Below are 121896 nucleotides of genomic sequence, written 5' to 3'. Positions count from 1 at the left end.
TCAAATGTGCGTGGAGTTTCAACTGTGTTTTCTGCCAAGGGAGCAAGAATCTGGGCAGAGAATTCCACAAGCAAATCTGCACGGTGTGCCCACACCCTTAGGGCCCACAGATGGAGCCCATTCAATATTCTAGGTGGGTTTCTATCCTCCCTCACCCCGGGGCCAAATGCGTCCAAGAATGACCGGCAAGGACTAGCGCATCCTCCCGCTGGAGCGTAGCCTCATAGACATACATGAAGCTGTGACGTCCGGGCATTACCCGGTGGGCACAGACGTCACTCTGACACTGTGAGCGCTATTAGGATGAGTCGACTCGAGATACAGTAACTTCCCATTCAATGAGATCACTCAGTGACTACTGTAAGGTGGAGCATACCCCCGCTACGGAAGCTGCGCCACCTGCTGGCCGGGAGGCGCTAGTACAACGGCCTTCTGCGATTACTATCGCGCTTTCTATGCTCCGCCCACAGAGCGTGGTTTCCATGGCTTTGCGTTACGTCCTCTAGGACAGCCGAGACGTCAGAGTTGTCAGACGCGGCGGCCGGAGACGGACTGGTGCTTGTCTCTGGGCGATGGACGCTTACACGGTCCACGTGTGGGCGAGGACAGAGCCGTTCCTGATAGGAGCGCTGCCGTTCCCGCCGCCGGCCAAGTTTAGCATGCATTACCTGCGGAAGATGGCAACGTACGTGAGAGCCCGCTCTGCGGAAGGCTGCTACCCGCGGCTCCGCTGGCCCATGTGGCGGCACATCGCGTGCGGGAAGCTGCAGCTGGTGGAGGACACGGCCTGGCTCTACTACGAGGCTTTCCATTGCTTGACAGAGCGCAGCGCACACCAGAGCCTGGAGTGGGCGGAGTGTGTGTCCAGCTGCGGCTCTGTGGACGAGTACGAGGAGGCCCGGAGCACGGTAAGACCCCCAGTACGGGACAGTCAGGGGGACGGAGGCCTCATCCCGCGGGAGGACAGCGGCAAGGACCGATCATGCCAGTTACTGGCACAGGGAGCGATTGGCTGCAGCGGGTTATTGGTGGCTGTGCCCGGTATTTCTATTCCCTCACCAGTGGGTCAGCGCTGCAGTAAAGGTACCGTCACACTGAACGATATCGCTAGCGATCCGTGACGTTGCAGCGTCCTGGATAGCGATATCATTGAGTTTGACACGCAGCAGCGATCAGGATCCTGCTGTGATATCGTTGGTCGGAGCAGAAAGTCCAGCACTTAATAATAATAATAATAATAATCTTTATTTATATAGCGCCAACATATTCCGCAGCGCTTTACAGTTTAACAGTTTCAAACACAAAAGTCATAAGTAACAACGTTAACAATAGCACTTTATTTCGTCGCTGGATCTCCCGCAGACATCGCTGAATCGCCGTGTGTGACACCGATCCAGCGATGTGTTCACTGGTAACCAGGGTAAACATCGGGTTACTGAGCGCAGGGCCGCGCTTAGTAACCCGATGTTTATCCTGGTTACCAGCGTAAACGTAAAAAATAGACACACTACATACTTACATTAAGTGTCTGTCCCCCGGCGCTGTGTTTCTCTGCACTGTGTAAGCGCCGGCCGGAAAGCAGAGCACAGCGGTGACGTCACCGCTCTGCTTTCCGGCCGGCGCTCACTGTCAGTGCAGAGAAGCAGAGCGCCGGGGGACAGACACAGAATGTAAGTATGTAGTGTTTGTTTGTTTTTTACGTTTACACTGGTAACCAGGATAAACATCGGGTTACTAAGCGCGGCCCTGCGCTTAGTAACCCGATGTTTACCCTGGTTACCGGGGACTTCGGGATCGTTGGTCGCTGGAGAGCTGTCTGTGTGACAGCTCTCCAGCGACCAAACAGCGACGCTGCAGCGATCGACATCGTTGTCGGTATCGCTGCAGCGTCGCTTAGTGTGACGGTATCTTTACAGGTACATCTGCTGATACCCACAGGTGAACAGGAGCTTTCTATATGCGTCAGCGCACGTTCACACTGGCCATGTTAAGGTACCGTCACACTAAGCGACGCTGCAGCGATATAGACAACGATGTCGATCGCTGCAGCGTCGCTGTGTGGTCACTGGAGAGCTGTCACACAGACAGCTCTCCAGTGACCAACGATCCCGAAGTCCCCTGGTAACCAGGGTAAACATCGGGTTACTAAGCGCAGGGCCGCGCTTAGTAACCCGATGTTTACCCTGGTTACCAGCGTAAACGTAAAAAAAAAAACATAATAAAATACACTGGCGCTATACCAAAAAATAATAAAGGTTACACGAGTGCTGCCGGTATGTCAGACAGATACTGTACCCAATCTGTCAACCAAATAAAAAACAATTTGCCAATAACTTGGGGGGCATACTGTACAGACCCGTCAGTGGGAATAAGGGCAGAGCGGGACTGGGGGGGGGGGGGGCAGACTGTACAGACCTGTCAGTGGGAATAAGGACAGAGTGGGACTGGGGGGCAGACTGTACAGACCTGTCAGTGGGAATAAGGACAGAGTGGGACTGGGGGGCAGACTGTACAGACCTGTCGGTGGGAATAAGGGCAGAGCGGGACTGGGGGGGGGGGGCGGCAGACTGTACAGACCCGTCAGTGGGAATAAGGGCAGAGCGGGACTGGGGGGGTGGGAGGGCAGACTGTACAGACCTGTCAGTGGGAATAAGGACATAGTGGGACTGGGGGGCAGACTGTACAGACCTGTCAGTGGGAATAAGGGCAGAGCAGAGGGGGTGCAGACTGTACAGACCTGTCAGTGGGAATAAGGACAGAGAGGAACGGGTGCCAGACTGTACAGACCTGTCGGTGGGAATAAGGGCAGAGTGGGACTGGGGGGCAGACTGTACAGACCTGTCAGTGGGAATAAGGACAGAGCGGAACGGGTGCCAGACCGTACAGACCTGTCGGTGGGAATAAGGGGGGGGGGGTGCAGACTGTACAGACCTGTCAGTGGGAATAAGGACAGATCGGGACGGGGGCCAGTCTGTACAGACCTGTCGGTGGGAATAAGGGCAGAGTGGGGGGGGCAGACTGTACAGACCTGTCGGGCAATAAGGACAGAGCGGGACGGGGGCCAGTCTGTACAGACCTGTCAGTGGGAATAAGGACAGAGAGGAACGGGTGCCAGACTGTACAGACCTGTCAGTGGGAATAAGGGCAGAGCGGTACTGGGGCGGGTGTTTGGGGGGGCAGACTGCACAGACTCGTCAGTGGGAATAAAGGCCCCGTCACACATAGCGAGATCGCTGCTGAGTCACAAGTTTTGTGACGCAACAGCGATCTCAGTAGCGATCTCGCTATGTGTGACACGTAGCAGCGATCAGGCCCCTGCTGTGAGATCGCTGGTCGTGTCAGAATGGCCTGGGCCATTTTTTGATCGTTGAGGTCCCGCTGACATCGCTGAATCGGCGTGTGTGACGCCGATTCAGCGATGTCTTCGCTGGTAACCAGGGTAAACATCGGGTTACTAAGCGCAGGGACGCGCTTAGTAACCCGATGTTTACCCTGGTTACCATCGTTAAAGTAAAAAAAACAAACGCTACATACTTACCTACCGCTGTCTGTCCCCGGCGCTGTGCTTCTCTGCTCTGGCTGTGAGCGGCGGGCAGCCGGAAAGCAGAGCACAGCGGTGACGTCACCGCTCTGCTTTCCGGCCGCTGTGCTCACAGCCAGTGCCGAGAAGCCCAGCGCCGGGGACAGACAGCGGTAGGTAAGTATGTAGCGTTTGTTTTTTTACTTTAACGATGGTAACCAGGGTAAACATCGGGTTACTAAGCGCGGCCCTGCGCTTAGTAACCCGATGTTTACCCTGGTTACCCGGGGACTTCGGCATCGTTGAAGACAGTTTCAACGATGCCGAAGTCTTTCCCCTGATCGTTGGTCGCTGGAGAGATCGGTCTGTGTGACAGCTCTCCAGCGACCAAACAGCGACGCTGCAGCGATCCGGATCGTTGTCGGTATCGCTGCAGCGTCGCTAAAGTGTGACGGTACCTTAAGGACAGAGCAGGACGGGGGGGGGGTGGGGTTGTGGTTAGACTGTACAGACCCGTCAGTGGGAATAAGGACAGCAGGACGGGGACCAGACTATTCAGACACCCGTCCATATGAAGCTATATAGATGAAATTCCTAGCTCTGGAGAGGAGCCACATCCTTGTTTGAACAAAGTACAAGAAAATACAAAGAAATGAGCCAGAGCACAAGTTGTTATATGTGCAGTGTGTAAGAGCACGTTCACACTGGCCATTTCAGAGACCAAATCCAAGAAAAAATGGCTGAACATTGGGGCCCTTGTGCTGCTTTTTCCTTACAATAAGGTATGGTCTTAATACTAGAAAGGATAGGATAGTCCCGATAGGTACACCTTGATGTGGGATAGCTGTTACGTTTTGTTTTTTTTAATCACAATAGCGTTAACTAAGTATCTTTTGTTATTTGGGTTTAATCTGCTACAGAAAGTCTGGAGTTGTGCTGTACAGAGCAGTGTAAAGCATGGGGGACACTTTGCTGCCCTGTGCATGGCTGTTTCCATTGCTACTATTGCTGATTACTGATCTCTTTCCTGTGCAGCTCTCGGTGGACACCCTGCAGTTCCTGCTTTTCCTTTACATACAACAAGTTAATAAGGTGTCTCTGCGTACTTCTCTGATTGGGGATGAATGGCCAAGTCCTAGAGCGAGATCACCTTCTCCTGATTTATCTGGACAGTCACCTTTTCATAAGGTAAAAACTATCTGCATTTAGTCAGTCAGTTTTACAAAAAAATAACGCAGACAAATTTTGAATATGTAAACTTAGTATCTGGCATCAAAGGTAAGTATATTCCTATTTTCTATTTTAATTTTTTTTATAGGGATATGGTACCGAGAGCCTGATGGAGAGTCTCCTCTCCTCCAGACCCGGGTACCAGCCGCACATGAAGCTCTCACTTTGCGCATGGTGGGCATAGCCACATGCGTAAAGTGAGAGTTTCAATGCAATCGTATGACTGCGGAATCGCCACGAATATAATGAACATGCTGCGGATTTGACCTCTCTGCGATTCCGCAGCGGGAAAATCCACAGCATAGGCACAGCAACTGCGGAATCCCATAGGATTTCATGGGAATGCGGTTTTTAAGCTTTTTTACGCTGTGGCCAGAAACGCATAAAAACGCAACATGGGCACACAGCCTTAATCTGAATGGGGTAAAGGGGTTTTCCCACCTCCAAGATCCCATCCCAACATGTAGTAGGTGTAATATTATTAGCAATTAACTTATATACTCGAGTATAAGCCGAGATTTTAAGCCCATTTTTTTTAGGCTGAAAGTGCCCCTTCCGGCTTATACTCGAGTCATTGTCCCAGAGATCGGCGGGGGAGTGGCAGGATTGGCAGCTGTCACATAACTCGCCCCCACCTGACGCGTCTCTGCACGTCCCTACGTCTCAGATGGTAACTGGCTCCTGCAGCTCTTACTGTGTTCAGCTGTCACGTAGTACCGCTCATTAAAGTAATGAATATGGATGTGCCTCAACTCCTATAGGTGTGGAGCGCATATTCATTACTTTAATGAGCAGTACCATGTGACCGCTGAGCACAGGAACAAGCTGCCGATGCGCGCCAGAGACGATAGGAGAAGCATGTACTTGCAGACCGCGCCAGGAGGGGGTGAGTATAACAGGGAGGGTGAGCCATGCGATATTCACCTGTCCCCGTTCCCCTGCTTTGCTGTCTTCCGCGTCCTCTGGCTGTGACGTTCAGGTCAGAGGGCGCAATGACGTGTTTAGTGTGCGCCCTCTGCCTGAACATTCACTGCAGAGAGCCGGCGTGCGTCAGTGGAACGGGGGCAGGTGAATATCGCACCTGGCCCCATAGCGCTCCGGTGTCCCCTCCTGCTCAGGACGACAACACTCGGCGCCCAGCGATGAGAGGTGAGTATGTCATTTTTTTTTTTTTTTATCGAAGCAGCATATGGGGCATATTATTCTATGGAGCATCTTATGGGGCCATCAACCTTTATGGAGCAGCATATGGGGCATATTATTCTATGGAGCATCTTGTGGGGCCATCATTAACCCCTTCATGACCCAGCCTCTTTTGACCTTAATGACGGCCATTTTTTGCAATTCTGACCAGTGTCCCTTTAGGAGGTAATAACTCAGGAACGCTTCAATGGATCCTTGCGGTTCTGCGATTGTTTTTTCGTGACATATTGGGCTTCATATTGGTGTTAAATTTAGGTCGATTAATTTTTTGCATTTATTTGTGAAAGGAATGGAAATTTGTCAAAAATTTAGAAAATTTCGCAATTTTCAAATTTTGAGTTTTTATTTTATCCGGATCTTACCCAGTACTGGGGTCCCTGGATTGGGGTTGCGCCCAATACAGGGACCCCAGTACTGGGTAAGATCCGGATATGGTTTGTGTTCTGGTGGGGGCTTTGTTACGCCATTAGGCATTTTACCTATGTTACTCCCTAGGACACTTCCCATAATTGGCCTCACTGAGGACTACTGTTTATGGCCAGACCTTCATTACTTCAGCCATATTGGCGTTATTTGTTACTAATTTGACAGATAGGTGGGTCTGGCACTCTGGTCGTTTTGTGTGGTGGTGTGGGCATCATGGATCTTTCATGCATCATTATATGCCAACAAGGTTATATTGTGATACCTATTGTTAACAAAAGATACGGGCACTGATAATAATCTTTATTTTTATATAGCGCTAACATATTCCGCAGCGCTTTACATTTTTTGCACACATTATCATCGCTGTCCCAGATGGGGCTCACAATCTAAATTCCCTATCAGTATGTCTTTGGAATGTGGGAGGAAACCGGAGTGCCCGGAGGAAACCCACGCAAACAGGGAGAGAACATACAAACTCTTTGCAGATGTTGTCCTTGATGGGGTTCGAACCCAGGACTCCAGCGCTGCAAGGCTGCAGTGCTAACCACTGCGCCACCGTGCCGCCCGCACTGATGTATTTTCCTCTGGTGTTTTCTATTAGTGTTTTTTAAGTGTGTTAGTTTTTAACATATTTTCTAATAAAGTTTATATTGAATTTTCCAAAACGCTCCTGTTGTCCTCCTGTGTATATGAACTTATCTAGATGCATAGTGCGCACTTTGAACCCCCAGGTGCTTCACAAATTGATTCGTAAAAATGAAAAAGTACTTTTTTTTTCACAAAAAATTTTTTAGCCTCAATTTTTTTTCAATTTCACATTGGTAACAGGATAAAATGGATCCTAAAATTTGTTGGGCAATTTCTCCTGAGTACACAGATACCTCACATGTGGGGGTAAACCACTGTTTGGGCACACGGCAAGGCTCGGAAAGTAAGGAGCGTCATTTGACTTTTGAATGAAAAATTAGCTCCAATCGTTGGTGAACACAATGTCGCATTTGGAGAGCACCTGTGTGCCTAAACATTGGAGCTCCCCCACAAGTGACCCCATTTTTTAAACTAGACCTCCCAAGGAACTAATCTAGATGTGCGGTGAGCACTTTAAACCCCCAAGTGCTTCACAAAAGTTTATAACGGCGAACCGTGAAAATAAACAATAATTTTTCTTTCCTCAAAAATTATTTTTTAGCAAGCAATTTTTTATTTTCACAAGGGTAACAGGAGAAATTGGACCCCAAAAGTTGTCCAGTTTGTCCTAAGTACGCTAATACCCCATATGTGGGGGAGAACCACTGTTTGGGCGCACAGCAGAGCTCGAAAGGGAAGTAGTGACGTTTTGGAATGCAGACTTTGATGGAATTGTCTGCGGGCATCACGTTGCATTTGCAGAGCCCCTGATGTGCCTAAACAGTAGAAACCCCCCACAAGTGACCCCATTTTGGAAACTAGACCACCCAAGGAACTTATCTAAATGTGTGGTGAGCACTTTGAACCCCCAAGCGCTTCACAGAATTTGGTAATGCAGAGCCGTGAAAATAAAATCATTTTTTTATTTTCTCAAGGGTAACAAATTAGACCCCCAAAGTTGCAATTTTTCCTGAGTAAACTTATGCCCCATATGTTTGGGTAAACCATTGTTTGGGCGCACTTCGGGGAGGGAGCACCATTTGACATTTTTAAAGCAATATTGGCTGGAATCCATGATGGCGCCATGTCGCGTTTGGAGACCCCTGATGTGCATAAACAGTGGAAACCCCTCAATTTTTACTCCAACACTAACCCCAACACACCCCTAACACTAATCCCAACTCTAGCCATAACCCTAATCACAACCCTAACCCAACACACCCCTAAACACAACCCTAACCCCAACACACCCCTAATCCCAACCCTAACCCCAACACAACCCTAACCCTAATCCCAACCATAACCCTACCCACAAGCCTAACCCTAACCCACCCCTAACCCTAATCTTAACCCTATTTTTCCGTCATACATGATGGCACCACGAGAGAGGGAATCCACCCATCAAGGACAGGAAACCTTCAAGATAAAAGGGGCGGCTCCTCTCCACATCAGTTGGTTTCCTGTCCTTGACGGGGAACCCTCAAGATGAAGACTTCTGATGAAGACAGAAGAGGATGCCTGGGTCGGGTGGATTTTGGCAGGCGCTGGTCTGCTGCACCTGTCACCAGGTACGGGTAGTCGCCTCGGGGGTCATGTATTCCATGCCCCCCTGAGCGAAGCATGGCCACAACCCGTGAGGCAATGCCCGGGTAAAAAATTATCCTCGGGGGCCGCAGATAGCGTTTCCCCCCTGTTGATTAAAAATCCTGCTGTCCACGGGGGTCACTTTTATGGTGCCCCCCCCCCCCCCCCCTGTTGACTAAAGGTGGCCATGCAGCCCGTAAGGCACATCGGTGCCCGGGCCGAGTAAGCTCCTCGGAGGTTTTGGGGCCCTCCCTGTTAAGCTTTGAAAGCAGGTCTCCCCCTCCTCCCTGGTCGGTACCTGAGGCTGCACAAAGGAAGGGTATGCAGCGGTGTCCGGAGCACTGGAGAGCATCAGGACGTTGGGGTAAGTGCTGCGGGCGTGGACATTCCCGGCGCTGCGAGCTTCTTCCCAGCCGGCGCCGAGTACCCGGAAATGGTGGGTACGCGCAGGTGTACAATACCCGGCGGCAGCACTCGGAACGTTTGTACAGGAGCTAAGGTGCAGGGGGACCGTAAAAGGCGGCGCGCACCAGAAGTGGTGACCAGATGCGCGCCTGGAGCACAGACAGTAGCGCGCACCGGAAATAAGGACAGGGTGCGTGCGCAGGCCCGACGGCAGTGTTCAGGCAGAGGCATGATCAACCAGATGAATAGTTGATTAAGTAGCGCGCACCGGACGTGGCTACCGGCGGCGCAAGCGCAAATGCATTTATTAACCAGCTGAAGGCAGGATCAGCCAGGTGATTGATTATATATAACATGCAGGTGCGCACATACACCTGATTCTAGCACTAAATGCTGAGCGGCCAGTAAAAGGCAGAATCAACCAGGTGATCCATTAAAAAAAAAAAAAGAGGAGGAGTGAATCTTTAAACGAACCAGATGTGCTGCCCTGTGTCACTAAACCAGGCCAGGTTGAAGGTGACTACTCTTGTTAAGTGGTGGTGTGTAAGATGGAGAGCTTTTCACCAGAACATTTAATACCACAGCAAGAGGTGCAGGAGAGGTGATCTCGCTCAAGTGAAAAGAGCCAGATCCGCCATGGCAGCAGCCGCTCGGACAGCGTACGGATGGATCGGCATACCAAGGAGGGGTCCCTAGTCTCATTGGGAGACACGGAGAAAACCAGTCGACCTCCAGATCCGGTACCCGTACTTTGAATGCGTCCGAGTGGTGAGTGAACTTCGAGAAAGTCCAGCACGCTAATGTCTGGTCTCTTCTCTCATCTCTGTCTCTCCCCTCTTTTCTTACATACATTGGGGGGTGGAGTATAGGAGGTCCCCAAAAAATATAAGGCTTAATCTAAAAATAAGGAATGTCCCTTGTGTAAAAAGCCTTTAAAGACATCTTGGGGTAAAAGACTGTGTCAGGAATGTATCAACAAGACAGTGGCGGAGGAAACACCCTCCTTTACGGAGAGCCGAAGATCTCTGATCCAGTCAGAGGTCTCTAGATTTGTAAAAGCGTTAGACAGCCGACAGATACCAGATCTAGGGACAGATCCAGCCCCTCAGTAGCATTGAAAAGTATAATGCTTGATGATCCAAATTAGTATCCACCAAAAATATATAACAAAAACTAATATTTACAATAATTTTATTTCAAATCAAAAAATAGGATTAAAAACTAACACAACACCCAAACCCCTTGTAATGAGAGTGGGTCAATAAAAGCCTGGCCCGATGAATGAAGGGCAATGGGTGGGAGCAAATAAATGGAGTATAAGTTCTACACGTCCCCAAGATGCTCCCTGCCTGTCTGCGGAGGTTGGCACCCTCTTGGACGCAATATGGCACCCCTGCTCCTCGACGGCTAGCCCTGTAAACCCTGCGAGTCCCTAAGTTTACATGGGAATGCTACACTGCTGTTGATAACCCTAAATTGCCCACACCTTAGGGCCCAAAAATACTATACACACCAAACCGATGCCAGGTGGTAATTCACCAAAGTGTCTCAGCCCAAATGGCCAGGTCTGACCGTACAAAGCCCTATATACGTATATATCCGACCTACTCCAATGGCTAGTACACCCTCCAGAGTCCCTAACCGGACGTCTCTGCCTGTCAGCGGAGGTTGGCACCCTCTTGAACGCAAAATGGCGCCCCCGCTCCTCGGCGGGTGTCCCTGTTGACCCTTACTGAATCCCTGCAAAAGTTGGGGATCCTATAAAGAAGGTGGTGCCTTAGGGGCTAAACTAGTGAACCATAACCACGGACCCCTATAACTCGGTCAGACCATAGATGAAGCCAGGATTATTAAGAAACACTTAAACCAGATGGTCAAAAACTAGGGTATTTTTTTACGGCTCACCAGACTTAATTGCAACTATTTCACAAAATAGAGGGGGGTGTAGCAACTCCACTCCCCAAATATATATGCATAGATACAGATGTATTTATAGCAGCACATTTAGCCTAGTTCAGATAAATCTTATATGCACTTTATGTACTTCGTCTTATGAGCCATGGAAAAAATGAAAGCTTTCAAGCTAAAAGTACTTATTGTAAGCATTTGTTCAGATGCGCTTCCCGTCCATATGGCATCGATTTTTATTTTTTTTATTTTTATGTATCCATCGCAAGTATTAACAGAAAACTGAATGTCTCTTATTTATTACATTGTTGATTTAAAATCGGATGGCATGCGAATTGCAAATAAATGTAAAATTGAAATAACATTTATTCCCCTTTGGATGATAAATAGATTTTGCACACACCAATCTGAACCCATCCTTGCAAATGAAAATTTTCATTTTCACATAGCCGAATGGGGGGAAAAAATTAGTGAGACACCCGTGCTGTAATAATGCTGTCTACACACCACAAGGTGAATTTTCTTCTGGGGACCCTGTATATGGCTCTGCAACCTACTCCAGCCAACTTTGTACTCCAAAAGCCAAATAATTATTTTCCTTTCAAACTCTGGCTTTTGTCCAAACAGTAGTATTTCCACACTCGGGAGAAACTGTGTATGAAATTGTGGGTTACTTTTTTTTTCTATTGCCCATTGTGAAAATGAAAAATTTGGGACAAAGCCAACATTTTAGTAGAAATTATTTTATTTTTTTATTTTCACTACCTAACATAATAGTCTGTGATGTTCACCTAGTGCCTAAATACTACTAAGGCGGCCCTTTCTTGATCAAAATGTTTGGCACCGATAAAATAATAAAGCCTATATTCACCCCCCATGCTTGCGCTGTTCCAATGGTGTCGGCACATGCTCTCACCGGGGCTCCCATGCGGCGTTGTGACACGTGACGCCGGCACCCAATCAGTGCTGGCGTTACCGTCCTCACCTTTGGACTAATCTAACATGAAGAGGAAGGTCTGGGCTTCAGCTGATCCCTGGCTTCCCCTTCATGCTCAATTCGTACAATGGCGGGGACAGTGATGCCAAATCTGATTAGGCGCCATCATCACGTGTTACAACACCGCACTGCTGAAACTGCGCCATCACGGGAGGTGAGTGTATGCTTTATTATTTTGTGGGGGCCGAACGAGTGGTATGGGAAGAAGTTGTCCTAAGTTTTAACAACTTTAACCCCTTTCTGCCAGCTGACGGGATAGTAAGTCAGCTGGCAGACTCCCCCGCTTTGAGGTGGGCTCCGGCGGTGAGCCCACCTCAAAGCCGCGACATGTCAGCTGTTATCAACAGCTGACATGTGGCCGCAATGGGCGCAAGCAGAATCGTTATCCGCCGCACCCTTTAACTAGATAAATGCCGCTGTCAAACTCTGACAGCGGCATTTAACAAGCACTGCCGACCACGTGGCCGGAAACTCACACCCCTTACCCCCGTCACATGATCGGGGGTCATTGGTGCATTGCCATAACAGCCAGAGGTCTTCTTGAGACCTCTTTGGTTGTTGATGGCAGATTGCTGTGAACGCCACTCTGGTCGGCATTTAAAGCAATGCTGCATTTCTGCTACATAGAGGTGATCTGTGCTTCACCTATGTGTAGCAGAGGCGATCGTGTAGGCTATGGAGGCTATTGAAGCATGCCAAAAAAAGTATTTAAAAGTATAAAAAAAAAAAAAAAAAGTTCAAATCGCCCCCCTTTCGCCCCAATCAAAATAAAACAATAAAAAAATCAAACCTACCCTTTCGCCCCAATCAAAATAAAAAAAAAATCAAACCTACTCATATTTGGTATCACCGCGTTCAGAATCGCCCGATCTATCAATAAAAAGTATTAACCTGATCTCTAAACGGTGTAGCGAGAAAAAAATCAAAACGCCAAAAATTGTTTTTTTGGTCGCCGCGACATTTCATTAAAATACAATAACAGGCAATCAAAAAAAAGTATCTTCACAGCAAGTAGTATAATTAAAAACCCTCACCCAACCCCGGATCACGAAAAATGGAGACGCTAAGGGTATTGGAAAATTGCACAATTTTTTATTTTTTTAGCAAATTTTGGAATTTTTTTTCACCACTTTGATAATAGACACCAAACCTGTCTATGTTCTTTTTTAACTCATAATGACCTGGAGAATCATAATGGGAGGTCATTTTAGCATTTAGTGAACCTAGCAGAAAAGCCAAACAAAAAACATGTGTGATATTGCATTTTTTTTTGCAATTTCATCGCACTTGGAATTTTTTTTCCCATTTTCTGTTACACGACATGGTAAAAGCAATGGTATCGTTCAAAAGTTCAACTCGTCCCTCAAAAAATAAGCCCTCACACGGCCATATTGACAGAAAAATAATAAAGTTATGGCTCTGGAAAGAAGGGGAGCGAAAAACGAAAAAAGCTTCAAGGGTTAAGGGATGTAGTTTCCAATATAGGGTCACTTAGGGTTTTTTCTATTCTGGAACATCAGTGTCTGTAAATTTGACATGTTATAAGTAATCTATTCAAGTTAACTAGCACTTTCCCTTTCTGAGTCCCATTGTGTGCCCAAACAGAAGTCCCCTACCTCATACGGGGTGTTCGCTTAATTAGGAAAAATTGTTACACATTTTGAGGTTTTTCTCCTGCTATGCTTTCTGAAAATGTGGGGCTAAAGCAACTATTTAGTGTATTAAAAGAACATAATTTTGTTTTTCATTCCACCTTGCTTGACTTCCTGTGACGCACCTGAAGGGTTAACAATCTTCCTGAAATCAGTTTTGAATACTTTGAAGGGTGCAATTTTTAAAAAGGGGTTTTGTTGGGCCTTAGTCGCTTCAAAAGTTAAGTAGTTCCTAATAAATTGTCTTGTAAATTTCCTTGAAAGAAAACCAACTTGCTGATATTCTTTCAAGACTTGTTCACAAGTGTTTTACAGTACAAGCAAGTTACTGCGGTTTTATTTTTGCCTTGCAGATTTGAACTATCCAAGCATTTTTTTTCAAGTTGCGCACATCAGGGGGCGTGGAGGAGGCCATCAGGGACCGCCTGTACCTCTAGTTACCTATGCAGCGCCGTCCCTGGCAGCTATTAAAAGTATTGTTTTCTCTGAAACGCCACAGCGTTTGGGAGACAAACATACATGGCTGTGAACATACAGCTAGTGGCTGATATATGCTGCCAGCGGTTTGGGCAGCATAAAAAAAATATAAATAGTTCACCACTCCCTTTCTAGTACAAAGTGTCACTTTATAGTGCTACAAATAGTTACCAACTCAGACCTAGCATTTCAGCGAACGATCCTGCATGAGAAACCGAAGTAGTAACAAAAAGACCTACAGTTTGCTGATAAAGCCTCCTTGTTAGGCCGCTTTCACATGTCAGTGGCTCCGGTACGTGAGGTGACAGTTTCCTCATGTACCGGAGACACTGACACACGTAGATACATAAAAATCAATGCATCTGTGCAGATGTCATTGATTTTTTTGCGGACCGTGTCTCCGTGTGCCAAACACGGAGACATGTCAGTGTTCGTGGGAGCGCACGTATTACACGGACCCATTAAAGTCAATGGGTCCGTGTAAAACACGTACCGCACACGGACATTGTCCGTGTGCAGTCCGTGTGCCATGCAAGAGACAGCGCTACATTAAGCGCTACATTAAGGAGAAGATGCGGCCAGAACAGGAAGCAGCGACAGCCGATGAGGGAGCTGGGTGAGTATTTTCAGAACAGCTGGGGGGGCGCACAGGGGGTGGGAGGGCAGGGGGCACATAGATCTATATTTTAAACACTATTATTCATATATTCCCTGCAGCAAACGCTGCTGCAGGGAAGATATGAATCGCGGCTTCAGCACCAGCACGGTGCGTTTGGTACCCAGTGGCACACGGGTGGCACACGTGTGCCGCACATGTGCCACAGAAACGTAGGGGCACACGGACACGGATAATTCCGGTACCGATTTTTTCCGGTACCGGAATTATCTGGACGTGTGAGACTGGCCTAAGGGTATGTTCCCACGGCCAGTGAACACTGCGAGTTGGACCCTGTGTACATCCGCAGCGTCCAGATGTTACAGCATAGTGGATGGGATTTCAAGAAATCTCAGCAAACTGTAGGCCTTTTTGTTACTCCTTATGTTTCACATGCCGGTTTGTTGGCTGAAATGCTAGGTCTGTGGTGGTAACTATTTGTAGCATTATAAACTGACACTTTTTAAGAGAAAGAGAGTGATGGATTATTTATATTCGATACCCCAAACGTTAAATTTGTGGTTTTAGTTGGCAGAAACACCAACATTTCAATTTTTTTTCTAGTTATGCAGAGGAATCGATCATAAATGCTGTACCTGTTTGTAAGTTTGATTGCCATGATTTTTGAAGGGATTATCTGAGCATTACTTTATAAATGCAATTCCTATTGCTATATGTACCCCCCCTTTTTTTTTGCTCCATGGCCAACCACTAGCTGTTTAGCATGACCTTTATAGGTTTTTTTCTTGTAGGTTTACCTTTATCCACATGTTTGCTACATAGGACCCATCTTTCTTTCGGCAGTACCTATGCCCTTGGGTGCAGGGCCGTATTTGCCACTAGGCACTTGAGGGCACGTGCCTAGGGTGGGACGATGCGGGGGGCAGCACCTGAGCAAGGTTTTTTTTTTTTTTTAATTTAAGTCCTGGGTCACCTCCCGACCGACCGCCATGAGCATTATGTGGGGTCATTATACCGTATGGAGCATCATGTGTGGCCATTATACAGTATGGAGCACTGTGTGGCCATATTTTTTTGTTATAATTATTGTATATGAAACAGTATGATCAGCAGTGCTAAATGGGTGTGGTTGGGAATTGGATATGGGTGTGACTAGTTGTGAAATGGGTGTGGTCAGAGGCGTGGCCTAAAATTTGCCGCCACACACTACGTCTCTTTCCCTTCAAAAGTCGGGAGGTATGATACCATTTTTATGCCTTTTCACGGCAAGTGCCACAAATGAATGAATGAGGCCAAACGCAGTGTTGCTGTAAGTGATCCGTTACGCGGCAGATGCAGAAAAAACTGCCGGATCTGCTGCAAAAAGCTACTTTCACATCAGCGAATCTAGACAAAGTCACTGCCGGTAGTGTCATACTCACCAATTGGGGAGGCAGCACTTAAAGTGCCTAGAGCAGCAGAAACTCTAAAAACGGCCCAGCTCGAGCGCTAGTGTCTTTACTAGGTTTGGCCAGCATGTATCACCTGACAGGTTCACGTTAGTGGGTGTAGAAATGGGGCACAAAAGCTCATCATGGAACCATAGCCTTACTCAAGACGAGCTTTTTTTTTTTTTTTTTTTTTAGTAATTGCTTATTGGCTTTCTAAAATCTAATTTATGGAATTCTAATTTCTTCTTTTGTTTTAGAACTGGGATGACTATGGCCACCATGCATTTATACAACATCACATGCCTTATCTTTTGGAGTTGCTTTTGGATCCTGACCAGCTTACTAAATCCTCTCATTCTAGTCCCTATAGTCTTTTATCCCTTGATGCTGCACGTGCTCTCAGCTTGCTTCTGGAAGGAACAATGGACAAAAACAGAACTATCCATTCTTTTATTGATTTAGCCCTTTGGCACCCAATGCAAACTTTATGTGGTTATTCGAAGACAAGTGAAACATTCTCCATTAAAAAGTTGCAGGCCTGGATAAAGGAATGCTTTGTGGTAAATCCATTCGGGATATCTGCATGTATCAAGTCTGGAAGAAAATTGTCATGGGCTCAGCAAAGTAAGAATTTTGTATTACTTTTTTCTTTTCCATATTTGGTTTGTAAATTTGCCAACGATTCAGTCTTTTAAGAATCCCTTTTTTTTTTTTTCAAACTAGCATTGATTAAGAAGTTATGGGTCATTTTTTCCTACTACTACACTAGCAGAATAAAAGGACATCAAAATGTTTCCACGAATGAGATACAGTGGAACCCATGACGTAAATCGGACTGCAGCCCTCTCTAGTTACTTTTCAAGAAGGACTGATGTCCTTCATCTCCCGAGATCAGTGTCTAAACTAAGAGGAGCAGGAGCCCATACATTGCCTTGAAAATGTATTCATATCCCTTGAAAATTTTCACATTTTTTTCTTGTTACACCATCAAACTTAAATGTTTTTTATTGGGATTTTATGTTATATACCAACGCAAAGCAACAAGTATTTGTGTAGTATAGCGGAAATGATACATGGTTTTCTAATTTTTCTTAAAAAAAAAAAAAAAAAAGTCTGTCTAGAGTTACAAAAAGGAAGTCTGTTTTGAAAGCAATATATTTTAAAATATTTGGAAAATAATGTATCATGTCCTTTACACTTCACAAATACTTTCTATTTTGTGCTGGTATATCACATCAAATTCCAACATTTTAAGTTTGTGGGTGTAGCGTGAAAAAAATGTGAAAAAGTTCTCAAGACATAAAAACTTTCAAGGCAATGTATACATCAGTTGGCCAAGTGCAGGGCTATATGTGGAAAAAGAAGTAGATCACTCACCATCAGTCACCATCTCCATTGATGACTGAACTGAAATGCAAATAAACATTGAGGAGAATGAAGCTGGAGGTAACCTTCATTGTGAGGAGCAAGCAGAAATTCCACTTCCTGTCACAATTCCTCAGCTCAGTCAATAGCTGCTATGCTGTTCTGTGGAAACTGTCTTGCTGAGCTGTCTGTGTTTTGATTGACAGCTTGGTTGTCCAATACTGTGATGGGCTGTTGGTGCCTTGATTGACAGCTCAGATGTCCAATCTGTGACTGGGGCATGCAGGACTTGCTGCAGGTATTCAGTGTTCTGATAATCACATAGCTACTTAACTGGGCTGTCTGCCTCTGATCCCTGCCAGACGTACTTTGTGCTTCCTGGTGTTAGCCTAAGGCTACTTTCACACTGGCGTTTTTAGCCAGACGTCGCAATGCGTCTTTTATGGCAAAAAACGCATCCTGCAAAGTTGTTTGCAGGATGCGTTTTTGCCCCATAGATTAACATAAGCGACGCTTTGCCACACGTAGCAACCGTCGTGCGACGGTTGCGCCGTGTTATGGCGGACCGCCGGGAGCAAAAAACGTTACATGTAACGTTTTTTGCTCCTGACGGACCGTTTTTTCCGACCGCGCATGCGCGGCCGGAACTCCGCCCCCACCTCCCCGCACCTTACAATGGGGCAGCGGATGCGCCGGAGAAATGCATCCGCTGCCTTCATTGTGCAGTGCGTTAAACACTAGCGTCGGAATCTCTGCCCGACACATTGCGACGGGGACATTCCGACGCTAGTGTGAAAGTAGCCTAATTCTGTTGCTCTGATCTTCTGCTGCCTGACCCTTTGGACTGTGTTCTGACTACCTCTTTGTCTTGCCCTTCAGCTTTTGCTCCGCTATCTCTTATTGACCCTGGATTGTGACCTGACTTACTCCTTTGTCTTTTCCCTTGGTTATCTATGTACTCTCTCGGTATTGACCCGGTAACGTCTGACTCTTCTGCCTCACAGCCTGTCCGTGAGTAGTGACTAGTGTCACACTTTCATTACGTTTCTCTGGACAGAATCACAGGAGGTAGTCCTTGACCTATAGTGGAACAGGATCACGGAGAGGTTAAAAGGTCCCTCCGCCCTCCAATTTTTCCATCCCCTTCTGTCTGTCAAACAGTCCATTACCGACACCTCTCTCAGAGAGGTCCCTCAGCCAACAGTCAGCCTGTGCATCATCTACAGTAATGCAGCATTCCTGTTGTGACACCACTTCCCTCCTTGGTGGGCTCTCGACATTACCTGCTCCCCCTTTTATAGCGGGTGTGAAGCCAGCACAGGTAAGTGCATGGTGGAATGTTGAAATAGAAAAAGCACACAGCTGCTATACTAAATGTCTAATGAAAAAGCTGCTGGTACCTAGGCAGGTGACGTGTGCTGACCTGCCAACCAAATGATAGTCGCAAATATTCCAATAAGGATGCCGCGCTAGATCACATGCTGAAAAAATGGAGCTGGAAAGTGAATGTAAAATACCTCTTATGTAGTAGCTGCTACACCTGGAACCTGCTGAAGTTGTTCCTGCTCAATAATGCCGTCCGTGCTGTTGAGGACAGGGGCAGCGCTGACAGTCCAAGTGTAGAGGGAGCGTCCTTCCGTAGATGAATTAAAAAATCCCCAGCACGCTCGTAGCTGGAGAAGTTGGCGGGCAACCTAGGCCTATGGTGCCACCGTGCAGTAGCGGGGGGGGGGGGGGGGCATGGTTAAACGTTGACGTCACCTGTCCTTATGGACGGACACTAACAGGGGCCAATGCCAACGCGTTTCGAGGGATCCGTCCCTATTTCTCAAGGTATGGCTCTCCTGCTAACACTGTCTATAATATAGCCACGCTCATTTGGCTCTATACTTGTCATTGGACCGCCTACCCAGCTAGGACCACCCAGACACCGATGTAACAAGTATTCTCTTCCAAACTGTGTGAGTTACCTGCTGAATAATCTATTGCTATACTTCATACTAAAAAATTGGAAAAGGGACTTACCGTACTGTTTCTTGATAATCTAATCTGAATCTTCCATATGGATGCTGGCATTTCATTAAAAAAGCGTGCATACTGCCAAATAACTGCGCCTGTAAGGATTACTTAAAACCAGAAATACTTTATTAATAAACTCTCTAAAATAGAAATATTTAGAAAAATTCTCTATAAAAAAAACTTTTTTATAAAAAAGCCTTATCCCAAAATTTAAAGAATTTTTTTTTCTAATCTAATAACCATAATGATAAATTCACAATTCTGCTTCCTAAAAATATTTCTGCAATAATATGAATATAAAATTCTGCCACTGGACAAATTTGTCCTCTGTACAGTACCTGGATGAACCCGGGCCTCTCAATTCAAAGTGGTATTAACTAAAATTCCTTGTAAGTACCTTACAGGGCATACAATTCAATTTCATAATTTAATCCCTTTGGAACAAGACTGTCCAGTGTAAAAATCCACTTGGATTCAATCCTTGACATACTCTTCGGATTCTCTCTAACATTCTGAATACCACAGAGTGAAGCACCACTACATGATCGGCCATGATTATCAGTGTAGTGGTGTGATAGGGGGTGTCCCATAGATCCCTTATTGATGTTATCTAAATGTTTTTATTCTTTCTCTAATTCGTCTCTTGGTACACCCGACGTAGTTTATCACAAGGGCACCTCACTGTGTATATAGCCCCTTTAGTATGACAGGAGATGGTATCTCTAATAATAAATGATACGGTTCTGTCTGCATTCCAGGACAAGGTTTGGACTGATATTTTGCTTCTTGGGCGTACACAGCACGAGCAGGTTCCACATGTAGCGAAACGCTTTTTCATAGATCTTTGGTCCGTAAGTGTTTTCTGATTCATATTGCTCATTCCCATCTTAATAGTTGGAGCTATGTTCCCAGTATTCTGAACTCTTCTATAAATAAACCTCGGGTTACTCTGTAATAATTCCCCCACGCTTTTGTCCTTCTTCAAGATAGACCAATGTTTTTGAATAATGTTCTAAAATTTCTTTTGATTTTACGTGGTACTGCGTTATGAAAGGTAACCTCCCGATTTCTTGTGCTATGCTTGAAGGTTCAAGTGTTGGTTTCTCGCCTTAATTAAATCGGTTCTTGTCAGGGCTTTTGCCTTCTGTCTTGCTTCCTCAAAGAATGGCAATTGATATCCCTTTTCTACAAACCGATCCTTCAGATAGTTTGATTTCTCATCATAGTCAGCGTCTCTAGTGCAATTACGACGTATGCGTGTAAACTGACTCTTTGGGATGTTTAGTAGCCACATTGGTAAATGGCAACTATCTGTGTGGGTGTAGCTATTGCAATCCACTTCTTTATGGAAACATTTAGTGGATAGCCTGTTAATATCTGCATATATATTAAAATCTGAAAAGTTGACATTGGTACGACTCGTGGTAGGTGTAAACTCTAGGCCAAAGGAATAAACATTGAGTCCAACCAAGAATGTATGTAGGTCTGTTTCAGTCCCATCCCATATAAAAAGTATGTCGATAAATCGGCGCGACGTAAGGCCTTTGCGTAATTGGCCATTGACATAAATGTGACTCCTCCCACAACCCAACATTCAAATTTGCATAGCTTGAGGCAAGTTTCGTTCCCATTGCCGTGCCACAAATTTGCAAATAAAATTGTTTACAGTATCTACTATTGTTATGAAAGGCAAGTCAGTATCACAATGGACATGGAGGTCAGAGCACATACAGTGATCTGACAATAACCCAAAATAATAGAACGAGCTCTGAGACGTAGGAACTCTGCAGACCGCAATCCCTGACCCGCTCCAAACACAACTAGAGGCAGCCGTGGATTGCGCCTAACGCTACCTATGCAACTCGGCACAGCCTGAGAAACTAACTAGCCTGAAGATAGAAAAAATAAGCCTACCTTGCCTCAGAGAAATACCCCAAAGGAAAAGGCAGCCCCCCACATATAATGACTGTGAGTAAGATGAAAAGACAAACGTAGGGATGAAATAGATTCAGCAAAGTGAGGCCCGATATTCTAGACAGAACGAGGATAGGAAAGATAACTTTGCGGTCTACACAAAACCCTAAAGAAAACCACGCAAAGGGGCAAAAAGACCCTCCGTACCGAACTAACGGCACGGAGGTACACCCTTTGCGTCCCAGAGCTTCCAGCAAAACAAATAGACAAGCTGGACAGAAAAAATAGCAACAAATAGCAAAGAAGCACTTAGCTATGCAGAGCAGCAGGCCACAGGAATGATCCAGAGAAACACAAGTCCAACACTGGAACATTGACAGGAAGCATGAATCAAAGCATTAGGTGGGGTTAAGTAGAGAAGCACCTAACGACCTTACCAGATCACCTGAGGGAGGAAACTCAGAAGCAGCAGTACCAGTTTCCTCCACAAACGGAAGCTCCCAGAGAGAATCAGCCGAAGTACCACTTGTGACCACAGGAGGGAGCTCTGCCACAGAATTCACAACAGTACCCCCCCCCCCCCCTTGAGGAAGGGTCACCGAACCCTCACCAGAGCCCCCCAGGCCGACCAGGCCACACGAAAGGCACGAACAAGATCGGGAGCATGGACATCAGAGGCAAAAACCCAGGAATTATCCTCCTGAGCATAACCCTTCCATTTAACCAGATACTGGAGTTTCCGTCTTGAAACACGAGAATCCAAAATCTTCTCCACAATATACTCCAATTCCCCCTCCACCAAAACCGGGGCAGGAGGGTCAACAGATGGAACCATAGGTGCCACGTATCTCCGCAACAATGACCTATGGAAGACGTTATGTATGAAAAAAGAATCTGGGAGGGTCAGACGAAAAGACACAGGATTAATAACCTCAGAAATCCTATAAGGACCAATGAAACGAGGTTTAAACTTCGGAGAGGAAACCTTCATAGGAATATGACGAGAAGATAACCAAACCAGATCCCCAACACGAAGTCGGGGACCCACACGGCGTCTGCGATTAGCGAAAAGTTGAGCCTTCTCCTGGGACAAGGTCAAATTGTCCACTACATGAGTCCAAATCTGCTGCAACCTGTCCACCACAGTATCCACACCAGGACAGTCCGAAGACTCAACCTGTCCTGAAGAGAAACGAGGATGGAACCCAGAATTGCAGAAAAATGGCGAAACCAAGGTAGCTGAGCTGGCCCGATTATTAAGGGCGAACTCAGCCAAAGGCAAAAAGGACACCCAGTCATCCTGATCGGCAGAAACAAAGCATCTCAGATAGGTTTCCAAGGTCTGATTGGTTCGTTCGGTCTGGCCATTAGTCTGAGGATAAAAAGCCGAGGAAAAAGACAAGTCAATGCCCATCCTACCACAAAAGGCTCGCCAAAACCTCGAAACAAACTGGGAACCTCTGTCAGAAACGATATTCTCTGGAATGCCATGCAAACGAACCACATGCTGGAAGAACAATGGCACCAAATCAGAGGAGGAAGGCAACTTGGACAAGGGTACCAGATGGACCATCTTAGAAAAGCGATCACAGACCACCCAAATGACTGACATCTTTTGAGAGACGGGAAGATCTGAAATAAAATCCATAGAGATATGTGTCCAAGGTCTCTTCGGGACCGGAAAGGGCAAAAGCAACCCACTGGCACGAGAACAGCAGGGCTTAGCCCGAGCACAAATCCCACAGGACTGCACAAAAGAACGCACATCCCGCGACAGAGACGGCCACCAAAAGGATCTAGCCACTAACTCTCGTACCAAAGATTCCAGGATGACCAGCCAACACCGAACAATGAACCTCAGAGATCACTTTATTTGTCCACCTATCCGGGACAAACAGTTTCTCCGCTGGACAACGATCAGGTTTATTAGCCTGAAATTTTTGCAGCACCCGCCGCAAATCAGGGGAGATGGCAGACACAATTACTCCTTCCTTGAGGATACCCGCCGGCTCGGATAAACCCGGAGAGTCGGGCACAAAACTCCTAGACAGAGCATTCGCCTTCACATTTTTAGAGCCCGGAAGGTACGAAATCACAAAGTCAAAACGGGCGAAAAACAGCGACCAACGAGCCTGTCTAGGATTCAAACGCTTAGCAGACTCGAGATAAGTCAGGTTCTTATGATCAGTCAATACCACCACGCGATGCTTAGCTCCTTCAAGCCAATGACGCCACTCGTCGAATGCCCACTTCATGGCCAGCAACTCTCGGTTGCCCACATCATAATTCCGCTCAGCAGGCGAAAACTTCCTGGAAAAAAAAGCGCATGGTTTCATCACTGAACAATCAGAACCTCTCTGCGACAAAACAGCCCCTGCTCCAATCTCAGAAGCATCAACCTCGACCTGGAACGGAAGAGAAACATCAGGTTGACACAACACAGGGGCAGAAGAAAAACGACGCTTCAAGTCTTGAAAAGCTTCCACAGCAGCAGAAGACCAATTGACCAAATCAGCACCCTTCTTGGTCAAATCGGTCAATGGTTTGGCAATACTAGAAAAATTGCAGATGAAGCGACAATAAAAATTAGCAAAGCCCAGGAACTTTTGCAGACTTTTCAGAGATGTCGGCTGAGTCCAATCATGGATGGCTTGGACCTTAACAGGATCCATCTCGATAGTAGAAGGGGAAAAGATGAACCCCAAAAATGAAACCTTCTGCACACCAAAGAGACACTTTGATCCGTTCACAAACAAAGAATTAGCACGCAGGACCTGAAAAACCGTTCTGACCTGTTTCACATGAGACTCCCAATCATCCGAGAAGATCAAAATGTCATCCAAGTACACAATCAGGAATTTATCCAGGTACTCTCAGAAGATGTCATGCATAAAGGACTGAAACACTGATGGAGCATTGGCAAGTCCGAATGGCATCACTAGATACTCAAAATGACCCTCGGGCATATTAAATGCAGTTTTCCATTCATCGCCTCGCCTGATTCGCACCAGATTATACGCACCACGAAGATCAATCTTGGTGAACCAACTAGCCCCCTTAATCCGAGCAAACAAATCAGATAACAAAGGCAAGGGGTACTGAAATTTAACAGTGATCTTATTAAGAAGGCGATAATCTATACAAGGTCTCAGCGAACCATCCTTTTTGGCTACAAAAAAGAACCCTGCTCCTAATGGCGACGATGACGGGCGAATATGCCCCTTCTCCAGGGATTCCTTCACATAACTGCGCATAGCGGTGTGCTCAGGCACGGATAAATTAAAGAGTCGACCTTTTGGGAATTTACCACCAGGAATCAAATTGATAGCACAATCACAATCCCTATGCGGAGGTAGGGCATCGGACTTGGGCTCATCAAATACATCCCGGTAATCAGACAAGAACTCTGGAACCTCAGAAGGGGTGGATGACGAAATTGACAAAAATGGAACATCACCATGTACCCCCTGACAACCCCAGCTGGACACCGACATGGATTTCCAATCCAATACTGGATTATGGGCTTGTAGCCATGGCAACCCCAACACGACCACATCATGCAGATTATGCAACACCAGAAAGCGAATATCCTCCTGATGTGCAGGAGCCATGCACATGGTCAGCTGGGTCCAGTATTGAGGCTTATTCTTGGCCAAAGGCGTAGCATCAATACCTCTCAATGGAATAGGACACTGCAAGGGCTCTAAGAAAAGCCCACAACGCTTAGCATATTCCAAGTCCATCAAATTCAGAGCAGCGCCTGAATCCACAAACGCCATGACAGAATACGATGACAAAGAGCAGATCAAGGTAACGGACAGAAGAAATTTTGACTGTACCGTACCAATGGTGGCAGACCTAGCGAACCGCTTAGTGCGCTTAGGACAATCAGAGATAGCATGAGTGGAATCACCACAGTAGAAACACAGCCCATTCAGACGTCTGTGTTCTTGCCGTTCAACTCTGGTCAAAGTCCTATCGCACTGCATAGGCCCAGGTTTAAGCTCAGGTAATACCGCCAAATGGTGCACAGATTTACGCTTACGCAAGTGTCGACCGATCTGAATAGCCAAAGACATAGACTCATTCAAACCAGCAGGCATAGGAAATCCCACCATGACATCCTTAAGGGCTTCAGAGAGACCCTTTCTGTACATAGCTGCCAGCGCAGATTCATTCCATTGAGTGAGCACTGACCATTTTCTAAATTTCTGGCAATATACCTCTATCTCATCCTGACCCTGACAAAGAGCCAGCAAATTCTTTTCTGCCTGATCCACTGAATTAGGCTCATCGTACAGCAATCCGAGCGTCAGGAAAAACGCATTGATATTACTCAATGCAGGATCTCCTGGCGCAAGAGAAAATGCCTAGTCCTGAGGGTCGCCGCGCAAAAAAGAAATGATAATCAAAACCTGTTGAACTGGATCACCAGAGGAACGAGGTTTCAAGGCCAGAAATAACTTACAATTATTTTTGAAACTCAGAAACTTAGTTCTATCTCCAAAAAACAAATCAGGAATAGGAATTCTTGGTTCTAACATAGATTTCTGATCAATAGTGTCTTGAATCTTTTGTACTCTAGCCGAGAGCTGATCCACAAATGAAGACGGACTTCTAATGTCCATCGCTACACCTGTGTACTTGAACCACCCAAATGTCTAGGGGAAAAAAAAGACAAAACACAAAGCCAAGAAAAAAAAATGGTCTCAGAACTTTTTTCCCTCTATTGAGAATCATTAGTACTTTTGGCTTCCTGTACTGTTATGAAAGGCAAGTCAGTATCACAATGGACATGGAGGTCAGAGCACATACAGTGATCTGACAATAACCCAAAATAATAGAACGAGCTCTGAGACGTGGGAACTCTGCAGACCGCAATCCCTGATCCTCTCCAAACACAACTAGAGGCAGCCGTGGATTGCGCCTAACGCTACCTATGCAACTCGGCACAGCCTGAGAAACTAACTAGCCTGAAGATAGAAAAAATAAGCCTACCTTGCCTCAGAGAAATACCCCAAAGGAAAAGGCAGCCCCCCACATATAATGACTGTGAGTAAGATGAAAAGACAAACGTAGGGATGAAATAGATTCAGCAAAGTGAGGCCCGATATTCTAGACAGAACGAGGATAGGAAAGATAACTTTGCGGTCTACACAAAACCCTAAAGAAAACCACGCAAAGGGGCAAAAAGACCCTCCGTACCGAACTAACGGCACGGAGGTACACCCTTTGCGTCCCAGAGCTTCCAGCAAAACAAATAGACAAGCTGGACAGAAAAAATAGCAACAAATAGCAAAGAAGCACTTAGCTATGCAGAGCAGCAGGCCACAGGAATGATCCAGAGAAACACAAGTCCAACACTGGAACATTGACAGGAAGCATGAATCAAAGCATTAGGTGGGGTTAAGTAGAGAAGCACCTAACAACCTCACCAGATCACCTGAGGGAGGAAACTCAGAAGCAGCAGTACCAGTTTCCTCCACAAACGGAAGCTCCCAGAGAGAATCAGCCGAAGTACCACTTGTGACCACAGGAGGGAGCTCTGCCACAGAATTCACAACATACTATATAATTTATATACATATACCAGAACTGATAATATGTAAGGACCATATTAGGGGAAAACTCTAAAGAGCAATGCAGTAACCATAAGAAAAAAAGTTACAATTCCCAACTGCTAATCAAATAAATGATAACAAATATCAAAAGGATAAACTGATTTAGAAAAAAGTACAAAACTTTATTACCACATAATACACAAATATAGAAACACACAATAAAATCCAAAATGACTGGACAGGTAATTTAAGCAATGATGCATATAGGCAGTGACAGGCTATCCAAAGTACAGGGGTACTCTAACCGTAACATCATCTGATAACAGTGTCTAACAATACATATATAAGTAACCCCAACTGTAAGAGTAGATACATGGGTGAGAGGAATATATAACCACCAGCCTGCTCTCAGGACAATCTAAGTAAATAGGTATAGTAACCGCACATTATGTCCCCATTATCCATACAGATCAAAAGTAAGTCAGGAGCAGATGCTGGATAAGAAATTTCTCACCCATAGGACAGCACTGAACACCGCACACACCCCAACACGTGTTTCGCTTCCGCTTCTTCAGGGAGCAGTGTGTAGTAAGTGCCCGACCACAGATTTATATATGTCTCTCAGAACCAAAAAAAAAAAGGAGCCAATTACCTAGAATCCCCATGAGCACATCCGGCCGCAGCTGCAGAGCGCATGTGGGCGGGGCCGCCCCAATCCCCAGCATCCCGTGCGGCGTCACGAGGCAATGCACCATGGGGAAAACCATCCCCATGGAGATGGTAAGCATCGCCGTGTATAGACGCCGGACACAATGCAGGGAGGAGGAGACAGCCGCGCACATGCGCATAGCACGGCCGGAAGGGCTCCGGCGCCATCTTAAATAAGGGCAACAGACCAGGACACAGCGCAGTAGCGACAGTGATCCCCACACGACCACTCATAATCATAATGGCGGTATCAAATTACATGCAATTGCATACATAGTACAGTGTGGACAATATTAATACAGCACAATAACAGGATAGTTGATTATTAGCGCTGGCACGAGTCCACGGTCCATTCTTGAATAGAGACACATAAGGGCCGGAGATATGCCAAAGAGATGTCAATGTTCCATGAGACGATTGGTGATGAGCAGCATGTGGCATGATATCGAAACATATGCACATAGTCCAGTATTGCAAATTCTAGTAAAGAAATTAAAAAAGACACAAAAAAACACACAAATTAAAAACACGGACTGCAAAGAAACACCAGTGAAAACATTGCTAATATGGCACAGGGTGCTCCAACGCAGACGCTGGAAATCATAAAAAGGGGGAAAAACTAATTTGTTCATTCAACCCAGAAGGGGTCATAGTGTCCCCCACGCTTTTGTCCTTCTTCAAGATAGACCAATGTTTTTGAATAATGTTCGTAAATTTCTTTTGATTTTACGTGGTACTGCGTTATGAACGGTAACCTCCCGATTTCTTGTGCTATGCTTGAAGGTTCAAGTGTTGGTTTCTCGCCTTAATTAAATCGGTTCTTGTCAGGGCTTTTGCCTTCTGTCTTGCTTCCTCAAAGAATGGCAGTTGATATCCCTTTTCTACAAACCGATCCTTCAGATAGTTTGATTTCTCATCATAGTCAGCGTCTCTAGTGCAATTACGACGTATGCGTGTAAACTGACTCTTTGGGATGTTTAGTAGCCACATTGGTAAATGGCAACTATCTGTGTGGGTGTAGCTGTTGCAATCCACTTCTTTATGGAAACATTTAGTGGATAGCCTGTTATTATCTGCATATATATTAAAATCTGAAAAGTTGACATTGGTACGACTCGTGGTAGGTGTAAACTCTAGGCCAAAGGAATAAACATTGAGTCCAACCAAGAATGTATGTAGGTCTGTTTCAGTCCCATCCCATATAAAAAGTATGTCGTCGATAAATCGGCGCGACGTAAGGCCTTTGCGTAATTGGCCATTGACATAAATGTGACTCCTCCCACAACCCAACGTTCAAATTTGCATAGCTTGAGGCAAGTTTTGTTCCCATTGCCGTGCCGCAAATTTGCAAATAAAATTGTTTACAGTATCTACTATATAATTGTCTAAAAGTCACTTCCGTCTTTCTGTCTGTCCTTCTGTCTGTAACGGAAATCCCAAGTCGCTGATTGGTCGTGGCCTATCAGCGACGGGCACAGTCCGGCGGCAAAATGGCCGCTCCTTACTCTCCGCAGTCAGTGCCCACAGTCCATACTCCCGCCCATGCGGCATCAATAGTAAAAAGATCTAATGTTAAAAATAATAATATTACAAAAATCATTATATACTCACCTTCCGTGGGCCCCCGTATCCAGCCAAGGCCTTTCCCGCTCCTCGCGACGTTCCGGTGAGACCGCTACCTCACCATCTCGTGAGACCACAATGCACTCTTGGGACCGGAGTGTCGCGAGGAGCGTCGGTAAACTCCTCGGCTGGATCCGGGGGCTCCGGATGGTGAGTATATAACTATTTTTTATTTTATTTCTTTTTTTTTTTTTTTTTTAACAGTGATATGGTGCCCACACTGCTACATACTACGTGGGCTCTGTTAGATACTGCGTGGGCTGTGTTATATCCTACGTCTCTGTGCTATATACTATGTGGGCTCTGCTATATACTACGTGGCTGTGGTATATATTACGTGGCTGGGCAATATACTACATCGCTGTGCTTTATACTACGTGGCCTGGGTTATATACTGCATGGGCAGTGTTATATACTGGGTCATTCCATATCAAGTGATCCAAATATGAATATTTTTTTTACCTTACGTCTTTAGATTTTTTTTATTTTTTGTTTTTATGAAGTACAACTTTAGTTAATTACAAATTAAAAGTTTAGAATTTTTTTCTTCATCAGTTAATTTTTTACAGATTTTTAAAGTTTTGAAAAAGCGCGGATTTTGGCCTGGTATGGCTTTAAATTTTTTGTCATTTCTCGGGCTAGAATTAAGTTAAAGAGGTGGGAGAGGCGTCATTGTTCTCAGAACGGTACCAGCTTTCATATGTCACAAGACTGTTTCTTTATATTTTGTTTTGGATAAATCAAATTAAAAATTTTGATGCGCAATTCTGAAAAAAACGCATGTTTTAAAATTGTGAAAACATGCATGTGTGTTACTCGTGTCCTTGTTTATATTTGTACAGGGATTCAACTTGGGATCTATCAAATTTGTATTTTTTTTTTTTAAGCCTTGAATCATCTGATTTTATGTTTGTGTGAGTTTCTTCCTTTTTTCTTTTCAAATTACAACTTAGGCCATGTTCACACTATGCGGTTTTTACTGCGGAACCGCGGCGATTTTGTCGCTGCGGGTCCACAGCTGTTTTCCATGCAGGGTACAGTACAATGTTACCCTATGGAAAACAGAAACCGCAGTGCACATGATGCGGAAAAACCCAAAAAAAACCGCGCAGAATTGCTGCGGAAAAAAAGGACCATGTCACTTCTTTGTGCAGAATCGCAGCGATTCTGCACACATAGAAATGCATTGATCCGCTTACTTCCCGTATGGGGCTGTGCCCACCATGCGGGAAGTAATGCGGATAATGTGCGGGTTATACCCGGGGTGGAGGAGAGGAGACTCTCCTCCAGGCCCCGGGAACCATATTTGTATTTAAAAAAAAAAAGAATTTAAAATAAAAAATAAGCTATACTCACCTCTGAAGTCTCAGCGCTGCACGCGGCCGTCCGGTCTCAGGTTTGCTATGCGACCAGGACCTTCGGTGACGTCGCGGTCACATGACCGTGACGTCACCGAAGGTCCTGGTCGCACAGCATCTTTGGAACCGGACCGCCGCCTGCAGCGCCAAGGAGATCGGGACGTCAGAGGGTGAGTATATCATCATGATTTTATTATTTTTAACACTACTATTGATGCTGCATATTGCTGCATATGCAGCATCAATAGTAGGGGTAATCCCGCAGCGGAACCCGCAGGACAAACCGCGATAAATCTGCAGGGATAACCGCAGCGGGTTTGCCCTGCAGATTTATCAAATCCGCTGCGGGAGAACCCGCAGGATAAAAAGGAACGTGTGAATGTGGCCTTATTGCATTCAACATTTATATTTAACAATAAAGAAACACAAAAAACAAATCCCGAAGTGCCAGAATAAATACATCTTAATCATCATAACAACTTGCTCAGCATTTTCAACCTGAATTCATTGAACAAACCAAAAGATAAAAGGTGATCACATCCTCAAGTGTGATTTTCTAAATACAGTCTGATTCTAATTATATGTTAAAAACAAGACTAAAAGAACCAATATTTCTACCACCTATTTATACGTGGAACAATTTTTTTCTACTGTATCACTAAACATGTCATTTCTGAAGTGTTTAAGAAGAATAGTACAGTAGTTAAATCCTCGTTCTATAAAATATGAACTAATCAAACAATTAATAGTAGGTTTTTACACTGGCCTGTTATCATCAATGTGTCCCTTCTAGTGGGTGAAATGTCATCTTGTCCATAAGGGTTCACTAGCAATGGCCATTTCCTTCTGTGTCAGAGTATGTGCGGCCTGTCATGGTGCTCGGCTCCACCTGAGTTATATCTGATTTTTGTTCACTTTTACAATGTCTGATTTTCTTGGATACACAAAGGACGGCGCTGGACCAGAAAGTGCAGAAGAGTCACTTCTACGTCTTCATTTTCACAATCTTTGGAGAGTCCAGTAGCCGCCAGCGCCGATCATATTCACAGGTCACATAGCCAGTTGTGTCATCCATTTCCGATCTTGTGCCGCCTTCTACCACTTCATGGTCGTCACGGTCTTTATTTCCACTACATGGGATGACAGTCCGGTATTGCTGAGTCCTTGTGATGGGTTCTGCTTCCTGTAACCGATGTTATAACAAACTCTCCTCCTCCTCTTCGTAGTCCTGGTTTGTACAATACATGAACTGGATGTTAAGAATAGTTTTCTCCCTCCATTTAAGGAGTTTCCTGGGTGTTAATATTTGGTATGAATACGGTCTGTGGAGGCTCGAGCTGCCGGCCAGTCATCTGCTCTGCAGTCACCATCTACCCCTGGACAGTTCTCAGCCCTAACAAAGCTTTCTCCTCTGCCCTCTCCTGCTTCTAAGCTGTGATATAATAAAACGATACAGTAATATCGAACAATCATGGATGATAAGATTTGGTATGAATACGGTCTGTGGAGGCTCGAGCTGCTGGCCTGTCCTCTGCTCTGCAGTCACCGTCTACCCCTGGCCATTCTCAGCCCTAACAAAGCTTTCTCCTCTGTCCTCCTGCTTCTAAGTTGTAACATAATAAAATAATACAGTAATATCTAGCAATCATGGATTATTTGGTAAATCTAGACCCCACACTTAGACCACAGGCTGAACAGATCTGAATTTGAGATTTTCAAACTGACACTGTAATATTTTTATTTTTTAAAATATGATCCCATCACGATCCCATCTTGTGTTTTGGTACAGATGTGGCTAGGAGCATAGCAGGAACATGTGCAGTTTTTGAAATCTTTAAATTGAACGTTTTTTTCGGAAATGCGTTTTAAAGTTTTGCGCTTGCGTTCGCATAGGTAAAATATTATCAAAGATTACTCTTGTGACATATCTGGTGAAAGCCTGTACAGTTCTGAGTAGAATGGTGTTTATTTTGTTTCTCTATCTCTTTTCTAGCCTGAGTTATGGGGAGAAATGTAAAGGCAGGCAACACCGAAATTCGCACTTTTTCCGAACTTTGAAAATCAATAAAAAAATTTAAAAAAAATCTAGATTTTTTTTCTTCTTCACATTTTGCATTCTCTGACACACTATTACCAAATAACAAAATCTCAAAAGAATTTAAAATATAGTGGAAAAAATCATTGGTTCACTTGACATGGAATGACCCTACTACGTCTCTGTGCACGTACATCTCTGTGTACGTGGCTGTGCAATATACTGCGTGGCTGTGCAATATACTACATGGCTGTACTATATACTACGTGGCTGTAAACTACATACATATTTTAGAATACCCGATGTGTTAGAATCGGGCCAACATCTAGTATAAAATAATTGTTAGAATAAATTTAATACACTCAACAATATCTGAAATTTGAGTGGGATTGTATACAGACAGCAAGCGTAAGAAATGTTCTGCTGATTCACTTACTTTGTCATGGTTAATCACTGTGTACAAAGACTTAATAATAATAATAATAATATTTATATAGCACCATTCCGCAGCGCTTTACAGTTTAACAGTTTCAAACACAAACCGTAACAACGTTAACAATACAATAATTAAAGCGAAATAAAACGACCCTGCTTGTGAGAGCTTACAATCTACAATGAGGTGGGGGAGATACAAAGCACAGGTGTGTATTTACAATGGTGTATTTACAATGATGTGCCAGCCATCTTCAGGGGTTGGGGAATAGATAGGGATAGTGAATGGGCTACACACACACACAGACATAAATGACTTTGATTAGTGAATGTGATAGGCCGCTCTGAACAAATGTGTTTTGAGCAAGCGCCTAAAACTATGCAAATTGTGGATGGTCTTAATATCTTGGGGTAGAGAATTTCAGAGGATTGGTGCAGCACGGGAGAAGTCTTGTAGTCGGGAGTGGGAGGTACGGATTAGGGCAGAGGTTAGTCGAAAGTCATTTGCAGAGCACAGAGGTCGGTTAGGCCGATAGACAGAAATGAGGGAGGAGATGTAAAGGGGTGCAGCACTGTGGAGAGCTTTGTGGGTGAGAACAAGTACTTTGAATTGGATTCTATAATGAATGGGCAGCCAGTGTAACGACTGGCGAAGAGCGGACGAGTCCGAGTAACGATTAGCCAGATGGACGACCCTGGCTGCTACATTAAGGATAGACTGGAGAGGGGAAAGTCGAGTAAGGGGGAGGCCAATTAGAGCATTACAGTAGTCCAGGCGGGAGTGGATCAAGCCGACAGTGAGGGTTTTTGTTGTTTCCATGGTGAGAAAAGGGCGGATTCTAGAGATGTTCTTTAGGTGTAAGCTGCACGAGCGGGCAAGAGATTGTATATGGGAAGTGAAGGAGACTTGATGTCTAGAGTACCCAGTATATAGTTATCAGACCACCGTATTGTTTCTAATACTCGAATGGTGTCCCCTGTGTCTTTTAGATAGGCTGGGAGTAGTGCCACACATTTCTCTAAATGAATGTCGACATAATCCGATAAATTTGCTGTTAAGCAATTGATGCTTGAAACAATTGGTCTCCCTTTTTCTTAAAAAAAATTTTGGATAAGGATCTTTTATATAAAAAAAAATTTTTTACAGATAATTTTATATACCCGTATATACTCGAGTATAAGCCGACCCCCCTAATTTTGCCACAAAAAACTGGGAAAACTTATTGACTCGAGTATAAGCCTAGGGTGGAAAATGCAGCAGCTACCGGTTAATGTCAAAAATAAAAATAGATACCAATAAAAGTAAAATTAATTGAGACATCAGTAGGTTAAGTGTTTTTTGAATATCCATATTGAATCAGGAGCCCCATATAATGCTCCATACAGTTCATTTTTGCCCCATAGATGCTCCATATAAAGCTGTGCCCCATATACAATGCTCTGCACCGTTCATTATTGCCCCATAGCTGTGCCATATAGTGCTCTGCACCGTTCATTATTGCCCCATAGCTGTGCCATATAGTGCTCTGCACCGTTCATTATTGCCCCATAGCTGTGCCATATAGTGCTCTGCGCCGTTCATTATTTCCCCATAGCTGTGCCATATAGTGCTCTGCACCGTTCATTATTGTCCCATAGCTGTGCCATATAGTGCTCTGCACCGTTCATTATTGCCCCATAGCTGTACCATATAGTGCTCTGCACCGTTCATTCTTGCCCCATAGCTGTGCCATATAATGCTCTGCACCGTTCATTATTGTCCCATAGCTGTGCCATATAGTGCTCTGTACCGTTCATTATTTCCCCATAGCTGTGCCATATAGTGCTCTGCACCGTTCATTATTTCCCCATAGATGCCCCATAGAAAGCTCTGCCATTGCTGCTGCTGATGCAATAAAAAAAAAAAATGCCATACTCACCTCTTGCTTGCAGCTCCCGGCGTCTCTCCGCACTGACTGATCAGGCAGAGGGCGGCGTGCACACTATATGCATCATCGCGCCCTCTGACCTGCACAGTCAGAGCGGAGAGACGCCGGGAAGATGGAGTGACGCCCGGCGTGTGGAACAGGGATAGGTAAATATTACATACTTACCTGGTCCCGGCGTCCGGCTCCTTCTCCCGCACAGCTGGTCTTCGGTGCCGCAGCCTCTTCCTCTATCAGCGGTCACCGTTACCGCTGATTAGAGAAATGAATATGCAGCTCCACCCCTATGGGAGTGGAGTCCATATTCATTTTTCTAATGAGCAGTCCCACGTGACCGCTGAAGAGGGGAACAGCTGCAGCACCCGAAGACAGTGGGATGGCAGGGGAAGCGCCAGGATCGCCGGGACTAGGTAAGTATGCCTCAGCGCCCTCTCCCCTCACCCGCGACCCTGCCACCCACCGTGACTTGAGTATAAGCCGAGAGGGGCACTTTCAGCCCAAAAATTGGGGCTGAAAATCTCGGCTTATACTCGAGTATATACGGTATATTTCTATCTTAAAGGGTTTATTAATAAAGTATTTATGGTTTTAAGTAATTAATCCTTACAGGCTCAGTTATTTGGCAGTATGCACGCTTTCCTAATGAAATGTCAGCATCCATATGGAAGATTCAGATTAGAGTAACAAGAAATAGTAAGTCCTTTTTCCAGTTTTGTAGTATGCAGTACAGCAATAGTTTATTCAGCAGGTAACTCTCTCAGTTTGGAAGAGTGTACTTGTTACATCGGTGTCTGGGTGGTCCAGGCTGGGTAGGCGGTCCAATGCCAAGTATGGAGCCAAATGAACGTGGCTATATTATAGACCGTGTTAGCAGGAGAGCCATACCTTGAAAAAGAGGGACGGATCCCTTGAAACGCGTCGGGATTGGCCCCTGTTAGTGTCCGTCAATACGGACAGGTGATGCCACCGTTTAACAACGCCCACCGCTCATCACGCTACTGCACGACAGCGCCATCGGCCAATGCTGCCCGCCAACTTCTCCAGCTACAAGCGTGCTGGGGATTTTTTTAGTTTACGGGATGACAAATTCCTCTACACTTGGACTGTCAGCGCTGCCCCCGTCCTCAACAGCGCGCACAGCATTATTGCAGCAGGAACCGCTTCAGAAGGTTTCAGGTGTAGCAGCTACTACATTAGAGGTATTTTACATTCACTTTCCAGCTCCATTTTTTCAGCATGTGATCTAGCGCGGCATCCTTAATTGAATATTTGCGACCATGGTGGAATGTTGTTTTGAAGACCTAGGCCTCTGGGCTGATGATAGCCTCATGCCTTTGTGCCGAAGCTGGGCCTAAAGCCTCATGTTCTAAGGTTTGATTTCACATATACGCAGCTTGTCCTTGAACCTATAGGCTATAGTTAGTCAGTATGTCTGAGCTACATCTCATGATTTCACTTCAGTTAGGCCCCTTTCACACATCAGTTTTTTGCTATCAGTTGCAATCCGTCAAATTTAAAAAAAAAAAAAAAAAACGGATCTGGAGACTGATTCCACCGGATCTATTTTTTTTCTCATAGACTTGTATTGGCGACAGATGGCCTCATGTTTCATCCGTCATTCGCCGGATCTGTTGAAAATTGTTTGTCCGACGGCCGGAGACAACGGACAAAGTAACGTTTTTTGTGTACGTCGAAAAAACGGACAGCGATGTATCCGTCGCCATCCGTTGTTTGCTAGAATGGAAGCCTATGGCGCTGGATTACGTTTTTTTTTTTTTGTTTTTTTTTAACTGAGCATGCTCTGATCCAATTAGCCAGATCCGCTAGTCAGATCCGTCCAAAAAACGGATCCATTTTATCAGTTTTTCACAATCTGCGACAGATCTGTCGAGCCAACGGATTGTGACTGATGGCAAAAAACTGATGTGAGAAAGGGGCCTTAGTTGCATGTCATGTCTGCACAGGGCCGTATGATTGGGCTTCAGTGTTTCACTTTTGCGAAGGATGTTTCCCATTGTTTGGTTTAATAAACAAGGGCTTCCCTGTTCTCTGCAACTTAAGTACCACATCCATAAAAAAGGATACATGGTGTTAGTATACCACATTGTTTCCGTGAAGACTGCCCTCCAGCTGCAGCTCATTAATTAGCTCACTGAGGTGGGGTTAGTCTGACAGTTGAGATGTACTATTCAGAGTGGAGGTTTATCCTGAATTCTGATAGATTGCTCTCTTGAATGTAACTGTGAGCCTGGTCTCTTATTTAGCGCAGCTTCAAGTATGGCCCTAGTCTGTACCACAGCCATCCTGGTGCCTGTCGGCCATCCTGGTGCTTGTCGGCCATCCTGGTGCCTGTCGGCCATCCTGGTGCCTGTCGGCCATCCTGGTGCCTGTCGGCCATCCTGGTGCCTCTGATTTTTGTGCTTCGGGGTGCTGCCAGCGTGCCTCATTCCTTGTGTAGCCGACCTACCACTTCACAATTTGTCTCTGACCTGAACTCCAGTTAGTCCTCATGTTTCTGGACTCGGATCCAGCTTCCTTTGCTTCATATACTAATGGTTATTGGTTTGATCTTCCGGCAATCCAGGGTCTCTGTCCTGCAGGCCTCCTTGTAGTATGGTAAGCTGGTCTGTAACCAAGGTTTAATCTGAACCCAGCATGACCGAGGAAGGAACAGTCCTGTATTTCTAAGCACATGCAGCTGATTATTGGTCAGTAGCAGTCCTCATTGTATTGTGGCGGTGGCTATCGCCATATTTTTACTGGGCAATAAGGTTTCCAGTTCACCACCTGACAGCACACTGGAGGACGTCCTTCTTATCCTTGATGGGACAGGAACACGAGAGGTTAAAAGGACCCTCCCCCTACCACCCTTCAGTGTTTTTCCTGTCCCATCAGGGATAGGAACGGACGAGAGGATCTGCCGTTCTGTGCGGGGGGATGTGGATCGGGGGGGCTCAGCCTCACCCTTCCCTCCATGAGACACCCGCTGGCTGACACCCGCCCGAGGGTCCCTCAGCTTACCAGTGTAGCGCTGCTCCTGGGTTGGGGATCGCTTCTCCCTGGCGGGGGCCAGCGGCGGCCTCTGCTGGCGTCGGCGTCTCCATGCGGCCGCTGGGGGAACCAGTTCATCGCCGCACCTTCCTCTCTTTCCGGCCGCACGTCACTTCCGGTTTGCGGCTGAGGGGGATGGACGGCGTCTCTGCTACAGGAAGTGCAGAGGAAAGAGCGGTGGAGAACGCTGGAGCGTCGTTTTGAAGTGAGGAACAGAATAAAAGGTATGGTGCAGGGGCAGTAGCGATCTCTAGAGCATCATGGAGGACGCAGCTAGAGCAGAGGGGCAGGAATCAGCAGCGCTAGTAAGTAGAGGAGCCCTGGGTTAAAAAAAAAAAAAAAAGAGAGAGCAAGAACGCTAGTGTTTGCTATATATATCGTGCTATATATATATATATATATATAGCCCCCCCGATCCACATCCCCCCCGCACAGAACGGCAGATCCTCTCGTCCGTTCCTATCCCTGATGGGACAGGAAAAACACTGAAGGGTGGTAGGGGGAGGGTCCTTTTAACCTCTCGTGTTCCTGTCCCATCAAGGATAAGAAGGACGTCCTCCAGTGTGCTGTCAGGTGGTGAACTGGAAACCTTATTGCCCAGTAAAAATATGGCGATAGCCACCGCCACAATACAATGAGGACTGCTACTGACCAATAATCAGCTGCATGTGCTTAGAAATACAGGACTGTTCCTTCCTCGGTCATGCTGGGTTCAGATTAAACCTTGGTTACAGACCAGCTTGCCATACTACAAGGAGGCCTGCAGGACAGAGACCCTGGATTGCCGGAAGATCAAACCAATAACCATTAGTATATATATATTATATATATATTATATATATTATATATAATATATATATATATATTTCTTCATAGGCAGCCTCCCTATCTGAGAAATCGGCAAAGAAACCCAGTAGGAATAAGAAGTGTCCTATCTGTGCGGTTAAGCTAAAGGATTCCTGGCAGAAACCCCTATGTGAAGCATGCACCTGCAAAGTCATAGGAGAGGAACAGGCGTCTCTTATGTCTAATATGAGAGCCATGATAAGGGAGGAAGTGCAGGCTTCAGTCTCAAGTCTGGTACTCCCGCAAGTCTCACCTTCACCTTCACCCTCGGAGAGGCCGAGGAAAAGACCGAGGGTCGAGTACTCTTCCATAGACTCATCATCCTGTGTGTCGGAGGTAGAAGAGGAAGATGAGAGTAGAGATCCCCCGGAGAAAGGGAGAAGATATTTATTCTCTGCCACAGACACAGGAGAACTGTTAGAGGCAGTGCGGCATACCATGCAGATCGAGGAGCCGCAGCCATCTTGCTCCGTTCAAGATGAAATGTTTGGGGGCTTGCGCTCACAGACATCTAAAGTCTTCCCTGTAAACTCCCATATCAGATCTATGATTCTGGAGGAATGGGAGGAAGCCGAAAAAAGACTGACTATCCCTAAGGACTTCAGACTTCGCTTACCGTTCAATCCAGAGGAAGTTAAGGAGTGGGTCGATGTACCAAAGATTGATATACCCTTGGCTAAGGTCTCCAAAAGGACGGTGATTCCGTTTGAAGACTCGTCCAATTTGAAAGAGCCCATGGACAGGAAGGCAGATGGCCTTCTAAAAAGGGCCTGGGAAAGTTCCTCGGCGATTATTGGAGCTAATATTGCAGCGACATCAGTAGCCCGCTCCATGGACCTTTGGCTAGATGATCTTAAAGATCAATTGATAGCCAAAACTCCCAGAGACACTATTCTAAAAGCCCGTAGAGCTATTTGGCTTAAGAGCTGGTCGGGGGACATGCACTCTAAAAACAAGTTGTGTTCTATACCCTTTTCCGGGGGCAGGGTCTTCGGACCGGTCCTCGACGATATTCTAGAAAAAGCCGCAGATGTCAAGAAGGGTTTTCCGGAGGAAAAGCCTAAAAAATTCCAGCCCTTTCGGAGACCCCGCTATAATCAAAAACCTGATTATAGGGGTAAGGGAAAGCAGGGTAGGTGGAGCTACCAGAAAGGAGGGGATAACAGGTCTAAAAATAAAGAAGCGAGCTACTCGGGACCGGGTTCTAGCTACCGCAGGAAATGACGCCATCAGAGTATTGGGCCGTCTGACAGGATTCCTGGGAGGATGGAGGGAGATCACAAAAAGTCCATGGGTTCTACAAATAGTATCCCAGGGGTACAAAATAGAGTTTACATCCCTTCCTCCCGAAAGATTCCTGGTATCCAGCTCTCATTTAAAACTGTCATCCCCCATGTGGTCAGACATTCAAGACCTGTTAAAAATGGCGGCTATCATTCCGGTACCCCTTCAGGAAGAGTGCAGGGGTCATTACTCCAATCTCTTCTCGATAACCAAACCATCAGGAGAATCGAGAACGATTATAAATTTGAAACATCTGAACAATTGGGTCCTTTACAAAAGGTTCAAGATGGAGTCGATTCGGTCTACCATCCCTCTATTGGGAAAAGACATGGTGATGTGCACACTGGACTTAAAGAGTGCATATTACCATGTACCCATTTATCAAAATCATCAGAGGTTCCTGCGGTTCGCGGTAAACTTGGAAGGAAAGATCTTCCATTTCCAATTCCGCTGTCTCCCCTTCGGCCTGGCTTCCGCTCCCAGGGTTTTTACAAAACTTATGGTGGAAGTGGTCGCTTTCCTGAGGAATCAGTATATAATGGTGGTTCCCTACTTAGATGACTTCTTAATAGCAGCAGACTCAGAAGTCCAGCTCAGGGTCAATTGTCAGTCTCTCATCTCAACATTGCAGAATCTGGGATGGATTATAAATTGGGAGAAGTCAGTTCTAATCCCAAAACCCAGAATAAAATTCGTGGGAGTCATGCTCGATTCACAAGCAAGAATGTCATTTCTTCCAGAAGACAGGCTAAAGGGCATAATACAGAAGATCCGTCACTTTTCTCGGGGTCGACATACGATCAGAGACGGGATGAAAATACTAGGTCTGATGACGGCCTGTATTCCCTGCGTGAGATGGAGCCAGTTTCATTCTCGACAGCTTCAGAGGGGAGTTCTGAGGAGCTGGAACAGAAGGCAGAACTCACTGAACCGGACCCTGAGCCTTACTCCGCAAGTCAAAAGATCTCTGGTGTGGTGGACTCTTTCCAGAAACCTCCGACTGGGGGTGCCATGGCTTCAGACACCAAGCATATCAGTTACAACAGATGCCAGTCAGCTCGGTTGGGGAGGTCATGTACTGGGAAGATATTTTCAAGGTCGCTGGGGAAAGGAAGACAGCAACCAGTCATCAAACCACAGAGAGCTACAGGCGGTTTGGGAGGTCTTGACGGCAGCGCAGCATCTGCTGCAGAACAAACACGTGAAGGTCTTCTCAGACAACACGACAACGGTAGCCTTCCTGCGGCATCAAGGCGGTCCAAGACATCTGGCGTTACAAAACCTGGCGGAACGCATATTCCAGTGGGCAGAAAGGTCGGTTCTGTCCATCTCGGCGATCCACCTGGAGGGCTCCAAGAACCAGTTGGCAGATTTCCTCAGCAGAAAAAATGTATCCCCCACGGAGTGGGAACTGAACAACGAGGTGTTCAAGGATCTGTGTCAACGTTGGGGGAGACCGACAGTGGACCTATTTGCTACAAGAGGAAACGCGAAGCTCAAGATCTTCTATTCCCTAAACCCTTGGGAGAGTCCAGCCGCGATCGATGCCTTCTCACAACCCTGGAACCACGGGTTTCTGTATGCATTCCCTCCTCTAGCAATGATCCCGAGGGCACTCAGAAAGATCTGCGAGGACGGGGCCAAAGTCATACTCATAGCTCCTCACTGGCCGAAACGGAGCTCCTCACTGGCCGAAACGGAGTTGGTTTCCATTGCTAAGGAAACGGTCAGTGGAAGAACCCCTCCTGTTACCAGAAAGAGAGGATCTTCTTCTGCAAGGTCCAGTTCTACACCAGAATCCGGGAGTACTTCAGCTGGCGGCCTGGATCCTGAACGTAAGGTCTTAAGAGCAAAAGGGCTTTCAGAGGATGTCATTTCTACTCTTCAAGCCAGCCGGAAGCCGGTGACATCGGCTATCTATACCAAAATATGGAAGCGATTCTGTGGGTTTTGCGGAGAGACGACCGTTGACACTGACCATCCAAACATCCCCAAAATTCTTGACTTTCTGCAGTCAGGGTTTCAAAAAGGTCTTAGACCAAGTACATTAAGGGTCCAGATAGCGGCCCTGAGTGTATTCTTTGATTCTTCCCTGTCTGCCCATCCCTGGATTAGTAGATTCTCTAGAGCAGTCCAGAGATTAAAACCATTGATTAGAAAGTCAGTCCCGCCGTGGGATCTGAACTTGGTTCTAAATTTCCTATGTGAACAGGCGTGGGATGTAACAGGGGATATAGGAATTGATAAACTCTCCCTTAAAACTGCATTTTTAGTTGCGATCACGTCGGCAAAAAGATTGGGGGAACTACAGGCTCTGTCGGTGCAGAATCCATATTTGCAGATATTCGAGGACAAATTAGTACTCAGACTCGATCCGGCGTTTCTCCCTAAAGTTGTGTCAGATTCCAATATGAATCAAGAGATTGTTTTACCATCATTTTGCCAGTTCCCTAAAAATCAGAAGGAGAGTTTTTACCACAACTTAGACGTAAGAGACTCGGTGCTCAGGTACCTCGATTTATCCAGACCCTGGAGACGGGACAACAATTTGTTCGTCCAGTTCAGGGGCTCAAATAAAGGTAGAAAAGCGTCTAAAGCGACTATCGCACGGTGGATAAAATCCACAATCAGTTTAGCTTATAAAGCTAGAGGACAAGATTCCCCGGTTAACATTAAAGCCCATTCATCTAGGGCCATGGCCACGTCATGGGCGGAGAAAGGGGGGGCGACGGCAGATCACATCTGCAGAGCTGCGTCATGGTCTAGCCTTAGTACCTTCTCTAAACACTATAAGTTAGATGAAGACACAAAAGAGAATAGTAAAACCAAAAACACTCAGTTTGAAAAAATAACCACTCCTCTTGGGCTATCTGCACAAAAGCTGTTCTACCCTGTATGCACACATGGATTTTTCCTCTCTGAACTCTGTTCACACAGGTTATATACAGATGATCAGGTTTTTAAATACATCAGATAGGGATTGCATACATTAGTTAGGACTGCTCTGATAAGGGTATACCGTGAAGATTGGTAGAGCAGCTTAGTATACATTTTTTGCAAAAAACGTATCAACCAAATACCCTGTTTTTTACATCTTTTACTAGCACTTGCGGATTACTGCAACATTTTTTCAAACTGAGTGTTTTTGGTTTTACTATTCTCTTTTGTGTCTTCAGGTTTCTTGGTGGTGTGTGAACATGATCATACAGACTTGTTCACTGTGCAAGTAGCCCATGTGTTCCTGTTACTATAAGTTAGATGTAGTGTCACCACAGTTGGCTTTCGGTAGAAAGGTACTGCAAGCGGTAGTCCCTCCCTAAATACCATTCTCCTTTGGTATTTCTCCAGTGTGCTGTCAGGTGGTGAACTGGAAAACAGTAATTAGACCTACTGGTAATTGTATTTCCAGGAATCCATCCTGACAGCACTATTAGTTCCCTCCCTAATGTATGATCTTTATACTCATGTGATGTAACATTTGTATGATTGATTATTTTGTTGGAATAAACCTGTGTTTTTGCATCCATCCAGATGTGTTACTTTGGAAAAGCACTGAAGGGTGGTAGGGGGAGGGTCCTTTTAACCTCTCGTGTTCCTGTCCCATCAAGGATAAGAAGGACGTCCTCCAGTGTGCTGTCAGGATGGATTCCTGGAAATACAATTACCAGTAGGTCTAATTACTGTTTTTTTAGGCCTATTCTTTGGCTGTGGTGTTTAGTAGTATCTATCACAATAACTGCAATAACAATCACTGCGGTTCATTATTGCTGTTGGGGTACAACAAGTTTCACCCTGTTTTCTGCTGCATAATTGGTTTACCACATTCATACAGAATTTTCCCATTATAGACATATATCAGACACTCACTACGGTGATTATCTTTGCAGATTTCTTTAGATGTTTTTCTTCTGATCTTGAAGAACATTTCTATATCTAATATACTACATAATTTGCACAAAAATACCTTAATGGGTTATACATATAGATAACATTTATTAGAAATACAATTAAAATATTCAGCCGATCGATGATAAAGAGGCAGATAAATCCAAATGTGCACAAGGTCAATTAAGTCCAAATGCAATCCTGAGCGCTTGGTGCATTAACTTCTGATGCATTAAAATTTATTTTCGGCCGATCAATAATAAACAAAAACAGAGTCGGATAAGTCCAAATATAAAAGGTCCAATAAGTCCAAATGCAATCCTGAATACCTGGTGCATTAACGCCAGAACGTGTCCTGTTTCAACAACTATTACACAGAGTTCCCCAAAATTAATAGGCTTGCAGATAAACCTGCATAAAAGTGCATGAATTTGAGATTGCCTCTCACCGTGGTACTTGAATCCACAATACGGGGTTCTTCTCCAAAGATAAATATTGCAACAAGTTATTTCAGGACACGCGCTCCTTGAGCCTTCTTCCCAGCAACTTGCGAGCATGATTCAGCTTGTGGTTGAGGTCCTCGGCACACCGATAGACCGGCAGGACCTTCGTGACGTAGACTGTCCACGTGATCAGCGAGGGTAAGAGGCGTCGGCAGGACCAATTCCTTTAGGGTTGCAATTAGGGTTAGGGTTGCGATTAGGGTTAGAATTAGGGTTAGGGTTGCAATTAGCGTTAGGGTTAGAACTAGGATTAAGGTTGCAAATAGGGTTAGAACTAGGGTTAGGGTTGCAATTATTGTTAGGGTTGCAATTGAGGTTAGAATTAGGCTTAGGGTTGCAATTAGGGTTAGGGTTGCAATAAGGGTTAGGGTTGCAATTAGGGTTAGAATTAAAGCTAGGGTTGCATTTAGGGTTAGGGTTGCAACTAGGGTTAAAATTAGGGTTAGAATTAGGGTTAGGGTTGCGGTTAGGGTTGCAATTGGGGTTAGGGTTGTAATTAGGGTTAGGGTTGTAATTAGGGTTAGGGCTAGAATTAGGATATGTGCACACGGTGTGGATTTGGCTGTGGATCCGCCGTAGCGGATTCGTAATAGTTTTCCATCACTTTTACAGTACCATGTTAAACCTATGGAAAACCAAATCCGCTGTGCCCATGGTGTGGAAAATGCCGAGCGGAAACGCTGCGTTGAATTTTCTGCAGCATGTCAATTCTTTGTGCGGATTCCGCAGCGTTTTACACCTGTTCCTCACTAGGAATCCGCAGGTGAAATCTGCACAAAAAACACTGGAAATCCGTGGTAAACCGCAGGTAAAACACTACATTTTACCTGCGGATTTTTCAAAAGCGGTGTGGAAAAATCCACACACTAATCCGCAACGTGGGCACATAGCCTTAAGGTTAGGGGTGTGTTTGGGTTAGGCTTCTGGTTGGGGTTAGGGGTGTTTTGGGGTTAGGGTTGTGATTACGGTTATGGTTAGAGTTGGAATTAGGGTTAGGGGGGTGTGTTGGGGTTAGTGTTGGAGTTAGAATTGAGGGGTTTCCACTGTTTAGGCACATCAGGGGTCTCCAAACGCGACATGGCGACACCATTGATTTCCAGCCAATTTTGCGTTCAAAAAGTCAAATGGTGCTCCTTCCATTCTGAGCCCCAACGTGCGCCCAAACAGTGGTTTACCCAAACATATGGGGCATAAGCGTACTAAGGAAAAATTACACAACAATTGGGGATTTAATTTATCCTGTTACCCTTGGGAAAATAAAAAAATGGGGGCTAAAAAAATTATTTTTGTGGGAAATTTTTTTTTATTTTCACGGCTCTGCGTTATAAAATTCTGTGAAGCACTTGGGGGTTCAAAGTGCTCACCACACATCTAGGTACGTTCCTTGGGGGGTCTAGTTTCCAAAATCTGGTCACTTGTGGTGGGTTTCTACTGTTCAAGCACATCAGGGGCTCTGCAAACGTAATATGATGCCCGCAGACCATTCCATCAAAGTCTGCATTCCAAAATGTCACTACTTCCCGTCCGAGCCCCGACGTGCCCAAACAGTGGTTTCCCATCCCCCTCCCCCCCATCCACATATGGGATATCAACATACTCAGGACAAACTGGACAACAACATTTTGGGTCCAATTTCTCCTGTTACCCTTGTGAAAATAAAAAATTTTGGGCTAAAAAATAATTTTTGAGGAAAGAAAAATGATTTTTTTTATTTTCACGGCTCTGTATTATAAACTTCTGTGAAGCACTTGGGGGTTCAAAGTGCTCACCACACATCTAGATTACTTCCTTGGGTGGTCTAGTTTCCAAAATGGGGTCACTTGCGGGGAGCTCTAATGTTAGGCACACAGGAGCTCTCCAAACGTGACATGGTGTCCGCTGACGATTGGAGCTAATTTTCATTTAAAAGTCAAATGGCGCTCCTTCCCTTCAGAGCCCTGCCGAGTACCCAAACTGTGGTTTACCCTCACATGTGAGTTATCGGTGTACTCAGGTGAAATTGCCCAACACATTTTAGGATCCATTTTATCATGTTTCCCATGTGAAAATGAAAAAAATGAGGCTAAAACAAATTTTTTGTGAAAAAAAAAAAGTACTTTTTCATTTTTACGGATCAATTTGTGAAGCACCTGGGGGTTCAAAGTGCTCACTTTGCATCTAGACAAGTTCCCTGGGGGGGGTGTAGTTTACAAAATGGGGTCACTTGTGGGGGAGCTCCAATGTTTAGGCACACATGGGCTCTCCAAACGCGACATGGTGTCCGCTAAAGATTGGAGCCAATTTTTCATTCAAAAAGGAAAATGGCGCTCCTTCCCTTACGAGCCCTGACGTGTGCCCAAACAGTGGTTTCACCCCCAAATATAGACTATCGGCGTACTCAGGACAAATTGTACAACAACTTTAAGGGTCCAGTTTCTCCTTTTACCCATGGGAAAATAAATAAATTGTTGCTAAAAGATCATTTTTGTGACTAAAAAATGTTCATTTTTTCCTTCCAAGTTGTTTCTGCTGCTGTGAAACACCTGAAGGGTTAATAAACTTCTTAAATGTGGTTTTGAGCACCTTGAGGGGTGCAGTTTTTAGAATGGTGTCACTTTTTGGTATTTTCAGCCTTATAGACCCCTGAAACTGACTTCAAATGTGAGGTGGTACCTAATAAAAAATGTTGTAAAAATGGGAAATCGCTGGTCAAATTTTAACCCTTATAACTTCCTAGCAAATAAACATTTTGTTTCCAAAATTGTGCTGATGTCGAGTAGACATGTGGGAATTGTAGTTCATTAATTATTTTGTGTAATGCGGGAAAGAAACTCGAGAATTACGTTCTTTTGGTCGCTGCAACATTGCGATCAATAAAATATGATAACGGGCGATTTAAAACATTTTGTCTAGTTCAAAAGGGTGTCAATAATATGCCTGCTCAGTGCGCAAAAAATAAGCCCTCACCCAGTCCCCGATCTCGAAATATGGCAGACGCTACAGGTCTCCAAAAAATGGCTTTTGTGTAAAGAAAAAACAAAAAACCCTTTGGATTTTTTCCACCACTTAGACAAAAAAAGAAACCTAGAACCCTAACTTTTCAGCCCTGTTGTGTGGCCAAACTGTGGCTTCCAGCCAAATGTGGGGTATCACTGCGTTCTGAAGAAATTGTGCAACTATTTTTGGGTCCACTTTCATCTACTACTTTTGTGTGGATGTGTGGGGTTTGTCCTGTTTTAGAATGTCAGTTATTTTGCAATTACGACATGGCATTCCGGATTTATTTCAGCTTAATTTGCACCCCAAAAATCAAATGGCGTTGTTTCCCTCCATGTGCCCAAACGGCAGTTTTTGACCACGTACGTAAACAGTATTGCATTCGGGAGAAATTGCTTAACAAAATATGGGGTTCATGTTCCTCTATTATCCCTTGTGAAAATGACAAACTTGGGAATAAAACAACATTGTAGTGGAAAAAAACGTAATTTTCGCTTTCACATCCAAATTTTGAGTGATGAGTAGCACTTATGGATTGAACAGTCTTAACACACCTCTAAATGAAAGCCTTGATGGGTCCCTTATGGGGCATTTATGCTGTTTTGGCATGTCAGCTGCTTTGGAAACCAGGCAAGGTGTGCACAATTTGTTCCACTCAAATTTGCTCTCCAGAAATCAAATCGAGCGCTTTCATTAAAGACTACCGTGAATCCACACAGCAATTTTTGACCACGTATGGAATATTGCCACGTTCAGGAGAAATTATGTAACAAATTATGAGACTCAATTTCTCCTATTATCCCTAGTGAAAACTATGACTCACACTCAAATATTATAAAGTACTCTGAAGTGTCTGTGGGATTAAAATGCTCAAAATGCCGCTAGATGAATTTTGTTTTAGCAAGGCTGATTGTCAGAAATGGGGGGGGACCCCACACCGTTATTTGAATTTATTTAAATAATTAATAAAGACCGCATTGAGACCCGTCGATTTTTGATAACCAGTCTTACTAAAGCAAACAGCTGAGGGTTGCAGCCTGCAGTTGTCAGTTTTGCCTGGCTGGTTATCAAAAATACAGGGGAACCCACGCCAATTTTTTAAATGTATTTATTTATAGCACAGGTGGCTTCTGATGAAAACTCCCATCAGCGGCTGCCTGCTCTCACTGTTATTAGCAGCAGCAGGTGTAGGCTGATGGGAGTAGTAGTCCACCTGCCCTCATTGTTATCAGTTGAATACAACTGTCATCATTCTCCCCTGCTCGCAATGATCAGAGTGAGCAGGGGAGAATGGTGTGAGTGGTCTTCAATACCCGGCGCTGGGGAACAGCGCTAGCTGTACCACTTTTCCCAGGCGCCTGTACGTGTTACACTAATGACATATGAATATCATCCTTGTGTCAGCAGTGTGCAGGACGGTTTGCAGCTCGTGCTGCTGTTTAACTGACGTTTCAGCATATTTTGCCCATGGACACATAGTCTGTGCGGAAACTCAATGATCTGTGCGCGGACCCAATCACTAGAATGGGTCTATGTGTGTAAGTGTATCCAGTACCAAACACACAGGAAAAGAAGTCATACCAAGCAAGGGGAAGGGGGGGATATTTTGGGGGAAGAGTTTAATTGGGGGTAGGAGGTTTTGATTGGTTTACAATGAAGTCATAAGAATATTTCATGATACAATACAGACATGCGTATAATGTCATGAAAACGGATGGATTTACAGAGATATGTAAAACAAGAATGTAATACGTATTGTTGGGAAATCGTGATTGTCACAAAAATGGTTTTGATTAAAAAAAAAAGTGTCTCCGGTACGTGTGAAAACTGTCACCACACATACCGGACATACTGACATGTGAAAGAGGCCTAACAAATCGTGTAATTGCAATACCTTTCTGGGCGAAATACTTAATCTTTTTTGGAACAATTTCATGAGCTCCAACACGCTTGGCCTTGACTGTATATATGGGTGTGCCTTCACGAGGTCTTAAAAAAACAATAGGAATTGGTTTTAATAATTTCCACAAGTCAATCATAATGGCATGTATTTGCTCTGTTCCTTTCTGATCCGAAAGAAAATATACTTTATTACAAATTACTGAAAAGATAATGCTGGTTGATTGATAGATTAAACCTCAACATAAGTGGGCAATACAGAAATAAGTCCAAAATATCCAATTATAAATACCGTACATGTTCTCTATATTGGTATACAAGAATAAAAAATAACAGAAAAAAAGGCAGGAACTAAACACTCGAAAAACCTCCTCCTCTAAAACTAGACATGTGCAGTACTTATTATTGCATAAACTGATGCATTTCCTTTAAGAAGGTAAGATGCAAAGAGACACAAATCAAGCCTGGCAATAAAATATTAATTTTACAAAATAGAATGTGTAGGAATGCCTTCCAGCCGAGAGAGAGTAAAAGTAAAACATGAGAAGATACACATCAGTGTATGTTTGGTTCATTCCTTTCATCCTGGTTGTATTTTGCATTCTAATAAATATTTTGGAATTATTGGCTTTAGCTTTTAGAGTAAAGTGTTTTGCAGCTGACTAAGTGCGTAATAATGTCCTTGTCCACTACTCAAAGGACTTCCTTTGGGAATCCTAACAGGACATGGGAAGCAGTGAAAGATGGCATGATCTGATAAGTTTCGTCAGAAGATATGTCGGCATCACTTACCTGACAAATGACATCCGAGTGCAGTATGAGAAGGCAAGACAGCAGAAGAAGAGTGCAATGCTTTTGACAATTTTCTGCTGGGAAACTTTGGATCTTGGCATTTATGTGGTTCCTATGTCAACACATGGCACCTTCAAAAATATAGTTGCAGACAATGTGCAGCTCTTGAAGCCAACCATATTCCCTATTGTCGGTGACTTTTTGTCAGCAGGATCATACTTCCTGCCATATTGCAGAAATTGTTGAGGAATGCTTTGAAGAACATGAGGGAAACTCCCCAAATCTTTACTTAATCATGCAAGTCTGAGATGTTTTATTTGTTTCCTCGCCTTGCATGTTACTGTATTTAAAGGATCTGTTGCTAATATCCTGGTGCCAAATAAAACTTGTCACTTTCAGAAGTCTTGTGTTGTCCATGATTTGTCAAGTCAGCGTTGTTTAGGTGGTACAAGGGTCAGGACATCACTTTCCCAAGTGGTTTAAATGTAGTGGATCAATTGTGTGTGATTTATACACATTTTTTTTTTCTACTGACAACTAATTTATTTGTCATATGTCCGGTTATGTATATGTGTTGGAGCAATATGCACTTTGTTCCATTTTTGGTTTCATATTTTGTTTTTGTTTTTTTTTCAGTTGACGGCTCGCACAGAAAAGCAAAAATTGTTTGCAATGTTTATAAAGTGCCACACGGTAATCGTATGGTTCTGATGAGTTATATACATAAACAAACTTTGGCTAAAAGTTCAGAAACTTTGGTGGAAGCACATGTTAAAATCGCTCACTGCAATGAGTCTTATATTTATTTACTATCTCCATTAAGGTAAGGACATACTATACCTTTTTTCTGATTTATTTTCTTTAAGTGGGTGATAGATTTTACAATTAAAGGGACTCTGTCAGCACAGAGTGACTGTTCAAACTAAGTCCCACCGTTCAGTGCTTCACAATAAGACAATCACTTAAATATGTTTTCCCACCTGCTTGGTTTCCCTCAGTCTCCATTTCCCTGTTCCTTGATTGACATCTTTGGTGTCATAGGGCCAGAGAAGTTTGGCGGTATATTAAAAACAAGCCGGTGGGAAGGTGGAATTAAATGATTGGCCCCGACATGATGCACTGAGTGCCTGTACCTTGTCTGCACAGAATGACTGTTCAACCAGTTACTTTTTAAACAGATTTATTCTTGATTTTATATTTTATGTATATTCCATTGATTGCTGATGAGTTAAAATACTCTTCTTTACTTAGTGTATCCTAATAGAAATAATGATAATATTTTAAAAGGGTTTTCCAAGATCATGATTAAAAATACTGCTATTCCAAATTTCATGCTACAACCTGTTCTAGTAACGTGTCAGGACAAATTGCCACATGAAGAAATGCTGCTTGAAATGTCTGTACTGTGGGGCAAAATCATGAACAGGCATAACATATGTTCACTCAGCCATGGAGCAGGGCTGTAACAGGAAAAAGAAAAACTTCTCCGCTGACTGAGCAGAATTGACTTTTTTCCTTCAGGTTCAGTCCTGCTATATGCTTATTTGCCAACCCTTTCTATAGATTCAGTGAGATAAATGAACTGTTGGGCACCGAGACTGACTGAGCAGGCACCAAGACTTAAAGGGGTTGTCCGGTCTAAAGCAACAAGTCTGCAGTCACATGCAATGCATTCTGTGCATATTATTACTATTATTATTTATCATAATGCCATTTATTCCATGGCGCTTTACATGTGAGGAGGGTATACATAATAAAAACAGGTACAATAATCTTGAACAATACAAGTCATGACTGGTACAGGAGAAGGGATTCTGTAGTGTCAGTACCAGCGATGGCAGTCATATGACTGCAGGAATGCAATATGCAACATTCCGACTAGATGGGCACAGCCTCACTCAGTTCAAGTGTATTGGGCGAGGCCATAAACTGTCTAGTCAGATTGTAGCTTAGAGAATGCATATCGTATACTTGCGGTCACATGCCCACCTTTCCCGGTGCTGACACCAGAGAATCCTCACAGTGCGTGCCCTGTCAGGATTCACAAGTCTGCAGTCACATACAGTGACTGCAGACTTGTTGCTTTAAAGCGGATGACCCCTTTAATAAAGACCTTTAGGAAATTTTTCACGTTGAACTGAACACATGATGTAGTAGAGGCTATGTCCAAATGGGTATTTCCAGAAAGATTTCTCAGGGAGACGTGAACTTCTTAAAATTTCTGAGGTTGACCAATTGTAATCGGACAGCAACACACTGAGGGGAAAAAAAGAACATGCTCCCACATAAGCTTAGAACAAGCTCCTTGTGAGAGGAAATGACTGTCAACTCCGCTCCAATGACTTTAACTTAGTTACAGTTGTATCACTACTTTTATAAATGCTCCCTATGTAAGGTATGCAGCTTTCAGATTTTTTTTCTTATTTTCTTAGCACATTGACATGTTCATATGTTTTCAGATATGCCTCATTCTTTCATTAACAAAGCCCTTAGTTTTTGCTGCATACACAGAGGTCACTCTTGCGTCAAAAGCGAAAATTGACTACCATGATAAGTAAAGCCTACAGCCTGTTTTTTGGCTGCAGAATAGGAGATCAGGAGAAGAGTTTGGCTCCACACACATGCTGCAATAGATGTGCATCACATCTTACCCAGTGGTTGCATGGGAAGAGCAATCTATGCCTTTTGCAGTCCCAATGATCTGGAGAGAGCCAACCATTCACGCTACCACTTATTTCTGCATGGTGCCCCCCATTAGGAAAGGCGTTTCAAGGAAGAAGTGAACTTTATAGTATCCAAACATTTCATCTGCATTATACCCAGTTCCACATACAGAAGAACTGCTGGTTCCAAAAGCACCAGAAATATGTTCAGTCAAGTGAGGAAAAAGAGGACACTTGATGTCATGAAGCATCTTCCTCTCACGACCCAGACTTTGTCAGATACCACAGCTGAACCACACCTTATAACACCGTGACCTGAACGATCTTGTTAGAGATTTGGATCTGCCCAAGAGTAAGGCTCTAGGTTCCATCAGTGGAATCTCCTAGCGGGCGATGTTCGGATTTCTTTGTACCGCAACAGTGGTAAAGATTTTGTCCAAGACTTCTTCATGGAGGGGCGATTTTGTTGCATGAATAACATCAACATTTTAATGGAAGCTCTAAAGATAAGTCATAGTCCAGAGGAATAGAGGCTCTTTATCGAGATGTCCAAAACAAGCCTAAAAGCAGACTTGCTGCATAATGGCAATGCACTACCCTCAATTCCAGTTGGATATGCAGTCCACATGAAGGAAACCTATGGCAACATAGTTCAGGCACCTTAACAGCTGTTTTATGATCAACATTTGTGGCCCCTCTGTGGTGACCTAAAGGTGACTGCCCCCTTACATGGGTGGATAAAAACTACTCCTGCTTTGTGAGTGGGATACTCGTGCAAGAGAATATAACTACAATAAAGGAGACTGGCCTCTCTGACATTCGCTTCAACCAGGGAGTAAAAATGTCCTTCATCCAGAACTTGTTGGCACGCATAAGATTGTTACTACCATTGCATATCAAGTTGGGCCTAATAAAGAACTTTGTAAAGGCAATGGATAAAAATGCAAAATCTCACAGATAAATTCAAAAATTGAGTGAAGCAAAGATAAAGGAGGAAGCCTTTACTGGACCTCTGATTTGTAAGCTTCTTCAAGATGAGGAGTTTCTCCTTTCGTTGCAGGGCAAAGAAAAGGCTGCATGGGTAGCATTCACATTAGTGGTAACTCCTTTTTGGGAAACTCCAGAGCAGATCACTGTGAAGGGTTAGTGGAAAATCTCAGAACGTATAAGGATCTTGGCTGTAATATTCTTAACCCCTTCATGACCCAGCCTATTTTGACCTTAAAGAGCTTGCCGTTTTTTGCAATTCTGACCAGTGTCCCTTTATGAGGTAATAACTCAGGAACGCTTCAACGGATCCTAGCGGTTCTGAGATTGTTTTTTCGTGACATATTGGGCTTCATGTTAGTGGTAAATTTAGGTCAATAAATTCTGCGTTTATTTGTGATAAAAACGGAAATTTGGCGAAAATTTTGAAAATTTCGCAATTTTCACATTTTTAATTTTTATTCTGTTAAACCAGAGAGATATGTGACACAAAATAGTTAATAAATAACATTTCCCACATGTTTACTTTACATCAGCACAATTTTGGAAACAAAATTTTTTTTTTGTTAGGAAGTTATAAGGGTTAAAATTTGACCAGCGATTTGTCATTTTTACAACGAAATTTACAAAACCATTTTTTTAGGGGCCACCTCACATTTGAAGTCAGTTTGAGGGGTCTATATGGCTGAAAATACCCAAAAGTGACACCATTCTAAAAACTGCACCCCTCAAGGTACTCAAAACCACATTCAAGAAGTTTATTAACCCTTCAGGTGCTTCACAGCAGCAGAAGCAACATGGAAGGAAAAAATGAACATTTAACTTTTTAGTCACAAAAATTATCTTTTAGCAACAATTTTTTTATTTTCCCAATGGTAAAAGGAGAAACTGAACCACGAAAGTTGTTGTCCAATTTGTCCTGAGTACGCTAATACCTCATATGTGGGGGTAAACCACTGTTTGGGCGCACGGCAGGGCTTGGAAGGGAAGGAGCGCCATTTGACTTTTTGAATCAAAAATTGGCTCCACTCTTTAGCGGACACCATGTCACGTTTGGAGAACACCCGTGTGCCTAAAAATTGGAGCTCCCCCACAAGTGACCCCATTTTGGAAACTAGACGCCCCAAGGAACTTATCTAGATGCCTAGTGAGCACTTTGAACCCCCAGGTGCTTCACAAATTGATCCGTAAAAATGAAAAAGTACTTTTTTTTCACAAAAAAATTCTTTTCGCCTCAATTTTTTCATTTTCACATGGGCAGTAGGATAAAATAGATCATAAAATTTGTTGGGCAATTTCTCCCGAGTACGCCGATACCTCATATGTGGGGGTAAACCACTGTTTGGGCACTCGGCAGGGCTCGGAAGGGAAGGCGCGCCATTTGACTTTTTGAATGGAAAATTAGCTCCAATTGTTAGCGGACACCATGTCGCGTTTGGAGAGCCCCTGTGTGCCTAAACATTGGAGCTCCCCCACAAGTGACCATATTTTGGAAACTAGACCCCCCAAGGAACTTATCTAGATGCATATTGAGCACTTTAAACCCCCAGGTGCTTCACAGAAGTTTATAACGCAGAGCCATGAAAATAAAAAATAATTTTTCTTTCCTCAAAAATGATTTTTTAGCCTGCAATTTTTTATTTTCCCAAGGGTAACAGGAGAAATTTGACCCCAAAAGTTGTTGTCCAGTTTCTCCTGAGTACGCTGATACCCCATATGTGGGGGTAAATCACTGTTTGGGCACATGCCGGGGTTCGGAAGTGAAGTAATGACGTTTTGAAATGCAGACTTTGATGGAATGCTCTGTGGGCGTCACGTTGCGTTTGCAGAGCCCCTGATGTGGCTTAACAGTAGAAACCCCCCACAAGTGACCCCATTTTGGAAACTAGACCCCCAAAGGAACTTATCTAGATGTGTGGTGAGCACTTTGAACCCCCAAGTGCTTCATAGAAGTTTATAATGCAGAGCCGTGAAAATAATAAATACGTTTTCTTTCCTCAAAAATAATTATTTAGCCCAGAATTTTTTAATTTTCCCAAGGGTAACAGGAGAAATTTGACCCCAATATTTGTTGTCCAGTTTCTCCTGAGTACGCTGATACCCCATGTGTGGGGGTAAACCACTGTTTGGGCACACGTCGGGGCTCAGAATGGAAGTAGTGACTTTTGAAATGCAGACTTTGATGGAATGGTCTGCGGGCATCACGTTGCGTTTGCAGAGCCCCTGGTGTGCCTAAACAGTAGAAACCCCCCACAAGTGACCCCATTTTGGAAACTAGACCCCCCAAGGAACTTATCTAGATATGTGGTGAGCACTTTGAACCCCCAAGTGCTTCACAGACGTTTACAACGCAGAGCCGTGAAAATAAAAAATCATTTTTCTTTCCTCAAAAATGATGTTTTAGCAAGCATTTTTTTAGATTCACAAGGGTAACAGGAGAAATTGGACCCCAGTAATTGTTGCGCAGTTTATCCTGAGTACACTGATACCCCATATGTGGGGGTAAACCACTGTTTGGGCACACGTCAGGGCCCGGAAGTGAGGGAGCACCATTTGACTTTTTGAATACAAGATTGGCTGGAATCAATGGTGGCGCCATGTTGCGTTTGGAGACTCCTGATGTGCCTAAACAGTGGTAACCCCTCAATTCTACCTCCAACACTAACCCCCCCCCCCCCCCACACCCCTAACCCTAATTCCAACTGTAGCCATAACCCTAATCACAACCCTAATTCCAACCCTAACCCTAAGGCTATGTGCCCACGTTGCGGATTCGTGTGAGATATTTCCGCACCATTTTTGAAAAATCCGCTTGTAAAAGGCACTGCGTTTTACCTGCGGATTTCCAGTGTTTTTTGTGCTGATTTCACCTGCGGATTCCTATTGAGGAACAGGTGTAAAACGCTGCGGAATCCGCACAAAGAATTGACATGCTGCGGAAAATACAACGCAGCGTTTCCGCGCGGTATTTTCCGCACCATGGGCACAGCGGATTTGGTTTTTCATATGTTTACATGGTACTGTAAACCTGATGGAACACTGCTGCGGATCCGCAGCCAAATCCGCAGTGTGGGCACATAGCCTAATTCTAAAGGTATGTGCACACTGCGGAAAACGCTGCAGATCCGCAGCAGTTTCCCATGAGTTTACAGTTGAATGTAGACCTATGGGAAACAAAAATCGCTGTACACATGCTGCGGAAAAACTGCACGGAAACGCAGCGGTTTACATTCCGCAGCATGTCACTTCTTTGTGCGGATTCCGCAGCGGTTTTACAACTGCTCAAATAGAAAATCGCAATTGTAAAACCGCAGTGAAATGCGCAGAAAAAAACGCGGTAAATCCGCCATAAATCCGCAGCGGTTTAGCACTGCGGATTTATCAAATCCGCAGCGGAAAAATCCGCAGAGGACCAGAATACGTGTGCACATACCGAAACCCTAACCCTACCCCTAACCCTAGCCCTAACCCTAGCCCTAACCCTAGCCCTAACCCTAACCCTATTCTAACATTAGTGGAAAAAAAAAATTTCTTTATTTTTTTTATTGTCCCTACCTATGGGGGTGACAAAGGGGGGGGGGGGGGTCATTTATTATTTTTTTTATTTTGATCACTGAGATATAATCTATCTCGGTGATCAAAATGCACTTTGGAACGAATCTGCCGGCCGGCAGATTCGGCGGGCGCACTGCGTATGCGCCCGCCATTTTGGAAGATGGCGGCGCCCAGGGAGAAGACGGACGGGACCCCGGCAGGATCGGTAAGTATGATGGGGTGGGGGGGGACAACGGGGAGGGGATCGGAGCACGGGGGGCGTGGAACAGAGCACGGGGGCGTGGAACGGAGCACGGGGGGCGTGGAACGGAGCACGGGGGCGTGGAACGGAGCACGGGGGGGCTGGAACGGAGCATGGGGGGGTGGAACGGAGCACGGGGGGGTGGATTGGAATGCAGGGGGGGTGATTGGAGCACGGGGGGAGCGGACAAGAGCACGGGGGGGAGCGGAGCACTGGATGGAGGGGAGCCGGAGCAGTGTACCGGCCAGATCGGGGGGCTGGGGGGGGCGATCGGTGGGGTGGGGGCACATTAGTATTTCCAGCCATGGCCGATGATATTGCAGCATCGGCCATGGCTGGATTGTAATATTTCACCCGTTATAATAGGTGAAATTTTACAAATCGCTCTGATTGGCAGTTTCACTTTCAACAGCCAATCAGAGCGATCGTAGCCACGAGGGGGTGAAGCCACCCCCCCTGGGCTAAACTACCACTCCCCCTGTCCCTGCAGATCGGGTGAAATGGGAGTTAACCCTTTCACCGGATCTGCAGGGACGCGATCTTTCCATGACGCCACATAGGCGTCATGGGTCGGATTGGCACCGACTTTCATGACGCCTACGTGGCGTCATGGGTCGGGAAGGGGTTAAAGGGGGTTCCCACTAAGTAAGTTAATTTTAAAGTTGATTGTAATCAATACATCTTGGAATAACAATAATTTCCACAATTTGATGTGTTTATTTCAGCACAGGCACATCTTATTTATTCTTATAAATGTGCCTCTACTATTTACTGTGTGGTGGCTGTGTCTCACCATACAGAGACATGGTCTGATCATACCACAACTCTTGGGCAGGGGAGGAAGAAAGAGTATACAGATAGCACAGCATTGGATCACAGCTGATTCTTTTTGTGAGATGAAGCATTTTCCTGCCCTTTTTTTAATGTTTTACCTCAAAAATTATTTGTGATCCTATGCTGTAATGTCTGTATACTCTTTTGCTTCCTCCCCTGCCCAGGAGATGTGGAATGATCAGACCATGTAACTTGTATGGTAAGACACCGCTATTACACAGTACACAGCAGGGGCACATTTTGTAAGATTTTAAAAAATCTTACTGTTCTGAGAAACATATCCAATTGTGGAAATTATTGTTCCAAGATCTAGTTATTAAAATTAACTTTGTTTGTGGGACAACCCCTTTTAAAGATTCATTTCTTACATGCATCTATCTAGACTTTTTTCTACCAAACTGCGGAGCAGTGAGCGACGACTATGGTGACCGATTTTACCAAGATATTGCTGCTATGGAGAAAAGATAAAGGAAAATTGAATTCATCAATGCTTGTCGATTACTGTTGGACAATTGTAAGAGATGATCCGATGCAGGAGTACAAGAGACAAGCAAAAAAAGAGTTGTCACTGAGTCAAAATGGCAATATTGTTTAGACATGTTTTTAGTAGTTTGAATTGTTGTTAAGTTTCCTCCAAATAAATATCTGAAACTTGGTATAACAAAATATTCTGCATCTTTATATTTGCTCAAACTTTTATTCATTAATTATATGTAGCCGTAAAATGAAAACTTTGACATAATAGTAACAGGAAACAACTAAAAAGATTGTCAGATTTAAATTTAGGAGGTCAAAATCATTAAGAAAATGCTCATTTCATAACTGAACTTGACAACTTTTTGAAAATATGTAGAACATTGCTTTCAGACATGAGAGTTGACAGTTAAAGGGAACCTGTCACCTGAATTTGGCGGGACCGGTTTTCGGTCATATGGGCAGAGTTTTCGGGTGTTTGATTCACCCTTTCCTTACCCGCTGGCTGCATGCTGGCCGCAATATTGGATTGACCGGTCCCGCCAAATTCAGGTGACAGGTTCCCTTTAATCACACTATGCTCTGATATTGCTCCAGCACATGACATGACTAGTGATGAGTTAAACGTGCTTGATCAAGCATTGGGGCGCTTGGGCACGCTCGTTACTGGACAGAGTATCGCGGGTATTCGAGCGCCATGCTCGTATCCATGCCCCACATGTTTTGCGCCTGTTAGACAGCCAATAAACATGCAGGGATTCCCTGCCTTACACGGTAAGGCTGTAGCCATGTTATAGAAGACCTGGTGATGAGATACACTAGAACCCGTTCAGGGATAGTTGATTTCTATTGCAGTAAAATTGCTGTTACCCTCATTCAGTTTAGACATAGCTGGTGGAGGAGGGATAGTTTTGGATTAGAGGCATAAACACAGGGTTTATTTCCTTACTGTCCTTTTTAAATATATACTGCAACCTAAAAACAAGTCCTTTTCAGGGCTACATATTTTCCTTTCCCTAGTAATACTGGAAGGTTTGCAGACATCTATAACTAATTTAAAATGAGCAAGGCAATTGACCCTCACATGTTATCAGATGGCCCTCGCTCTTAATTTACTAGGGAGTGTATGATGCCCTCCTTCATAATTTCTACAGGATGTGCATGAGGCCTACCTCTACAATTCTGTTGCATATATAAATGTTTTTTAGCCCTTTTCATTTAGTGCATAGGCTTTAACAGTCTAGAAGTCCCACTTCTTAAAAATGGAAATAAGTTTTCTGAGGACATCCACTAATTGTCTTCCAGGGTGTATTACTGTCCCTCCTAGGCTCAAAGCATATGCAAGGTCTGTCAAAAATTGAGTGTCACTACCTAACAATTTTGACAGAATGTGTATGAGGCACTCTTTTATATCTAATACAGGATGTAACGAAGTCCCTCTTCTTTCCAAATTTTCTCAGTTCTTCCTTTTAGATTGTGTTCCCCTTCATAGTTTAAATAGGATGTGTCTTGCCATGTCACCCACACACCACATACCCAGATAAGGTATTGCAATGTTAAAATTGCATTTTCCAGTGGGTGTAGTTTTATTGGACCCGTAGAAGTGCATACAGCGCAAAACAGCCATCGTCCAGCAAGCTCCACGCAGGACTTACCTACCTCAGTTATTTTATGCAACTTCAATAAAGAGGTACTTTTAACCCCTTTCCGACGTTGGGTGTAAATTTACGCTGACATCTTACTCTCTCCTTTTGATGTGGACTCCGGCGGTAAGCCCACATCTTTCCTCTCACATAGCAGCTGTTTTGAACAGCTGACATGTGCCCGGAATAGCAGCGGGTGGAATAGTGATCCACTCGCTGCTATTAACCCGTTAAATGCCGCTGTCAAACTGACAGCGGCATGTAATTCGTGCTTCCAGCCATCGGGCCGGAAATCCACCCACCAGTGACCCCAGTCACGTGATCGTGGGTCATCTGTTCATTAATCATGGAGACCTCTATGGTTGTTACTGCCGACTTTCTGTGAGCGCAGCCTGGTGGTTGGCGCTCATAGTAAGTGAGTAATTCTGCTATATAGAGGCAATCTGAACATCGCCTGTATGCAGCAGAGCCGATTGAATTATGGCAGCTTCTAGTCTCCTATGGAGAGACTATTGAAGCATGCTAAAAGTAAAAGTTAAAAAAAAAAAGATATAAAAGTTGAAATCACCCCCTTTCGCCCCATTAAAAATGGAACAATAAAAAAAAAAATCAAACATACACATTTAGTATTGCCGCATTCAGAATTGCCCGATCTATCAATAAAAAAAAAAATTAACCCGATCGCTACATGGCCGTAGCGAGAAAAGAAGTCAAAACGCCAGAATTAATTTTTTTTGGTCGCCGCAACATTGCATTAAAATGCAATAACGGGCGAACAAATGATCGTATCTCCACCAAAATGGTATCATTAAAAACATCAGCTAGGCCCGCAGAAAATAAGCCCTCGCCCAACCCGAGATCATGAAAAATTGAGACTCTACAGGTATCAGAAAATGGTGCAATTTTGTTTTTGTTTTTTTAGCAAACTTTGGAATTTTTTAATCACTTAGATAAAAAAAGAACCTAGACATGTTTGGTGTCTATGAACTCGTAATGACTAGGAGAATCATTATGGCAGGTCAGTTTTGGCATTTAGTGAACCTAGTAAAAAAAAAAGCCAAACAAAAAACAAGCGTGGGATTGCACTTTTTTTTGCTATTTCACCACACTTGGAATTGTTTTTCCCATTTTCTAGTACACACCATGGTAAAACCAATGGTGTGATTCAAAAGTACAACTCGTCCTGCAAAAAACAAGCTCTCACATCGCCATTTTGACCAAAAAATTTTAAAAAAAGTTATGGCTCTGGGAAGAGGAGCAAAAAATGAAAATGCAAAACCAAAAATACCTCTGGTCGTTAAGGGGTTAATGGGACAGAGTGCCACTCCCATTTCTTTGGATATAGATTTTGTAGTTTTATTTCTCTCTCTATTACGTCATCTCCTAGTGTCATGGGCGATGGGGTAGTATGGTGAGAGATGGGTCAACTATGGTATGTTCCCACGGTCAGTAATCTGCAGCGCTTTGGAAGCCGCACATGTCCGCTCCGTCCAAAGCGGTAATGGCTTTTGAACGCAGGTGACTCCTCTGTGTTCATTGAACCGCGTGGAATCGCCGCATCCAATTCATTGTACAGGTGAAATTTATCTTGCAGAGATAGAGCGGCACCGCAAGATAAATAGACATGCTGCGCCCTGGAAAGACGCGCCACATGTCAGTCTCTGAGGGTGCTGGTGCACGCATAGTGGGCATGGGACTTCTTAAAATCCCATCTTCTATGCTGTAACATCTGGACTCTGCGGATGTACTCAGTGTCCAACCCGCTGTATTTACTGACCGTGGGAACATACCCTAAAGGGTGGAGGAGCGTTTTTTCTCTTTTTTTAATTTAGCCTTATCTAAAAGTCAGGAAACTTTTTTTTTCTTTGTGAAATCCATTTCATCTTTGGATTTCTATGATTTATTGTCTGTAAAAGTGGATTCATACTCTGATAACATTGTTCTCAGCAGTGACCTGTGAATCCGAGATGCGTCTAGGTGTCTTCCCCATGCTGTTGCCATTTTAATGATTTTTTCCTCCCCCTGTTAGGTCTTTCAAAATAATGCTTGATTGTGAGCCCTCGCAGGCAGGGTCATCTCTCCTCCTGTACCAGTTGTGACATGTAAGTTAAAGATTATTGTACTTGTTTTTATTATGTATACCCCTCCTCACATGTAAAGCGCCATGGAATAAATGGTGCTATAATAATAAATAATAATAATTTTCAATTGACTCCCTTTATACTCTGTTCTGGAGTCGAGCCCGTCCGAGTGTCCGACCTGCTGAATTCGAGCACCTGAGAATTGTAGTGCTTGCTCATCAATAGTCATCACACTGCAATAAGAAAAGCAGACTGCTTGTCAATATGCTTTTACACTGACCCTGCTCTAAGCTATTCTTGGGGGGGTTCATCTTTCCCCAGAGTTTTACTGCCTGTTTATGATTGGTCAGCTTCAGAAAGGGGAAGAAGTACATGCCCCTAGTGAAATCTCTGTTAACCCATTACCATCATCTGCCACACATATATGGAGCGGATTCACTGGGTGAGATCACCCCATGCCCATCAGATACTGGCTGTGTGTTACTTCCAGGACCTGCCTCTAAGGGTATGTTCACACGTTCCTGATTTCCATCCTTTTTTTTCAGGACTGAAACCGCAGCTCTTGGCAGAAAACGCTGGTCCTTTTTTTGGTCCTTTTTTTGTGCTTTTTTGGTGCGTTTTTTGATGCGTTTTTTGATCCTTTTTTTTATGCAGTTTTCTATGCAGAGTCTGTGTGTTTTCTAGGAAGTTTTTTAGGGTTAAAATGGCTGAAAATACCCTAACCCTATTCTAACCTTAGTGGAAAAAAAAAAATCTTAATTTTTTTATTGTCCCTACCTATGGGGGTGACAAAGGGGGGGGGTGTCATTTACTATTTTTTTATTTTGATCACTGAGATAGGTTATATCTCAGTGATCAAAATGCACTTTGGAACGAATCTGCCGGCCAGCAGATTCGGCGGGTGCACTGCGCATTTTGCAAGATGGCGGCGCCCAGGGAAAAGACGGCCGGACGGACACCGGGAGGCCGGGTAAGTATAAGGTGGGGAGATTAGGGCACGGGGGGGGCTTCGGAGCACGGGGGGGCATCGGAGCACGGGGGTGGGGCATCGGAGCATGGGGGGGTGGGATCGGGGCAGCCACACTCCGCCCGCTTCCCCGCACTTCCTGCTGCAGCGGTTCGGCACCACAAACCGCAATAAAACCCGCAGATATATTTTTGATCTGCGGGTTTTACTGCGGGTTTGACCTCACAATGGAGGTCTATGGGTGCAGAACCGCTGCGGCTCCGAAAAAAGAAGTGACATGCTCCTTCTTTTTTCCCGCAGCTATTCAGCGCGGCTTTTTTTTTTTAAATTCAGGATCATGTGCACAGCGGTTCCTGTTTTCCATAGGGTACATTGTACTGTACCCTGCATGGAAAACAGCTGCGGAACCGCAGCGGCAAAAACGCTGCGGTTCCGCAGTAAAAAACGCACTGTGTGAACATGGCCTTTCAACTGTGCCACCCAAGATTTGTTAACCTTTTATATGCCACTGTCAAATGATAACTGCATTAACAGCGCACTTGCATGGGGTTGCGTCATTTTATGTTGATCACAGTTCGCAAAGCCCTGGGATTGTAAATATCTTTTCAAGAGATGAAAAGAAAAAATTTCTTCTGCTCTGCATTCACTTACATTGTGACCAGTTCAATATGAAAAATTTGGTGAAAGATCCTCTTTAAGATGGAGAAAAAAAGCCTGTTTTGCTCCGTCAGTCATGGACAAGTTTTTGTTTTTTTTTCCTCTCCTACTACATGCCTGAGTGAGTAAGATCAGTTACATTTGTTCATGGTGCTACTCTGCTGACTGTTGAGGCATATGGTTTCTTCAGCCTGTAACTTGAGGCATGTGTCTGGCTGTTTCTTCAGCCTGTAACCCATGTGACTAAGGTTACAGCTTGAAGTATGTGATGGTGGCCATTTTTGTCACACTTTTTTTGTCCGATCACTCTGTGACTGCAGACTTATGAATGCCCCCCCAGCGCACGCACTGTGCGCTGCGAGAATTTGCTGGTTTCTGAGCCGCAACTGGCGGGTATGTGTGTGCCCTCTAGTTGACCATGCCCACTACACGGTCATTTTTTTTTTAGTATGGGTGCTGTCTCACTCAATAGAAGTGTATGGCGTGAGGTCACACCCACTAGACAGGCTTTGGCCTGGACTATGAATAAGTGGTAGATACAGCTCAGAAACTGGCGAATCATCGCATCACATAGGGGACCGAACAACCCATTGAAAGTGTTCTTGCTGTAGCTGAATTTAGTTGTTACTAGACAAAGGAGTTATTTGCTTTCTTCCTATTCTGCAGCTGATTTGTCACTGCCTGTCATTTCTAGACTGGCCTAGTTTTAAGAGAGCACCTATACATTGATTCAAGCTTTGTTCTGCCACCAAGTTACACTTTTTCTAATGTTTTATTTCTAGGTGCGTTACTATTGAAAAATGTAGAAATAGCACAATTATCCTGGGTCCAGTGCAAACAGTTCTCCATGTTCAGATGTGTGATCGTGTAAAAGTCATCAGCGTTTGTCAGCGCCTGTCACTTTTGTCTACAACAAGCTGTACTTTCCATATACTTACGCCTACAAGGCCTCTTTTATTCTCTGGCAATCAGTCTGCTGTATTTGCCCCCTTTCACACACATTATTCAATGTTAGAAGATCACATGGGACAGACTGGTTTAGCCACGTTGCCTAATTATTGGGACAGTCCACATCTGCTATCTACAGAGAATGACGGCCAGGTATGGAAGCTCATGTCACCGCGTGAGTTTTATTCATTTGTTATTCCATTTGAAATGGAAGGGGACACGGCTGAGATTCCAGGAGGTCTTCCACCTGTGTTCCAGAAATCAATGGACCAAAGACAACAGAAAGTACTGATGTGGCAAAAAGCTGTCAAGGAAGCAAAATTAAGTAGGTTCGTATGATTTAGATTTTTTTTTTTATGTTTTTGAAGTTTTAATGGAAAATGTAAAATCCAACAAGTCTACATTCCCAAATGTAATGAAGCAATTCATAGTAATGATGTGACTGAAGTGATCATTGTTAAAATGAGAATGGGAGATGGTAATTCAGTGAGATGTATACCAAAAGAGCATGGGGTCCATGACGCAGGTCAGGGATTGCTGCTCGCAAGTGCATGGGGGTCTCATCATGATTAGCAAGTCACAAATGTACTGTTTTTAACTTTTGGGGGGCTACGTTACAAACACCGTTTGTTTGCAGTAAGCTGTGATGTACCAGTGGCACACAGCATATGTTACAGCCAAATTCGCTCTGTAGCCCCAAGATAAGTTGCACTAATACTTCTCAAATAACTTGCACCCACCTTACCTACTGTCATTTTACTGAAGCTAATTTCAGTCTGAACCAGTTGGATTTTTTGGGACTTGCTTTTTGCTTTACTCTGTGGTTTGTAATGCGGCCCTATTCACTTGCACAGCGCTGCGATGAAGTGACTGCATACCGTGATCTTTAACCGCGTGTGACCTTTGTCAAGGCCACCATCGCTGTGTAGCCACAGCCTTAAATGCAACGTAAACTAGTAAGATTTTAAATAGAAAAAAAATATGGCAAAGACGCATACTTGTGCGTAAGTTGTAGCATGTATTCTCTATTGTAAAATAAAACAAAACCATTCTCGCGTCACTTACTGGCGCCATTCCAGCGATGTCAGCGCCAGGCCAACATAAGTTTTATATGTCACGCGAGTGAGCACTGTAGCAAATCAGCAGTTATTAGGCTGCGGTCCTCGCATTTCCTTTGAGCATTCAAGTCTCATCCAAGGTAAGTGCGAGTGAAACACCCTAATGGTAGTTGCCGATGGAACACAGCTGACCTCGCTGGCGCAGCGTTGGTGCAGGAGGTATGATTTCTTCTTTTTTTTATATTACACTGGAAAATACAGCTAGTAGTGGACAACCCTTCCATACACACAATAAATGATATACCGTAAATATTTTTATGGTAATTGGCATAGTGTTCCTCTGCCCTGGTACACAAAATACAGTAAGTAGTGCAGACTAATCATGGCACACATCTGTCACTTGTTGCTTCATGCAGAGCCTGGGATTGATGGCTAGCATTATGAGGCAGAGACGGTACAGTCAGGCTGGGAACTGTAGATACAGGTGAGAAAGCAAGAAAATTGATCCACATGGTGGTGGGGAAAGGAAGGAAAGAGAGCAGCTCCTGGAATTAGGGAGTAGTAGATCATTCACAGATGTTAAATACGTTATCATACTCATAGTCCATTTAAAAATGCCGTTGCGATTACAGTTAAAAAGATGTTTTGATGGATTCTAATTTTTTTTTTTTTTGCCTTTTCTAGGGAACAACGAAAGCATTTTCAGGCTCTTGTTGAACAAAAATTCAATGAATGGCTTGTTAAGACGGGAAATCGACACCAGTTGGATAGCCTTGTGCCTAAGAGTGATAGTACAAAGCAAGTTGCTGGATAGGCAATACATTTTGTTGAATTTTGTTTGCTGTAACTTAAGTGTGTAAGTGAGAGGTTTTATTTGTCACGAAGTTATGATTTTTCTTGAATTGAGTTGTTTATACGGTTTCATTGGGTTCCAAAATTGATGTGATTTTACATTGTAGGAACAAATACACAATATAGAACCATGGGGCTGGTCGCGTTATGTTTGTTTTTTTCTGATGGACCATGTGTCTGGGGAAAAAATCATGAAGATATCATTAATTTGATCTGTCTGAGACACAGATCAAAATCGCCCACACAAGTATATGGATCTGTTAAAATGACAGAACACTTTTTTGCCTTCTGTGTGCAATCCATGTACTGTCCCATTTTTTACATTAGTGGATTTTGCAGTATATTTTTTCTCATATGAGAAAATACTGGTGAGACACTGTTGTAGATCAAATTTTTAGCAAAATTTGGACCTTTTTTTTTTTTTTTTGCGTACAATAAATCACTGACATCTGAATGGAGACTTTAAAGGGAACCTGTCACCAGGTCTGGCATATTTGAGATACAGCCATCACCTTTTGAAGCCGATATACAGCATTCTATAATGCTGTATATAAGCCCCTGACCTCTAAGAGACGAAAAATAACTTTTATTTGGGCTTTTTTGCTGTTTTTTTATGCTTATTTTCAGCTGCTTTTTACAGTACATGCAAACTCTATGAGATTTCAGGGTTTTTTTTGTCCATCAGGATTTTGTGCTTCGCAGCTTTTTTTTTTTCTCACATCGAACATGTCACTACTTTCAGCGTTATTTCAGCGTTTTTCACCCATTGACAAGAATACTTGTATTTGCTGCAGAAAGGTCAAGGACAGCAGGATGTGACCTCACAGTCGGCTTTAGATGGCAGGCTGCATGATACGTCCTTACAGCCTGTCATCCAGCAGAACGGACCCGAACCCCATTCACTTGAATAGGGGGTCCGACAGTACAGTGTTTGACATGCTGTCATATGCATGACAGCACGGCAAACACCTCTTCCGATCGGCGGAGAAACAATCCCCGCCGGTCAGAGAGCTGCAGTTCCCTGAAAAGCCTGAAAATAGCCTGCAGCTGCCCAGAAAAGGCACATCTATTAGAGGTGCTTTGCCCGGCTCCTCCCACTTGCCCTGTAGCTGTGGTAAGTGGGGGTTCATATTTTTGGGGTTGATGTCACCTTTGTATTGTCCGGTGACATGAAGCCCACAGATAAGTAATGGAGAGGCATCTATAAGACACTCATCCATTACTAATCCTAAAGTTATATGGTAAATATACAGCCAGAATAAAGCCTTTTATTAGAAATAAAACAAAACACACTTCTCCATTTTTATTTAAGAATAACACACACCGCTATACTCCCCTAACTCTTATTCCACTGAAGCCCTCGTTCTCTTGTAATAAAACAAAAAACAACAATATCCCTCATCTGTCGGTCGTTCTGTCCCACTCTGTAATCCATGTCTGGTGGAAAAACCGTTTTCAACCTGGACGGTGCCAAGATACGACCATTCATGCAGAGAACCACGGGTAAGGCTACGTTCAGACTAGCGTTGTGCGCCGCTGCGTCGGCGACGCAACGCACGCAAAAACGCTGCGTTTTGCGACGCGTGCGTCGTTTTTTGCCGAAAATCGGACGCAAGAAAAATGCAACTTGTTGCGTTTTCTTGGTCCGACGCTTGCGGCAAAAAAGACGCATGCGTCGCAAAACGCAACAAACAAAAACGCATGCGTCCCCCATGTTAAACATAGGGGCGCATGACGCGTGCGTCGCTGCTGCGTCGCCCGACGCTAACCCAACGCACACTAGCACAACGCTAGTCTGAACGTAGCCTTTCTGAGCTGTTGGGAGCACAGCGTCGGTGACTGACGGTGATGTCATCAGGGTTACCTTGGGTCACTGAGGCTCCAATCTCAGCCTGCTGAACTGTGGTGATCACCCCTAGCACCGTGGGAAAATCACCGGGAGAATTTCACTGCGGTGAATTTCAACTGCCGGTGAATTTGCCTCTGCAATATATTTAGCCACTGCCCGAGTACCATATTAGTACAACAATATATATAGTACAGACCAAAAGTTTGGACACACCTTCTCTTAAAGATTTTTCTGTATTTTCATGTCCATGGAAATTGTAAATTCACACTAAAGGCATCAAAACTATGAATTAACACATGTGGAATTATATACTTAACAAAAAAGTGTGAAACAACTGATATTATGTCTTATATTCTAGGTTCTTCAAAGTAGCCACCTTTTGCTTTGATGACTGCTTTGCACACTCTTGGCATTCTCTTGATGAGCTTCAAGAGGTAGTCACCGGGAATGGTTTTCACTTCACAGGTGTGCCATGTCAGGTTTAATAAGTGGGATTTCTTGCCTTAGAAATGGTGTTGGGACCATCAGTTGTGTTGTGCAGAAGTATGGTGGATACACAGCTGATAGTCCTACTGAATAGACTGTTAGCTGCTTTTTTCTTGCCATAATACAAATTCTAAGTAAAGAAAAACAAGTGGCCATCATTACTTTAAGAAATGAAGGTCAGTCAGTCCAAAAAATTGGGAAAACTTTGAAAGTTTCCCCAAGTGCAGTGGCAAAAACCATCAAACGCTACAAAGAAACTCAGGAAAAAAAAAGAAAAAAGGTTTGCACTCACCCAGCCCGGTAAAACAATAAAGTCTTTATTAGGACTTGTACCAAATGGACAAGGAGATCATGATGACCACAGGATGACAGCTGTTTCGCGCGCACACAGCACTTCCACAGATCCTGATGTCAGAACGGGAAATGAGGCAACAATATATGTTATATATTATATAAAGAAACTGGCTCACATGAGGACCGCCCCAGGAAAGTAAGAACAAGAGTCGCCTCTGCTTCTGAGGATAAGTTTATCCGACTCACCAGCCTCAGAAATCGCAGGTTAACAGCAGCTCAGATTAGAGACCGGGTCAATGCCACACAGAGTTCTAGCAGCAGACACATCTCTACAACATCTGTTAAGAGGAGACTTTGTGCAGCAGGCCTTCATGGTAAAATAGCTGCTAGGAAACCACTGCTAAGGTCACGCAAAAAGCAGAAAAGACTTGTTTGGGCTAAAGAACACAAGGAATGGACACTTAACCAGTGGAAATCTGTGCTTTGGTCTGATGAGTCCAAATCTGAGATCTTTGGTTCCAACCACGGTGTCTTTGTGCGATGCAGAAAAGGTGAACGGATTGGCTCTACATGCCTGGTTCCCACCGTGAAGCATGGTGGAGATGGTGTGGGGGTGCTTTGCTGGTGACACTGTTGGGGAGTGCTCGTGCAGCTGAGGACATGTGCATTAATGGCCTGAAGATCTCTATTTACCCTGACTACTCGGCTGAGGTGCAAAAAGAGGATGAGTTATGGAGCAGTTAATAGGAGATTGAGAGACTTGAAATTGATTTATTCTACTCTCTACCTGGCGAAATTAAGGGTTGTAGCCCTGAGGGCGGTTCACTTTTTTCCAACACCAGAAGAAGCCACTAAGTGGCTGGACTTAAATAAGCAGAAGCTCACAGCAAAGAAGGAGGGAAGTGAAAGGAAGATTCTGGAGATGAAGATGATGCTGCCTTTACCTCCAGACTTTGGTTTAATAGTTTATTGCTGTTCTCAGGGGACTTATTGTCATAATGTTGTTTTATATGCGGAGGAGTTGGAGAGGTGTTTTAAGGTACCGTTACACTAAACGACTTGCCAACGATCACGACCAGCGATACGACCTGGCTGTGATCGTTGGTAAGTCGTTGTGTGGTCGCTGGGGAGCTGTCACACAGACATCTCTCTCCAGCGACCAACGATCCGGGGAAAGACTTCGGCATCATTGAAACGGTCTTCAACGATGCTGAAATCCCCGGGTAACCAGGGTAAACATCGGGTTACTAAGCACTTAGTAACCCGATATTTACCCTGGTTACCATTGTAAAAGTTTAAAAAAAAAAAAAAAACACTACATATACTTACATTCTGATGTCTGTCACTTCCCCCGGCGTCAGCTTCCCTGCACTGACTGTGTCAGTGCCGGCCGTAAAGCAGAGCCAGAGCACAGCGGTGACGTCACCGCCGTGCTCTGCTTTCCGGCTGGCGCTCACAGTCAGTGCAGGGAAGCTGATGCCGGGGGACGTGACAAACATCAGAATGTAAGTATGTAGTATTTTTATTTTTTTTTCTTACTTTTACAATGGTAACCAGGGTAAATATCGGGTTACTAAGCGCGGCCCTGCGCTTAGTAACCCGATGTTTATCCTGGTTACAAGTGAACACATCGCTGGATCGGCGTCACACACGCCGATCCAGCGATGACAGCGGGTGATCAGCGACCAAAAAAAGGTCCTGATCATTCCCCACGACCAACGATCTCCCAGCAGGGGCCTGATCGTTGGTCGCTGTCAAACACAACGAGATCGTTAGCGGGATCGTTGCTACGTCACAAAAAACGTGACGTTGCAACAATATCGTTAACGATATCGTTCTGTGTGAAGGTACCTTTAGTTACAGCGGATTACAGGTACTGAGGGAAGAGGGTAGCTAGACGCTGGACTACCTACTCTGATAAGAGAGGTGAAAGAACAGCGGATTAGTTATGGGTTATTGTGTTAATGAATATTGGGGAGGGAGGAGTGGGGTGAGATCTATTGCTAGAAATTGGGACTTATAGTTTGCTGGGAAGAACATCCTATTTCAAGGGGTCAGGAATTTGTATTTTTTTCATGGTGGGAGACACAAAGTTGTTAGTTGGAATATAAGAGGACTGTTGGAGGGAACTCTGAGAATGGCAATTGTGGAATATGTGAGAAAACGGGGCCCGGATGTCATTTGTTTCCAGGAGACATTTACTTGCAGAAAAGGTAGAAGTGTTAAAAAGGAGGTGGATAGGGAGGTCTTATCACTCTACGTATTCTTCATATGCTTGGGGGGTCTCGGTACGGATTGGGGCGTCCACACCTTTTGAAGAAATTGAGAGCCATGTAGATAGAGATGGGCAATATGTTCTGTTATTCTGCAAAATTTATGCGCAACCATTATGTCTAGCGGCTGTTTACTTCCCACCCCCATATTCTGGGAAAAAGGTACAAGAAATATTTGAATTGTATAAACTGGGTATGGGATTACCAATGTAAATTATTGGGGATTTCAATAATGTGATGGATGAAGGGTGGGACAGGTATAAGAAAGGTTTTAGCAAAGGCATTAAACTGTCGGCGTTTGGGGATTATATGACAGAATTGGGGATGGTGGACCTCTGGAGAGTGAGGAATGAGAATGTGCTCTGTTACTCCTGTTATTCTGCAACCCACGGTTCCATTTCCAGGATTGACCTAGCACTAGGAAATGATTTAATGACGTGCATGATCTGTGGGATAGAATATCTCCCGAGAGTGATTTCGGACCACAAGCCTATAGAGCTCATGATTAGACGGACAGGAGGGAGGATTGGATGGGGAGGTGGGTGGACATTTCACCCCCTGTGGTTTTGGGTGGACATTTCACCCCCTGTGGTTTGAACATATTAATATGGATAACATTAAGAAGGAGATCACAGAATACTGGCAGTTTAATGAAGATAGTGCTGATAAGCGGGTAGTTTGGGATGCAATTAAAGCTTTTCTGAGGGGCCTTCTTTTTAGGTAGATTTCTAGATGTAAATCCAAGACTAGGATGGAAGATAAAGAGATCATAAAGAAATTAGAAAGAGCAGAAAGGGATATGGTGTCGGACCCATCAGAGATATCTCAATGTAGACTAAGGGAAGCTCAGGAAATGGTTTATAATTTGTATATGAAAAAAGCTCAGAGAAGAAGAGCTTTTCCAAATTACAGTTTTCTGAGGAAGGAGAAAGAGTGGGGCACTTGCTCTCGATGGTAACGGCGGCACATAAGAATCGTCGTATGTGTACAAACTAAGGACAGATGACGGGACTGTGTTGACAGATGTAGTGGATATTTTGGGTGAGTTTAGAAGTTTTTATGAACAGTTGTATTCATGTGGGTTGGGGGATATTGAAAACTTCCTTGATAAAAGTTCAAGTCCCACTGAGGAACTTGGGCTAGGTTCACATTGCGTTAATGGGTTAACGCTAGCGGACTCCGTTACATGGCGAAATTGTCGCAATTAACGCCATGCAACGGATCCGTTAGTGCACCCATTGACGGCAATGTGCTAACGGATCTCTAGCGCATGCCATTTTTGGCACGCGCTAGCGATGTCCCGTTAGTTTCGGACGGACCGAGGACACTGCTTGCAGCGTCCAAGGTCCGTTCCTCACTAGCGCAGATCAGGTATCTGCGCTAGCGGGATCGGCTAATGCGATCCCTTTTGGGACATTGCGTTAGCGCAGTCCGTAGTGCTATGCGCTAAATGGACTGCTCTAACGCAATGTGAACCTAGCCTTAATATGGCATCTCTGTCCCTATAGTTCAGGATCCTAGCAAGGATAGTATGAGGGGGGGACCCCGGCGGGAGAGGTTTCATAGGAACACGGTGTGCCCTTTCCACCGCAAATAGCTTAGACAGGTTATCAGCGCCAATCTTGTCCTGGAGCCATTTGTAGGGTCATTTCCTTCAGTCTTCTCAGGGATACCCACTAGTCTCACATTATTCCTCCGTGAGCGATTCTCCAGATCATCATTCTTATTAATCAAAGCGGCACATTTTTGCAGACACTGATTGTGGGACCTCTGCATTTTAGAGAGTTGATCCTCCAGCACACTTACTCTCTCCTGCACCTCACCCACTGTCTTATCCATTTTAGTCATGTCTGCCTTTATTGTATTTACTTCTGAGTGAGAGTTGTCATACTTTTCAAACTTAGCAGCCACTTCTAGCCTCTTTCATATGAGGCATTTGCAGAGTCTGCTCTCTCAGCTGCCTCCACACTGTCAGCGCCATCTTGGGTCCGGGTCACTGCTCCTGCCTTGGCGTACTGCTGCCTTTTCTGGATCATATCTGCAGCTCTGCACAGTTTCACACGTCGGGGCCGACCTTCGGTGACCTCCCTTAGCCACACATCTCGTTATCGGGCTCCCAGAGAGATCTTATCTTAAGGATAAATGCAGGGTCACAGCGGAGGAGCTCCAGAAGCCGACCCCTCACATCAGGTGCTAGGCCACGCCCCATAATGTGTGTTTAAGAATATTCAGTTTTAAATCGATGTGTCAATAACAGAAAACTGCTGTATGTAAAAGCTCATGTTAAAATTGCATTGCATACGGATGTCATACGTATACATAGGTGCTAGGAAATCGCATTGCAAACGGATTACACACAGATGACCATACGGAGAACACTCGTGTGACTCTCGGCCGAGAGAATCGGGCTGATTTTTTTTTTTATACCTTAAGTGTGACGCCAGCCTTAGAGAGCAAATGGTTTAAGTATTTCTTCCAGGAATACAGGGATGAGGGAGGCTCATACCCCATCCAGTCATCCTCTGAAGTGGCAGGGAATGAGATCCAGTCCTCCATGTCGTCAGCATGGCCTTGAGTCAAGGGGTCCCTCCTAGGTTTGTGATATCTTGAGGGCCATATTATGTATGGGCTCTTCTAGTAGATAGTTTTCTCAATCTGGAGGCAACTGGGCCTGAGTCAGATTGTAGCAAGGCAGTCTTTTAAGTGTACCTTAATTATTGGATGATCAGATCCAGTGTACTCTTTAAGGCGTTTACATTGCAGTGTATGCCTGGGATTATTTAGCCTCTGATCAGCATTCAAAGTCTTATATGTGACGTGCAATTGCCGGCGCTGTAAGCATGCACTGTCCAATTACGATGTTATGGGCAGCGTCTTCATTGATCTTCTGCGCAGGCGAGTCTCTGCTATATTGCTCAAAATTGTCCAGGGGGTGACCGATTCCCTTTTCAGAGCAGACCATGGTAAAACAATGAATATATTCCATAGTCACATTTTGCAATATTAAGACCACAGACCTTAAATGCCCTTTTTAATGCTTTTTCCTGTAGGTATTGCTGCTTAACTATGTTTAAGAAAAGAACGGTGTTGGTTTAGGATAAATGTTAAGTATGAATTTGCTGCCTAATTAAATCTTTGAACATTTCTTTCTTTTTATTACTTTTATAGGCCTGTTTTTGCTATTGATCTTTGTCATCAACTTGGATAGAGGAAGATGTTTTCATAAAGACTGGCTCTAGAGTGTATATATTTAATAAATATATATATAATTTGAATTCCAAGCCTTCCTGAGAGGCAATATTGAATGGAAAGGATTGTCATTTACTTGAGGACTATTGGCTAATCTTCTTTTTATGGATTAATGTTAAATGCAAAGCCGACCATTTGTAATTAATTGATAATTGTTTGATGTTTCTACCCAGCACTTTATACGTTTTGCTGATAATCAGCATTTTTAAAACACCTGTTTTTCTCAGGAATGTATTCTTATGTTTTTAAAGAATAGATCTATACATTTGAATAATTAAAACAAGGTTTTCTAATGGTTTTCAATCCTGTTTTATTTCTAAATGATAAGTGTATAGTGTATATAGAATACTTTTTGTCATTTTTGGTTTGAACGATCCAGATGGCCAGCTTCGTGTGAATTGTAACTGCAATCCTGTTTTAGCATCTTTTTTGCAGCTTCTTTATGACCACATTGATTACTACTCACTGTATGTACATTTTGTATTTAAAGGGGCTGTCCGTTCCAAACTTATGAATCCTGTGAATAGGATTGGCGCTAGTGGCTGACTAATGGACTCTCCAAAGATTGACGAACCAGAAGCAACTTTGAGGGTATGTTCCCACAGTTAGTTTTAGGCAGCGCTTTGAACGCAGCACATGTCTGCCGTGTCTAAAGCATTGCCGGCTTTTGAACGTAGGTGATCATTGGCATGTGTTCATTGAACCGTGTGAAATCACCGCGCCCAATACATAGTACGAGTGAGATTTATTTTGCAGAGACTGAGCATCTCTGCAAGATAAACAGACATGCTGCATCTCTGTTTCCACAGGGAAGTCGGAGCCGTCCGTGTACGCATAGTGGAAGTGGGACTTCTTGAAGTCCCATCCACTATGCTGTAACAGTTGGACGCTGCGGATGTACGCAGAGTCCAACCCGCAGCGTTTACTGACCGTGGGAACATACCCATACAGCCTTCAGGCCCATCACCATCTTTTATGTATCCAAGAAATCCAGACATTATAAAAGTAGACAAAAATCGGATATTAACTGAGGTGGACCCAAAACAGTAGTACATACTCCGACACAAAAGGAAATGGCCAGTGTTAGGCTATGTTCACACTTTACGTTTTTCCCCTTTTTTTTTTTTTTTTCTTTTTTTTTTATGCAAATTAAAAGCTTTGCTTTACAATACCAGCAAAAGCTATGAGATTTAAGAAATCTCATGCGCACATTGCTTTTTTTTCCTGACAATTGGAAAACTGCTGCATTTTTTAAAACTGCAGCATGTCCCTACGTTCTGCGTTTTTTGCGCCCATAGAAGCAATGAGTAAGTGCAGATACATAGGTATCAGGTTTTGGTGCAGAAATCTCAGGAACAACAGGCAATAAACTGTATCCGCATACACAAGAAAAAAATGCAGCAAAAGCTGATTTTTGTAAGTAGCTTCTTTACTGCCAAGGGAGCAGGTTTTTCCTGCAGAAAAAAAAGTACCGTAACCTATAAACAGAGGTTTAGTAAAATTAAGTGGACAAGATTATATTTCACCCAGTAGAAGGGACAAATGATAAAAGGTAAGTTTAAAGACTTACTATTAATTAAGACTACTTCATATTTTATAGTTTGATGATTTAACTACTGTACAATTCTTTTTGAAAACTTGAAAAAAGACCTATATCTAGCGATGAAATAATAAATTGTTACACGTAGATTTAAAAAGGTGTTAAAAATATTGATTACCGTATATACTCAAGTATTATCCAACCTGGGTATAAGCCGAGACCCCTAATTTTGCCACAAAAAACCTGGGAAAACTTAATGACTCGAGCATAAGCCTAGGGTGGAAAATGCAGCTGCTACTGGTAAATGTGAAAAATAAAAAGATACCAATAAAAGTAAAATTGAGACATCAGTAGGTTAAGTGTTTTGCACTTTGGGAAAACAACCTTCGTCAGGGGTCATTAGAATCACATACAGTCGTGTCTAAATAGGGTTGACCCCGGAAGTACCAAGAGGCTATGCATCGGAAGTAAAAAGCGCCGTCATGACAACCTGGCACGCTGAGCACACCACGGAACTGCGGGCAGAGACGGGCGATCACGGGGGCCCCACGTGACCACCAGTCACCTGACCGAGACCTGGAAGCACCAGCGCCGAGGGAAAGAACAGCGCTCAGCAATACTATGTAAGTGCTACAGCTGAAATATAAATACAGCGCACAAAACAGGACAAGTGAGCCTGGTACAAAATACTGCACATATATGTGGACCATCACCAAATCCCCAAAGATAGGAATACTACGCAAGGTACCTATAAAGATACAACAGCGGGAAAGCCAACAGACATAGATGTCACTGGTAATTCATAGATATTACTATTAATTTACTTATGTCTAGGGTATCACGGTGATAATCCACACCAATGTGCATATCTCAAGGGGACAAAATCCCAATAATACCGACGTTAGTTACCCATAGAAATTACCTAAGGATAGATGTCCAACATCGCTGGCTCGATAAATGCTTCAGATTTAAGGACATAACCCCCCATTAAAGACAATAGTAATAGATTAGCACAAAAAAATATATATTCAGTTAGTCCATAAGGTGATAGGCCTTCAATTGGCCACATGTGCAGTTGTAGTCCATTATTACAGCAAACGATCCAATTCATCCATAGATTGTGGAAAGGAACGTTGTATGTTGCGCAGCTCACGTATATTGCCCAGCCCGTGTAGTATATTGCGCAGCCCACGTTGTATATTGCGCAGCCACGTACTATATTGCCCAGCCCACGTATTATATTGCGCAGCTCACGTATATTGCCCAGCCCGTGTTGTATATTGCGCAGCTCACGTAGTATATTGCCCAGCCCACGCAGTATATTGCACAGCCCACGCAGTCTATAGCAATGTGGGCACCATATCCCTGTTAAAAAAAAGAATTAAAATAAAAAATAGTGCTATACTCACCCTCCGTTGGCCCTGACGCTCCTCGCGCGCTCCGGTCTAAAGAGTGCATTGCGGTCTCGTGAGATGACATAGCTGTCTCGCGGGACCGCTACGTCATCATCTCGCGAGATCGCAGCATGGACCGGTTACCGGAGCGTAGCGAGCAGCAGGAAAGGCCTGTTGTGGATCCGAGGGGCCGACGGACGGTGAGTATATAACGATTTTTTATTATTTTTAACAGATCTTTTTACTATTCATGCTGCACAGGCAGCATGAATAGTAAAAAGTTGGTCACACAGGGTTAATAGCAGCGTTAATGGAGTGCGTTACACTGCGGTCAACGCTGCCATTAACCCTGTGTGAGCGCTGACCGGAGGGGAGTGTACGGGCGCCGGGCACTGACTGCGGGGACTCGGGGAGGAAGGAGTGGCCATTTTCTTCGGACTGTGCCCGTCGCTGATTGGTCGTGGCTGTTTTGCCGCGACCAATTAGCGACTTGGATTTCCATGACAGACAGAGGCCGCGACCAATGAATATCTGTGACAGAAAGACAGACAGACGGAAGTGACACTAAGGCTAAGTTCACACTGCGTTAGTGCAGTCTGTTCAACACATCCGTTAAACGGACTGCACTAACGCAAGTGCCGACGTTTGCACAGCGCTAGCGCAGATGGAGCATCTGCTAGCTCCATCTGCGCTAGCAGTGTCGGACCCGGAAACGCTGCAGCCCGCGTCTCGGGTCCGTCACTCAATGACGGCACATTGCTAGCGCACGCCCATTTTGGGTGTGCGCTAGCGATGTGTCCGCCATTGTAGGTAATGGCGGCGTAACGTAGTCCGTTAAACGGGTCACACTAACGCAGTGTGAACCCAGCCTTAGACAATTATATAGTAGATAAGATGCTCCATAGAAATATTTGTCCCATATAATGCACATGGCCCCATAAGATGCTCCATAGAAATATTTGGCCCGTATAATGCTCCACAAATGCTGATTAGGGCCCATAAGATACTCCTGGCACGGTCTCTGCACGTCCCTGGTTCTCTGGGCGCTGACAGCTCTTCCAGCGTTGAGCGGTCACATGATACCGCTCATTACAGTAATGAATATGCGGCTCCACCCCTATGGGAGTGTAGTCGGGTCCATATTCATTACTGTAATGAGCGGTACAATGTGACCGCTCAATACAGGAAGAAGCTGTCCGCACCCGGAGAACCAGGGACGTGCAGAGACCGCCCCATGAGCAGGTGAGTATGATTAGACAGCTGCCGCTCCCCCTCCCCTGCCGCCCCCTGGGAATGACTCGAGTATAAGCCGAGAGGGGCAATTTCAGCCTAAAAAAATGGGCTGAAATTCTCGGCTTATACTCGAGTATACACGGTATTTTAATTTAGTATTAAACATACAGGTGCTTCTAACAAAATGAGAATTTCACAAAAAAGTTAATTTTTCTCTTCAATACAAAAAAGTGAAACTCATATTAAATAGTCATTACAAACAGTGATCTATTTCAAGTGTTTATTTCTGTTAATGGCTTACACCCAATGAAAACCCAAAAGTTATCCCAGTAAATTAGAATAATTAACAAAACATCTGCAAAGGCTTCCTAAGCATTTAAAAAGGTCCCTTAGGGTATGTTTCCACGTGCAGGAAACGCTGCGTGTCTGACGCTGCATAGAGCCGCAGCGTCCAGATGTTACAGCATAGTGGAGGGGATTTAATGAAATCCCGTCTCCACTATGCGTGGTAACACGCACGCGGCGGCCCTGCGACTCCGGACATGCTGCGCGTCTTTTCAGTTCGCCGAGATGCGAACTCTGCTTCAGGAAAATGGCCGCCGCAATCTCCATCTGCGCATGCGCGGCATCCTGCGGCCATTTTCCTGAAGCCCCGGGCAGCAGAGGACTCAATCTGCGCACGCGCGGCCTCAGGAAGATGGCTGCCCCCACCGATCACCAGGGAAATAGCGCCGATCGCACGTTTTTTCTTCACCTGCGCAGTGGATTCAGCAGTTGGGCATGCGCAAACCACTACGCCACCAACGGAAAGATATGCAAGATCTGGGGGAAGAAACAGCGATGTCACCACGCCCATATGACCAGACCAGCCTGATTGACAGGCGAAAACGGCAACTTTGGTAAGGTATTTCGGCAGCATAGGTGGGGAATCAGGGTACACAAAATACACTATTGTAACGCACAGCTCAGGCCCTATTTAACAGTATTTTTATCTCATACTGAAAAAACGGGGTGACAGGTTCCCTTTAATGACCAGGCCAATTTTTACAATTCTGGCCACTGTCCCTTTATGAGTTATAACTCTCAAACGCTTCAACGGATCCCAGTGATTCTGACAATGTTTTCTCGTGACATATTGTACTTCATGACAGTGGTAAAATTTCTTTGATATTACCTGTGTTTTATTTGTGAAAAAAAAAACGGAAATTTGGCGAAAATTTTGAAAATTTTGCACTTTTCCAACTTTGAATTTTTATGCAATTAAATCACAGAGATATGTCACACAAAATACTTAATAAGTAACATTTCCCACATGTCTACTTTACATCAGCACAATTTTTGAATCAAAATTTGTTTTTGTTACGGAGTTATAAGGGTTAAAAGTTGACCAGCAATTTCTCATTTTTACAACACCATTGTTTTTTAGGGACCACATCTCATTTGAAGTAATTTTGAGGGTTCTATATGATAGAAAATACCCAAGTGTGACACCATTTTAAAAACTGCACCCCTCCAGGTGCTCAAAACCACATTCAAGAAGTTTATTAACCCTTCAGGTGTTTCACAGGAATTTTTGAAATGTTTAAATAAAAATGCAAATTGCCTCTTCTGAGGAAAAGAGGACTTAAACTCTATAGCGCCACCTGTTGGAAGTAGCGATCCTACAAGTCACAATCAACTCTTTAACGAGTCGTGCAATATGACTTAGGATTAAAGCCAAATCAGTATCTCAATTCGCAGACATGGTTATTCGGGCTGTTGGCCCTTGTCAGTGCGAAGCATGAGAACTGATTTGGCTAGGTGAGGCTCTGGACTGGGGTCTAAGGGGTAACGTTTCTCCTTGTGGAGAGTGACATACCATCTCTGGCTTGTCAAGGTAAGGAGGCTTATTCGCCGTGCAATGCTCCTCTGGGAAATTAAATATGCAAATTGCCTTTTCTGAGGAAAAGAGGACTTAAACTCTATAGCGCCACCTGTTGGAAGTAGCGATCTTACAAGTCACAATCAACTCTTTAACAAGTCGTGCAATATGACTTAGGATTAAAGCCAAATCAGTATCTCAATTCGCAGACACGGTGTTTCGGGCTGTTGGCCCTCGTCCGTGCCAATAATAAATAAATAAAAATAAATAAATAAAGGGGGGGCGTGGCCAGCAGCCTAAGGAGCAAGACGTGTTCCTCAAGAGCTCCTCTGCTGGGTTCCAATAATCCAACTTAATCGTCGACACAAACGACCCATCCTCTAATCTGAGGGTCGCTGATTGACAGTTTATCACCCAGGGGGCTCTCCCTGTCAGTTTGAAGTGCGGACCCCCGTGCTGGGCCGAAGTGATTAGCAGAGTTTCTCAGGCGGTCTGGGGGCCTACTGGGAGATAATTCCCCCCATCGGCTGGTTGTCGGATCGGGAGTCCGGATCGTGGAGGACTAGGGAGGCGACTCACCCACATATTGCTGAGACGTGGGGGACTGTCCGGGCCGAGCGGCGGTGTCTGAGGAGCTGTTTCATCCTGCGCCCCGGCGACCGTGAGAGGTAAGCGGGGTGAAGAGGCGCCATTTTGGATCAGCTGCGCTGTGAAAGGAGCTGCTGAGAGGAGACGCCGCTTCGGAGAGATATCCCCGCTCTCGTCGCCCAGGAATTAGTGGTGCAGGCGCCCTAAGTCTGCGGTGTGTGCCCTGGTGCCTGGCCTCCGCGGCTGTCCTTACCGCTGTTCCACGCGGCCTTCCCCATCGCTTACCTTGGCGCTCCTGCATCGGTGGCTCCGGAGCTCTGGACAGCACTTGGACGTCTGAGGCGAAGGTTGGTGACTTACCGGCTGAGGTGTGCACGGCCTTCTCTGTTCCGGCTCTGGGCCCTGGTGGAGAGCGGCCTGCGTGGACGCGAGGGTCTCTTCTTCCTCCCGGCCTTTTCTATTCCCGCCATACGCCGCCATCTTGGGTCCTCTCTCTGTGACTGCAGCTGCTTGTGATCCTTGGGCGGAGGAGGCTGTCCGGCCTGGTTGGGGTGCTTACAACCTGCTGCTCGGGCCGAAATCGCTTCCCCTCTGCGGCTTGCTCACATGCTTCATTCCCTGCTGTCCCATACCCCCAAGATCCGCTTAATCCTCACAAAATAACAATCTAGCTGGGGTCTGCGTTGTGGGGATAGACTGACATTGCGCCCTGGATCTGGCTGCACTGACAAATAAGCTACACTCTTGCAACATAATTAGGAGACCTGATTGGTCCTATTAGTATTACAGGTTCCATCTCTTATTATATTTCTTGGATTTTCCAGTGATTGTTGAAATATTGGACCTAACATAAAGACACTGGCATAATAATTAAAGGTCTCTGCTGCCATCTTGTGGCAAAATTTGGAATAACACCCTACTCCTATAAGTTTTGTTTTTTGTTTTTTTTTTTAATTTCATCACTCTTGGATTTTGGGACCCGGCACACGGGGCTTGGTTTACGGCCCTCCTGAATATCGGGAACTCGGCCCAGGGTGGGCTTGCTGATGGGGTGCTAGGCTCTATGGGGTGACCGCCTCACCCCCCATACCCCACCACCATTTTAGACACATAGTGTTTGCCACAGACATCTATGGGAAAAACCAGAAAGATCCCTGTACAGAATTTAAAGTCGGTTGGGGAAACTGTCTCTGAAGACATGAAACGTTATCTAAATTCAACTCCTCAGACCAGAAATACAAGGTCTGCAATGACATCCACTACTAAGCGTGATAACTCCCCGTCCGGGGATTCAGTGGGCGCACGTAGCTCATCAGCTGATGGCTTCGATGAGGACATCGCAGATTCGGAAGAAATGAACATCGCAGAATTGAGCAGGTACATTAAAGCTCTACCCACCAAAAAAGACCTTGAGGGATTCGCCTGTAGGCTTGAAAATACATATAAGCAAGAAATCCACAACTTGCAGAAAGAATTTACCACACGAATAGAGGATGTGGAAAAAACACAAGAGAATATCTTTCGAGAACTGCAGGCCCATAGGGATCTCTTAATAGACCATACCCTAAAATTAGAAGATATCTCATCTGGAATGGAGGACCTCGAAAACCGCAATAGACGAAATAACATCCGTATACGAGGCCTCCCAGAGTCTATTGGGTTTTCTGATCTAGACTGCACAGTACAAAATATCTTCTTAGACCTGCTGGATGACAAGGATGGCGGCTCTATTGAGTTTGATGGGATCCATCGCGCTCTGGGTCCCAAACCTACTTCCGATTCTCGACCACGCGATGTTATATGCAGAATCCATTACTATAGAATCAAAGAAGCCATAATGGTGGCCGCTAGGAAAAAAAGTTATCAGATTTGAGGACCAACCAATTTTGATTCTTTCTGACCTTTCTAGACGTACTTTATTATTGCGTAGAGCTCTGAAACCAATACTGGCCGAACTCAAAAGGAGAGACATTCCATATAGATGGGGGTTCCCGTTCCAATTAACGGCCTCTAAGGGAGGCAATTGGCTACTTTTCGAAGACTCTGTGATTTAACTACTTTCCTGGGCACCTTTGAACTTCCTATGGTAAACCTTCCGGAGTGGCCCGTGAGCCCAACACTCCCTGAAGCCCCTCCAAAATGGCTAAAGGTTCAACAAACCAAAAAGCGGGACAACAAGCGGGTTCCACCTGATCCGCCTTGAGAACTTAGCATTCTGGCTTGGTTGTCCAGAAAGGCGAGCTCGGTTTACTGTTGGAGTGGGTTTCGTCTGAAGGCTTTTTTAGCCTGGTTTCTCTCTTCTGTATTTCGTTATTTCAGTTATGATAGTCTGCCATTATTTACTTAGTTTTATTATGTTAGCACTTTACTCTCATGTTCTCAGTGTTTTAGGTGCAGATGTCACGGACCACGAGAAGTTATAGGCCCGAAGCAGGAACTCTCCCTCCAAACCCTTTCCTCCCCCTTCTCCTAGGCCTTCCTTTCCCTTCCCTCCTTCCACCTTTCCTCCCTTCCTACCCCCCCCCCATCACCCTCCCTTCCCATCTCTCGCACCCTTTCTATTCTTCCCTTCTCCCTCTTACCTATATGGAGGACTCGCCTGCACAAATAGGCCTGTACTTACAAGTTCCATGATTCTCATATAGCCTTGACTTCACATTTAGGTTCTTGCACTGACAAATACCTTGTTACTTTATATAACACATATAACTTGATGTATTGACATGTGTCCAATTGATGTTTCTTATGCTTTTTTCGGGTGGGGTGGGGGGGGTCATGGTTCTTCCGTGGGCTTCCCTCCCTTTGACTGGGTTCTCAGGTAGCATACTACCAAAACTTGTCTTATCGTAGCTAGAACTACAAAGTTTTGGCTTTAGAGCAAATTTAGATATGCTCTGTTCTCTTTCTGTTTCTCTTTTTTTTCTCTCTTCTTCTTTTTTCTTTTTCTTCTCATTTTTTCCCTTTCTTCCCCTCTCTGAATATTCTCTCTCCATGCGGGTACTCCTTCCGGGCGGATCTACAAAAATATATTGCTCAGTGATGCACTCAGATTATGGGTAAATTAAAGTTTTGCTCCTTTAATGTAAAGGGGCTGAACATTCCAGAAAAAAGGAGACAGGTTCTGTACTCGAGTCATAGACAGCGAGTTTCGGTCCTGATGCTCCAGGAGACACATTTTAAAACTGGGGCCATCCCTCCCTGTGTTTCAAAATACTATCCCAAATGGTACCACAGTTCCAATCCGCATGCCAAATCTAAGGGGGTCTCGATAGCTTTTCATAAAAACTTTGTTCCTGAAGTGCTGAGTACCTCTATAGACCCAGATGGTAGATATGTGTTTTTAAAAATTTCCTGCGATGCACGTCAATTGGTTTTGGCTGACGTCTATTTCCCGAATCAAGGTCAACAGAATTTCAGTGCGGAGTGTGGGAGGCGCCTCGGGGAGTTTGCTGGCTCCTCTCCTGTGATACTGGGGGGCGATTTCAACATTCCTATGAACCCGGTGGTAGACGTCTCTTCGGGTAAGACTTCATACTCTCTTTCTTCTATTGCTCGGATTAAGAAACAAATGCGTGACATGAGACTAGTGGACATATGGAGAGTGCTTCACCCGGGTACAAGGGACTACAGCTTTTTTTCACAAGTACATAACACCTACAGCAGAATCGATTACTTTTTTATCTCACACAACCTGCTGGACCTCCCAGTGGAAGCAGAGGTGGGTTCGATTCTGTGGTCGGACCATGCCCCGATATTTCTCTCAATTCTGTTTCACTCTAACACGAAACCGGGCTTCTCGTGGCGTTTGAATGAGAACTTGCTCCGGGATATCCTATGCAAAGCTGACGTGGAAAAAAACGATATCTAATTTTGTAGCAGATCACGGGGGGGACACCACGTCCTCTCCTATGAAATGGGAGGCCCTAAAAAGTGTGATACGAATAGTACTCATCTCACATGGTGCGCGTTTGAAGAGGGAGAGGGTCGCAGAAATAATGAAACTCTCAGACCAAATTCATAAATTAGAAATGCAACACAAAAGAGATCTTAGGGATGTTACGTTCGCACACTTGTCCACAGCCAGGCAAAAGCTGCTTGCCTTTCTAGACCAAAAATCACGTTATCTCAGGGAAAGGCTCAGAAATCGCTTTTACCAATACGGAAACAAAAGCGGCAAGATTTTAGCTAGATATATAAACCCGCGTGGCCCAAATACATTTATTCCCTTTATTAAGAATGGGAAAGGGGAAAAGCTACACAATACCAGGGACATCACCTCGAGCTTCAGCGATTATTATAAAGACCTATACAACATAGATGGCCACTACAAAGATATGCCCATATCCTCACTCCATAACAAAATTAATACGTAACTACATCAAAACAATATACCCCTTCTACCAGAGGATGAGATTCTGGGTCTAGAGAGGGAATTTACATTGGAGGAGGTCTTGGAAACCATCAAAGAACTGAAGCAGGGGAAAAGTCCAGGTCCAGACGGGTATTCAGCTGGTTTCTATAAATCATTCTCCTCAATATTGAGCCCGATATTTCTTGAAGTGTGTAACTCGGTCTCTTCGGGTGGTTCTTTTCCGTCTCAGGCTCTAGCTGTGCATATCACGGTTATACCAAAACCAGATAAAGATCCCTCGCTACGCAATAACTATCGTCCAATATCCCTTATAAATTTAGACATTAAAATCTATGCAAAGATGATTGCAAAAAGACTGAGCCCTCTCCTCCCAAATGTGATAAACCAAGACCAGGTTGGCTTTGTCCCGGGCAGGGAGGCGCGTGATAATACCATTAGGACCGTCTCTTTAATAGACAGAGCGGGACGGGAGGGGGGTGATCCCATGTGTATCCTGTCGATCGATGCGGAGAAGGCCTTCGACAGGGTGCACTGGGAGTTTTTGTTCCAGGCTCTGAGGGGGATTGGTCTGGGAGAAAAAATGTTACACAGAATCAGGGCCTTATATACCTCCCCTAATGCTCAGGTAAAAGTAAATGGCACCCTATCGGACGCGTTCGAGATCCAGAATGGTACGAGGCAGGGGTGCCCGCTTTCCCCTCTCTTGTACATCCTATCAATGGAATATCTGGCCACCGCAATACGCAATAACTCCTCCATAAGAGGAGTTAAACTAAGTTCAGAAGAGCACAAGTTGGCGCTCTTTGCAGATGATATCCTCCTATATGTTACCTCCCCCATAACTAGCATACCCAATATTATATCAGAACTATCGAAATTCGGTCATTTAAGCAATTTCAAAATTAATTCCCATAAATCCATGGCCCTAAACATATCCCTACCACCATCTGAGGTGGACAGGTTGCGAGCCTCTTTCCCATTTGGGTGGGGCTCCGATTCACTTCCATATTTGGGGATCAGAATGACAGCCAAAACTTCTGGTTTGTATGACGCAAATTTTAAAACGGCGTTACAGAAAGCGGAGTTGGATCTAGAGAGGTGGCATAAACTTCAACTGTCATGGTTTGGTAGAGTCAACGTAATCAAAATGGACTTATTGCCTCGCCTTTTGTATTATTTCCAGACAATCCCGCTATATCTTCCTGCGTCCTTTTTCTCGCAACTTAAGAAAGCGATTATCCGACTGGTCTGGTCTCATGCTAGATCAAGATTATCGCATTTTGTTTTAAGCAGGTCCAAGAAGAGGGGGGGAGTTGGTTTACCAGACTTCCTAGTATATAGTCGAGCCTCAATAGGTACTTGCATTTTAGACTTATACCACAGTAGTAATAGTAAGAAATGGGTGGGTCTAGAAGGTGATCTTGTTGGCGGTGATCCTCAGACAATACTATGGAACACGGGAGGGGGGAGGTCGGATCTGCCATTCATGACTAAGAACATGCTTCTACTCACACGACAGAGCAGCAGAGTCACTATAACCTCTACAGCCCCGGGTCCATTAACCCCAATTTACGACAATCCTCACTTCCCAGCTGGTCTTCGCAGAGAAACTTTTCTGAATAAAAATAGAGCCTCAAAACCCATTATATTCGACTTCATAAACCAGTCAGGTATCAAGTCCCTACACGAAATATATCAGGGGGGGGATCCTCCTGAGGGCTCTTGGTTATTCTACGAACAGCTAAAGAGTTTCATAGGCACATTATTTAAACTCAATAAGTCCATGGGGGTGTTAACCCCTTTCGAGAAAATCTGTCTCGCTGAGGTACCCCCGTCTCGGAAGGTTTCCTTGTTATATAATCTATTTCAAGAGAGCCAGACCCCAACTCATGACTTTCCAACGTATTTTTCAAGATGGGAGAATGATTTGGGGATTTCATTGTGCCAAGAGGATAGAGATAAGATCTCGCTGTTCACTTTTCGGTCTTCATTGTCGGCTGTATCGCAGGAGAGGAGCTACAAGGTCCTGTTGAGGTGGTATAGATGCCCTTGCCGGGTTCACGCTATGTTCCCAGTGATCCCGGATATATGTTGGAGATGCACATCAGAAAAAGGGACTTATGTCCATGTCTGGTGGGACTGTCCACCTATAAAGAGGTTCTGGTTGCGAGTTTTTGATCTCCACAATAAATTATCCATACGCAAAATTCAGCCCACGGTGGAACTAGCTCTCTTGTCTCTGTGTGACATGTCGATCTCTGGTTTTAAGAGGAGTCTTCTCAGACATTTTCTCACGGCTGTCAGGAACTTGATTCCGAGATATTGGAAGCAGAATCGTTACCCCTCAGGCTCAGATTTTGTTGCGGAACTAAATAACATTTACAGAATGGAACAATTAATAAGCGAATCCACAGGGGACTCGGTGAAATTTTTTAACACCTGGGCTCCATGGATTGTATTCAGGGAGACTCCGGAGTTGGACGTATGGCTGTCTAGGTCCTAACTCATGTCTGGAGCCGTTGTGAAGGCGCCCGCTAAATGGTTATTGCCCCTGTCTTCTAACCTGTTGCCGTGGCTTGAGGCCAATGTTGGTGACTCGCTGATTTTCTTTCCGCTATTTGGGACTTGGGATCGGCCCGGAGGGAGGTGTCGCATTCCTCATACTTAGCGTACCCTTATATCTTCATCCGCTTTTTCTTCCCCCCCTTTTTTCTTCTCTCTTATTCCCCTCTTTCCTTCTCTCTAATTCTTTCTATTCTTACATATTCCTTCTACCTTGTAACATTCTTTATCAATATAAACTAAATATAGCTAGTAATGTTCGATTGCCTTCGCGGCTGTTTACATGTTTTAACGATGTAAAGTATTATCACTAATTCGAAAGTGTTATCGTTGGCTTTGGCCAATTGCATCTAGAATTTGCTGAGACTCTATCTTTATGTACGATCCATGGGTGGTACCAGCTTGAGTTCAACAACTATGTTTCAGCACTGTATTATTGCTTGTATTGTTTATTGGCTTGAATAAACTTGATTTATACAAAAAAAATAAATAAATAAAAATGAACATTTAACTTTTTTTTTCACAAAAAATTTACTTCAGCTCCAATTTGTTTTATTTTACCAAGGGTATCAGGAGAAAATGGACCCCAAAAGTTGTTGTATAATTTGTCATGAGTACGCCGATCCCCAATATGTGGGGGTAAACCACTGTTTGGGCGCATGACAGAGCTCGGAAGCGAAGGAGCGCCATTTGACTTTTTAATGCAAAATTGACAGGAATTGAGATGGGACGCCATGTTGCATTTGGAGAGTCAATGATGTGCCAAAATGATGTGGACCCCAAAAGTTGTCCAATTTGCCCTGAGTGCGCTGATACCCCATATGTGGGGGGAACCACCGTTTGGGCGCATGGCAGAGCACGGAAGGGAAGAAGCGCCATTTGGAATGCAGACTTAGATTGATTGGTCTGCAGGCGTCACATTGCATTTGCAGAGCCCCTAATGTACCTAAACAGTAGAAACCCACAAGTGACCCCATATTGGAAACTAGACCCCCCAAGGAAATTATCTACATGTGTTGTGAGCCCCCAAGTGTTTCACTACAGTTTATAACGCAGAACCGTGAAAATAAAAAATCCTTTTTTTTCCCACAAAAATTATTTTTAGCCCCGTTTTGTATTTTCCCAAGGGTAACCGGAGAAATTGGACCCCAAAAGTTGTTATCCAATTTGTCCTGAGTACGCTGATACCCCATATGTTGGGGTAAACCCCTGTTTGGGCACACGGGAGAGCTCGGAAGGGAAGGAGCACTGTTTTACTTTTTCAGCGCAGAATTGGCTGGAATTGAGATCGGACACCATGTCGCGTTTGGAGAGCCCCTGATGTGCCTAAACAGTGGAAACTCCCCAATTATAACTGAAACCCTAATCCAAACACACCCCTAACCCTAATCCCAAAGGTAACCTTAACCACACCTCTAACCCAGACACACCCCTAACCCTATTCCCAACCGTAAATGTAATCCTAACCCTAATTTTAGCCCCAACCCTAACTGTAGCCTTAACCCTAGCCCTAACCCTAGCCCTAACCCTAATGGGAAAATGGAAATAAATACATTTTTTTTTTATTTTTCCATAACTAAGGGGGTGATTAAGGGGGGTTTGATTTACTTTTATAGCGGGTTTTTTAGCGGATTTTTATGATTGGCAGCTGTCACACACTGAAAAACGCTTTTTATTGCAAAAAATATTTTTTGCGTTACCACATTTTGAGAGCTATAATTTTTCCATATTTGAGTCCACAGAGTCATGTGAGGTCTTGTTTTTTGCGGGACAAGTAGACATTTTTTTTGGTAACATTTTCGGGCACGTGATATTTTTTGATCGCTTTTTATTCCGCTATTCATGAAATTCTTTTGGGGGAGGCATTTATACCGTTCCGCGTTTGGTAAAATTGATAAAGCAGTTTTATTCTTCGGGTCAGTACGATTACAGCGATACCTCATTTATATAATTTTTTTATGTTTTGGCGCTTTTATATGATAAAAACTATTTTATAGAAAAAATAATTATTTTTGCATCGCTTTATTCTGACGACTATAACTTTTATTTTTTTGCTGATGATGCTGTATGGCAGCTCATTTTTTGCGGGACAAGATGACGTTTTCAGCGGTACCATGGTTACTTATCTGTCTTTTTGATTGCGTGTTATTCCACTTTTTGTTTGGCGGTATGATAATAAAGCGTTTTTTGCCTCGTTTTTTTTTTCCTTGCGGTGTCTACTGAAGGGGTTAACTAGTGGGACAATTTTATAGGTTGGGTCGTTACGGACGCGGCGATACTAAATATGTGTACTTTTATTGTTTGTTTGTTTTTATTTAGATAAAGAAATGTATTTATGGGAATAATATTTTTTTTTTCTTTATTTAGGAACTTATTTTTATTTTTTTACACATGTGGAATTTTTTTTTTTTTGTCCCGGGGGGGACATCAGAGATCGCTGATTTGACAGTTTGCACAGCACTCTGTCAGATCAGCGATCTGACTTACAGCACGGCAGGCTTACCAAGCGCCTGCTCTGAGCAGGCACTTGGTAAGCCACCTCCCTCCCTGCAGGACCCGGATGCCACGGCCATTTTGGATCCAGGCCTGCTGCAGGGAGGAGAGGTAAGAGACCCTCGCAGCAACGCGATCACATCGTGTTGCTGCTGGGGTCTCAGGGAAGCCCGCAGGGAGCCCCCTCCCTGCGCGATGCTTCCCTATACCGCCGGCACACCGCGAGCATGTTTGATCGCAGTGTGAAGGGGGCGGTCCGTTACCGCTCCTGGCACATAGTGCCGGATGTCAGCTGTGATAGTCAGCTAACACTCGGCCGCGCTCCTCCCGTAAGCGCGGCCTATCGCGCTGGACATACTATTCCTTGGGAAGTAAGGCCCACCCCACATGGACGGAATAGTACGTCCAATGGCAGAAAGGGGTTAAAATCATTTTTCAAACTAGTGTTATAAAGTATTCTAATTTACTGAGCTAATGACTTTTGAGTTTTCATTGGCTGTAAGCCATAATCATCAACATTAACAAAAATAAGCAGTTGAAATTGATCACTCTGTTTGTAATGACTCTATAATATATGATTTTCACTTTTTATATTGAAGAACTGAAATGGCATTAAGCTACTCACCGGTAGCAGCATTTTTCGGAGGCCCATAATGGCACCACGAGAGGGGATCCGCCCACTAGGAACAGGAAACCTACAGATACAAAAGGGCAGCACCTCTCCCACATATCGGTTGTTTTACAGAGCCTGAGAGGACTACCGCGGTTAATGACCAGCATAATATACAATATGACATTTTTAATAAATTAACTATCCAGATATCACCCGGTGGGAAAAAAAACTTTTCTTTTTAAAACTTTTAAGGACCCCCACGTGAAAAGGGAGGGATCTAAGGGTGACGTCATGGGCCTCCGAAAAATGCTGCTACCGGTGAGTAGCTTAATGCTTTATTCGGACTCCCATGACGGCACCACGAGAGATTTTACAGAGACGTAAACCATATTAGGGAGGGACTATAATCCTGTAGCACCCTTAGCCCGAAGGTGAGATCAGAAGAGAACCCCAAGTCCAACCGATAATGTTTAAAAAAGGTGGAAGGGGATGACCATGTGGCCGCCTTACATATCTGATCTAATGACGCTCCAGACCTTTCTGCCCAAGGTGACGCCATGGTCCGGGTGGAATGTGCCTTCAGATTCTGAGGAGCTGGACCCCCACCTGCTGTGTAAGCGAGAGAGATAGCCTCCCTAATCCATCTGGCTAGTGTATACTTCAATGCTCTACCCCCTTTACTAGAACCTTGGAAGGAAAGAAATAGTGCATTATCTCTTTTCCAACCATTGGTGACTGACTGAGATATACTGTAGAAGACATCTTCTAACATCTGGCGTATGAAGCTCTTCCTCTTTAGGATTAGAAAGATTAGGTATAAATGATGGTAGAACTATCTCTTGTGATCTATAAAATCGGCAAGTACGCAGGGTCTGGCCTAAGGATTACTCTGTCTGATAAGAATTCCGTGTATGGGGCAGTCTGGAAAGCGCTTGGATGTCCCCTATTCTGCAAGCTGATGTTATAGCCACCAGAAAAGCTGTCTTGAGGGACAACATTTTGATTGAGGCTTCTTGTAGAGGTTCAAAGGGGGTTTCGTTAGAGATGAAAGAACTAAATTTAGATCCCACGGAACCAGACTGTCTTTATGTAATGGTCTAGTTCTATGGACTGCCTTAATGAATCTTGATACCCAATAGTTGTTAGCAATATTGCAGGAAAACAGGGCACCCAGGGCTGAAACCTGCACTCTTAAGGTACTGGTAGAGAGATTTAATTTTAGCCCTCTCTGCAGAAACTCTAAGATTTGATGTATCGGCACTCCTCCTTGGATATTAAAATCTGAACTGGACAAGAACTTCCTCCAGGTTCTGGAGTAAATTCTCGTTATCTGCTTCCTACTCTTCAGAAGTGTATCTACCAATTTTGGAGAGAAGCCTCTATCTTCTAATAATGACCGCTCAAACTCCAAGCTGTTAAATGGAGTGCTGCCACTTGTGGATGGCAGATCGGTCCTTGAGAAAGCAAGTCCGGAATCTCCGGTAATACCCAGGGAGCCGACACCGACATTGTCCTGAGCCAGGCGAACCAGGTTCTTCTGGGCCAGAAAGGGGCGATAAGAAAGACTTTTGCTCGGTCTTCCCTGATTATCCTCACTACTAGAGGTAACAGGTTCAACGGTGGGAAAGCATAGGCCAGCAGAAAATCCCACTTTGTTAGAAATGCGTCCACCGCCAGGGGATTCCCTCTGGGATTCAGTGAGCAGAAACTTTCCACTTTTTTTGTTGCCTCTGGTGGCAAACAGATCCACCACTGGCTGACCCCATCTGCGGATGATATGATTGAAAACGTCCTTGTTTAGAGACCATTCTCCTTGTTTTAGTGTATTGCGGATGAGGAAATCTGCTGTTACGTTTTCTTTCCCTTTGATGTGAAGAGCTGTCAAAGATCGAAAATTTGTCTCTGCTATTTGAAATAGGCGATCCGTGATCCGCATTAAGGCCTCGGAATGTGTTCCCCTTGACGGTTTATATAAGTGACTGCAACTCGGTTATCCGATAGGATTCTGACGTGCAGGCCCTGCAGATATATGAGGAATTTTTTAACAGCTAATTCAACCGCCAATAATTCCCTTTGATTGGATGAGGATGTTGTGAAGGGTTCCCATTGCCCTTGGACCACCATGTCCTCCATGTAGGCTCCCCACCCTGAAGAGCTAGCATCTGTGGTTATCACCCGAGTAATATCTGGTATCCAGGGAACCCCCGCTGATAAATTTTCTTTATTTAGCCACCAGCTAAAGGATTCTAGTGTTATTGATCCCAACGTTAATTTTTTATTTAACGCGCCCCCCAAAACTCTGTCATGGAACAAGACTTCTTTTTGCAGGGATCTGGTATGTAATTGAGCCCATCTAACCGCTGGAATGCATGACATAAGGGACCCGAGTAGGGACATGGCTTGTCGAAGCGTCATAGAGGGTGTATTAATTGCTTTTAAGACATGACTTTTAATCTGCTCTAATTTCTCTATAGGGAGAAGACACTGTTGTGTTTTCGAATCCAATATTAACCCCCCAAATTTTTGAATGTTTAGGGGCTGTAACCTAGATTTTTCGTAGTTTATGACCCACCCTAGGTGTTCCAATTTAGTCTTAGCAATTTCCAATTGTGACAGGCAGTGATGTACTGAATTTCCAACAATGAGGAAATAATCTAAATTGGGGATTATAAGGATATTTGATTCGCTTAAATGTGTCATGACTTCAGCGATTATTTTTGTAAATACTCTAGGGGCCGAAGTTATGCCAAAGGGAAGTGCCCTGTACTGAAAATGTCTAATCTTCCCCCCCATTAATACCGCTACTCTTAGGTATTGTTGGAAATCCGCATGAATGGGTACATGATAATAGGCATCTTTTAAGTCCACTACTACCATGAAACAGTTGTGAAAAAGTATTTTTATTGTTGAGTTGATGGACTCCATTTTGAAAGTATGCTTAACCAAAAATCTATTGAGACCTCTAAGATTTATAATAGTCCTATAAGCTTTTGTCAGGTTTTTGAATCAAGAATAGGGGAGAGTAAAAACCCTTTCCTCTCTGAGCGTGGGACCTCTATCAGGACGTTTTTAGAACAAAGAGTCATCACTTCGTCCTCTAAAGCAGTTTGTTCAGAGGGAGAAGAACGTAAGGGGGTTAACTTAAATTTATCCCGTGGGGTATGAATAAACTCGAGTTTGAGTCCCTGGGAAATAGTATTTTTGTATCCAAACACTATTTGTAATTTTCAACCACTCTGCAGTAAAGTGTAACAATCTCCCCCTCACTGGACTTTTTAGTCATTGGTCTGGTTTTTTTCTTTCTCTCGAAGAACGGCGGAACATGAATCCTGTACCTCGTTTCCTTCTATCATCCCACTTGGACCAATCTCTAACTGGTGAGAAGGTGCGCTTCCTTCCCTGATTGAACTTCCTTTTGTTGAAGGGACGACGATATGACCCAAATAAATTAGGACATTTCTTTGTCATCCCCTGCTTTCTCCAGGAGTTCGTCCAAGGTGGGCCCAAACAAATATTCTCCCTTGCAAGGGATAGCACAGAGCTTTGCTCTTGCTTGCATATCCCCCGGCCAGCATTTTAACCATAGGGCTCTTCTAGCAGCATTGGAGAGTCCTGCTGCTCTAGCTGCCAACATAACAGAATCAATGGAAGCGTCTGACAAGAAAGCAGCGCCCTCCTGAATTACTGGTAACGCTGCTAGTATAAAGTCTCTAGAAGCCCCCTGTTTCAACTGGGTCTCTAACTGGTCAAGCCAAACCATCATTGACCTTGCAGTACAGGTCGATGCCACCGCAGGTCTTAGGGCGCCGGCTGCCATCTCCCAGGTACCCTTTAGAAAGGTGTCCATCTTACTGTCCAGGGGTCTTTGAGGGATCCCATATCCTCAAATGGGAGAGAGGCTCGTTTTGCCACTTTGGCAATCACCGCATCTAATTTGGGGGCTTTTTCCCAATTGCTGACTGTCGGGTCATCAAAGGGATACCTACGCTTCTGTGCTGGTGGCAAGGAACCTTTCTTCTCGGTTTTTTTCCACTCCCTGTTGATAAGTTGCTGTATTTTTTATTTAAAGGGAAAACTCTACGTTTCTTTTGTTCTAGTCCACTGAACCTCATGTCTTCCTTGGATAGTTGAGGCCTGGGTTCTGTTATACCCATTGTTCCTCTGACTGCTTTTACTAATTTATCCTTTCCAGGGGTAAGCAAAAACGGGCAGCGCCTTCATCCGAAGAGGAGGATGATGTAGCCGAATCGCCGGAGATTTCATCCTTGTCTTCGTCCACAGACGAATCGGATATCTACTGGGCTTTTTGCCTAGAGCTTCCTGCATGAAATACTGTAGGTCTTTAATGGACTGTTTAATCTCCATCCTGACCATTTCTTTCAGGCTGGCCACAATAAAGAGGATTCTTCCGCTACCTGAGGGGGCAAGCAAGGCAGTCTAGTATATATAGATCTATGCCGTTATCCCCTCCCCCTTTCCAAGACCTCACCGTCTGCTGGACACAAGGGTCACATAGTTTTTTAGGGCATGAGTCAGGTAAGGGAACCCTGCAGATGGCACATTCCCTATGTTTCGCTTTACTGACGCTCTTCTTCCCCTATAACAAAACATACGAGGGGAGACCAGTCACTAGGTGAACTTTCTCGAAGATCACTTACCAGTGGTTGCCCAAAATCAGAGAGATACCGGAGTACGAGGGGGATCCTTTCTGGCTGATGCTCCAGACCCCTGTCTGGAGGAGCTTTTGCGGCCAGATCCATTGCTCCCTTTATTGTGTTCCTTATCCTTGGGCTTCTGTGATACTTCTTCCAGCAGCAGAGGCTGCTGATCCTGATCAGATTCCATCCTTAACTGGAGGCCAGAAGCAAGGAAACACACACCTGGAGCACCATTATATAGCCCCTCTTCCGGTCAGCAGATCTGCTCAGCGCTCCTTCCGGTATATTATCAACTCCCCCAGTTGCAAGAGACCGCCCTAGGGCTTGAGGGTGAGCGGCGTGTCATTCTCCGGTGGGCACCACCATCTTGGAGTTACTGCGCATGCGCAGAGCCCCCGCGACCCAGAAGTAACCACCGGCTCCACCTACCGACGTCACCCCAGCCCGCAGCACTTTCCTGTCAGCGCTGCGAGCAATGTGAGATGCCGATGGAGCCAGCTACACCCCCGTGTGGCGCCACCATAATGCCGCCGCCCCAACAGAGCCCCGCACAGCACCCACATGAGGGAGGGGAACCGGAAATACTTTACCCGCGCTGGCCCTGGAGACAGGACACCCCTGGTGACCACTCCCTGCTGAATATGCCACTGCCGTGCAGCCCTGCCAGGACCACCGTGAGGACTTCAGGAACTCCGCACTGGACAAGGTAGGAGACCCCCCGCTACCTGAACCGGCCAGCCTGGGATTCCTAAGGTCTTTCTGTAGGATCCAGTCCCTTTAGGAACAGGAAACCAACTGATATGTGGGAGAGGTGCCGCCCTTTTGTATCTGAAGGTTTCCTGTTCCTAATGGGCGGATTCCCTCTCTCTCGTGGCGCCGTCATGGGAGTCAGAAGAAAAATTAACTTTTTGATGATATTCTAATTTTGTGAGAAGCACTTGTACCAGGATGGGGCCTGGGATAAGGAACATATACCAGGATTGGGCTCAGGGTAAGGGACATATTAAACAACAACAAAAAATAGACCTCTAAAAATTAACCTTTATTACAATGTTTAAAAGGATCAAAAATACTTGGTTATCATAAAAGGTGCAAAACATTGAAGGGTCAATAGCAAAGGGAAGTATAGTGACTTAACTAAGGGCTGATCTCTCCCTAGATGAGCCCTAGGCCTGCCAGTGGAGGTTGGCACCGTAGTTGTAGACGTAATGGTGCCCCCGCTCGACGTCGGTAGCCCTGAAAACCCTAATGCACCCTAAAAATCCTACACACACATACAAAAATATTAGACGGTAGTAACTAAAATCTAATAAGGAGATAATTCTCATAGCAATTGCTTTATGTTCCAGGAGAGATTCTGCAAAAAAAAAGCAAAATCACATAAATACCGTGTTTCTCCGTAAATAGGGTGCCCCCCGAAAGTAAGGCATGCTAGGGAAGCACTGTGCCTGCTAATATAAGGCGGCACCCCCCCCCCCCCTTCAAAATAAGGCATACCGTATATACTCGAGTATAAGCCGAGATTTTAAGCCCATTTTTGGGGGTTGAAAGTCCCCCTCTCGGCTTATAATCGAGTCATACCCAGGGATCAGCAGGGGAACGGGGGCTGTCTAATTATACTCACCTACTCCTGGCGCGGTCCCTGTTTCCCCGGCGCCGGCACTTCTTCCTGTTCTGAGCTGTCACATGGTACCGCTCATTACATTAATGAATATGCGGCTCCATCTCCTGTAGGGGTGACCGCTCAATACAGGAAGAAGCTGCGGCGCCGGGGAAGCAGGGACTGCACCGCGCCAGGAGCAGGTGAGTATAACGGGAAGCGCAGCGCTGCGCCATATTCACACGCTCCGTCTTCAGCGTCTTCTGCAGTGACACTCAGGTCAGAGGGTGTGATGATGTGGTTAGTGCGCGCCCTCTGCCTGAACCTCAGTGCAAAAGACGCTGATGATGGAGAGGCGACGGAACGAAGTCAGGTGAATATTGAAAGTGCCGGGGGCCTGAGCGACGAGAGGTGAGTATGTAATTTTTTTTTTTATCGCAGCAACAGCAAATGGGGCAAGTGTCTGTATGGAGCATCTTATGGGGCCATAATCAACGTTTGTGCAGGATTATATAGGGCAAATATCTTTATGGAGCATCTTATGGGGCCATAATCAACGTTTGTGCAGCCCTATATGGCGCAAATATTTTTATGGAGTATCTTATGGGGCCATAATCAACATTTGTGCAGCATTATATTGGGCAAATGTATCTATGGAGCATCTTATGGGGCCATTATTAACCTTTATGCAGGATTATATGGGGCATATTTTAATATGGAGCATCTTATGGGGCCATCATAAACTTTATAGAGCATTATATGAGGCTCCTGATTCAACTTAACTTACTGATGTCTCAATTAATTTTACTTTTATTGATATCTATTTTTACTTTTGACATTTACCGGTAGCTGCTGCATTTCCCACCCTAGGCTTATACTCAAGTCATTAAGTTTTCCCAGTTTTTTTGTGGCAAAATTAGGGGGGTCAGCTTATACTCGAGTATATACGGTACCTTGTTCTGTGCGTGGGGCATGCAGTTGTGTCTCGCTCCTGCTGTCCGCTGCCCGCCACTTCAGCCGCGCTGTTCGCAGGAGTTAATCACAGCCTCGGAGCTATGTGCCGATCTCTGCCCATGAGCCCTGCGCCAATCACAGCGCAAGAACCATGGGCCAGCTGACGTCATCCATAGCCTCTGATTGTTCCTGGGCTGTGATTGGCTCAGGGCTCCTGCCAGGGGCTGGCTGGCAAATTTTAGCCTAGGGGGCAAGCACACAGCAGTGGCCCATGAGTAGCGGCCCATCCTTAAAGGGGTTGTCGGATTTTATGCTACATGTCTACAGTCACTATGTGTGAATCCTCATATCGTGCGCACTGTGCGCTATGAAGATTCTCTGGTGCCGGCGCCGGGAACAGGTGGTCTTGTGGCCACAAGCATGTGATATATTCAGTCATGGCCAAAAGTATTGACACCCCTGCAATTCTGTCAGATAATACTCATTTTCTTCCTGAAAATGATTGCAAACACAAGTTATTTGGTATTATTATCTTCATTTAATTTGTCTTAAATGAAAAAAACACAAAAGAGAATGAAGCAAAAAGCAAAACATTGATCATTTCACACAAAACTCCAAAAATGGGCCAGACAAAAGTATTGGCACCCTCAGCCTAATACTTGGTTGCACAACCTTTAGCTAAAATAACTGCAACCAACCGCTTCCGGTAACCATCAATGAGTTTCTTACAATGCTCTGCTGGAATTTTAGACCATTCTTCTTTGACAAACTGCTCCAGGTCCCTGATATTTGAAGGGTGCCTTCTCCAAACTGCCATTTTTAGATCTCTCCACAGGTGTTCTATGGGATTCAGGTCTGGACTCATTGCTGGCCACCTTGGAAGTCTCCAGTGCTTTCTCTCAAACCATTTTCTAGTGCTTTGTGAAGTGTGTTTTGGGTCATTGTCCTGCTGGAAGACCCATGACCTCTGAGGGAGACCCAGCTTTCTCACACTGGGCCCTACATTATGCTGCAAAATTTGTTGGTAGTCTTCAGACTTCATAATGCCATGCACACGGTCAAGCAGTCCAGTGCCAGAGGCAGCAAAGCAACCCCAATATATCAGGGAACCTCCGCCATGTTTGACTGTAGGGACCTTGTTCTTTTGTTTGAATGCCTCTTTTTTTCTCCTGTAAACACTATGTTGATGCCTTTGCCCCAAAAGCTCTACTTTTGTCTCATCTGACCAGAGAACATTCTTCCAAAACATTTTAGGCTTTTTCAGGTAAGTTTTGGCAAACTCCAGCCTGGCTTTTTTATGTCTAGGGGTAAGAAGTGGGGTCTTCCTGGGTCTCCTACTATACAGTCCCTTTTCATTCAGATGCCAATAGATAGTACGGGTTGACACTGTTGTACCCTTGGACTGCAGGGCAGCTTGAACTTGTTTGGATGTTAGTCGAGGTTCTTTATCCCACATCCGCAGAATCTTGCGTTGAAATCTCTTGTCAATTTTTCTTTTCCGTCTACATCTAGGGAGGTTAGACACAGTGCCATGGGCTTTAAACTTCTTGATGACACTGCGCACGGTAGACACAGGAACATTCAGGTCTTTGGAGATGGACTTGTAGCCTTGAGATTGCTCATGCTTCCTCCCAATTTGGTTTCTCAAGTCCTCAGACAGTACTTTGGTCTTCTTTCTTTTCTCCATGCTCAATGTGGTACACACAAGGAAAGAGGACAGAGGTTGAGTCAGCTTTAATCCATGTCAACTGGCTGCAAGTGTGATTTAGTTAATGCCAACACCTGTTAGGTGCCACAGGTAAGTTACAGGTGCTGTTAATTACACAAATTAGAGAAGCATCACATGATTTTTCAAACAGTGCCAATACTTTTGTCCACCCCTTTTTTATGTTTGGTGTGGAATTATATCCAATTTGGCTTTAGGACAATCCTTTTTGTGTGTTTTTTTTTCATTTAAGACAAATTAAATGAAGATAATACCAAATAATTTGTGTTTGCAATCATTTTCAGGAAGAAAATGAGTATTATCTGACAGAATTGCAGGGGTGTCAATACTTTTGGCCATGACTGTATATATTCCCAGCCACATTCCGACAAGACTGTTTCTGGTCTTGTTCAATACAGTTGCATTAGGCCATGCAAGTCTAGTCAGCATGTGACCGCATGTATGCAAATCACAAACTGTTGTGATGACCCCTGTGATGTCATCACAACAGAACCAGACCCCAATCAGTGGACAATAAAACATTCCTTATCTAAGAACTGGTCCAACATTTATGGACATAACTGTTTAGCACTCATGGTAATTCTGCTTCATGTCACCCGTCTTATCCATGTTTTTTTTTTGTTTGTTTGTTTTTTTCCTGTGCTATGTTGTGCATAAATATGTGATTCTTCAGAATTTCTTTTAGTCTTTGCCTGATGAAGAGGCCTGTGTAGTCTCGAAAGCTTGCAATTTGTTTCCATCTTTTCAGTTAGCCATTAAAAGGTATCAACCACTGAAGACTCTCAATTCTAAATATTTTTCTATCTACTGGCTAACACGGTACCAAGATATATTCCTTTCCTTGTCAGGCCATGTAATATTCAGCTCATATGTGGATCACTGCTCACCATTCCCGCTGTTCGCCGCCCATACAGCACCTCCATAACGGCACCATACAAAACCTCCATAACACCACCATAGAGTACCTCCTTAACATCACCATACAGAACCTTCAAACAGGGCTGCCACTAGAAATTTTGGGGCCCCATACTGGCCAAATTTTCGGGGCCCATCGAGACTCTGCCCAGGCTCCAACCCCAGCCTCGCCTTCACCCCTCGAACTGTCCACAGTTCCACCGCTCACTCTTGGAAAAACTTCACTTCTCACCAATCAAACATTAACATTTCCAATCACAAGATCACACATATAGCCAGCAGCTTTTGTTCTGGCCAAAAGATTTTTATAATCTGCCACCACGACAAGGTAGACTCATTTGGCCGGGCCCTACTCTACACTAACCTATTAAAAATTTGTTAAAACATGCAATACAATTTAGGTATATTTTTATTTATTTTTCTATTTTTTAAATGACCAATAATGTCACATCCAAAGGGAGAAATGCCATTGTACCATGACCAGACACCATATTACCACCACAGTGACCCAACAATATCACATACAAGGGACAAATACAACCGCACCATGTCCAGACAACATATTACCACCACATGGTGACCAATAATACCACATACAAGGAACAAATACCAACCCATGACCAGACCACATATTACCACCATAGTGACCTATAATACCACATACAAGGAACAAGTACTGCCACACCATGTCCAGATCACATATTACCACCACAGTGACCGACTAATATCACATACAAGGGACAAACACCATCGCACCATATCAAGATCACATATTACCACCACATGTGACCAATAATACCACATACAGGGAACAAATACCGCCACACCATGACCAGTCCACATATTACCACCACAGTTACCGAGCACACAAGAGACAAATACTGCAACACCATAACCGGACCACATATTACCACCACATAGTTACTGAATACTACAATACTGATCATTAATACCACATTCATCAGGATATCTCAGCCCAATCTCCTCAGTGCCTGGATCCCCTTCCCTGCCGCACCTCAAGCTCATTAGACATCTTTGAGCCTGTTTCAGAAGTTTCCAAGCTCCTCACTTCTGCTCGGCCTACAACCTGCAATAGTGACCCCATTCCTTCACCTCTCCTGCAGTCTCTCTCACCAGTGGTCAACACTCACCTGTTATGATCCGGTGACCTTGGAGCCGCATGAATAACTTTCACTGGAGTAGGTGGTAACTGTACTGACCGCAAATCCTGATCTAACACCGCGACTAGAAGTAGCCGTGGGGTGTGCCTAACAAACCCTAGACACCTCGTCACAGCCGGAGGACTAAATACCCCTATAGATGGAAATGGGAATACTATCTTGCCTCAGAGCAGAACCCCCAAAGGAAAGGCAGCCCCCCACGAATATTGACTGTGAGTAGGAGAGGAAAGACAAACAGAAAACAGCATTTAGCAAAAGAGACCACTCTAGCTAAAATAGGAAAGGATAGGACAGAATACTGTGCGGTCAGTATAAAAACCCTTCCAAAAATATCCACAGCAGATTATACAAAAAATTCCTCCATCTAACTAAAGACGTGGAACGTATATCTGCAACTCCAGAGAATCCTACACACAGAGCAGAAATACAATCAAAAATCCAGCACACGGCATGTGTGCCAAAGAAAAAAAAAACAGACACTTACAGTTAGGGCCAGAAATATTTGGACAGTGACACAAGTTTTGTTATTTTAGCTGTTTACAAAAACATGTTCAGAAATACAATTATATATGTAATATGGGCTGAAAGTGCACACTCCCAGCTGCAATATGATAGTTTCCACATCCAAATCGGAGAAAGGGTTTAGGAATCATAGCTCTGTAATGCATAGCGTCCTCTTTTTCAAGGGACCAAAAGTAATTGGACAATGGACTCTAAGGGCTGCAATTAACTCTGAAGGCGTCTCCCTCGTTAACCTGTAATCAATGAAGTAGTTAAAAGGTCAGGGGTGGATTCCAGGTGTGTGGTTTTGCATTTGGAAGCTGTTGCTGTGAGCAGACAACATGCGGTCAAAGGAACTCTCAATTGAGGTGAAGCAGAACATCCTGAGGCTGAAAAAAAAGAAAAAATCCATCAGAGAGATAGCAGACATGCTTGGAGTAGCAAAATCAACAGTTGGGTACATTCTGAGAAAAAAGGAATTGACTGGTGAGCTTGGGAACTCAAAAAGGCCTGGGCGTCCACGGATGACAACAGTGGTGGATGATCGCCGCATACTTAATTTGGTGAAGAAGAACCCGTTCACAACATCAACTGAAGTCCAGAACACTCTCAGTGAAGTAGGTGTATCTGTCTCTAAGTCAACAGTAAAGAGAAAACTCCATGACAGTAAATACAAAGGGTTCACATCTAGATGCAAACCATTCATCAATACCAAAAATAGACAGGCCAGAGTTAAATTTGCAGAAAAACACCTCAAGAAGCCAGCTCAGTTCTGGAAAAGTATTCTATGGACAGATGAGACAAAGATCAACCTGTACCAGAATGATGGGAAGAAAAAAGTTTGGAGAAGAAAGGGAACGGCACATGATCCAAGGCACACCACATCCTCTGTAAAACATGGTGGAGGCAACGTGATGGCATGGGCATGCATGGCTTTCAATGGCACTGGGTCACTTGTGTTTATTGATGACATAAGAGCAGACAAGAGTAGCCGGATGAATTCTGAAGTGTACCGGGATATACTTTCAGCCCAGATTCAGCCAAATGCTGCAAAATTGATTGGACGGCGATTCAGAGTACAGATGGACAATGACCCCAAGCATACAGCCAAAGCTACCCAGGAGTTCATGAGTGCCAAAAAGTGGAACATTCTGCAATGGCCAAGTCAATCTCCAGATCTAAACCCAATTGAGCATGCATTTCACTTGCTCAAATCCAGACTTAAGACGGAAAGACCCACAAACAAGCAAGACCTGAAGGCTGCGGCTGTAAAGGCCTGGCAAAGCATTAAGAAGGAGGAAACCCAGTGTTTGGTGATGTCCATGGGTTCCAGACTTAAGGCAGTGATTGCCTCCAAAGGATTTGCAACAAAATATTGAAAATAAAAATATTTTGTTTGGGTTATGTTTATTTGTCCAATTACTTTTGACCTCCTAAAATGTGGAGTGTTTGTAAAGAAATGTGTACAATTCCTACATTTTCTATCAGATATTTTTGTTCAACCCTTCAAATTAAACGTTACAATCTGCACTTGAATTCTGTTGTAGAGGTTTCATTTCAAATCCAATGTGGTGGCATGCAGAGCCCAACTCGCGAAAATTGTGTCACTGTCCAAATATTTCTGGCCCTAACTGTATCTTTGCTGAAATGGCAGCTATGCAGGAGAAACCAGACAGAGGTCCAACACCTCCCAATAACCATTGACAACTGGCAAGGACTAATGAATCCTGCAAACCTAAATACCCCAGTCAGAATTGTAAGAAGAAGCCATCGTAAATCAGGGGAAATGGCAGAAAGGACCACCCTTTCTTTCAGAATACCGACCGGTTCCAAGACCTCAGGAGAATCAGGCAAAAAACTCCTAGAGAGGGCATCAACCTTAATGTTCTTAGAAATCGGAAGGTACGAGACCACAAAATCAAAACGGGAAAAAAACAAGGACCATTGAGCCTGTCTAGGATTCAGCCGTTTGGCAGACTCGAGATAAATCAAATTCTTATGATCGGTCAAGACCACAATACGAGGCTTAGCTCCCTCAAGCCAATGTCGCCACTCCTCAAATGCCCACTTCATAGCCAACAACTCCCGATTGCCGACATCATAATTGCGTTCAGCAGGCGAAAACTTACGGGAAAAGAAGGCACACGGTTTCATTAAGGAACCAACAGGATCCCTCTGAGACAAAACGGCCCCTGCCCCAATCTCAGAAGCGTCAACCTCAACCTGAAACGGAAGAGAAACATCCGGTTGGCGCAACACCGGAGCAGAAGTAAATCGACATTTAAGCTCCTGAAAGGCAGAGACAGCTGCAGAGGACCAATTCGCCACATCAGCACCTTTCTTCGTCAAATCGGTCAAGGGTTTAACCACGCTGGAAAAATTAGCAATGAAACGGCGATAAAAATTTGCAAAACCCTAAAATTTCTGAAGGCTCTTCACGGATGTGGGCTGAATCCAATCATGAATGGCCTGAACCTTAACCGGATCCATCTCTATAGACGAGGGAGAAAAAATTAAGCCCAAAAAAGAAACCTTCTGCACCCCAAAGAGACACTTAGACCCTTTCACAAACAGGGCATTGTCACGAAGGATCTGAAATACCATCCTGACCTGTTCCACATGAGACTCCCAATCATCGGAAAAAATCAAAATATTGTCCAAATATACAATCAAAAACTTATCAATATAAGTCCGGAAGATATCATGCATGAAGGACTGAAAAACAGATGGAGCATTAGTGAGCCCGAATGGCATCACAAGGTATTCAAAATGGCCTTCGGGCGTATTAAATGCAGTTTTCCATTCATCACCCTGCTTAATACGAACAAGATTATATGCCCCCGGAAGGTCAATCTTCGTAAACCAACTAGCTCCCTTAATCCTAGCAAATAAATCGGTAAGCAAAGGTAAAGGGTATTGAAACTTGACCGTGATCTTATTCAAGAGGCGATAATCAATACAGGGTCTCAAGGAGCCATCTTTTTTAGCAACAAAAAAAGAATCCTGCTCCCAACGGTGAAGAAGATGGCCGAATATGCCCTTTCTCCAAAGACTCCTTAATATAGCTCCGCATGGCGGTATGTTCAGGCACAGACAGGTTGAAAAGTTGACCCTTAGGAAACTTACAGCCTGGAATCAAGTCAATCTGCAACTCAAGAGCTTCCCATTCATTCAGAATTGCATTCAGCAGATACACCTGACCAGAACTGCAGCCCAGGGACAACTGCATTACCACCTTCAACCACCGGAGGGAGCCCAAAAGCAGAATTCACAACAGTACCCCCCCTTGAGGAGGGGTCACCGAACCCTCACCAGAGCCCCCAGGCCGATCAGGACGAGCCAGATGAAAGGCATGAACCAAATCAGCGGCATGGACATCAGAGGCAAAAACCCAAGAATTATCCTCCTGGCCATAACCCTTCCATTTGACAAGGTACTGAAGCCTCCGCCTCGAAAAACGGGAATCCAAAATCTTCTCAACAACATATTCCAACTCCCCATCAACCAACACAGGGGTCGGAGGATCAACAGAGGGAACAACGGGCTCCACATATTTCCGCAATAAAGATCTATGGAAGACATTATGGATCGCAAAAGAGGCCGGAAGCACCAGTCGAAAAGACACCGGATTAATAATCTCAGAAATCCTGTAAGGACCAATAAACCGAGGCTTAAACTTAGGAGAAGAAACCTTCATAGGAACATGACGGGAAGACAACCAGACCAGATCCCCAACCCGAAGCCGGGAAAGCAAAGGGTGGTTATAAATGGTATAGTCTCTAACTGGGTTGCTGTGACCAGTGGGGTACCGCAGGGGTCAGTATTGGGACCTGTTCTCTTCAACATATTCATTAATGATCTGGTAGAAGGTTTACACAGTAAAATATCGATATTTGCAGATGATACAAAACTATGTAAAGCAGTTAATACAAGAGAAGATAGTATTCTGCTACAGATGGATCTGGCTAAGTTGGAAACTTGGGCTGAAAGGTGGCAGATGAGGTTTAACAATGATAAATGTAAGGTTATACACATGGGAAGAAGGAATCAATATCACCATTACACACTGAATGGGAAACTCAAGAGAATCCTACACACAGAGCAGAAATACAATAAAAAATCCAGCACACGGCATGTGTGCCAAAGAAAAAAAAAACAGACACTTATCTTTGCTGAAATGGCAGCTAAGCAGGAGAAACCAGACAGAGGTCCAACACCTCCCAATAACCATTGACAACTGGCAAGGACTAATGAATCCTGCAAACCTAAATACCCCAGGCAGAATTGCAATCAGCAGATACACCTGACCTGGACTGCAGCCCAGAGACAACTGCATTACCACCTTCAACCACCGGAGGGAGCCCAAAAGCAGAATTCACAACATCACCTGACTAAAATATTTAACCTCTCTTTCTTCAGGTATTTTTCCCTCCTCATTTAAACATGCCATCATTACCCTTTTACTTAAAAAGCCATCCTTGGACCAGAACTGCACGGCTAACTACAGACCTGTCTCTAACCTTTCCTTCATCTCTAAACTCCTGGAACGCTTGGTCCACTCCCGTCTAATCCGCTATCTCTCGGATAACTCTCTTCTCGACCCCTTACAATCTGGTTTCCGCTCTTTACACTCCACTGAAACTGCCCTCACTAAAGTCTCTAATGATATAGTGACAGCTAAATCCAAAGGTCATTGCTCTCTGCTGATTCTCCTGGATCTATCTGCCGCATTTGATACTGTGGATCACCAGCTCCTCACTATGCTCCGCTCCATAGGCCTCAAGGACACAGCCCTCTCCTGGTTCTGCTCCTACCTCTCTGACCGCTACTTCACTGTATCTTTTGCTGGCTCCTCTTCCTCTCCTCGTCCCCTTACTATCTGGGTTCCGCTGGGCTCAGTCCTGGGCCCCCTCCTTTTCTCTCTATACACTGCCCCTATTGGACAAACAATCAGCAGATTTGGGTTCCAGTACCATCTCTATGCTGATGACACCCAATTATACACTTCTTCTCCTGACATCACCCCCACTCTAATTCAAAATGCCAAGGATTGTCTGTCTGCTGTCTTTAACATCATGTCCTCCCTCTATCAGAAACTAAATCTCTCCAAAACTGAACTACTTGTGTTTCTCCCTTCTACTAACCTCACTCTACCCAACATCGAAATTACCTTGGAGGGCTCAACCATAACTCCCAAGCAGCATGCCCGCTGTCTTTGGGTCATATTCGACACCGAACTTTCCTTTACTCCCTATATCCAATCACTCACTCGCTCCTGTCACCTGCATTTTAAAAACATCTCCAGAATCCGACCTTTTCTCACCTTTGAAAGTGCTAAGACTCTTACTGTCGCTCTTATTCATTCTCGTCTGGACTACTGCAACTCTCTTCTGATCGGTCTCCCTCTATCCAAACTTTCTCCTCTCCAACCATCTTGAATGTGGCAGCCAGGGTCATATTTCTGTCCAGCCGCTTCACCGATGCCTCCATCTTGTGCCAGTCATTACACTGGCTACCCATTCGCTACAGGGTTCAGTATGAACTCTTCTCTCACCCACAAAGTGCTCCACAGTTCTGCACCGCCTTATATCTCCTCTCTCATCTCCGTCTATCGCCCTACACGTGCCCTCCGTTCTACAAATGACCTAAGACTAACATCCCCCGTAATCCGAACCTCGCACCTCCGTCTCCAAGACTTCTCTCGTGCTGCGCCAGCTCTCTGGAATGCACTTCCCCAGACGATCAGACTGATACCTAGCCCCAACCTATTCAAGCGCGCTTTAAAAACCCATCTCTTCACACAAGCCTACCACATCAACTACTCAGTAAACTAACTGTCCTGTTCCCTCCTTCCAAATATTATCTGCATGTGAATCTGCACCCTACTATTCATCTGTCTCCACACCCTCCATGCACACGATAACTGCACTTGATACTTGACTATTGCACTTAAACACACGGGCTGATGACCGGATCATGCAGCTTTATATGAAAATCCCTATTTATTATAATTGCCAGACCTGAAATAACAAGCACTTTTCACCTATTGTGTCCCCCCCCCATTTCCTTGTAGATTGTTAGCTTGCAAGCAGGGACCTCACCCCTAATGTCACTGTTTAAATTGTCTTAACTTGTACTGAATTTATTGTCTGTACATGTCCCGGCTTAATTGTAAAGTGCTGCGGAATATGTTGGCGCTATATAAATAAAAATTATTATTATTATTATTATTAATAAAAAAAAACAATACTATCACCAAAAGTGCCACTATGCACAGGAGATCTGTACTTAGTATGCAGTGTCTGTGTACAGGTAATACAGTGATCACAGGTGACATTACACACAGGACCTCTGTATATAGTGCCAGTGTACAGGTAATACAGTGATCACTGCTGACATTGTACACAGGAACTCTGTATATAGGGTATAGTGTCAGTGTACAGAGGTAACACCTGACTCACCAGTGACGTCTCTAAGTGAAGTCCTTCAGCCAGGATAGGTTTCTGCAGGAAATAACAGTTATCTAGAGCTCCGCTTGCAGAACACATTACTTAATTTTTGTCCCAACTTCTACACTGCACCAGATGAAGAAAAAAGGGCAACATAATTTCGCTCTGCACAGTAACAGGACCGCCCCCTCATTTAAAACAGTATCCTCAAAAAATAAAATAAATACATCACTGCAGTAATACGATCCCTTAATTTGCCCCTATGGTAATAATATCCCCCATCCTGACCCCGTGTATCTCATTCCTGGCTCTAGCCTTATGTTCTCCCACTCTGCCCTCATTAGGATCCATTCTGCCCCCATATGATCTCTGCATACTGCCCCATCTGTCCCATGATCCTGCCCCATTTTACCACCCCATCTGGTCTCCATCGTATTCATCCTGCCCCATGATCCTGCACCATGTGTCTCCATCCTGCCCCCTGTGTTGTTTCCATTCCTGCCCCCTGTGTTGTTTCCATTCCTGCCCCCTGTGTTGTTTCCTTTCCTGCCCCCTGTGTTGTTTCCATTCCTGCCCCCTGTGTTGTTTCCATTCCTGCCCCCTGTGTTGTTTCCATTCCTGCCCCCTGTGTTGTTTCCATTCCTGTCCCCTGTGTTGTTTCCATTCCTGCCCCGTGTTGTTTCCATTCCTGCCCCGTGTTGTTTCCATTCCTGCCCCGTGTTGTTTCCATTCCTGCCCCTTGTCTCCATTACTGCCCCCTGTATTGTTTCCATTACTGCCCCCTGTATTGTTTCCATTCCTGCCCCCTGTGTTGTTTCCATTCCTGCTCCCTGTGTTTCCATTCCTGCCCCCTGTGTTGTTTCCATTCCTGCCCCGTGTTGTTTCCATTCTTGCCCCTTGTGTTGTTTCCATTCCTGCCCCTTGTGTTGTTTCCATTCCTGCCCCTTATGTTGTTTCCATTCCTGCCCCTTGTGTTGTTTCCATTCCTGCCCCCTGTGTTGTTTCCATTCCTGCCCAGTGTTGTTTCCATTCCTGCCCCCTGTGTTGTTTCCATACCTGCCCCCTGTGTTGTTTCCATACCTGCCCCCTGTGTTGTGTTGTTTCCATTCCTGCCCCCTGTGTTGTTTCCATTCCTGCCCTGTGTTGTTTCCATTCCTGCCCCCTGTGTTGTTTCTATTCCTGCCCCCGTGTCTCCATTCTGCCCCAGACTTGCCGCATTCAATAAAAATAAAAAAAAAACTTTCTCCTTACCTGGCCACGGTCCACCGCCGACATCCATCCCTTGCATATCAGTGCAGACTCGGCGGCAAACGCTGGCGACATGCGCGCTGATGTCAGCTGCCAGCCTCTGATTGGCTTGCGGCTTTAACTGCTGCCGTATAGGCACATGCGCGTACACACACACACACACACACACTCACTCTCTCTCAGGAAATCTCACACGCACACACCCCCACACACACACTCAGGAAAACACACACTCAGGAAAACACACACATACATACATACATACACCCACACATTCAGGAAAACACACACACACTGAGGAAAACATACACATACCTACACACTCAGGAAAACACACACACACTGAGGAAAACACACACACATGCATACACACTAAGGAAAACACACACAGGAATACACATACATACACACACCCACACACTCAGGAAAACACACGAGAACACACCGACACACTCAGGAAAACACAGCCACTCAGGAAAACACACTCAGGAAAACACACACGCTCAGGAAAATACACCCACACACACATTCAGGAAAATACACATACTCTTACCTGCCATGTTTAATTTGTTAAATGCCCCCCTCCCGCCTGCCACTTAGCACAGCAAGCGTTGAGATGGGCAGCTGGAGAGGTTACCTGGTGTGTGCTGGACAGTGGGCACACAGAGCAGCTTCCTCTCATCTTGTCGATGTCCTGTGCTTCTGCTCTAGTCTGCACGCTGTAGCTCCTCCCCCTCCAGGCCTGGCTGATCAGACACCGGAGACAGATCTGCACACAGAAGGGGAGAAAGCTGCGTGCGATCACTATGTAAGTAATGCAGCATCCTCTTGTGTGCCAGGAGCTGCCCCCTATCACCGCAGCGTGCACATTACTGAAGCCGGCCATGGCTCCAGCCACAGGTGCATACTGCGTGTCCCACCCTCCTGCTCATCACAGATCCTCCAGCGGCCCTGTGCAGTGGCTTAGGCACGGCCTGGGGGGCAAATGCATTCCTGCCACCCGGCCCAGTCCGCCCCTGGCCCCTGCGCTCTGATTGGCCCAGGGCTCCTGCACCACCAAAGCACTGAAAGCAGCACCGCGAAGGAAACCAGTAAGAAAGTGTGTGTGTGTCTGTGTATGGGTGTGTGTGTGTCTGTGTAACGGTGTGTGTGTGTTCGGTACACACATGGGAGGCTGCAGTGGGATACTGTGATAATGGGAGGCTACAATGGGATACCGGGATGATGGGAGGCTGCAATACTGCACTGTAGAATGATGGGGGCTGTAATGGAATGATGGGGGTGCTGTATTGGGGACTGTAAATCTTTATGCTGCAGTTCAGACAATGACAAACCTGAATAAATACCCCTATTGCACAGTGCCCATAAGAGTCATATAGTCCTGTGACACACGCATCACCAATAGATTTAAGATAACAAATGACAGGGTACCGTTAATCTGAACATCAAATCACCGTTCTGAAATCCCACACAGAAGTGGTATTAATCTACTCTTATTTCTCTCCCAGTTTTAAAAACCAGCAAATAAATGAGTACACAGTCCAATAATCTGGAGAAAAGGTTTCCACATAGTTGTGGTACTTATCAGTCATTCTTAGCTCCCTTTTATTCCCAACACGTTTCCCCCTTTGGTATAAGGGTTCATCAGTGGATCCAGGGTTGAGGGCTTCCGTATTACCCCTGGCGTAGTCAATGCTGTGTGAACCCTTATACCAAAGGGGGAAACCTCTGATTTGATGTTCAGTTTAACTGTACCCTGTCATTTATCTTAAATTGTGTATCTATTGGTGATGCGTGTGTCACAGGGCTATATGACTCTTATGGGCACTATGCAATAGGGATATTTATCGAGGTTTATCATTGTCTGAACTGTAGCATAAAGATAACCATCAATGTGACTACAGACTCTGGCTATACTGTTTTGAATGGGGTATTTATGTGACATTGCAAGTTTTTGCAGAATCTCTCCTGGAACATGCAACAATTACTACAATTATCTCCTTATTCATTTTGGGTACTACCATCTAATATTTTTGTGTGTTTTTTTTGTGTATATTTTAGTGTGTAGGATTTTCAGGGTGCATTAGGATTTTCAGGGCTACCTACGAACGGGGGCACCATCACGTCTACAACTAGAGTGCCGTAGGGTGAATCCTAGGGCTCATCTATCGAGAGATCAGCCATTGTTTTGCAACTTTTATGATAAAATATTTTTGATCCTTTTAAACATTACAATAAAGGTTAATTGTTAGAGGTCTATTTTTTCTGGTGTTTAACAAATATTGAGACCCTACCAATTCAAAAAGAAGGTTAAAGGACATATTACCAGGATAAGACACATATACCAGCATGGGGCCCAGGATAAGAATATTTGTATACCTGGTATTTTCAGTTGCCTTGTTCGTGTTGTCTTGTTCGTCTGGTTGGTGAACTGTGGTGCATGGTTGCTCCCCTCTTCCCTGGGTGGGGGAAGGGAACAGACGGATGGCGGTTACATTAGATAAGGCAAGATTGGTGTCCCCGGCACCTTCACCTTTAGAAGTAACCTGGGGAATAGGGTGAGCTAGGGCACCTCCTAGTGTTAGGGACAGGCTAAGAGCCCCTGGTCCCAGGTCACTTGACAAACGTGTAGTGACATTAGCTCTGACCGAAACTTTTTTGATACATTATAGATCCTATTACTGCTCTGACAGGGCAACTGCAGCAGCTCAGTCTAGAGGTAGCACATTTATGCACTGTTGTTTTGCAGCACCCTAGTATATCTGGAGTAAGAATCATGTCTCCCAGGCAAACCGTAGTGGAGCCCAAGATCACGTTGCCTGACAGGTTCTTCGGGGGGACGTCACAAGTTTGTTGTTTTCAGGGAGACCTGAAATCTGTACTTTAGGTACTCACTCCTTCAGGGTTGCTTCAGACGGTGGAGGAATGTTTTCTGGCGCTGGGTCTTGTATACGACCAACTGTGTCTCCTCAGATGAGTCCATATTACATCAGCTTCAGCAGGGGGACTGGTCAGTGAAGTATTGCTCTGAGTTTCGGAGGTGATCCACAAACACTAAGTGGAATGACTGCACTCTATAGCCTGTTATGTGAGGGGCTATCAGTAAGGGTGAAGGATGCCTTAGCCCTGTATGAGATTCCAATTTCCCTTGAGGCGGCCATGTCTCTGGCTGTCCGTCCAACTGGTTGAACCTGTGAATTTTTATCTGAGTCCTTAGTGAACATCACGATTCGGTTTTGGACGGATATCCTGGTAATAAAGCCACCATTGATCTTACTCAGCGTTTTTGGTGGCCACTGGTACATCAGGATGTCCGGGAGTATGTAGCCACCTGCAGTGTCTGTGCGCCTTCTAAGACCTTTCATACTTGTCCGTCGGCATCTCTCCAGCTTTCTTGTCAGTCGATATTATCACGGATCTACCCGTGTCGACGGGAATACTGTAATTCTGGTGGTGGTGGATAGAATCAGTAAGATGTCTCATTTTATTGCATCAGCTTTACCGAATGACAATTCCTTGGCGCAAAATGTCATCAGGGAAATTGTAAAACTACATGGGATCCTGACCGACATTGTTTGTGACCGGGGGTACAGGTTATTTCTAAATTTTGGAAGGTGTTTTGCACCTGTCTGGGGATCCATCTGTTGTTCTCTTCTGTATTTCACCTGCAATCTAATGGGCAAATTGAATGGGTCAACCAGAATCTGGAGACTTAGCTGTTTTGTGTCTGAGAATCAGGAGGATTGAGTTACCTAATTACCACTAGCCAAATTCTCAGTAAATAATTGTTGTCATAAGTCTACTGGTAATTCCCTGTTCTTCAGGGCGTACGGGTTTCATCCTCAGTTCGGCTCATTTGATAAGAATCGTTCTTGTGGATGACCTGAAGAAGAACTGTTTTCATCATCTATTACGTCCGTGTCGCAGGGGGTTACAAATAATTTGAGGAAGATGAGGTGCAAATATGAGTGTGGCTGATCCGAGATGTTTGATGGGTCTGGACCTGTGTGTTGGTGATGTGATGTGGTTGTCCTCTAGGAACATTAAGTTGAAGGTTCCATCTTAGAAACTGGATCCCAGGTTCATCAGTCCTTAAAAAATCGTAGCATCATCAATCCCGTAGCATTCTGCCTTGCTCTGCCACCTACCTTTAGGATCCGTAATGTGTTTCATTGATCTCTCATCAAAAAATGTTACATCTTCGGTACCATCACCGCTACAACCATCTCCTGTCATTGTGGATGGAAATTTAGAATTTCAGATAGCGAAAATCATGGATTCTCGTTTAGTTCATTGTTTGCTTCAGTATCTGTTACATTGGGGGATACGGTTCTGATGAGAGGATGTGGGTCCCAGCATCTGACATCCTTGCGGCCAGACTGGTCCATTTTTTTGACATGGCACACCTCGTTAAACCTGGTCCTGAGGTTCCAGAGGTCCCTCGTAGAAGGGGGGTACTGTCACGGGCTTACTGCAGCAGAGAGGAGCCAGAAAACCGCAGTGTCTGATTGCTCCTACTCCTGCGCTGAAAAGAAGCACTTCACCTTCTTTTTAAAAGGTGTTAATTTCTTTTGGCAGTACAGTACAGTGGTTAATCGGCCATATTGGAAGCTCGGTTAGCCACTCCTATCCCCTGTATAATCTGGGTCCTGACTGAAACACATGGTCAGAGCTAGCTTATGCTACATGGCTTGGAGGAGAGTTTGGTGGTTATGTGAGGGAGCTTGGTGGATTTAGCTGTGACTGTTGTTTGGGTTTGTGTGATAATTCCCTTTCCTTCTCTTACTTTGGTTTTTCCCATCCTCCACTCCCTGATGAATTCTTGTTATATGTGAGTGAATATTTGTATGCCTGGTATTTTCAGTTCCCCTTGTTCGTGTTGCCTTGATCATCTGGTTGATGTTCTAAGGTGCACGGTTGCTCCCCTCTTCCCTGGGGAAGGGAACAGACGGAGGGTGGATAAGGCCGGGGACACACACAACGTATAAAAAAACGGACCATTTTTGACGGACGAGAATCGCACAAATGTTACCAAAACATTGATCCGTGTGCAGTGCGAGGATGCGATTTTCTCGCATCAAATGATCCGTGTGACATCCGTATGGCATCCGTATGGCGAGATTTTCTCGCAGGCTTGCAAAATGGACATATAACGGTTTTTCCACCTGATAAAATTTAAATCATCACCAAGAACATTATTTAATGGCCCTAAACACAGGTGCCACCCACCAATCTATGCAGTAGAGTCCCTGCTTGTGTTGGTGCACTTCGGATTGATGAGCAACATGTCTGATCGACTGACTTTCAACACCACAGAGCGTGTGCTTTTCAACTGGGTACTTTCCCAACGTTTTGGCCAGCCATACCCAGTTATTGTAGATCCGAGGAGGCGGAGACGGATGTGGGTACATCCACTTATCAAGCAACGTATCACTAAAGGCCATTTCAGCCGTCTGTATGCTGCTCTGAGGACTAATTCTGACAAGTTCTTCAACTATTGTCGGATGAGGATACAAACCTTTGACATTTTGTTTGAGATTTTGCGTCCAGGGATCACGAAGAAGGACACCAGGATGCGCAAATCTATTTCAGCTGAGGAGCGCCTTATCCTTACCTTGCGGTATGCCTTAATACTAATTGACCCAATCTGTTACACATTTTTTTGCCGATCCCCCTTATTCAAATTAGATACTTAAATGGTTAAGTAACTTCAACATCATTTGGCCTTCTTTTCTTACCTTAAATTTTTGCAAAGATCAAAGCCATAGCATGTCCTTTTTTTTTTTTTTTTGGGGTTTTTATTGCCCCATATAACCCTGTATTGTGTTAATTTTATATTTGAAAACAATATTCTTTTGTCTTTTAGCTTCCTTGCCACTGGCCTATCATATGCGGCCCTGCATTTAGAGTTTTTATTGGGCAAATCTACAATTTCTGGGATTGTGCGGGATACATGCACGGAAATCTGGAGAAGACTCCATCAAGAGGTGATGCCTGAACCAAAAATTGCAGACTGGTTACGTATTGCTCAAGGATTTAAGGACACATGCCAGTTTCCGCACTGTATTGGGGCTCTTGACGGAAAGCACATCCGTGTGCGTAAACCGCCAGGTTCAGGGACCCAATTCTATAATTATAAACAGTTTTTCTCTGTAGTGCTGTTGGCCCTAGTCGACAGCAACTACAGGTTTATAATTGTAGATATTGGGGCCTATGGGAGAACTGGAGACTCTAGAGTCTTCAGTTCTTCCATTATGGGTCGGCGGCTGCGCAACAATGAATTGGATCTCCCACCCCCAAGTCACATACCAGGGGCTAATTTGGATGCGGTCCCTTACATGATGGTAGCAGATGAAGCCTTTCAATTATCAAGGAACGTCATGAGACCCTATCCACGGAGAAGCCTGGACTACCGGCGCAGAATCTTTAATTTGCGTCTTTCCCGTGCCCGCCGTCTGGTCGAGTGTTCATTCGGCATTCTCAGTGCAAAATGGCGGGTCCTTCAGTCTGCAATCCAACTGAGTGAAGGCAATGTAAATGGCGTGATTAAAGCATGTGTTGTTCTTCACAACTTTACAAGAGACCATGATTGCCCATCATCTGCTGCAGATGACATTCATTATGCAAATACTGTCTTGACCACTACACGTGTTCGTCCTTCACGTCGTCAGCCCTCTGGCCTAAAAGTTCGTGATGTGTTAACCATTTTTTTTGTGTCACCAGAGGGATCTACGGTTTGGCAAGACAATGCTGTTTTGCCTTAATTTTGATTTAGATTCTAAGTTAATAAATCACATAATTTGCTTCATAAATTTGTGTAATATGTATCTGATGATGAAAAGATGTAAGTGTGTAAAGTTGACAAATCATGTATGTAGCTGGACCAATACATAAGACTCTGTTTTCAGAACAAATTTTTACTGCTCACCGCATATATATATTTATGCAAAAAACATATTTCCATTCTCATATCTAATTTGAGCAAAATAAACAACACAGCTTTACATGCCAAGGTCACAAAAAACTTAGGCCAACAAAAAGCCCAAATGACAGCCAAAATATAACATAAAAAACATTACAGGTTATGGTAGGTTGTGGGTGGTGATGGTGATGGCGGGTGTCCAGCATGTGCGGAAATTGGCCTGGGTGGTTGACCAACCACTCTGTCTACCTGTGTTAGTGCAGCTATAAATTGAGGCTGTTGCTGCAAGTTGCGATCATGTGTATGAGCTAACACTTGATGTGGAAGGTAGAAGGGCATCAAGTCCTGGGTACTGGATTGACCCATTTGGTCAGAACCCCCAATATGGCCATGTCGAGCAGACACATGTTGGGACCAGCCTCCAAACATGTGTCTGTTCAAGTGGTCAGATTGGGGATGTGCTGCAAAATCATAAATACCCCTGTTTTGGGCTTGTTGTGTGCTTTGTGCAGGCTGTTGTTGGGGAGCTATAGGTTGCGGGGGTGGTGCTGACACAGTTTGTGATTGGTCCTGTGGAAGGTCTTGCACCGCCAGAAGGTTTGTAGATGACATTTGCCACTGTTCAAGAAAATTAAAAATATTAGTGGGGTTGTTTGGGGGTGTTGCCGCATCTAGCAAAATTTGGATGCAACCTCTGGTCCGCAGCCTGAGCGAGCGTGGAATGGGCCGTAAATAGCGGGCAAAACTGCGGAAGTAAGCTTCCTCCCCATCGTCATTGGCAGCTCGGGACAAATAGCCCAACACCCCGGTATCAACTTGCCTCCTGGTGCCAATGTTCAAAGCCACCCTTCTGCGACGACCACGGTTTGGTCTGGTAGTAGGCTGTGGTGATGTATCCAGAGCCAATGTTGGACTGCTGCTCTGGGCCCCTTCATCAACCTCAGGATTTGCCTCCTGTGGAGCGGAAGACGCTGCTGCTGGTTGTGGTGGTGGTGGTGGGTGGTTGCTGCCTGTTGCTTGCCCAGATGGTCCAGCCATTTCTGCATCTTCAGCAACAGGGTCAATCAGCAACTCGGAGTCTGATCCAGTCTCTCTTTCAGTCAGATTTGACTCTGTTCTGTATTTCACAAAAGATTATTTATATTAAAATATACATACATATTCACATAATAAGATGTGTAAAATATTTGTAGACATGCATACACTTACGGTCGTAGCTCCATCACCGGGGCAAGAAAATTTAGCCGATCGTAATAAAGGTATTTCCTTTTTTTGGGGGCTGCATCACCACTCCGCCCAGAAAGTTGTCGTTCACGCCGGTATTTGTCCCGGGAACTCCGCCAGCGTCTATTGACATCATTGACTGCAAATATACAAAATATTCCAGATAAATATCACACACAAACAGTTACAGGGTTTGCAATAACACATGGGCCCAGGAGGCTAGGGGGACATAAAATTCCTTTGGCCCTATATTACCGGACTATAGCTAAAATAAATTTAATCCATATTTGTGTCTCTTGGTAATGTTTTTGCATCTTCAACCAAGAGCATGGATGATTTACTCCCATCATAAACAAAACACATATGATGGTTTCAGGCTTATTTTTTTATCAGGAAAAAACTAAGAAGAAACAACATTTTTTGGTGAAGAATGGTACTTACATATTTCTTGCTGAACCTCTTGAGGTCGCTCATCAAAATCGGGGAACATGTGGCGACATATTGACCTCCATGCTGCGTCTTTACGTGCACGGTCCGCATAATGTGCGTCGCGTTGGTCCCATAATTCGGGCCTATCATGGACCAGAGCAATGAGCATCTCCACATTAATATACCTGGCCATGCTGCTACAACAGAACACTCCGTGGAGGCGTGCTTCCTGGTTTGCAATCCAGCGTGGGCCAGAAATTAGCATGCCAAAGCTTCCTGATAATGGATGATTCAATTTCCTGTCACCTGGAGAAGTCTTCCGTATTTCTCGCAATGCACACGCATGGTCCGTATGTAATCCGATTTTTTCTCGCACCCATAGACTTGCATTGGCATTCTCGGCCGAGATACGCTGACAATCGCAGCATGCTGCGATTTCACTCGGATCCGGAATACGGCCGAGAAAATATCGGATGATGGGAGCTGACCCATAGATTAACATTGGGACGAGTGCTATGCGATTTTTTAGCGCACTGCACTCGTCCGTAATACGGTCTAGTGTGACCCCGGCCTAAAGGAGATAAGGCAAGGTTAGTGGCCCCGGCATCTTCACCTTCAGAAGTAACCTGTGGAATAGGGTGAGCTAGGGCGCCCCCTACTGTTAGGGACAGGGTAGGAGCCCCTGGTCCCAGGTCACCAAACAACCAAAGTCATGACATGCCCTGTGTGAAAAAGTGATTTCTTCCAAAACCTAATAACTGGTTGGGCCACCTTTAGCACCAACAAATGCAATCAAGTGTTTGCGATAACTTGCAATGAGTCTTTTACAATGCTCTGAAATGCGAAAAAACCGGCGCACAGCCATAAATGTGATATCTAAACAGGGGGTGCAAGCAGCAGAATAATAGACATGAGAAGGGAAGAAAAAAGACACTGCTACAAATTTGCACACCACCCAATACGTATATATACAAAACGAAAACACTTTATTGGCATAACAATAAAAACAATTAAAATCACTACGCCACTATGGGCCCCTGGATACATGATATAACAACATATATGAACAAATATAACGCCTGTAATTATATCAATAGAATACAAACAAGTATAAGATGATACCGTCCTGCCTAATGGCTTATGGGGTATCTAAAGGCATATATACAGCAAAATGACATACCGTATATACTCGAGTATAAGCCGAGATTTGCAGCCCACATTTTTGGGCTGAAAGTGCCCCTCTCGGCTTATACTCGAGTCACGGTGGGCGGCAGGGTCGGCGGGTGAGGGAGAGAGGGCGCTGAGGCATACTTACCTAGTCCTGGCACTCCTGACGCTGCCCCTGCCTGTCACACTGTCTCCGGGTGCCGCAGCTCTTCCTGTTCATTAAACTTATGACCGCTCATTAAACTTATGAATATGGACTCCACTCCCATAGGGGTGGAGCCACATATTCATTCCTCTGAGCGGTGCCAGTGACCGCTGACAGGAAGAGCTGCGGCACCGGGAGACAGTGTGACAGGCAGGGGCAGCGTCAGGAGCGCCGGGACTAGGTAAGTTATATTCACCTGTCCCCGTTCCACACGCCGGGCGTCGCTCCATCTTCCCGGCACCGCTCTGTCTTCCCGGCGTCTCTGCGCTCTGACTGTTCAGGTCAGAGGGCGCGATGACGCATATAGTGTGCGCGGCGCCCTCTACCTGATCAGTCAGTGCGGAGAGACGCCGGGACGAGACGCCGGGAGCTGCAATCAAGAGAGGTGAGTATGGCTTTTTTTTATTATTATTGCAGCAGCAGCAATGGCAGAGCTTTATAAGGAGCATATATGGGGCAATAATGAACGGTGCAGAGCACTATATGGGGCAATAATGAACGGTGCAGAGCACTATATGGCACAGATATGGGGCAATAATGAACGGTGCAGAGCACTATATGGCACAGCTATGGGGCAAGAATGAACTGAGCAGAGCACTATATGGCACATCTATGGGGCAAGAATGAACAGTGCAGAGCACTATATGGCAGAGCTATGGGGCAAGAATGAACGGTGCAGAGCACTATATGGCACAGCTA

General features: G+C 44.7%; 1 protein-coding gene across 2 annotated transcripts; it reads left to right on the top strand.

Moving 5' to 3' along the window:
* Window positions 1-487: 487 nt before the first annotated feature.
* On the top strand, window positions 488-75655 carry TBCCD1 (TBCC domain containing 1). 2 transcript variants are annotated; one of them, XR_011314683.1, is made up of 8 exons: window positions 488-908; window positions 4556-4708; window positions 16333-16699; window positions 50888-51074; window positions 65136-65630; window positions 67044-67215; window positions 69419-69525; window positions 75282-75655. XR_011314683.1 is itself a non-coding variant. In XM_069733838.1 (7 exons), exons 1-6 carry the CDS (start codon window positions 573-575, stop codon window positions 67171-67173), a joined length of 1668 nt encoding a protein of 555 aa, XP_069589939.1. In that variant the 5' UTR covers window positions 488-572; the 3' UTR covers window positions 67174-67215; window positions 75282-75655. The 2 variants fall into 2 exon arrangements, 1 of the variants encoding a protein (XP_069589939.1); XM_069733838.1 differs by lacking the exon at window positions 69419-69525.
* The last annotated feature ends 46241 nt before the right edge of the window (window positions 75656-121896 follow it).

Source organism: Ranitomeya imitator, chromosome 7, assembly GCF_032444005.1.
Source record: "Ranitomeya imitator isolate aRanImi1 chromosome 7, aRanImi1.pri, whole genome shotgun sequence".
NCBI lineage: Eukaryota > Metazoa > Chordata > Amphibia > Anura > Dendrobatidae > Ranitomeya > Ranitomeya imitator.
Note: the sequence above shows the minus strand (reverse complement) of the source record. Positions and strands in the feature narration are given on the sequence as shown.

Bases quoted from the DNA above. Each gene is read 5' to 3' on its own strand.
- TBCCD1 (XM_069733838.1), top strand. From the start codon at position 573: ATGGACGCTTACACGGTCCACGTGTGGGCGAGGACAGAGCCGTTCCTG. The intron at 909-4,555 runs GTAAGACCCCCA...TTTCCTGTGCAG, and splicing joins ACGAGGAGGCCCGGAGCACG to CTCTCGGTGGACACCCTGCA. The intron at 4,709-16,332 runs GTAAAAACTATC...CTTTTGTTTTAG, and splicing joins GACAGTCACCTTTTCATAAG to AACTGGGATGACTATGGCCA.